Genomic DNA, 133232 nt, shown 5'->3' with positions numbered 1-133232 from the left:
AAGTTTAAAAGTTCTGCGTATCCCTCCTCGCAGGCTTGCAGATGGAACTCCGGGGGCGTTAGTCTGTCCTGCTCGGATTGCTTCGCCTCGAGCTAGGCTGTCTGCCCTTTCGTTTCCCTCTACCCCCGCGTGGCCTGGGATCCAAATCAGATTGTGTCTGGGTTTGTTTAACTCGGTAGGGGCTACCCCGCTGAGTATCCTGAGGGTCGTTTTGCTAATTCTGCCCTTCGTGTAGTTTTTGCACGTTTCTTTAAAATCTGTTAGAATATTTAGGGGGCGGCCGGTCCTATAGCCTTCTGCTGCCGCCAGCGCGACGGCAATTTCCTCGGCCTCCGCTGCGCCAGCGACTTTCGCCGTGGCGCTCGTCACTAGGTGTCCTTCGTTGTCTACTACCACCATTGCGGCTGCATGTTCTGCTCCGCATGGATAGACGGCAGCGTCGGTGTAGACAGTGTTGTCTTTTGGGGCTAGCGTTCGTTCGACGTATTCTGCCCTAGCCTTGCGTCGGTTTGCGTGGAGATTAGGGTTCTTGTTCTTTGGCATAGGCCCTATGTTAAAGGATTTTCTGAGGTGGTCCGGAACCTCCGCGTATCTATCGACTAGTCCGCGCGTGTCCCGACCCAGCCTTTTCAGGAGCGCCCGTCCTGCGGGGGTGCCTCCGAGTCTGATGGTCTGTGCACCCAGCAGCGCTTCCGCGAGTTCGCTGAAGGTGTTGCTGACGCCCAACTCCAGGAGTTTCTCGTTGGACGTGTTTGTGGGTAGTTGGAGGGCTGTCTTGTAAGCCTTTCTGAGGATGGTGTCGGGAAAAACTTTTTCAACTTCGAATCCAAATTTCTTTGAAATAAATGCATCTATCGCTCCCAGATAAACGGCAACAAAGCCATGAAATTCCGATCAGATTTTGCAAACAAAAACAATTGATAGATTTCTCTTCACTGTCCCTTTAAGCACCAGGCCAGCGGGAAAGCCTGTACGCATTGTATCACCGGTGTGTACCCTGTTCCACGGGGCACCCAACGTCGCCCGTCTTTAACGTGCACTGACATCGCACAGCACACAGGCGCCTTGCGAAACGCTAAGGCACCCGTTTGCTGTGCGATGTCAGGGCATATTAAAGACCCCCAGGTGGTCACAATTATTCCGGAGCCCTCCACTACAGCACATCTTTCTTCCTTTCTTCTTTCACACCCTTCTTTATCCCTTCCCTTACGGCGGGGTTCAGGTGTCTGCCTATATGTGAGACAGATACTGCGCCATTTCCTTTCTCCAAAAACCAATTTTCAATTTTTTTCCACCCGCCGCGGTGGCTCAGTGGTTAGGGCGCTCGACTACTGAGCCGGAGTTCCCGGGTTCGAACCCGACCGCGGCGGCTGCGTTTTTATGGAGGAAAAACGGTGAGGCGGCCGTGTGCTGTGCGATGTGAGTGCACGTTAAAGATCCCCAGGTGGTCGAAATTATTCCGGAGCACTCCACTGCGGCACCTCTCTCTACATTTCTTCTTTCACTCCCTTCTTTATACCTTCCCTTACAGCGCGGTTCAGGTGACCAACGAGACAGATACTGCGCCATTTCCTTTCCCCAAAAACCAATTATTATTATTATGCTGTAGTAATCCGTGGCTGATCTCAATTACGACGTAGGAATGGGAGGCTGTAAGCTCTCCTTTCAATGTTGGCTCCTTTCCGATAAAGGTCAATTATATGCAAATATTAATTTGAAGATAAAAGAAGCTTGTGAGATACAGAGACATTCCTCGCAACTTACGCTCAAGCATTTACGAAGTAGATCAAAAAGTGCTGCATTTCTTTAGAATACTAGTGCACTTTAGAGCGTTCTGTGCAGTAAAGAGAACCGCATAGTCGCCAGGAATGTGTCTCCATTGCGCGGTCGAAGCGTTGCAACGCATGTGCGCCAATTTTGTATAGAAACATTGGTGGCGAGGCTGCACAAAAATTGTCTACTGTTTAAATACCGCTCAACTTGTTTCGAAATCGACTCACGTGACCCACGGCTTGCTTGCTGCGAGCGAGAGATGGCGCTGGCGAGCGTCGCAGCTTCCCTATCGCGGCTTCGGCGGCGGCGATGCGCCGGTTCGTGGGTGCGCGGGCGCAAAAAAAAAAAAAAGAAGCCCCCCCCCCCCCCTTTTTTTTTCTTCTTCTTTTCTCCGTCGGGAGATGCACGCGTCTTGCCCGCTGCCAAGGAACAGAGAGCGGATGACGGTTTTATTTTATTTGGCAATATACGAGGCGTTCAAGGTAAACGAGTCTCCGGCGAGTTTTGTGTTTGCACTGGGCGCAGGATATACGATAAACGAATTAACATACGATAAACGAAGTTAACATTTAAGAAGCTAGCTAGTCAGTATAAACTAGTTAATCGACTGTGCAGTGCGAAAAAGAAAGTTAGGCATGGTATAATCATGGTTATACCAAAGGTCGAGCGAAAGCATTTTGGCAATGGCCCGGACCCGATTTCGAGGTCGTCATCGTGTCGGCCACGCTCTCTTATGGTTGCACGCTCAATAAGGTTGGACACTTAGTTATGGTTGGTCCAAATCAACCGAGGTCAAATTTCGGGGCTGGCCCGGGTCACATTTAGAGACTACCATCGTATCGTGCACATTGAAATTAGCCTGAAAATAGATTTTGGTCCAAATCAATGAAGGTCAAATTTCGGGGGTGGGATAGGCAACATTTCGGAAACGACCCGGGTCTAATTTGGAGACACCATCTCTTAGGCCATAGTAAAAATATGCTTGTCATCTGACTTAACGCTGTTGCTTTGACAGCAGAAAGTTGGGATAGTTGGTTCATGTTCATACTGAAGTGATAATAATAATAATAATAATAATAATAATAATAATAATAATAATAATAATAATAATAATAATAATAATTGGTTTTTTGGGGAAAGAAAATGGCGCAGTATTTGTCTCATATATCTTTGGACACCTGAACCGCGCCGTAAGGGAAGGGATAAAGGAGGGAGTGAAAGGAGAAAGGAAGAGAGAGGTGCCGTAGTGGAGGGCTCCGGAATAATTTCGACCACCTGGGGATCTTTAACGTGCACTGACATCGCACAGCACACGGGCGCCTTAGCGTTTTTCCTCCATAAAAACGCAGCCGCCGCGGTCGGGTTCGAACCCGGGAACTCCGGATCAGTAGTCGAGCGCCCTAACCACTGAGCCACCGCGGCGGGTACTGAAGAAGTGGGCGCGGAAAAACAAGGACAAGCGAGACAAGCGCTCGTCTTTGTTTGTCTTGCTTGTCCTCGTTTTTCCCGCGCCAACTTCTTCAGTCTGTTGCTATCAGATGAGCCAAGTGCGAAGGTCACTTCAATGTCATATACGCACACCGGACTGAAACTCAAGTTTTGCCTTGAATAGATCCTGCAGAGTAGGCCACACGACCCTCAGCAGTACTGAACCCATTTTACGCGCCTAGGACACTCCTTAATAATAATAATAATAATAATAATAATAATAATAATAATAATAATAATAATAATAATTTGGTTTTGGGGGAAAGGAAATGGCGCTGTATCTGTCTCATATATCGTTGGACACGCGACGTTGGACACCGCGCCATAAGGGAAGGGATAAAGGAGCGAGTGAAAGAAGAAAGGAAGAAAGAGGTGCCGTAGTGGAGGGCTCCGGAATAATTTCGACCACATGGGATATTTAACGTAAATACACAACTGTAAAATACAAGCATTTGCAACAGACATGGTTGTACACAGATTCATATCAGAATAAAGTGCATTAAAACAGACAGTAATGTCAGCAAAACGATCCGGTAATGTATGTTACTAGTATGACGGATTTATCTCTTTCAGACACTCATTGAGTTCTGCTATCGAGAAAAATCTGAAAATTTGCATGTGTATTAGCCGATACAGGTATGATATTCTCCAATCTGTTTTGCTAGCCTAATTCTCGAAAGTTGGTATAAAGACCAATCTAGCAAGCCCCGGAAAACCATTCCTGTACTGACAACAGAGTTCATTACCCCCTACATATTTTCGATTTCGTTCATATTGGCCAGAATAATGTGACTGCAGTTCGCGCAGCGCTTTAATAGTAGCTTGCTATATTCGTATAAATATGTTTTGGTGCTGTACGCGTGGTGTTTCGCTGTAAAAACTGTGGAGTTAAGCAAATTTATTCAACTAACTTCAAACTTTTTCCACCGCTTGCGAGATCGCATTGTTTTTTCTGCGATAATAGCCAACCCAAGCAACGCAAGCACACGACAGACGACTTTCACCGCACCTTCGGAATCTCCTTCAGACCCCGCCGCTGCCGCTGTTATTTTTTTTTCCGCGCGGGAGAAAAAAAAAAGGCACTGGCGTAGAGTCACTTGGGAGAAGCGAGCGCCCGCCACAACCCACCTTTTTTTCATTTTCCTGTGCTGCCACCTCGCGTACAACGCTGGTAGCTCACTGGTAGGGTACTGCCACGGTGTAAGAATATATTCTTACACCGTGGGTACTGCGCGCCCAACCCGGCCGGACTGAGTGCCGCTGCGGAGCACGTTTTGTTGGGATCTGTCAACGATGGCGTGTCCTGGGCAGCACCTGGTACCTGGAGGATTTCTAGAGTTGACTGATGGTTTGGTGCGAAGTCCGAGGCAGGCTGTAGTGCCCACCGAAGAGCAAATTCTTCAGTATCTCCGATCACCCGGCATGCGATGCGAACACCAGCTAGCAAGGGCCGCCGCTTCAGAGATGAAGGCTACATTCGGAACATAATGTTCAATGAAATATCCCCGATCAGTGAGGTTGGCATTTTCCGCTGTATATGCTTGCCATGCATAAAGGTGGATACTACATCGTGCACGCCGTAGTACAGAAAACGACTGGGGACAACAGTTTTCACAAGCAATCGTTGTGCTCAAGCGCTGCAGAATAGCTACACGAGCTATAAAAGCACAAGCGTACTCGCAACAAAACAGCTCTGCTAGCATTTCACTGTATTTTCCCACAACACACCGCTGCATAGGTTAAACAAGCATGCGCGTCCATAAAGACGAGCGCGAGAGGCGCACATTAATTCATTCCGGCGATACCACGCAGAGCTCTTCATCGTGGATATGATTCAAACACACGCATAACGCACCTTCTTCTTCTTCTGCCTCTTAATACATGGCACATACCCACACGGCGGGATTGGCCATGGTGTAGCGGCATTAACAAGGGAAATTCCATAGGAGATTATGACAAAATTTTAGCACCATGCGTGAATGCTCTCGTAGCTTCTTTTTCGCTGCCCGATCCATCGCGCGTTGAAAGCGGCTCACAGCACTTGCCCATTTGGCCTTCTTGCTTGAGAAAGCAAAAAGCGCCGGAACGAAGTCTGGGTGCCGCGGTGACATTCGAGGCCTTCCTGCCCATGAATAAAACACTTCGTGATAGACTGCACACGCATTTAAACACAGTACCTCGTCCGTAGCTGTCACAAAGTGATTCCCGCAGAGTCTTGACGTGCTTCACGGTGACCAAGGGCGGCACGATCGTCGAGCCGGCGAACTGCTTTTATCCACGCTTCGCGTCGAAGGCTGTCCCGGGAAGCGCTCGGAAAGCGAAAAAATCCGAGTTTACTTCCCTTTACATATTGGGCATTGCTGCCGTATGCAACACATTTCGTAGGTATCGCCAAATGCGTCGCGCTGAACGCCCGACGGCTGCAGCAACGCACCCCGCGTAGGAAGCCGGTTTGTTTACACTTCCACGACCGGTCTCGAGTAGAGCGAGCGACCCTTCCAATATGTTTCGCGACACCGCGAAATATAATGGTCAACCGTTCCCTTGCATCCCATTCCTTTCCGCGTGGCAAATCTGTACCTGCGGCCCATTCCAGCCATTTTCGTTCCCGTGGAGGAATGTATGAGGATCTTTTCAAAAACACTTGATTTCCCACGCCGCTAAGAGCATTCTGTTCCGTCTGGACCTCCGAGCAGAACGGATGTCCCCAGCTTCTCCTCCCGCGATGTGTTCGCGCCTCTTGACGACACCGTCACGCCCCAGCCCTTGCCGCGCCCGCCACACCCTCCTACCCGCCCTTTGGTCGAGCTCGAGGAGCCCTGCGCGCGCTCAGCGCCGTCCGGCGCCCTTCCGCCCCTACTATAGGCTTCCCCAGCTTCCCCAGGCCTACTCCAAGAAGTAGGCCTTTCTGCCTGCTGCGCCAGCTGCCTGGTGCCCCTGCTGTCCAAACAGCCCCCTGCGCGGCGTTGGAACCGGCGGTACACAGCGTTCCCCGCCACGCTGCTATCCCGTAGCAGTCTACAGCGGTTCCCACCTGCCGCCGCGTGGTTCAGCCAACGTGGTGCCCTCTGCTGACAGCCTCGGCTGCCCTGCAGTCCTCGCTGAGCCTCTGGCAAGCCCTGCGGCTGGTTGGAGGCCGTGCTGCTTGCATCCAGCAAGGCCCCGACGCCCGCGCGGCCGTTCATCTACCCTACCTTGGTGCCTATGCTGCTGCTGTGACGGGCCTGCCGCCTCCGACTTCGGAGGACCAGCTGCCGCCACGCCCCTGGATTACAAGCAGTGCAGTGACGATGGTGACAATTCCCTCCCCCATCCCCTTCCGCCTCCCCTGGTCCCCAAGAGTGATGCCCAAAGGGCCAACATACGTCGGTACCAGTATCCCCCTCCCCAGAATACCTCATAGCATTAACCTACCTACCTACCTATTCAGGGCCGTGATGTGAAGAAGTCAGCGCGTAAACTAGATGAGGGACAGAAGAGAAGACACGTACGTAAGGCATTCACCAGCGCTGACTCCTTCACACAACGCAGCACCAACTTGCCCGCCAGCATGGTCTCCTGAACTTCATTTATAGTCGCCACGTGCGTCCAATGTGGTCATGCAGACTCATGGACACGTCATTGAGAAGACAAATTCGTTTTTGAGACTTTTAGACACCATACGAAACATTGTCAAGGCAAAGTTATAAGTCGGGTATAACTCAAGAAAGCTACGGCGAATGCCTCTTGTTACGCTCGACGCCTATGGCATCGGTGCCATCACCGCCTCGTCCGCCATGTCGCACTGCCGCCGCGCCACCTATAGGAGCTGAAATGACCGAATACACAAAGGTTCGCGGCCGACCTTGGCGGAGACGGCAACGGGGCCGGCGGAGTTTATGACAGCAGCGACAGCAAGACGAACACTTCCAAGAATTGGAGAATGCGCAGATGAGGGCCAGCGGTGTGATGGTGTCACCTGACTGGCTAGGGTGCGCGTCCGATGTTAATTTGCGGCCATCGGAGAAGGAACGTTGGCGGAAGGCGGGTGTCGCCGCACTGGGACTGAACCTCGGAACCTCTTGGTGGGCATCGTGTGTGAAGGGAATTTAACCACGTAGGATGTAAAGATAAGGATCAGAATTTTTGGATTCTGACGACGATGTAAAAACGAACAGGGTAGCCAAATACCGCACCCGTAACCCTAGCCCCTCCCCCACCATTTTTTTTTCTCATTTAAGTCACCAAGAACGACTGAATTTCAACCTGCAATCCGATGATTGTGCGAGCTTGGTCCAAAGGCTGCCGATCTAACGAAATAATTGTTATGAGCAGTGTAGTGCGCTCCCAAGTTTATTCCACAGGAGGTCACAGGTATCGTGTCGTACACTCAACGAAGGCAAAAGCAAGCAGCAGTGCATAAAAGAGCTAGTGCAGCCGGTAAGTTTTGATAGAAAATAAATCTGCTGCGTGAAATTGTCACGGTCTTCCTCATTCTTCGACACAGCACGTCGGTTTTCTTTGCCAGAACAATATGCCGGCGTCCCGCTTCAACGCTGCTCTGGAGGTCATGCATTCTGACGAGGCATGGCAAAAGTGCTAGCTTGTTCCAAGCAAAAAAAAAAAAATAAACATGCTGCTTAAGATAACTCGGAACAATCTTGCTATTGATGCAAAGTGTCATAGGATAAATGCCGAAGGAGCCGCTTACCCCCCTATACTATCTGCTACTGTTTTTACTCCTGCCGCACTCTTTTGCGGGCAATTCTTATAGGTCACGTTTATAAAATGACTCTCATGCATGCCATATCATTGGACACACGTATCTAGATGGATGATATATGGGCTGTATAGTCGCAGAGTGGCATGGGCTATGAGAGGCGTCGTAGTACAGAGGTCTTGATTGGTTTGGGCTACCTAGGGTTCTTCAACGTGAGCTGAAATCGCGCGGTGGACGGGCGAGACGGGAAGACACCGTGCAGCCTTTTAGACGTTGCCCGCGTACGGAATTCGTCGCGGGCGTAAAGCGAAGGTGAAGACCGGCAGCATCCGATATTAAACGACATACATTGACGGCGAGGGGGAGTGAAGCGATGATAAAGCGCAAGTCATATAGAGCGTTTTCAAAAAACTAATAAAAAGAACCAGCATGACAGTGTCACCGATAATACCACCGTAGGCAGGGTGACAGCCAATGAAAACGATATTAGCGGTTAATGCCTGACCGTAAGTAGTGTGAAGCCATACGTGTAAGGATCATTTTCTAAATATGCCCCGCCGAGTGCCCACAGAGGAGCGTGCTGCAATAGTGGTTATGGCCCAGACAATGAGCCAAAGTGAAATTGCAGCAAAAATATGGCAGCCCGTCTCTACTGTCAACCGCATCATTCAGGCATTTATGGGTGAGAGAAGATTGCAGGATGCTCCGCGTGGAGCACCCGAGCGCGCAACAACGCCAGAAAAAGACCTTCTGATCGTTGCAGCTGCAGTGAATGAACCATTTCTCACGGCACGAGAAATCCGCGACGAGCTGGGTTTAGATGTGAGTGAGGAAACTATTCGCAGAAGGCTCCACGATGCTGGGATTCAAAGCCGGGTTGCCGCAAGGAAGCCGCTACTTGACGCGTCGCACCGCCGCCAGCGGCTCGGGTTTGCAGAGGCCCACGAAGACTGGATGCCAGAAGACGGGCTACGTCGTGTTCAGCGATGAGTCGACATTCTGTACACCGTGGGACCAGCGCCAGAGAGTTAAGCGTCCTGAAAACTGCCGGTGTGGCTTTCATGCATTCTTTTATACCCGTTCAGTGCAAAAGGGCGTCGCTTTTGTATTTCCAATTACCAGGAACGGTACACCTGGGACGTGCGGTCGAGCGGCCGCACAGCGGTGAACGTCTGGGAGCCGTGAGCTACCAGGGCTCGCGACCCATTCACAGGATTCATGACAGAATGACGGCAGAGGCAGACGTGGAGATCCTGCAACATGTTTTAATGCTTTATGCTTTGGATGGACCCTTCCCCGAAGGATTCTTCTGGTTCTAGCACGACCGCGCTCCGATACACATGGCTCGAGTGGCGCAAGCTTTCTTGGACAGCCATGTTGTGACGCAGGTTGAGTGGCCAAGCCGCAGCCCGACCTCAGCATCATTGAAAATGTTTGGGGCACGATGAAGGCAAGGCATTATAGACGTCTGGGCTCAAGTTCGTCTACTTCAGACCAATGCCATTCAAGAGGAGTGGCAGCTTCTGCAGGCGGACAGCGAGCTGGTGGTGACGCTTTATGAATCGCTGCCCGAGCGCATGGAGGCCGTGAAGAGTGCACGCGGCGGTAGCACTCGCTTCTAGATTAACTTTCAATAAAGTGCTTATTGCTTTAATTTACTTTTTTCGTGTTTTCTTTGTCCTTAGCTGGCAACAAAACTACTTACCCTTTTTGTTCCCGTGCGAGAAGCCGGACTACTTTCTCTTTGGGTCGGTGCGCGCGTGTGTGAGCGGAAACTGAGCACGTGTTCCATCTTTAAGCGTTGAAGATAAGCGCACAGCTATTAGCAAATCTTTTTACGTTGAGAAACACAACCGTTCAAGTTATTCGAAACAGTATTGCAGCACGCTATAAAGGCCTGTGCAAGCGCCTGGCGACATTCATAGAAAAAGGCTATTTCCTATAAGTAAAAGGTGAATGTGAGTTCAATAGCGTAATAAACGTTTTGTATACCCAAAATGTACCATTTTAATCATTGCCTGGAGTTTCGGCATGTATGGGTTAACTTGGAAGCGCGCCGCACAGCTCATCATTTATTTTATTATATCGGCAACCTGTGGACCAAACTCACATGGCGCGCAAGCAGCGGCAGCTTAGCGTGCAATTTCGGTATCCAGCGATAAGAAAACTGCCACGTGTTTCACGGCGTGCAATGCCGCATCCGCGAGCAAAGCGCTGGAAACGCCCCCGTAACGAGCGCGCGGTCTACATGGCGACCGGGTACAGGCGAAAAAGCAGTCAAAGCGCGCTGCGCAGCAGCTATCGTGAGTCGCTGTAAACATACAGAGAGCATTACCTCGCACCCGATGGCTACCGCTTCGTGGCGCTGACGGCAGTCCAAGCCCCGCTCTCCGTCGTTCGTGTTAAGTCTGTGGGCGCCTGTACTATCATGAGCAATGTAAGCAGGAACACGGGAGCGCAGGGAAGGTGGCCTCAAACCTTCCTTGTGGCGATGCACGGTGGCCGCTTTTCCCAACACTGTGGAAAGGGTTCTATTGCGTTGCCAGCTTCTGAAAAATGGAATAACGCACCTCCCTTTCCATTTTGTATCTGAAAGCGACCGCCACGTATCGCTTGGTATCGCTACAAGTAGGGTTAGAGGCTATCGGGCACGTTCATTTTCATGTCATCCGAGTGTCTATGCTATATGCTTATGAGATTTACTTTAGGTGTATGCGCCGTAGTGTCTAATTTTAGCGTCCGCATAAAATATTAAGACTCTTAACTGTGACGTAGACATTCTAAATCACTGAGGTACATGTAATGGATGTTCGTGGTTGACTATATAGGTCGCTGCCGACAGACCGCAGGGGTGTCCCGTGTCCATGTTGGCGCGTCACGGAGGCCCCAGACACTCGGCCCGAACACTCTTCCCTGAATAGTGCTCCAGTAAGAAACCTTCGCAATGAAATTATTTCATTGCATCGAATTTTCCGGTCTTCGCCACAAGCGACTGGCTATATAGCGAAGAGCAGACGGTTCGTTTGCGGTGCGCTTGCCACCAAAATAAAAAAGATACTAAAAAAACCTTGATTAGTGGCGACAAAAAACTGAGACTTGCAACTCATAAATGGTAAGTTTTTGCGTCAATACGTGCTGTATCACGAAACCGAAACTAAGAGATGTGCATGCCAGCTATTTGAGGTGCGCCGAGCTATAATGCAGCAGCCCACATAGTAAAACCAAAATAAGCCAATTCAAGTACAGCACGCCGTTAAAAAGAATAAGTTTTGAATTGAAAAACGAGCCAAGTACAGAGCTTCAATCTTGTATGGAGCGCGAATATTGCACTGCGGACCGAGTTGGCGTAGAAAGGCATGTTTGCAGGCTACTTGGTGCGATACTATTTGAGTACGCCAGCTTGAACGATGGGACACGGACGTAGAGAGGCAGACAGGACATATCGCTGACCTTGCCTACAAGTGATGTCTGCAGATCGCTGGCAGATAAGCAAAACCGTAGCGAAATCATTCGTAAGCTAGAAAACGAGGGCGGCTTAACATACTCCCTGAATTATTCTCAACAACATCCTCCTGCCAAGGGGTCCCAGATAATTCTGATCTGCACTAGATGCATTGGCATGCCTCTCGAAGCAGCATCCATCCACGGTTTCGGGTGCGAATCCGATGCCATTTACGCGCAATTTTTCGCTCTCAAGTAAGCATGGTTTCGAAGGGCCGGTATTCGCACTCGCATTCACGATAGCCAACGACAAGAGAGCCAAGGCCAATAATAAAACGTTATAACGGTCGATATTAGAGGGCTAGGCGTTTAGTTTCGCGTAGTCGCCGCCGTCTGTGCGCTGGCAACACATCACAGGTGAACAGACAAAAATTGAGGAGCCCTAGTCCAGACGGGAAAGGAAATAAGGGGAGGAGGAGCAGAAGGGGAAGGCCCCGAAGGAGAGGACACGCTGCGGCGCGCGCGGCAACAGCGGTTGGGCACGCAGTAGTGGCGTGGTGGCCGCCGGATTGACGATTAATAAAATGGCTGAGGAAAGGAAAGGCGCGGTAACTGCCTCACTTCTCGGTGGATGCCTCAAACGCGCCGTGAGAGAAGGGGTGAAGGAGGCAGTAATAGAAGAGAAAAAAAGGTGCTGTAGTGGAGGGCTCCGGGGTAATTTCGACCACTATAAGCGCCGACATGCACATCAGTTGCGTTGCGAGGAGGCCACGGCAGCTACCGAGGGAGAACGGCGTGCCTGTAACGCTGCACGTAGTTGCGGCCTAGTGGTATAAGGCCGTGAGATAGAGCAGTCGCCACCTCGCGGCGAACCCTCCATGGTGTGGACGATCACTCAAGTCGCGTACGGCAGACATGCCTCGTGGCTGTTTCGCTGTTTCAGTGCAAAAGATTCTATTTGCATGCCTGTCTGTTATGCTGCAACAGACAATTTTTATATTCAGTACGTAATGCTGAATCATGACATCCTCGGACGGTCTTCGGCACTGCAGGTTATTTGCCGCGCGAAATCTTAATCACAGTGATGAAGGCGTCAAGTTCCGTATGAAACCACAACGAACAGGTCGCTGCCGTCCATACAACTGAATGCAGCCGCCAGCAATTGTACACTGCCGTCAGGAGTTTGAACGAGCCATTTTATGCCCACAAGCTCTCCACACTCTCCGACATCAGATATACCATCGATGCTGATGACATTACCATCTGATCAACTCGATGATCATCGCCATCAGCCTGACTACGCCCACTGAAGGGCAAAAGCCTCTCCCATGTCTCTCCAATTAACCCTGTCCTTTGCCAGCTGCGCCCACCATATGCCCACAAACTTAATTTCATCCGCCTACCTAACTTCCTGCCGCCCCCTGCACCGCTTGCCTTGTCTTGGAATCCCCTCTGTTACCTTTATAATGCCAAGCGGTTATCTTGCCTTTGCATTACATGCCCAGTCCAAGCCCATTTCTTCCTCTTGATTTCGACTAGGATGTCAACACGTTTTTCCGCACCCACTCTGCCCACTTTCGGTCTCTTAACGTTACACCTATCATTTTTCTTTCCATAGCTCGCTGTGTTGTCCTTAACTTGAGCTGAACCCTTTTCGTTAGCCTCCACGTTTCTGCGCCATAGGTGAGTACTGGTAAGATACGCTGTCGTATACTTTTCTCTTGAGGGATATTGGCAAATTGCCAATCATGATCTGAGAGAACCTGCCACATGCACTCCACCCCATTCTTATTCTAGTCATTTCCCTCTCGTGATCTGGATCAGCGGTCACTACCTGCTCTAAGTAGACATAATCCCTTACCACTTCCAGTACCTCGCTATGAATTGCGAACTGCTATTCCCTTGAGCATTAATTTGGTTTTCTGCATCTTAATTTTCATACCCACCGTTATGCTCTGCCTGTCTAACTCGCTGATCATGATTTGCAGTTCATGTCCTGAGTGACTCAGCAAGGCAATGTCATTAGCGAATCGCAGGTTATTTAGGTATTCTCCATTAACTGTTATCCCTAACTGTTCCGAATTCCGGCCTCGGAATACCTCCTGTAAACCCGAGGATCTCTCGCCGCCAAAGAGCAAGCCCACTACAAACCGCCATCACTATGACTGAGCATTTTGTTCAGGCCAGTGGCATGCGTACGATGGGCAAATAAGAAATCATCCGTATTCACGGACCCCGCTATCATTCCCCCGGCGCAATCATGCTCCAAATTCACGACCACCCTGTAGAGGAAAAATCACTCATCCGAGTGCTTGGCCTCTAGGTCCAGCATGATGGCGAGCCCACTGAAAGCATTGCCACTCTAGGCATGTCCGTCCTCAATATTGCCTGCATGGTACGACGTGTCGCTGGTCATCGCAAGGCCATGTGTGAGGACGACACTATCCGCATCGTCACGTCCCTAGCCATGAATCGAATCCAATATGGTCTCCCATACAACAATGTTGATCGTACTGCCAAGAGTATGGTAGATATCCTTATCCGTCTTTCCATGTGTACATCCACCACAAGATTCCTTGCTCTAGGGGTTCACAACACGTTCTCGGAAATTCAGGATGCTGTTCTGAACTCTCAACGGACTAGTTTCCCCACCACCTCGGCAGGTAGGGCCATCCTTTCAAGAATAGGCGACCCACAAGCCACCAAGATCCATCCCTGACCACAATTCTCCCCACCACTATCCACTCCCACCTTCGAAACATTAGAATGTTGCATTTTTGTTCCGCTCAAACATTGTTTAAATGCTCTTAATGTCCTTTTTTCCTAACATTTTTATAATGTTACAAGTAAATGTTCAAGCAATTTTTTCATAACAAATATTAGACATATTTAAACAACACAAATGCGACAATCTCTTAAATTATGAGGCAACCCTGCACGAGCATGCAAGCATGCCAGTGTGACGGTACATACTTTCATCAACGCTTGGCGAGGACCAGCAACGAAGGCAACATTTCACCACACCCGGGTTCGAAGCCGACTGCGGTGGCAGGGGTTCGACGGAGGCGAGATGCAAAAGGCGCCCGTGCGATGTCAGTGCACGTTAAAGATCCCCAGGTGGTCGAAATTATTCCGGAGCACTCCACTACGGCACCTCTTTCACTCTCTCCTTTATCCCTTCCCTTATGGCGCGATTCAGGCGTCCACCGAGATGTGAGAGACAGTTACTGCGTCATCCCACGGCCGGGATCGAACCCGCGGCTTTCGGGACAGCAGCCGAGCGCCATAACCACTCAGCCACCGCGGCGGCTATTCAACAGATGTGGGGGAATGTTAACCACGCCGTTCGAACGCTTCTCTCTTCCTTATTCACCCACGGCTTACGTTCAGTGACCCGGCGGTTGACTATATGTGGGCTTAAAAAGCCAAGCCACAACTCGCCAGCAGTCACACCTGATGAGGAAACCAAGTAGGTTCACAAACGTGTTATCTTAATTTAGTTGGCATTTATTTCTCACCTAAATTTGCCTTCCCAATTAGGTAGATCTCTACTGAATGTTTTCTTTTGAGCCACATTTATGCCTCACTGTTGCAATCGCCTGGAAAAGTGACTACAGTACGAAGCATTTCAAACAATTTTTCAGGTTTAAAGGTGTGAAAAACAAAGAAAAACCGACAAAAGCACATCGCATATAGCGCTGCTGTTTCATGTCTATCTGGCTTGCTTGTCCACCAAAAAGAACATGCTCCCATATCCACTTCAGGAAAATCAATGAACTCCAGTTACCCTCATGGCAACTCCAACGGCCGGTAATGAATGCATCAAAAGACTACACAACTTTCACACACAGTATCAACACCAGGCTTGCCAACATGAAATGAAGTAAGTTTCATATTACCTTGCTCCAAACATGCAAAACCAAAATATTTGCCATTGAAATAATTACACAACATTCAGCAACCTCATGAGATTTACTAGCAACAGTTTAACAAGTGTTTGTGACAGAGTTTTGAATAATCAGTGAAAGCAAATCTTATGCAGCCGCACAAAGAAAAATGTCACATCAGATCTATTACTGCCAACAATTCATATCATGCGTAGGTCGATAGTACATTCAAGATTACAAGTTTTTATGTAAACAAGAACAAGATAGATCAGTGTAACAACCTGTTGCAGAGCTGAAATAACTACAAGGACGAATGTTTGTAGCAGAGCTGACACTTGAACTACTTCACACAAGTTTTCCGCTACTAACAAGGAGGCACAGTGATATATTTCAAAAAAAATGTGACTTCTAGCTATGTCACTACAACAAGCTATTATTAACAGACACCAGAACCACCACAAGCAAACATGCTTCCAACATTTAAAGCTTGCAATTCAAGCTCCCATGCAACAGCTTCCCACTAAAAAAAAGCAAACTGACTTTCCAGTATTCTAGCAACACTGAATCATCAAGTGGTAAACAGCTTGAACTTAATAAAAAAAGACTGATTTCAAAACATATTTTTACAGCCGATACTTTCAAGTGGCTCTGGCTGCCCCAGTGTTGGTATAAGTGAAGAATAACTTTCATGTGCGAACATGCTTGAATTACATGTACACAAGCCTCATGCCTAAGAAGAAAATTGAAGCTAATCTATGCACACCAATACCAGCTTATATGTGCCAGGCTTCTCTACAAGAGCCCAGCAGGAACATCAAGCATGCATGAGACAATTTTACTGAGCAGCAGGCAAAGCTTCTCTACACATATGAACAATTAAAGCATAACTTTTCCTTTTCAAATTTTACCATACATTCATACTCCAGACTTGTAACAAAATATTCATACCATATTAATGAGCAAACCAATATTCCTGCTGGCTCTTACTGTACCCACAGGTATAAGAAAAAAATCAAGATGCATCCACGTAATTGTCACAGCAAGAAATGCAGGTTTTAAGCATCAAATCAAAGCAGATATTTACTCGCTCTGATAAACATTATAAGCACACGTATAAGCGCAGCTTGTTCAAGGTAGCATTGCGTTAAGTCCTCAGTGGAAGCCTTGGCTATCAATTAGGTAAAGCAAAAAGACAAGGTAGTCAGTATAAGCCCTCGCTTGAAGCAGAAAGACAAGCCCCTGGTTTCTGCACCACAAGGGCTAGAAAATTAAAAATCGAATTTATAAAGAGAAAGTAAGCAAAATTTCTGTAGAAGCTCACCACCATCCTCACAGACATTGCAACTAGGAGTACTTAATCATGCGAAGTTTTCTCATACATAAAGAAAAGGAATGGTACTGGTATTTAATAATACACATGCGAGGGCACAGTCACAAACGGTCATTCTCATCAATAACTCACAATGCTTTGGTTTTGACATCACAAGCAAGGAATGTAACTGCACTGAAGCACATACATGCCTTAAGCACAACAATTACTTTAACTAGCTGCAAAAATAATTTCCCAATAAAAATGTGAAAAAAAGGGCAGGAAAAGAACTAACCAATACGCGATGCAGCAAAATTTAGTATAACTTGTGTTCTAATCAAAATCAGACTAAAATATCTAACTGCCACTTGATATTTCATTACTACCATAATTCAATGCTGCAGCAAATGCTACATGGAAGAATCAAAGTACCACAGCCATGACTCAATTAAATATTAAACAACTCTTGCATGTAGATTATGCATTTTGCAGTTCAGTATGTCATACAGTACTTCAATGCAACTCATATACACTTCAGTGAACTTTGCACAAAAGGATATCAAAATTATATTAATATTTTGTCAGATCAGATTGTCCAGGCAGATTGTCTGGACAGAATATGAAGCCCACAGCCAAGGAAAAGTTAGCCTTTTCCCAATCACTCTCTACAACCAAACTGAAGATAAAAACAAAAGCAACTTCCTCGAGACAATTCAAGCCTTATACCTATACAGTATCACAAAATACAATACCAAAAAGATGTAACTTGTAAAAACGGTGTACTTAAAAATATTCAGTCATTCAAAACAACATAAATAATGATTTTCCCTTGCTTCAGTTCAGAAAAATTTCTAAACAGTTTGCAAAAAAATAAAGGCTGAATCGAAAGGAAAATGTACAAATCAACCATGGCAGATCAAATCTGCTGTAGAATCCCCTTATTCATATACATACAAATAAGGTTAAAATAAATCAAGGCAACAATTAAAAGAGGTGCCCCTCCCAGCACATCTGGGGAGTAAAACATTTTAGGAAAAAGTAAATGGTGGCTATGGGAGGAGGTCACAGAACAGGGCACACTGAGCAGTGCCACACAGTGGAGAGGCAGCCAGGAGCTTGTCCACTGCTTGGAATAGGCCTTTGTTTATTTCAATTCAAGTGCTCCTTCCTCTTCAAGCTTGCAGATGAACTTCATCACTCTGTACTGGGAAGCGGTCTGGGGGCAACAGCATTTTATCAGAGACCTTCCTGCCTGCTTGCTTCTCCAATGCCTAGAATATACTAATTTCTCACAGTATTCAATGCATGCTGTCGTAAAAACCAGACACCAGCAGCAAATGGGAAGTGCCTTCCTCAGTCACAAGCTAGCTGTAGCGGAAGGCATTCTTTCCTTGTAGCTTTGCTTCAGCAACTTCAACAATCTCTTACCTCTAGAAAAATTCGCAAGAAATTTGTGCTCATCCCTTTTAAGCACACGCATAGCTGATTTGCACCATCAATAGAAGACAGAGAGACTAAATGCTCATCGAAATTTTCAATCTGGTTAGAATTTATTTACTCCAGATTTAATATACCAGTAATGTGACACCACATAGGTGGTGTCACGAGTCTGAATGACGTGTGAAATTGTGGCGTATCTAGCAAGAACCTGTCAGCCCTAGGACAAATGGGTAGTGCTGTTAAAAATGAGTAATGAATGAATAACCAGCAAAAAAACAGTCAGAAAAAGCAGTACTTGCTAACTTGACCACCAGAAGCCCTTCACCAATGCATGTGATTTAAGACCGCATTAGCATCGCACCAGGACTGCTACAATGTGCCAGAAATGGTCACAGAATTCTGCTCACAAGCCTAATCGGCTACTGCGAGATATTTATAATTTTTTTCAATCATGAACCATATAAAGCACAGATCTACAGAAATAACTATGAAAACAACTGAAAACAAAAGCACTGTTTACTAGGCAAATGGCCAAATTAGTCAATAATCTAAGAGTAAATTGAAATTTAAACTGTAAACCAAAAGGCATAAGAGAAAAGAAGTGGCCTTTAAACTTGTGTTTTTATCCCCAAAGCACTATTATAAAATATTAAGTTCAAAATTCTCACTTTTTCTCCCCAATCTTGGATGAATTCTTTACTAGCAAAGACATGTGATGGTATATAAAAGTGTATATTCGCTAAAGATTTACAAATTAGGATGATGGTGGTTTTATGTAACTACTATCACAACCAACATGATCCGCACAATCTGTTCTATTGGCTGAAGCAGAAAAATGCTCCTTTCCTTTATTGAAAATACAGTTTGCTACATAACAATATCACCATTGTGACAGACCTTGTGAACTTAAACTGAAATGTTGCCATACTGCACTTAAATGCTTAAAAGCAAGAGCCCTTACAGCAGACGCCATTTGGCACATCACTGCTGTCATCAGTTCATCAGTCATGTATGGAAAATGCCATGCACACGGAAGTGCTACCACACATACTTGCAAAATTTAAAAGGCAGACAAAAAAGGGCCAGTCTTTCGACTTGATGTGTTTTATTTACAAAATTTTTACAGCAGAAAGTTTGAAATAATGAAATCTGCCCTCTGCCACAAGATCTAAGCTTTGTTGTTCATTTGGACAGTCACTTTCTTGTATTTCCATGTTTTTACAGTAACCAAATAAACAAGACAGAGGTAAAAATAGAAGATTTCGATTAAAATTAACTTAACCAAAATGTATTAAGCAAAGTAAAACAGCACAAAGCAGCACAACTCTGCTAGGAAGAGTATCTGCATGCAGCACAAACACTATAATAAATAAGGCAAATTGGATGGCAGTTCAGATCATTAAATGCTTGGATAATAACACTGTACTGCAACCACAGGAAGAAATACAGAATGCTACCAAACAGTTCTTTTACACACAAGAACTAAGCCTGCTGCTTTCAGCCACATAATGTTACAAAGTCTAAGATCAAAATCATGCTTCCGTGGATACGATACTTGATGAACACTGGTTTCTGACAGGAGAATTTCAAGATTTACCCATGAAACACCAGACAATACTGGGCACACGAACTGGGCACTCGAAAAGGTGTTTAGGTAGATTAAAGCGACTGACAACTGGCTAAAACATGCTACAAGGTTATGCTGTAAATAAGATGTTGCCATCTATAGAGATATCGGGCACAATGCCACAAATCAGAAGAGGGATTAAATTTTAAATAGGAACATAAAACTGAATAAGCGGCATGATGCTATGAAACTTTGGTACTAACAGCGTATCCAATTAGACTGGTTACACTACTTAGCTGTTATTAAACATACAGCACTTCTGCTTTTAAAAATGTGTTATAATTCGTTAGCATTTCCATTATTTTCATTGGATCGTTTCACATGAAAAAAGTTCATGTAAAAAAGCAGTGCCACTGTCATGTCAAAAAGTGGAATAATGGAACCATAGCTGCTGCCATAGCATGGCAGCAAATGTCAGTGTTTTTGTAAATATGCAAGTGCATAAAAGAGCTCAAGCATGCATACTTTAACATAGAAGTAATGCAAAATTCTAAATCCATGTTTTAAGATAACAATTGCATTAATCAATAACTGCTTTTTTAAAGCTGACACAGCACATATTTTCATCTCACTTTTTCCAGCGTGCTATTATTGCATTCACTTCTTTCCAGTATTGGGATTATAAAAACATGCGATTTCAATGACTCAAAAATGAAAAATTAAATATAACAATTTAAGGTGTAAAAGTTTTACGGAGAACTTTTGAGGCAACTGTTGTGGAGTCAGGCACTTTGGATACTAAATTTTCCATTGTTCCTTAAAATTCAGTAGTTGGTCCCTTCATCAACTGTAGAAAGCTACAGTGACCTTCTCTGGTAATGACTAGTAAATGAAAAGGGAGACAAAGCAAGTAATGCCCTACTGAAGAAAATTTAGGCTTTTTCACAATCAAACAAGCTGACAAACTACTTGTACTACAACCAAAGATACAGCCAAAATGATGACTTACCTGTCGGGCCATGTCAATATAGGCCAGGAGCTTTTTGATTCCTATCCAGATCCTAGTATATGAAAAAAAGAAAAAAGTGGCCTATGTGAACAATCGTGCCATCTAAAAAAGCGGGTTTATGGGGTTTAACGTCCCAAAGCGACTCAAGCTATGAGGGGCACCGTAGTGGAGGAGTCCGGATAATTTCGACAGCCTGGGGTTCTTAAACGTGCATTAACATCATGCAGTACATGGGCATCTAGCAGTCTGCCTCCATCGAAATGAGACTGCCATGGCCAGGATCGAACCCCAGTCTTTTGGGTCAGCAACAGAACGTCATAACCACTGAGCCACTGCGACGGCTCCGCCTAAAAAAGCAAAAAAAAATAACGCTACACTTTTCAAGAATTGGCACTAATAATCTAGTTTTAGGGCTCACAGCTATTCCTTAACAATACTTGTTAAGCATACAAAAGGAACAATACAACAAATAAAATCATTCATACTAGAACATCCTTGTAATGCACAGCATTTTTCAAGGTGGAGGTAAAACTTAATTTAGTGAATTGGAGATCAACTTGCACAAAGTATACTGCTGAGAACTGATTACCGTACAAACTGATGTGTTCATTAATAACAATTGTCCGGACAGGAGAGTGAAAAAATATGTTCAATTGCATGCACCACTGAGTTGCGAAGCCCACATTCAAAGGTGGCAGCTTGTAAGCACTCTACATGGCATGCCTCAACGATTTTGATGCCTGCTATCATCGAGCATTGATATGCAACTGATATTTCTTCTCGATAATGAATTTTATTGGCGTGAGGGCAACTCTGACCAAAGAGCGCCATGTCACAAGGTGTTTTTGGGCAACTCAAGGTGGGGTCAAAGACCCATTTCCCAAACATTTCACCCCAAAGAAGCCCAGCACCTGGCCAGGGTAAAGCTTGTACCCACAGGAATACCGACGGACACCCGGCGACACTGGGGATCGAACCCCGCACTGGGGATTCAAACCCCAATGCAGCACAATTCCACAACTTCCACTATAATAAGATATATTAAGAGCCCATACAAGCTGTTGTGAAGCTAACTTAGTTGGTCACACTGTTATTCTGGGGGGAACTTACAATGCTCAGACCTGCATGTGCCCATTGCACAAATGCGAGACCAATGGTACAATTGAAGCTGCCTGAAAATACTTGCAAATTAGGAGCTACATTAGACAAATTAACCACGAACGACCCTGACAGCGCTTTTGCCATACTTTGAGCCATACCACAGAGTATCAATTTCAGCCTAGAGATAACTACTAATGTGCTGTAAGCATGTCAAGTAGTGCATTCGTCTGCCTACTGTTGGCCACATGTTCAGATGAGTTCCAAGGCACAACCATCAAACATTGTAGGGGAAGGAAGGAGAAGAGAAAAAAAAAACTCACCTGCGGCCTTCCAGATGCCTTGAAATCTGATCCAGCTCAGCCTTGGAGAAGCAGTCAACGTCCTCAAGCACGGCCAGGACATGCTGGGACTGAGACAGGTTAGGCACCCGCAGCACAGCGGTGAAGGAAGAACTCAGGCCCATCTCGTCCAGCACTCCCTTCAGGCTGCTCGTGCACAGCACCAGCAGCTTGCGGCCCTGGAATAGTCCAACACACATGTGCTCTGGATCATAAATAATGTATTGGAACCTCTCAGACAATCTTAGATACTGCACAACAAGGCTCTGCACTTGCTTTTAACTTTGCACTGTAGTTTATTCAGCAGATTTTACTTTTATGATGCCAGCCAGCAGCTGAAGCATCCCAAAGCACACGCGAAAAAATGGAGACCACCACCACATGCCTCACAGGGCATTAGACATGTGATGCATGTATTCTACTATTGTATAATGCTTCTAAAATCACCATGTTCTATTTCTGTTTCGCACCCCAGTTATGTAATCCCCCTCACATAATACTCCAGTCAGACCCCGTGAAGTATTTGAATAACTAAATAAGGAAAACAAAAGCTGCACAGAAATTCGTGGTCAAAAGAATAACGGCCTGAGGGGCGAGTTGGTGCATGATGAAATGAACGGCGGCGCAAACAAGCTTGAGCTGAATGTTTAAATACCGTATTTACTCGAATGTAACGCGACCACGATTGTAACGCGACGGTCGACTTTTTGGGTGTGAAAAGGGGAAAAAAAACTACGATTGTAACGCGAGGGTAGACTTCGGGCGTGCGACAGAAAAACCGAAAGAACCCGAATGTGACGCGAAGAACCGACATCGCACAGTTCTGAGAGTCAAAGACAACTTTATTGAAATACAAGCCAAACAGGCATTCCTATACACCCTCATCCTCATGGCAGTTGTCGCCATCACTGTCATCATCACAGCTTGACTCTTCTTTGTCACTAGCTGCCTCCCACAGCAGGTCGTCCTCGCTTCCGTCTAGAGCATTTGAAATTGAGCATTTCTTAAATGCGCGGTAGCCCAAATCATGAGGCAGCCCGTACCAGGCTGCTGAAACCCAGTGGGCAACGGTAGACGCGCTTGGGAATTTCAGCCTATCTGCAGGTGTTGTTGTTGATCCGCTTTCAATCCACTCCCAGTATAATTGTCGCAAGCGATCCTTGAAGGGCTTGTTCATGCAAACGTCCAGAGGCTGGAGAATGGAGGTCATGCCACCCGGTATAACAACGAGATGCGTTCGGTCACGCTGTAGCTTTTTTTTGATGCCGGGCGTCAGGTGACCTCAGAAAGAGCCCAGAACCGATATTGCTTCCGGATGCAGCAATGCGCCTGGCCTTCAGTCCCACACACTTTGAATCCAATCTATGACAAGATTCGAGTCCATCCAACCTTTTTCGTGACAGCGCACGATAACGTCTTTCGGGAAAGTTTCCTTCCGGATCGTCTTCCGGCGAAAAATGATGAATGGAGGGAGCTTGCGGCCATCAGCCAAACATGCCAGCATAACACTAATCCAATTTTTTCTGTTGCCTGTGCTTCTAAGGCGAACTTCATGCTCACCAGACTTGTGCACTGTTCTGGACATAGGCATGTCCAGATACACGAGGGTTGGTCGGCATTGCCGATATGTCCAAGTTGCATGTTGGTAGAGCGACTAAGATCGATGACGTAGCGCTGGAACTCTTGAAGTTTTGATTCGAAGTCCCCGGGAAGCTTCTGGCAAATAGAAGTCGTGCGTCGAAGGGAGAACCCGGCCCTTCGCATAAACTTCTGCACCCAGCCTCGTGATGCCTTAAACTGGTTTTGGGTCAAACCCGTGTCCCGCGCAAGCTCCTGTGCTTTGCACTGAAGCATTTCAATGTTTACTCCAAGTAGTCGGGAATGTTACTCGCTAATGAACTCTGCAAGGCGACGCTCCAACTCCGGGAAGCGGCCTTTCTTGGGCCCCCGAAAGCCTTTTCGCAGGCTGTTGCAGTTAAACAATTCCTCGCGATGTTTCCTCCATCCCCTGATCGTCGATTCGCTGACGTCCAGAGGTCTTGCAGCCGCTGAATTTCCCACTTTCTCAGCAAGCAGAATAGCGTTGCGCTTGAACCCAGCTCTATACTGAGCGCGTGAGCACGCCATTCCGCTTGAAGACAACTCGACCGTTTGATGGGAATAGGCCTAAGACTCGAAGCACGGAACGCACAACTACACGCACTGGCACCGAACATGAGAAAGAGTGAACAAAGCGCGCTGCTCCATGCCCTGGTGCCTGTTAGTCACGTGGACACGTTTTTGCATAAGTTGCAAGGATTAACAGACAGATGGCGGTGGGATCGCTCGCTCCTTTGCTGGCGTCTTGGCGGCGATTGCAAGCGCTCGGTGCCTCCGAGATGGCTGTTTCATTTTGCGGTCACGGAGGCCACACAACCTCGCTACAGGTTGCGAGCATTCGTCAAGAGGTGGCGCCCTCTCATCGTGCCAGTGACTCTAGCTGGCGTCGACTCATGTTGGCTTGTTCTCACTGGCGTCTTTTTTTTTTGCGTTTGCGATTAGGTTGCCGCTTTGTCCTAGTAGTTGTGACCTGTGGTTCGCGTACTGGTTGACCGGCGAGTTGGAGTGCGTGATTTCGAATGACCAGTACGATCAACGCACATGCTTGACACATGAAATGATTTTAATAGCGTGTGTTTGGTGCTCTTCATAGCGTTTTTAAACCTAGTATTCGATTGTAATGCGGGGGGTGACATTTCCTTTCTAATTTCGTTAAAAAAACTCGCATTACATTCGAGTAAATACGGTATTCCATCTTTCCGCGCAATAAACAGCTGGTAGCGTGCACATGTGGTGTGCTTCTTGTTAGTGTCCTTGTTTACGCCGCCGATCATTTCATCGTGGTCAAAAGTTTTACCACAATGCAATTCGAATTTACAAGAACACTGCCTAAGAGACGTCTCAATAGAAGGTACCATAAAGTTTACGCCATGCTTAAGGCACTTTAAACAGACAGCACAAACAGTAGCAATGGCTGACATCGTACTTAACATGCTCTAAGTAAACAGCACTAACAACCGTAACCAGAGCCAATCTCTGTTGCTAAAAAAGAGTACCTTTGGAGGATCCTTTTGCAGGAGCACTAAGAGAGCTTGTAGCACCAGGTTTGAATACCTTGGTCCAATCGGACCATAGTCTGTAAACACAACGTGAAACACACCACTAAGATTACAAGAGGTTCACTGTTGACTTTGCTAGTACTCTATACGAAGCAAAATTGCATGCACAGTTGTTCTAAGCCACTTTCCAACACAATTTACCAATAACTTACCCAGTAAGCGCTCAATATTGTCAACCAATATGCAGCTCTGTTGGGACTTATAGGCATCATCAAACACCTAGAAAACAAATGTTCACACTGTGTCACTACATGATCTTGCTAACTTTGAAAATGTTCTATTTAATTCCAAATGCAACTTTGTGTTCAACATAGCCTACTGAAAAAAACCACTGCTGGCTGCACTTCAAGCCATTACAGTGAATAGAATTTATTAGTGGAAAGCTTCTAAGGGTGCATAAGAATAACCAAGTCAGTACTATTTCATCTATTCCTCACTGAGATAGTCTCCCTAGGCAAGGCTGAACACAACAACAGGCAACTTTAAGCAAACCTAGCAGCGCAAGCATTCAGGTATTAGCCTACTGGTGTCATCATGAAGAAAGGCCAGTGATCAGTTGAATTTTTGAATCTGACACAGTCAACTTCTATTAATTCAACAATTTTTTTCTTTATTTTTGTGCCATGGCACTCTTTGGCCAAAGCTGCCCTTGCGCCATAAAAATGTATCATCATCATCATCTTTCTTTAATTAGTTTGGTTTATGAGGGTTTAACATCCCAAAGCGACTCAGGCTATGAGGGACGCCGTAGTGAAGGGCTCCGGAAATTTCAACCACCTGGGGTTCTTCGAGCACTGACACAGCACAGTACACGGGCCTCTAAAATTTCGACTCCATTGAAATTCGACCGCCGCAGTTGGGATCGAACCTGTGTCTTTCGGGTCAGTAGCTGAGCGCCATAATCACTGAGCGACCATGGAGGCTTTTTTCTTTAATTAAACACTACAAAAACACTGACCAGCACCCATACTTTTTGCAGAAACTAGTGCTTGTTTATCTTTAACTTAGCATGTCTAATATTGGATCATTCAGACAACAGAGAGAATCACCAAAGTATAACAAGCACAACTGGTCGTACCAAATGTGCTAATGGTAAATTTTATGCCCACGCTATGATGCCTCTGCTGATGGATGTCTATTTATAGGTGCACTCCAAGCATGCTTCCTGCCACTTGCAACCATATACACAAACAAAAAAAAAGGATATACTAGTCAAGGGGGGGAGGCATGGTATGGCATGTGGAGTGCGATATCCCAAAGTTGCATACGGGCTATCGGCGCTGTAAGGGTGCGTGCTGAACTAATTTAGACCACCTGCGGTTCTCTGATGTGCACTGACATGGCAAAGCACAGGAGAATTTTTGCATTTCACCTCCATCGAAATGTGGCTGCCCCAGCCATAATTCTATCCTGTGACCATAATCTCGGCAGCCAAATGCCACAACCACTCAACTGTCACAGCTGTTAGAGTGCGGAAGGACAGGTAGGAATGAGGACGAGCATTTCTGGGGAGGGGAAGGTGGCCCATAACCTTCATCTCACTAAAAACATGCAGCACTGTGCAAGCTGCACCTCAAGACAGCTAATCAGTAGTTGAACACCAAAAACATGCACAAGACTAGTCTGTGAAAGGCACTGCCTCGCCTGTCATACCACAACTGGCCACATTAATGGACTGCGGCCAGTCACAGACCATTATTATACACAAGCAGCTTTGCAACTTCGACACTCAATGTACTGACACAGTCAGATTGCTTAAAAATGGTGCATGGCTTCAGTTGGTCAGCAGCAGCAATAAAGAAGTCCAGTAGCTCCAACTAAACGCAGGCTATGTGAAAGGTGCACTCTGGTTCGCAGGATTGTTTTGGTACCCGAAGGTGCCAACCAGGTTTCACAGGAATATCAGTGCCAAGCAATTCGGTACGTTCTGTAGTGCTTGCTTATGAATATAAGTACTGACCACCACCACAAAATATGTAAATCTACTGCACGTTTTGATTGCATTCGTTTATTGTAACAAATCTGCATGCCCTGATTAGGTAGAACAAACAAAGCCAACTGTAATATAGTTTATGAGACAGCTTATTTTGCAGCTTATACTAAAAGTGGTGGGAGTTAAATGCATTATTTCACTGATATGCAAGATGAATTACCTTTTTAATGAGCTGGCATTTAGCAGTCTCAGTGTAGCCAACCATTGCATCAGGACTGCAAAGCTTTATAAACGGAAACTCTGAACGCAGGGCAATTTTGGCTGCCAGTGCAGTCTTGCCCGAATTCGGGGCCCCTGAAAAAAAATGCGAAGTTAGCATAAAACTGCCAGCAAAGCATGCCGCTTTTTTGTAAATACAGTTAAACCTCGATATAACGAACTTCAATATAACGAAATCCTCAATATAACGAAGTTACAAGGCATATTCAACTTATTCCCCATTGGAAACCATGTATATTTTGCCTCGACATAACGAAGTAATATTGCTGCAATTTCATTACAACGAAGTCGCGTATCCTAAAAAAATTTACCCGGAAGGAAAATGTCGCCGTGACGATGACGGCCGCGGGGAAAGCGGTGCTAGCGTGAGTGACTTGGGTAACCCACGCGGATGGGCCTCATGGGGCGCGTGGAATTCGCTCCCAGCAAGCGGGAGAGAGAGAGAGCAACCCTCTCTCTTCCCCCCATCCGGGCCCGTCTTTATTATTTTTTTTTTTTGCTCGGTCGCCGGCAACAGCGCACTCCCCCCCCCCCCCCCCCCCCCCCCCCCCCACTCCTCCCAGGCTTCTTTGCTGTGCATGCGTCAGCTTACACGCCCGTCTCTCATTGGATCTGCCAACCCATGTGATTGCTTGCGCACTTGCGCGGCCGCCGTCGCCGCCGTACTCCTTTGTCCGCGTTGTCGCGTTGTTCACTCGCTGCTACCACACGTGCTGGATACATCGCAGGCGTTGCGTTGGTTGCCCTCGTGTATGCCCGCGTGCGTCGCCGCCATGAGTGGCAAGCGGAAAGCCCTTTCGCTTGAGCAAAAACAGGCGATTCTGGACGCAGTTTCGAAAGGCGAAAAGAAGAAGGACGTAGCGGCTCGATTCAGCATATCCATGAGTACGCTTTCAACAATTTTGAAAGCCAAGGAGTCTATCCTCAGCTCAGTGAAGTGTGGAACGAGCGCCCAACGTAAGCGATTGAAGCCTGCTACGTATCAAGACGTAGATAAGGCTGTGTTCGCCTGGTTCATGGACGCCAGAGCGCAGAATGTGCCGGTAAGTGGCGCAATTTTGCAGCAAAAAGCAAAGGATTTCGGTTGCCTGCTCGAGAAGGATTCATTCAAGGCAAGCAGTGGTTGGCTCCACCGTTTTAAGGCCCGGTACGGGATCGTCGGACGGCTGCTGTGCGGGGAGTCAACGTCGGCTGACGCGCCTGAAGCCGCTAGTTGGCTGGAGAAGGAAATGCCAGCAATACTGACGCGATACCAGCCATCGGACGTTTACAACGCGGACGAAACTGGATTTTTTTATCAGATGCTACCGAATCGGACGCTAGCACTGAAAGGTGATCGCTGCCATGGTGGCAAACAGAGTAAACTGCGCATAACTGCTCTGCTGTGCGCCAACATGGATGGCAGTGATAAGAGAGTGCCGCTTGTGATTGGCAAGAGCAAGAAGCCGCAGTGCTTCAGAAACGCTCGGAAGCTGGAAGTGGAGTACACTTCTAACACGAAAGCGTGGATGTCCCGCGACATCTTCCGTGACTGGCTCCGGGCGTTCGACAAGGATATGAAGAATGGCGGCCGCAGCGTGTGCCTCTTAGTGGACAATTGTTCCGCCCATCACGTCGACGACTTAGAGCTTACCAATGTCGAGCTACGGTTTTTTCCACCGAACTGCACGTCGCTGCTTCAGCCGCTCGACCAAGGAGTCATCAACAGCGTGAAGTGTGCGTATCGTCGCCGGTTGATCGACAAGCTGCTGCTCAATCTCCGCTTAAAACGCCCCACTAAGGTGGATATTTTTCAAGCCTTAGAGATGTTTTCCGCATCGTGGAAGGCGACATCAAAGGAAATTATCAAGAACTGCTTCCGGAAAACCGGGTTTGAGAACGGCGTGGCAGCAGCAGCGAGTGCCTCCGAAGACAATAACAGCACGGAGGCTAATGAAAGGGCTCCGTTCGATGGCGAGGAAGGCGATCAAGCCGGCCTTGAAGAAGCATGGAGGTGCCTGGAGAGTGACGGGGCCGTGCCTGACGGTGTCGCTCTGGAAGACTTCCTCTACGCAGACTCTTGCGTCGTTGCCACCGAGGAAGTTACCGACGACTCCATCGTGCAGGATGTGCTAGGAAGCATGCAGGAGGACCCAGGCAGCGATATCGATGCTGAAGACGACGAGGCCCCGAGCAGCCGCGAAGTGCTTGACGCAATTGATGTTCTGCGGCGCCACGCGAGTTCGATTGGGCAGCAAGATGCAATGCAATCCTTGTGGGCCTATGAACGCAGTGTGAGGCCATCTCTGATTGCAAAGCAGACGTAAAAGAAAGTCACTGATTACTTTCAGAGAAAATAAAGGATGAGTGCTTACAACTGGCAAGTGATTTGGTAATGTTTCCGCATGCTAGGTACGAAATTTCGATGCAACGAAATTTCATTATAACGAAGTAAAGTGCCGATTTTTACGACTTCGTTATATCGAGGTTTAACTGTAGTGACATTTTATATCGTCCCCTTAAAGTACAAGACCTCCATCAATGCCACTGCAAGTAATCTCACTACTGCACTTTAACATTTTCAACACTTACCAAGAAACAAAATATTCAGACTGCTAGTACTACAACTTCCAGACAATTTTCTGAACATTAAAAAAGTTACCGCTTTAAATAGTGATGGAATGCACCACACATATGCAGCCTCTACAGGGGTGAGAAACACCAGAACCAGGCCCATAAATGAACAAAACCTCGCTCTGCATCTCGGGCACAAGGTAGAACACCTAATTTTGTACTTTGCCTTTTGTGTCACACTCGTGAGCAATTGTTATGACACAGGTGCCAAATAAATGAAAAAACTGACTCTATGACTACAGGCAGACAAGTTTAAAATGAATCTAGACACTATTAAGGCCAGAAAAACTTGGTGCACAGCTAAAAACTATTCCAATGTTTCAAGTGAGTTTTTTTAGCTATTATAATGTATTTTTATATCGCAATGAAAGAAAATCCAAGCAGCTTGTGTCTGAATCGGAACAATATTGTCTAATTACAAGATGCAAGCCGTAAGTGAATACATAAATTTTTAGCACACAACTGACAACATCCTTCAGATAATCATCACATCAGTGCAAAAAAAAAAAAATGCACAAAGAATATTGCACTAGACAAGCAGTACTGTTCCATGTACGTTTGTTATTGTGAAGGGTCAGTGTACGCTCAGGAAGGAGAAAAAGGTACTGGCATAATCTGGTAGGCCTTGCCCTAAGGCTGCAAAAACAAGTGTACAAGTAGCAGTTTTGTTGGAAATTTATATTTTTAATTGGTAGAGAAACAAGGCCAGAAGCAACAGAATAGGCATGCTGTGTTAAAACTGTGTTACCCTGCTGGTAGGCTCGGTATGTCTCTGGGAGTTGCCTAATATGCTACATCCAATAAATATGAACCAGTGCCACACAAAAAATTCACTTTCGTTAAAATAAACATTAGCTGGCTTACTCCTTGCAATAAGCTGTGACAATCTGTACAGCTTACACTGTCTTGTTCATTTCTTAAAATGTTGGGAAAAACAGACCACGTAACCAACACTGCCATTGTACCGATAAACAAAATGTGCGAACAAGACTGGGTCCGAATTACTACTCTTTATTGCTACACACCTGGCTCTAGCATATTGCAACGACTGCCACAAAGTAGCATGCAGTTCTTACCTTCAAGCAGTATTGTGACCAGTCCTCTCGACTCAGGAGAACGGGCCTGCTGAATGAATAAGTCACCGTCTTCCAGTATTGCACTGATCTGGGGTCCCCACGTGGTAACACCTTTAGACACCAACTGCTCAATTTCTTCTGTACTTGTTCCAAATGCCTGAAATGCCATTCAGCAGTTAGGACAATAAGGGAACGATACCTTCCTTTCCCGGGCTCTTACCGGCTTCACATCATTTTCTAATGCATTCATGAAGTCTGCTCGGGTAACAAGCAGCTTCTCGGCAGCTTCTGGGTCGAGTTCCACTTTACTTCCTGCCTGGATGTAAGATAGATGTGGCATCATCAGACCTCTGATTGTTCTTGCACAAGTGTTCAGTTCGTAGAAAAATTATTTTTGTAGCAGGTACGCGAGGCAGAACGAATATAAATCTGCATACTGCCTCACTAATAAACGGTCAGTGATGCATGAAAGCAACACATATAGGTCAGACTGCTGCTCCTGCTATGCAAACAATCATAATCCAGCATTAAAACAAATAAGAAGCAGAAAAGATGCCAGGTCACAAACAGACATTGCCCAACCACACAGGAAACCATGCCAGCCTCACCTTGATAAGGCGGTTCATGGCAGTTGACTGTGCTGCTCGTACCAAGCCTTCGAGCTCAGCTCCTGAGAAGTTCTTTGAGAGGAGGGCCAGCTCAGCCAAGTCCACGTCAGGAGCCATTTTGCGGTGATTGCGCATCTGTGCTGTGTGAATGTTCAGAATTTGGAGGCGACCAGCCTCATCAGGCAGTCCAATCTCCATCTGCACTTCAAGACGGCCCGGTCGGGTGAGTGCTTCATCAATCATGTCTCGTCGGTTGGTCATGCCAATCACCAGTATGTTGTTCAATGATTCCACACCATCAATTTTAGACAGCAACTGGTTTACCACTGTGTCGTGAACACCTGTGTTGCCTGCCTGCATACAGACCATAACATCTATGCAACAAATATTTCTCTACAGGTTCAGATCAATGTCAATCACAATTCAACCAAGCTTACCACAGAGCCTCTCTGCTTGCATATTGCATCGATTTCATCAAATATTATGATGTGCAGGCCACTGTTGATACCCAGCTGCAGAGAAAGAGTGCTGTATAGATGGTGGCATAATGTAGAACAATGAATTTAACAAGGACAATCACAAGATGCACCTTTTTTTCTTCCTCTTCAGCATCCTCAAAGAGGCGGCGAATGTTTGCTTCAGACTCACCAACATATTTGTTCAATATCTGTGGGCCATTCACTATCTTTGGTTCTCGTCCATTCAGCATCTTACCAATCTGACGAGCCATCAAGGTCTTCCCAGTACCAGGTGGCCCATACAGAAGAATGCCACGTACATGCTTCAGATCTGGAAACAAGCACAGGTGACTGAGAACTGTGCTGTGAAATGCAAGAAATGAATTCTGCCTTTAAAGAGCTTGAAATGATGTAGTCAATCAGAAAACTGCAGGATAAAGGAAGCTCACATAATTTCAGAGTGGATCAAAATAAATGCCACTTATTCTGCATCCTCACAAAACCTCTTACACTTGAAAGTCACTTATAAATGTGAATCATCTTCGCAATATCAGTGGTAGGAATGGCCAAGAACAGTTTGGAGCAGGCTTTATGGCAGGCGAAATTCAATTTGGAGCAGCTTGCTCGTGCTCAGTACCAGGAGCTCTATAGTGAGAATACCATGGTTTAAAAAATGACACCGTAATGCACAAAGATTTGAGTGGTGCAGGGTTGTGGGCAGCCATTTTGGCCAGGTCAGTGTATTTTTTTAAATGTGCCCAAATTCATTTACTGTGTAATGAACTAAAACAAGCAAAATTTTGTCGTTAACATTAGTGCAAATTTTTCTGAGCAAAAGTTGCAGAGACTGTTGAGAAATGCCCATTTCTGTTGTTTTCTGTAATATCACTTTAGCACGGTTCCTTTTTAGAACTTAAAAAGAGCCAGCGAGATTTCAGCGAAATTTCCTACATTGCAATGTTAGCACTCCAACATATGCTCCGTTTTAATGAACTCTCCTGAATGAATAAAGAGGCTACCGCTGTCACAGTGCACATTACAGGATGACCGTGGCCACTTTACTTCGCTGAACTTTGAACAAGGCAGCATGAGCACGATCAAGCCATCGCCGTTTCATGGCGTAGTGCAGGTCAGTGGCTAGGCATTGCACAGGTTCATGGAGGCTGTTCATGGAGGAATCGTTTTATCATGCACATGTAGTCTTCATCTCAAGGAGCAGAGCTATCTTCCTCCGCTGATAGGGTCGGCATTGCCATGTGCTTCCCATGTACCTCGCTGCTTCCTCTTCAAGTGTTTGCCATGAAGAGACTTGGTTCAGACTTCCTCGCAGCATAACATAATTAGGGGTAGGACTTTATGGTTTAACCCGAAAAAAAAAAAGATACAATATGTCGAATTCAATTTTCAAAAATCTGTTTAAACTGAAAAACATGAGTATCCTGAGCATGCGAGACATACCTAGCTAGCTGTTGAGTATAGGTTACATTCAGTCAAAGTTGAAAATTAATGGAAGTAGGAAAGCCAGGGGCATGGTGCGACAGTGACACTGTTGTATAGGAATCGCAGCTGTGAAATCTGAGGTATTGCTCCGCTAGCTTACACACCTCTGCAGGCCACGAAGCACCACCTGCTCACTGCTAGCTAAGCACCGTTTGTACACTTTCATCACCAAGTTTAGAACTGTTAGTAGGTTAAGTAGGTTTATCAAATGCATGTAGGACACTGAAAGGAAACTGTGCATGGGTGTCATGAAAGGTGTCATGCTCTTGCATGGCGATGATTGAATGGCAGTTCCATTGCTGCCATCAATACGCAGACCACATGACGCCCCGCCCTCTCAATCAACCCAGCGTGACAACTGAATAATAACATGTCAACTATATTTCCAGAAATAAACTTTCACTTGCCTTTTTATCTGCCGACTACTTCATTTAACCTGCATTACTCTTTTAATGACGACAGCAATTCCTTCCACAAGCACAGCCCCAAGTACTACCATCTGAACATTGATTACTAGTGAATAAACTGTTCATGCTGACAAAACCTCCAGAAAAAAAATTTAAGCGACTTTTGACCACACAGGATTGCTACTATACATCACTGAAAAAACATCAGTAATTCATTTGTTGAAAAAAAAAAACTTACATTCTTAAATAACAACCATAAAAGTCCACCAAATATTCAAAAAATAAAAACCAAAAAGTCCAACCACCTACATATAATTCAAGCTTGTGTGCTGGAAGACGTCCGGCAATGACAAAAGTTTGATATCATGCATGCACAATCTGGTCATCATATGCCCATTCACAGAAAATGCCACCCTATCAATGGAAGTGGCTCTATTTAGTTACAACTCCTATTTATAAGCACCAACTCTCTGCGCTGAAGTTTCGAATTAATGTCTATTTTACAAACTCGAGGCTTGGCTGTTGATGGCGCTGTTAGATAGCGCAAGCGAATAAGGCCTGTGGAATCGAGCTGTGTCAGCTAAACCGTGTCCAATACCTATCTCTCGATCTTACACTGATCTTACTGGATACATGAAGGTGTTGCACAAGAGCCCTATAAATATAGCAGGACCCAAATCTAGCACTATTTCAGCCTTTTAAAAGTAATTTTCTCTTTGCATGTACATTCGCCACAAAACGGGATTGTGCACATTAGGCAGTAGCAGCTGTGCACATTATGCAGTAGCTTTAGCCTCTTCGCACTGGGCATGGTTCTTGGTTGCTGGCAGGGACGTATCCAAGGGGGGGCCCGAGGGGGCCCGGACCTTCCGAAATCGCGCGCACAACCCCCCCCCCCCCCCCCCCCCCCCCCCCCCCCCCCCACATAGCTTTGCCCTATACAACTGCCTCGGGCCGCTCCGGGAAAAAATTTCTAGCAACGTGCCTGGTTGCTGGAATAGTATTTTGGTGCCGTCTTGATGAAATTTCATTAAAAACCACTAATCCGGAGCTGGTGTAACCCTTTAGCCACCAAATTAATTCCCAAAATATGTACCAAAACCACCAATTTGGTTTCGTGAATTTTGCCGAGAACCACTGTTGTCAGGCTTGCATTGCATGAACAACTACTGCTCTCTAGTGATGAAAATTGCAACCGATACAACTGCCGACCACAACCTGCCTTTAGCAATGGGAGCAACACAACATCGAGCCAGACAAGTGTGACTCATCATTGGTAATATACTAATACAATCTCCTATGACGAGTACAGATTGGAGCTGGTGTTTAAAGGGTTAATGCAATGGCACAGGTTGGCGCAAATGGCGTAGCATTCTCACCGCTGCAATTTTAAGAGCGATTGATTTGGTCACTTACTACCATCAGCACTACTTATGGTATCCACATCACTTCAGGGTCGTTTGAACTTACCAAGCTGTTCAATAACTTCAGGCGGAAACACTCTCGATGCAAACGCCCTTCTGAATATAGCGCTGAACTCTTTGTCCAGCCCTCCAATGCCCATCTTATTGAAATCCCAGTCTGGGTTGATGATTGACTGACGAACAATTTTTCTGGCAATGAAAGAAAAGGGGGCGGTAACCAAAATATTAAATTATGACAGAAGAAAACATCTATACACCACAAGTCCAGAAAGCATGCTACAATTAATACAAAGAATGACACAATATTGCATGCAGGCACTTTTACCCTTTAGCGTGACCAGTAAGGCTCAACGTAGAGCCTTCACCCTTTTCAAAAACGACTGCGGCATCTGGCAACAGCAACCCAATGTGTGTCTGAAAAAAAAAATGACACAGCACGATGTATCTCGGCTCAAGTGAAGGCAATGAGGTGCATTAAAATAAGGCACCTGGTTTTGCAAAATGAATACCTTTTGGCATGATCAAAAAGTGGGAAGGCTCAGGGCTGGTACACAAGTGCTCTGCACAACCATGGTAGCTTTATTTACTCCTCATTATCAGTATGATTTAGGCCATGTATGCCCCCTTTGAAACTTCCAAAGGCAAGCCAGATATATAGCAAATCGACTGCAAACTGATTAATCAAAAAACTGTGACAATTTTCACATACCCCAATAAACAAGAACACAAATTTTTCTCTCAATAATCTGTGTCTGCCAGACTAAAATACTGCACATAAAGGCTGAACTAAAGAAAGAAAAAAACTGACAAGGCCCTCTGCACATGATTTAGAAAGGTTGGAAAACCGAATTATCCAGTGGCCAATTTAATTAAATCTAGTATGTAAAAAAAAGAAAACAAGAAAACCTTTCTTCCATAACATTTCAAGAGCATTTTTAACTATTATGTATATTAACAGCAATCTTTAACTTACAGTCTTAGGTTTTGGCTGAGGCTTTGAAGTATCACCCCTCAGGTAATCCAAGCTTGCAACTGCATTGAGAAAACAATGACAGAAAAACTGGCACATGACAAAGACCGCAACAATTCTTCTGGTTAAGTAGAAATGCTAGGCTAGAAAAATTTTATTAGTGGTGCAGTTAAATTAAGAACTCGGCTATTCCTCAACCTGAAAGTAAACCTATACCATGAAATAAAATTTCTTTCACAAACACATCTGTGAAATAAGCTTTAAGCCTGTAACTGACCAGTGTCAAAGCACATTCACAAGTGATGACGTGTAAGTATTCACAAAACACCCCAGATTAAGCACTGCAAATTCACACAGCTTGTGACCTCCGACACATTCAGCACCAGCTCCAATATACAGGCACCAGAGCTGCTAGGTCTACTGATCTAAGACTATACCTGTATGCATCTTTTATGATCTATAGGTTCCCTAATGATGGACATTAAGTGCTGCCTTTTTTTTCTGAAGAGAAAATAACTGGAATCTTTATGCAAAAACATAAAACAACTCTACTACTGCCAAAATTCAAAACATGGCTTCAGAGTAGTTTGTTAAGCTGGCTGGGGATTAATTTTTTTTCTCTTGTGTACTGTATGGCACTTTTTACTTGAAAATGGGGTTTATGCATTTATATGAATAAACCATCAGCATTTATTCATTCATCCACACTGATCCTGTGAGAAAATTCCACCAAAACCTAGACCAAGTTTTGGTCTAGGTTTTCAAGTCAAGTACCATTTTCCTGCTACTTGGCAGGAAGAACGAATGTTGCAGACACTAAGGACTTTTGCTTCTTTGGCCCAAGGGAAAATCAGAAGCATGCATATAAGCACGAAACAAAGAGGATAAAGACTGCCTACTTTCAAGCAATCCATAACAGCACAATTGTGTGGCCATTCTGGACAATCCATCCATCTGTTTCTTGCACCATGGTGAAAAAAAACAATCAAAACAGACAAGACACAAAAAGAAGACGACACCACATTCACTGACCTAAGAGTGTATCAGCATGTGTGGTGTCTCCTTCCTTCTTTTGTCTCTTTTCCATTTTATGCTACCCTTCACATTATGAATTTGATCCAACTAGCCCAAATTTCTATGTTGCAAGTTAGTTTTTTTAACCAACAGCTGCAATGGAAATAAGAGATTCTGACTTTCTACAAATACTCAGCCATAAAAATGACAATTTTCCTGAACAAATAGCAATACTAAAATGAATAGAAGAGTACAGAGTGCTCTGAAGCAATAGAACCATAAAATTAAGAAGTTATTATGCACATTCACCAATAAATGCCTTTAATTTGCAGCAGAACACGCTGGAACTGCCTGAATAAGCCACACATTTTGAAAATAATGTTACTGCAAGATTTCGCATAATTCACCAAGGACGTGCTTGCATAAAGTTAAGCAGGGGCTGTCAATAGGCAGCACCAGCAAATGTTACTGGGAAAATGTTTAGAACTGATGCCTACGAGAGAGACTTCCTGCAAAGCACACGTGAAAGATTGAGGCCCGATTCACGGAAATGCCTCATAAAATTTGGGCCCGGTTTTCAATTTTTCCGCATTACCTGGACCCAAACCTGCAGCTTCAACACTGCCTTGCCTACTGCAACTTGAAGCAACTTTGTAACAAGGGAGTGATTACTCATTGACATCCATCCGAGCCTAGTCATACAGCTACAAAGGAAAGCTATACAGCTTTCTATATAGCTATATTTTTCTGCTGTATAGCTGTTTAGCTATACAGCAGAAAAATTCGTCCTGGTCCGGAGTTCCAATTTGGGACCAGCCCTTCACCGGAGCAGTCACTCTACCAACTGAGCTAACCGGGACGGCAAGCTTATGGTAGGGCGAGAGCGAATTGATCAATTACTCGAAGTGAGAACTGTGTTGGTCAAATGTTTAGGGAAATCACCCACGGTGGAGTAGATTTGTAATAAGGGACTGATTACTTATTGACATCCACCCGAGTGCAGCCGTACGGCTACAAAGAAAAGCTATACAGCTTTCAGCAATTTTGCTGCATCAATATGATGCTTGGCGTTGCTTTTATGAACTATTATTCATTTCTCATGGATATGGCCAACAGACCTCCATGTGTGGCTGCGATGAGACAACAGAGCATGTACAAGATGGACCACGCATAGTGGGAGTACTTGAGCATGTGGTTTTACGGCTCACACAGCACAAGCTACAGGTGTCCCGCAGATAGCATGACCACAGAGTGTGACAGGGCCAGACGCAGTGACAACACAACAGCTGCGTGATATGCCCACGGCTGGCGCTGTGCAATCTGCAGAATCACACTCAGGTGTTCCCGCTAAGTGTGGTCGAGCCTGCACATATTTTGATATTTTGTACACATATGCATGCACATACGCATACACATATACGAATCATTCTTTTGCTTACCTTACCTCCTTTTCGTATTTACACATCACACATTTTGCCAACAGAATGTGCACTTCACATTGCAGTGATCTTCACAGATCTTCACACTGCAGTGGTGTGGCAGGTACTGGTCACTGCAGTGACCAATACCTGCCACAGTAACCAGTTTGCAACGAACTAATATCCTCACTCGTACAGGCCATAACCAAAAATGCTGCCATCTTTTGATGCCTAGATGCCCAGGGAATGTCCCCTTTATATTTTTTTTAATTTTTTAACACACAGAATGTAGCAGAAGAGTCAAGACCACCTTCAGCAATGTCATAATCCCTTTACAGAAGAGTCGGTGATACGAACACAGTAGATATGAATTCGTAAAATTTCCTGACAGAAGGGCACTGTGTACAATGTGCAAAATATGGGGTGTTCAAAACACCCTCCCGCCCCTCTGAGCACGACATGAACACAAGCCACTACCGCAATCATGGGCAGCAATGTCCTTATTTTGCTCATGCCGCAATTGCCAGTCATGCAGTACTCATCACCAGCACAGCACACAATACTCGCTAGAATCATTGAGTGGTGGTACGCGGCCATAAATAAATCCCGTCAACCGCAAAAAGACCTCCAACGATACATTTACTGTGCTTCAGCATAAAGATTTTGATCGTTTCAATGATACGAATTCTGGGTGACACAAATATTTTGTGCGATCTTGTGAGATTCATATCAGCGAGATTCTACAGTACTCAACTCCAGACCCTACATACCTTGTAAGATGACCTCAAACAGTTTCTTCACAAGTTGTTCCTTGCATTATGTGCCTTCTTGTGGCAAAATGACAAGCAATAAGCCTTAAGGGACTCCCAAAAATATTTGTAAACAAAAATGCCAGTGATTCATTTATAGACTCGGCAGTGTGTTGTACCCCACAGCTCGACACACTGATTAATATGGAACATAACCGGCAGTTCAACCAAGATGCCAGCGGTACAACCTTTGTCCAAAATGTATAGCCGAAGGAGTTTGCTTCTGCGTTGTGTAATAGAGAGGTCTAGCACTCCTGGAAACCACAAGTGTCGCAGGGGTGAGAACAAGAGTTCCCCTCATGTTCAACAGATTTTGAATAGCACTGATGCAAAGTGGGCCAGACTGCATGACCCAGAAGCAAATTCGATGGGCTGTATATTTTTAACAAAGGCTATGCATAGTTTTAACCATAAAGAAATTGCAGTGCTCATAAAAACAATTTGGCATTGGAGTTGTCATTAGATGACTCGACGCTCCAAGAATTGCATAATTATTCATTTCTTTAAAATCAGCAGATGTCATGAGAACCCGAGAAATAAGCAAATACATGGGCCTACATAGCTCTGGTACAGCATGTTTCACCACCCTAGCTGTCTACAATAACAGTCTTCACTGCATTAGCAAGACGACATGAACAGAAACCCAGAAACAAGGAAATGAGTGGATGCATCAGAAACTAAGAAATCCCTCCTAGGTTTAGAACTATCAAAGAAGAAGCTTTGGATACGGTATGTACACACGCCTAACAAGTGTTAGTAACATTTAAGTGCCTGGCTTGCACATTGTTAAAAAAAAGGAAAAGTGCATAAGAGCTCAATCTGAAAACAGCCACGGATGATCAACTGAACCAAGACCTCTCGGCACATTAGGCCCAATCACCTAATTTGCCAGTAACACCAGCGATTGTCACAAGACAGTACCACCCATATCTAAGGCCACACCCTGCTACTAATGGATGAGAAGTCTGTACACAAAACTGCCAACTTTTCTTTTGTTGTTTATTATTCATAAGGCACAACACAATAGATTATTTGGCAATGGTGCTATACTTCTCAGGCAATTTTCAATCACCAAAGATTGTTTCAGACATAGGATGCTGTACGTCCTCACAGCAGCCTCAAGAAACACTTCGCATTGTCCGGTTTGAAAGATGTGCAGTTTTCTTTTTTGAATTTCTATCACTACACTATGCTAAAAGGGCATGTGTCATAAAAACGTGTTTAGACATCACCAGGACTTACCTTCCATTTCTTTTACCACAAGCTTCAGAAGCTTCTTGTCAGCAAACTGGTATGCCAGCTGCAAGTAAACAAGGAATGGTTACGACATGCATAATCAGCATACAAGAACTCCCTCTACATAAAAATAAAGGCGAAAACAGCTTTACAAAGCAATTCAAGCAGATGGCAAAACAGTTTGCCCATTAAATTCTGTTCCATTAATTAGCAGCAGGCATACACTTGAAGCTAACACTTCTGTGTTTCCTTGTGGGTGAGCACATTTTAGTCACAAAACAAGGATTACAAGATTAGCTGCTACAAAGATAAGAACTGCAATTAGTGTTATAACTGGAGATTAGTATTCACTTCTATGCGAAATTCACCCATCTATTTTCAATAAAAGCATACCTCCCCACATAATAACCTACTCTACTTTCAGGAGTACACACCTGATAAAGAAGCTTTCTAGTTTTTGCTAAAAGCTAAAATAAGTGATAGAGTGTACAAGTACACAAACACACTTACTATTTGGCCAACTGTAAAAGCCTGCTTTGGAAACTGCTGCACAAAGTCCGTGGACATCTTGTCAGTGTCATATGGTTCCTTTGTAATGCTGTTGGAATTGAAACTTAATAAGAGCCTTTACGATTTCTTTCAGAATTTCCACCAACAGACTCGTGCACATCACATGATGTCTCGATGTCAAACTAATGTGTTAAAGAAAATATTCCAAGGTGGAACACAATTCAGACAAGTAAATAGCTACAGCCGACTCTCAATAATTTGCACTCAAAAGAGAACAAAAAATCGGATGACAATTACGGTTCTCAGTGAAGCAATTTTTGCGAACGGCTACTGCGGTATTGGAAACATAGGCGATTGCAGACGGAACATCCAGTGCCAAATGGAGGCAGATCTGGGTTTAAGATTTGGCAGTACACACAGCAATAAACCACCAAGCTCTTGCAGTACCCTCCTCCTCCACTGCACCATTCTCACCTACTCTCGCCGTGCCCTTCTCCTCCACTTTCCTCCACATGCTCTCGGCAGTGTCGCCGTACTTTCATCCTCCACTCTGCTCCTCATTCTCTCTACCAGTTACGCCGCTGATGCCAACGACGCCGCTCAACCCATGAACAGGCACTTAAGAGCTGAGCTCTAAAATATGTCTAACTTATGCGGATTTCGAATTAAGCAAAGCCTTTTAATGGACATGATGCTGGCAGGATTAAACCTTCAGTTTGAATAAACTGGGGGCTCAAATTCGGTGAGTTTGAAATAATACCGATCTGAAAGCAACCAAAAGAAAGAAAAGCCAACAACAAAAAGAAAGCAGTGCAACAATTAATTTAGCTGCTCTGCTACACTCAAGCGGACGTTAAAGGTATTTGCTACCTTTTTAGTGCTTTGATGAGCAGTGTTGCTCAAAAGCCTCCAGACCAAAGGATCTGCTTTCGAGCCATTTAGCAGGGCATTTAAAACATCACCAAAGCTCAAAGTCTCTGGATGGTGAAGAAAAATCTCCTTAAACTTTAAGCACCTTGGTAGCTTCACAGTGCCAGACTATACCACTCAAAAGCAGATCCTGCCACCCACGGGCTTTTGACCAAACCTGTGCACGGCAGTGTAATCGGAACCTAATATTAACTCCAAGGAATGAATTACGCATCTTCAAATCAATGTAAATTCCTTAGCTGACAGCACAAACTTCAGATTCCTGCAATCAAACCACACATACCGCACATCAACTCTGAACACAATAACCGCGACTAGTTTTTCATCACACATGTCGTTATGTGTATCTGCAATATATGCAAATTCTTGCAAACAGCTTAACTTATGACAGTATGAAACTAGATCATTCAATGCTGAGCTACAATCATGCATAAAGTCATGAGTGCGCACAGAGGCGGGGAAAGAGGGGCGTGCTACCCCCCCCCCCCCCCCCCCCCCCCCCCAACCAGCATGACGGAGGAGGCACAAATTTTGTACCTTATTGCTCCTTGCTACCCAGAAGATTTTGAGAGGCGATACCATGAACGACACCCCCCCCCCCCCCCCCCATGCCCCCTATGGAGAGGCATCTGCACGCCAGTGCATGAACTCGATGCTGAATCATGATCAATCAACTCAGACTACAAAATCCTCAAAGATAAATGAAAATAACCTTTGTCCCTATGTAAAAAAATTACTTTCACGGCTGGATTTTCTTTAGTTTCAAATATTGAAAATTCTTTCTCCTTTGTTGCAAGTAGCTATAGTAACACGTCCCTATAAATGTGGTTATACCAACCCCCCCCCTCGCAACCAAAAATAAACAAAAAAAAAACAAAATGAGCACTAGATATCTCTATTCAGTACTTACTTTTTCTTCTCAAGAAAGTCAGCTTCAAGGGTTATCTTCGCAATGTATTGAGTGTTTGGATCAAACACATATGGCCGCACATCAACCATCTGACTGACTGAAAGCTCTGCCCATTTCCTCTGGAAAAGATAAGCAAAATAACCGCCTGTGTTATACAAATTGCTTGAAACACACGCACCTTAGGCCTTAAAAAAAGGCTATGTCAGATGACGCCATATCAAGTACACAGGAAGATTGAAATGCACACATATGCCATCTATCACCCCCAGCGATAAAAAAACTAGCTTCTAAAAACTTGGACACAATTCATACAACCTGGCCTATATTCGTGACGCACAAAAAAGAAACATCAGGCACGCCACAAGGGTTAATTTACATCTTCTTTTCCATATAAAACGGAGGACGAAACAGTTGTAAGTTTGCGCTTCCATTTTGTTCATCCTGTGTGCTCGTCATGTAGCCCTGAAGCATAATTCAGTATCCGATGAGCTACCACCTAACCAAGACCACACTGCTATCCTTTTCTTGGCCTCTTGATATTACACCTAAGGTTTTTCCTTCCAACACTCAGAATTGTTACCTCCTTCATCAGTGTAACAGTTTGGGTTAAATAGGTTTAGTGCTAGCAAGATAAATAAACTACATACTTTCCTTTTAAAGGATACTGGCAAGCTGCAGTTCCCAGCATGAGAGGACCTGCTGAGTGCACCCCAACCCATTCTTACTCCCGAAGTCCATTTTCATAGTCTGGATTTGGCCCCACTACTTCGGCTTGATCGCGGGTTCTCAAATTGGGTTCTGTGGGAAGCTTGGGTTCCTGGAATTGCTCCTTGGGTTCCCTGTGCACCTAAATTCATGCATGCCGCCACCCCCACCTATGCTTTTACAGATTTTATTTCGGGACTAATAATGCTGCAACTGCTTACAGAAGACTTTCAGTGCAAAGCCAGGCATTATCCATTGAATTTGGGTATTTTTGAAGGACTACGCATCTGCATGCATGTTACACACGAAGAGAAGGTGCCTAAGAAACATGGGATACCGCAACACCTTTTGAAAGCCATTGGAGTTTCTCTAGGCTAAAAAGGTTGAGAACCCACGGCATAAATAGATCCCTCCCCCAACCCCCCTACTTTCAGAACACCGCAATATATCAAATTGTTTCTTCACAAGGCTGCTGAATTTCACTTCACATTTCTTCATACTTGCAAGCCTACCGCTGCACTTTTCCTCTCAACTCCTCAGTCATGCACTATAGTTCATCAACTGAGTAATTTACCCGTACTATGTCATCAGCAAACAGGACGATGCCACGGCATTCCTCACTAGCTCTCATTCCCAATTTTTCCCAATAAAACCGTCTGAATACTTGTAGGCATACAGTGAACAGCAAGAGCAAGATCGTCCCTTCAAGCCTGATGACCCTAGACTATTTTCTCAGTCCTACAATGAGGACTATGGTTGCTATTCACTCTGTTGTGCTTTCTAGCATATTTACGAATGCTTCCTTCACCTCTTGGTTACACAACATCTGTGACTGGTGATGTTCCCACTTAATGCTTTTTGTAAATATGAAGGTTATATACAGGGACTAGCTACATTCTGCACATCTCTGTCTAGCCTGATTGATGACATGAAAAAGTGGTAGGGGTTTAACGTAGTTAAACTGAGTAGACATGCGAAAGCAGGTGTTCCTTCTTCAATTGGAGGGGACACTTAAGCTCCGTCTTAAAGGTATTATGGGACAGCTTTAATGGGTTAATGCCCATAATGCAGAATGGTCATTCTCTACTTAACATTCACAGATAGCGGCGAGTCCTCATACACGACCAGCGCAGTGGCGCAGAGGTCCAGCAATGCGCCACTGCACTGACAGGTGGCTGTTTCTATCACAGACATCGGTAGGGATTGTGCAACCCATTTTACTCACCCCGAGCAACCTCTCGGCCAAGGTAAGTTGTTATGACGCCACAAGGGTACAAACCTAGGTGAAGTGACACCCTCCTCCCCTTGGCTACAGCTTGCGTGACGATCCTCCGAACCTACCCGAACTTCCTCCCATTGGCTGCAGCTTGTGCAATGCTTCTCCGAACTTAACCGAGTAACTCGGATAGACTCGGGTTAGTTCAAAGCACAAGACAAGAAGACAAGATTCTTGCTCAGAGTTGGTACGTCTGGAGTAGTGCTGCACTATTAAGTTCTAGGGTTGAGGGACCTTTCTGGAAATTTTGGGCTGCTTGAAGTATAACAATGCTCTGATTCTATTCGCTATGTGCCTATCAAATACTTAGTCAGCAACAGACATTAAGCTAATCTGTATGCAATACTTTTCATGTCTAGGATATCATCATTTTATGGATTAGTATAATGCTAGCCTTCTCACATGAGTGGTACATCTGACGTCGTAAGGCATTTTGAATACAAGGTTGCAAGCTTTCTGAGCACCATATCTTTGTTGTCCTCCAGCAGATCTATGGTCACCTGATCTCCCTTGCCACTTTCCCTTATGATTTGCAAAGCTTCTCTCAGTTAAAAACAAACTTTGCATTTCTTCTGAACTACTGTTTCAAGAATTAGTCCCCTGGTTGTTAGCTATAGTACACATCAGCACAGAATTCCTCTGCTACTTCAAACAAGCTGATCCAAATTGGTATGACACAGCAATCGGTCTCCCATTACATAAAACTGGCTTCTACCAATGCCTATTTTCCACTTTGCTGATTTAGGCTTCCTCTGTACCTTCAGCATTCCTCGATATTCTCTATATTTTAAATCTGGATGTCAACTGGCTTCCACTTGCTGAATAATTTTGACAGTTCTGCCAGTTCCACCTAACCTTTGGAGTTCGATATCTGCATGCTCTGGCTCTAATTAACAAGATCCTTTATCACCTGGGAGAGCTTGGCAATGTCCTTCATAGCTACCTAACCTCCTGCTTCAGATGAATACTTGGATAAATTTGGTAAGGTTGCCATTCATCACCTAAGCTATGGTTACCTCCCTCAGTTAAAATAAAAGATCGATACACAGCTCCTGTGTATTTCTATTTAATGCCAACTTATGTGCTCCTTTCTAATGACCTTTCCTCTAGCCCTTTTCAATTCTGGGAAAATTTCAGGCCCCACAATCCTGTAGCCATCACAATTAGCCTTGCTTAACCCTGCGCAATACTGGCTTTGGCACATAATATGAAGTCTGTTTCATTGTTGACGTTATTGTTCTAGTATTATCATTTATTAATGATTATGCAGTGAATTCGAAGGTTTAAAATGTTTCTTGTAAGGGGTACCTGATATGATTTGTTGTTACTGCCCTTTGTGCCTTAAAAGGGATAGTCTACTTCTGGAGGAAATATAAAAATGTTGGCACATCCTTGTCGACCTTTCCCTGAGATGATAATAACGAGGGAAGAACTTGTGGTTCTGGCAGGTGTTTATATTTTAAATTGGCAGAGGAAGTCAGGCCAGAGCCAACGACTGCATCAGACTGTGTACAAACTTTGCACATCGCCTGAAGTGGACATACTACACTTTTTCTGAACAGGACTGAGCGTCATAGAGAGGGTTATTTTTGTTGGAAGACACTTCAGGTGGCTCAATTTTGTCCTTTTGTAACTATTCATCATTTCCTGCATGGTTTAACCCAGCTTTTTCATCGCTTCTTAAAATGTTTTGAAAAAGCAGACCGCCACTATGCCAACAGTGACGCTTCCATTGGCGGCACTACTACTAGCAAAAAATGATTGCTGGTATCTGTGATAGATATAATCAGTCTTGTAAAGTTTTTTTAAAACCACCTTAGCATACTGAAGTATAGTTTTAATAAAACTATGCACCTCAGTACCTCAGTTAATATAACATTCATTACTGCCACTGTTCACCGCATCGGCAGTGCAGCAGTCATTGTGTCCGTGATATCAAGGTTTGCAGATGCCGACTACAACGAGAAAGAGATATTCCCAGATCGTAAAATTATGCTTCAAACTGTCCTGCCATGTTTGTCAGCCCCACAGCCAAGTATTCGTTTATTTGAGCAAGGTGCTTTCAATTTCCGCAAAGAAAATATGGTTATGGTCAGTATTAATGCCCATTTCTCAAGTAGCCTTCAAAGCAACTTGACATCAACATTTTAAACGCCTGACTATGAAGCACTATTTCAACGGCCAAAACTCCTATTGACAATTCACATATGCTTTCTATATTAACCATGAAAAAAAATGGAGTGACATTTATTATGACTAAGCATGTTTTTTTCCAGGTTCCATTTTTGGAACACCGGTGTTTCCCATATACAGAATGCTGATGTCGTCTTGAACAACATTTATCACCTGTGCAGTTGGAATATCTTCTTCAATTGCTATCTGATGATAACCTTACAGATGCCTGCAATGTCTTTGAAGATTATGGAGAAAACCATTATGCTTGAATATTGTTTTCTTTCCTTGTGCCAGCTGCATCGCAAACAGTGCTTCAGAAGCCATGATAGGCAGGAAAGCATTCCTTGAGCAATGGCTTTTATAGCATAGCTATGACATGCACATCCCACAACAATCTAAATGTGGCTCCATTCCCTGGTCATGTGACCACCTTCTGCACATGTGTTGCCTTCGTCAACTTCAGGTGGGGTGCGTGCATGGGGGGTTGTGACAACACCCTGCATGCACCTTGCCTCTCATTTGGTGGAATTTGTACAATCATCGGGTGGAAGGCGTGGTTGTGAGACGTCCTAAACACTTTGAAACACCTCTCAGATGCCGCAAGTAGCCGGGCAGTGAGAGCCCAAAGACATGCGGCGCGAGCAACATGTGTAGCATGAGCCTGCGACACTCCACATGACTGTGCTGCCAGAAAACATCTCCCGATCTGTGCCCACCCATTTGATTGAAAAAACAGGACAGTGCCTATGCCAACCAGTGTAATGCAGAAGACTTTAAAAAAGAAGTATCGCCTGGCATCTTATTTTACTATTGCCACACGCCAATGTTACAAAAAAAGGACATTTGCGTAGAACTCACTGCCAGTGAAAGACACACATGCTTTTATATTTTCCTTTCACAAAATCACGAACAATTCGTCATTACTTTCCTTCTGTTTTGTTCATTTTGACATTTTCTCCTGCGAAAGAGCAATACAAGAAATAGGATGTGCCAAGGCTCAAAATATGTTCATTCGCAGTAATAATTCATTCAGTCTTTAAATAAGTAATAATAAATATTTTATCGGCGATGTATTCCACAGTCATTATACAGCATAAGAAAAATTTCAAACATGGGAGTATTTTTAAGTAAAATAAAAAATTGCACTTCATATTTTTCAATTTCTGAACATTGGCAAGTAAAAGGTTAAAAACATGTAGAGAGAGCCAAAATACTGCATTAATGGAGCTAACAGACGTAGCTAAACAAATCCTCACCATAGGTAAACTGAAACCCATGGTGCCTGGCCTGACTTTATCTGAAGTCTTGATAGTGAACACAAACTTGTGGTTTGTTGTTGTGACTTCAACATGTCTGCAAATGAAACAAGAAATGTCCATGTATGGACAGACAACGAAGGTATTAGCCCAATAGTAAAGGCATCTGTAACTTCAAAGAACATGCACATCAGGCACCCTCTTTAGGAACTTTGCACATGAATGATGCAAAGGAATTGTCTGTGGACCTTTGCTTTCAATGCAACTTGGTGCCATAAATGGCTAATGAAAACTTACCGACCTTTATGGCAAAGCATATTGCTGTAACAGACTGAATCAATGTGAGTGACAGTTGATTACTGCAACTATTGCAACACAAATAGCCGTTTACCAACAGCAAGGCCCTTGCAATATGTACAAGCTCTTTTACTGCATGCACACTACTTTTAGCAAGCTGGGTATCACAAGAGGCCTTCGAAAATGCAAACTGTAGTACTATATGCATGAATGGTATGTACAGTCTCTGTTAAAAATTTTTACCGCAAATTTTTGTGTAACTGTAAACAAGTCCATCTGGATTGTTTCACATGTGTGTGCTAACCTTTTGCTTCCATCAAAATCATACACAAATTAGGTGGGCTACAAAGGCATGGAAAGCATGATTGTACAGAAAACTGACAACAGTAAATTTGAAGCAATAAATGTGCAGTGATGTAATATTACCCACACTTTTAACAACATTACTTACACCCAGGTCACTGAGCTGGTAAACACATTATCACAGCATGAGGCAGTAGAATTGGCATGAGCACGTGCATATGCTCTGTGCTCCATCTCACGACTGGTAGACAGCGGGAAGGAAGCTACAAAGGTAATGGCTTCCAGACCTATGTGCTTTGCTTGCAAGTGCCTGAGAACAGCACATTTGTGGAAGCTACTATTACCTCATGTCTGTAGGTTCTACTTTGCTGAAAACAAGTTGTGAGATGAAGTATAAGCATATATTAGTGCAACCATGATGTACTTAGTTGTTTCTAGAGTGCATGATGCCACTGCTGAAGTAAAGTACAAACTCCAAATTTTTTTAACACCATGCAAGAGCTGAGAGGATTAACAGCTGGTGTCGTATGATGGAGCATATACAGCAGCTAAGTGGGCTAGCATACAAGCCAGCAGACACAACAGATAGCAGTGCGACCATTACCTGTTAGGACATTCCACCTGGTATAAAAGTGAAGTCTAGTTGATATATGTGACCTACTGATTTCTTAAACATCTATCTGGTTTGTCTCATACAAGATCTTTTTCAATACAGGCAGCTAATCAGGTTTGGCTAAACCTAACTTCAATTCGCCAGTAACTGCAGGGGTTGCCTTTCTCAGGTTTTCTAAGATTCAATTTCACACTAAAAGCTAGCTAAGCTCTGCTAAGTCTAGCCAGCTCCCTTACATAGCTCCTTTGCAGGACCATGCATAAAATGAACCAGACCTTCTGATGGGAAAAGGACGATTAAGCAGTCAGGCTGTGGAACTCGCCTGACTTCACCACAACATTTCACCATAGGTGGCACCAGGCAGCCAACATTTGCATATCATTATTACAAATTTAGAGGGCCACACAGCAGCCAAGGGCAGCATTTACTGAAGAGAAAAGCCTAGAGCATAATAGTCGCACTGCCATGTGCTTGGTGCACATGCAAATACTACTCCAACCCATTTCACACCACATCATTATAATGCAGAGAACAAATAAATTGACCATTTGCGGAGAAGTTTCTGTGCATGCGTGGTGAAGGCGCAGGCAGCGCCCTCTCTGGGCGGTTTGGTTTTTGGTTGGAAAACGTGAGCCAGCCGTGCATTCCTGCGCTGTAGTGCGACGACTGATGTGAGCTGTAAGTTCCACGGAACTGACATGTAACTGCAACGCGATTTATCTAAGCTAACCACGTGTTTTGCAACAGCGAGACTTGTACGTAACAAAGGCCGCGACACAAGGCGCAAAAGACGAACCCGTTGATGGGGCCAGTAATGCGCACATCCAGCACGTTTCGAAACGGGTGTTGCTGCTTTATTTCGCGCTTACTGCCGAGTACACACTGCTCGGTCGTTCTAGAAGAGTTTTGCCACCGACGCAGGAAAACCGAATGATATATACTAGTATGAACATTCACCATTAATGCTACAATGTGCTTCCTGAACAGCGGGAGCACGGCCGAGCGCAGCCTCGCGTATATCCGCGCATTCTAACGCTCCTGCGGCCCGTTAGCACGCAAAGCAACGCTCTGCCGAATCAGGACGAGCCGGGATTGAGATAGTAGAACGGGTCCTTTAATAATAAGCTAAGTGTGCCCTGAGGCAAAAGATGTTGTGTTAAGTTAGCAGAAACTCTGGCCCTATCAAGGAAGCGCAAACGTAAACGTCTGTGTGCATTAGGAAAGTGCATCCCATTATACTGTCACACTCGCCCGCGCATAGGCGCACATTCACGCACATTTTCACTTGGTCATTCGGCGCTCTGTTGAGGTAGCAGAGTGCAGGTATTGCCACACATGGTCGTTTTTCAGGCTACAACGCGAAAATAATTCGCTACACCCTGTTTCTAAAAACGGAAATGGGATGTTTTCCTCTTCCATCATACCCTTTCGTTAGCTGACACGCGTTTCCAGCCAACAAACAACACTAAAACAACAAAACACAAGCGCACGTGAGCTGCTGAACGCTGCCTTGCACATGCTTGCTCGAGAGCCCCTTTCCAACCAAAGGTATCGGCGGAGCTTCTCTGTTTGCACGACAGGCGGCGCTCGCATTTCCGCAAATGGTCAATTGCTTATGCTTGTATGACATTAAAAATCTGGGCAAAGTGCACAATTAGCAACTATTCCGCAGAAGCAATTTTTAGACTGATATGACCAAGAAATGCATGCAGAAGATACAGGCTCATGCTAAATGATACAAAAATGCATTGATTGCCATATTACCGAACTTTGTCTTCCGAGAAGTCCACTGGGTTTACAGCTGCACAGTTTGACAGTGAAAATTCCTCAGTGGGGCAACGGTCCACCTTCATTTGCTAGAAAAAAAAAAAAGGAAGAAAGGTTATTGTGCAATGATAGCGCTCCTATTAATATAACAACTTCGACTTTTAAGCTTCACAAAAAAAATGCAAATCAAGACCAATTAAGCCTGATAACATGAATGACACTGCTGCCAAAGTGGAGCATTTTTCTTCTGCATTACTGTATGTTGTTACTGTACTTCACTTCCTGTGTGCTTACAAGTTACATGTAATTTAGTGCTTCTGCATAATATAAAAGGTTTATGGGGTTTAACATCCCACAGTGATTCAGGCTGTGAGGGATTCCGTAGTGGAAGGCTCCGGATAATTTCGACCATCTGGGATACTTTAGCGTGCACTGACACGGGCTTATAGCATTTTGCCTCCATTGAAATGAACCGCCATGGCCGAGATGAAACCCGCATCTTCCGGGTAAGCAGTAGAGCACCATAACCATTGCACCACAGCGGTGGTCACAATATAAAAGGCCTACAATGCAAATGATAAAATAATTTTCCTGGAATTCTGCCCACCGTACAGGTGTACACAGAATCAGAAATATAAGTGGCAGATTTTTCACACACAACATAGCTGTCTTATATCTAAAAAATTTTTGTAGCGATAGCTACACTACGCCAGCCACTTCGCGAGGTCAGCGTGGCTGCGAGCTGAGCTGCGGCACCACCGCACCGCCAGCTGCGCACATGCGCGGAGTGACGTCATAGCCCACAGCTGGTGTGTGCGCCGCGCCTCGCCACTGCGCTGATGGCAGAGCAGACACCGCCTGCCTCGTCAGTTGCGCGCATGCACGGAGTGATGTCACAGCACACAGCTGGTGTGCGCGCCGCGCGCCTACATTATGCTAGCATTTTGAGCTTTCAGCGTGGCGGCGCCGTGGCCACCGTGGCAGCTGCCGGCGATGCGGCGCGCCGGCGAAACCGAGTGGGGGTGGAGTGGAGAAGGGGAGAGGGGGTGAGAGAGTGAATCCACGTCCAGGGACGAAGATGAAGAAGGAATGCCCAGCGAAACGCAGCGGCGAAAGACTGACTTTGCAATTCGACTGAACGAGTTCCACTCGGCCAGCTGTAGCTATTGCGTCACTCCAGGTTTAACTGGAGCTGTACCACAGCCATTTTTTTTTATTATCCTCAACACCAACCAAGTCTGCAACGCCAACGTGTTACCTATTTAAAACAGACACACGAGAAATATGATCATAACAATTATGCAGAGCGAGGCACTGTCAACAATTTTTAAGTCGAGTGCACAATAGAAAGGCGTACAGTGGAACAAAGCACTTCATAATTCATTACACAGTTGCTCTGATGATGTCATCTTTGAAGACAATCACCAAATGTCTTGCGCAAAGTTAAAACATCAAAGCTTTGTCTTAGTTTAGCAACAGAAACCAGCATAGCACCTTAGAAAAATGTTAAAAAGACTGCATGGCCATGCACTTTGCTTGAAACACAAGCCTAACCAGCATTATTGATATTAAAAAACTTTCGTACTGCTTCCCTGAACATGTTCAGTACAAATGGTTAATATGACACCTGTGAGAGACAGCAGCACTTGAGCACTGCCAATAAAGGAGAACAGTGAGTAGTTTATGCAACAATAATGTCAAGCTGTGCAGCGAGATTGCCGCCAAATGCCCTGTCCAACAAGCTGCAACTAGCCCTCTTCAAGGAATTGTCATGCTTTTGAGGGAGGAACTGATACATGTGGCTGCTGAGGAAAAGTGTGCTTTGAAGCATTTATTGGCAGTTTTATCAGCTGAAATACGTAGGGGAAAGGCAGCCAGCCATATTTAGTAATGCCATTTTTTTCCCGATTCTCATTCACTACTGACATGAACTGGTACTAAATAGAGTATTTATTCTAATATAAGCCACAAAACTATTTCATTGATTTTGCACGCAAAACTAAGTGTTAGCCAAGAAAGGTTGGCAGTTTTGCTCAAATATGACCACAATTAAAGGAGTAGAGACACCAAACTTTGGTTGTGTTATTTGGAATGATCCAGAAGACATGACAAAACAGGAAACACCATGTTGAATTCGCCTAAGCCCAGTGAATAATTTATAACTGAATTTTTTCGTCTAATGTTTCGTTCATGGTTTCAACAGCCAAATGATCACTATGACGTCACAGACGAGTTGAGGCACCATTGGGGTCATGTGAGGCATAGAAAAATTGCAATGTAATAGCTGTTTTTTTAATCTTTTGTCATCCTGGCTCTTGGTGCAGGCTGGCACAAGAGTTGGAGCGAATTGTACTGCAGTTCCGGTTTACCTGTCACATCTCAACGTTGTGTTAACTTGCCTGTGACATCACAGTCACCGTTTGGCAGTTGAGACTGAAACAATGGAAGAGAAAAAATTGAATTGTAAAATATTTAGCAGACGCAAGCAAATTCCAGATGGTGATTGTGACCATGCCAAAATCTCACACATCACACCGAAGAAAACCGGCCAATAAAAATGTTCCTTGTCAGTAAAATCAATGGATGGAGAGTTCATACAAGTCACCCAAGTGAGAAATCTCCGCAGTTTTAATGCCTTCTCAAGTCTTGATCAGGGCTTCGCGTACTCACTTCTCCGGCACCAAACACTGAACAGACTGAACACTGCCTTAATAATCTTTGAGAGCACTGTTATAACATGCATGCTTAGGGCTCTAACCATCTTGGGGCTCGTGTTCAAGTATGTAGTTGTACTCGCTTTGCTTGAGGTCTGTACAGTGACTGCCTGCAACCTTGATCAAGAAACAAGAGAGATCACCGAAGCTGTAGAGATTATTTGCTCAAATGATTTCATTTCATTTATTTGGGCCCATCTAGCAGCAAATGGAGGGGGGGGGGGGGGGGGGAGGCAATCTGTAGCTTGAGTGGTTAATTCTTGTTTCTTGCATCATTTTCTTCCTCTTTTCTACCAGTGTGCTTTTGTTTCCAGGATACTTGTACATGTGACTGTAGTAGAAGTTAAAGGAGTATAGACACCTAACTTTTGGGTGCATGTTTTCTTCTTTGTAATGATACGTAAGGCAATATTATACATGGATTACCACGTGGTATTCTCCTACAACCGCTAAATATTTTATAATCAAATTTCTTTCTCGTGCTGTTTTGGTTTCAACAACCGAACAATGAATGTGACGTCAAAGTTAATTATACGTCACGTGAGTCCTGAAAAACTTCAATATAATCATTGCTTCTACAATCGTCATTGCAGCTGTTGAGGAACGCTGGCTTCAGCACTGTAGTGAACTAAAACGATGAAGCAGCGATTATATCCCAGTTTTGCCATTCCTCATGTGACATATAACCACACTTCGACGTCACAGCCATTGTTCAACTGTTGAAACCGAAACCAAAACAGCATGATAGAAAAATTCGATTAAAAATTAAAATGTAGCGGTCGTAGGCGAATACCACGTGGTGATTCATGTATAGTAGTATCTTCCGCGTCATTGTAGAGAAGAAAACGCGCCACCAAAATTAGTTGTCTATGCTCTTTTATATCAGCTGGAAGGGGTGCTGTGTCCTGTAGTTCGTGGTCGACTTTTGATGCTTCTCTTTTTGCTCTTCTATCAAATGTTTTCCATGAAACATGGCATAGGATAGGATAGGACACACTTTATTGCTCTAACAAGGTGTTTCGGTCAGACAGAGGTCTTCATCTTCAAGCAGATGTCTCCTTCCGTCTTGCAGAGGTCAGCGCCCCTATTCCAGGGCCCCGCTGAGTTTGGCCGCTCGCTGGGCATGGATGACCAATCCTCTTTGGAGGATTGGGCTGCCGCTGGAGAGCACACTCTCCCACTGCTCCGCACTCGAATTTTCTGAGCCATGGAATGCTTTATTTCTGCCACATTCCCAAGTAACATGGTATAGGGTGGGTGTTGCACCGCACATGGCATACACTGTAAAACTAGTGCACAGTAATACAAGTGAGTGAGTGTAAATCTTCTTTCGACAGTCTTGCCCTATGGAGAGTCAGGAGTCAAGCTTATGGCTAATAAGTGGCACCAAGTAACCAACACACATGCATAACATTTTTAAAAATTAACTTAAAAGCAAAGCCCATATGCATAATCCAGCATTTTATGCATACCTGTGTAAGCATTTTAGTGTTATCTTTTCCTTTCCATGTTACCAGTGCAGTACCGCAGTAGTACATGGCACATACTAACAACTGTATGTCATTTCAAAATGTTTGCCGCATACGATATGAAAAAGCAAGAACCCTAAACCATTATCAAGTGTCAGCAAAGCTAACTCATGTAAAACTTTCATGATGCTGGATAAATTTGATGTAATGTCAGAACTTATAGGCAAATAATATCAATTTCAAGCGGTTGTAATGAGCAACTTTTATGCAAAGCAAGCAAAATCCATACAAAGCATATAGCACAGACTGAACATCTACAGACAAGGCACATCGTGCAATCCTACGAATTTAAAATATTGAAGCCAATACCACAACAATAGTCACGCCATGAAAACAGCCCTCAAAAGGCATCAGTGCTTTCAAAGCAAGGCAACAATGTGGGTGACGCATAGATGGAGACATTTATGCATTACTCTTTGACAGATGTGCAAAGAAATTTAAAATGCAGGTTGCTATGCGCGTCGATACAGCGACCGTAAAAAATTTATGCGCCATGTTGCCTCAATACAGTTCATGCATGAGGGAGCTTTTACAAACAAGCACCCACAGGAAGGAGCATTAGCATGAATAAATGTTCATTACATGACATCTGATGACTGGACCACGGGCGTTCGCAACTTCAGAGACCTGAAGAGCCAGTATTAATATGGTATTTAAGCAAATTATGAAAGTTATCATATAAGACTAATTTCCAGCACTGCAATACTTCAGAACTGAAAAAGTAGATAAAGTCTCCTATTAATATAATTCTGAAGCAACGATGAAAGCGTCAGCAAGATTTTGTTACTGCATGCTGTCAGCAGTTAATTCCGCGGAGCATGATGCAAAAGCGGCCGCGCAAACTTTTTCGTTCTGGCCCTAAAAAACGCGAATGAATTTTTACCGCGCTGGCTTGTTTATTACATCACGTACGACGCGTACAAATTTAAAAAAAAAACTAAGCAAAGGATATCAAAATGAATGTAAACAAGGCCCACTAGAACCGAGTACTGCGTGCCGCTCTCCAAATGGCCAACTGCTGTCGACAGTATCGATCTGCCAGTTTCTACACGCAGCTGAAGACAAGTGCAACTGAAAATTCCTGAAAACTACTGGGAAACAGGCGTAAACTGTGACCTTCAGAATGCACACAATTACGCAGTTACTTTCATTTACACGTGAAGCACGGTCATGCACTGGCTGAAGCAGCGGGTACGTCCCACAACCCCGCCCCGCGCTTCAATCAACCGCTTGAGCATTACGTGCTCAGTCCAGTGCGCAAAGCATAACACATGGAACAGCAGATACTTTCACTGCCGGACGTCGACTACCTCTCGAGCAAATTAAGAGACGGCTATATGTGCGCACAGCGCGCGCACAGTCGGAAACAGGTTTCCGAGAAAGCTGGCAATGCGTGTGTATCAAGTTATCTAGATCACGACGTGAATGTCGCAAGCGCAAGGCAACCTTACTTTCGTTGCTGACATCATTGGAGTGATGTGAAGTGGCGCGGATGCAGCTTCCCACACGAGTTTGGCTGGTTTAGTAGATGTCAGCAGCAACTCCGGTGGCTACGGTGGCCGAGCAGAGCCAGTACAGCACACGCAAAGCGGCCGTGGCTCAGACAGCGCCTAGACGCTTCAAGTTTCCTTCAGGGCTGCCTGTTGAAAATACCGTCGATATAAGCGCAGATATGGTAATTAGCAACGTGCACAAGTAAAATGCAACGTAGACTTCCAACGACACACATCTGCTGAATGCGGTTCATTAGATAGCCACATGCCAACATTGCACCAGGTTTCCACAGCCCCTTGAGCACATCTCATGCATAGCTTGAGGCTATATATTACGCATAATAACTTTAACCAACAATCGAAACCTTATAATAAAGGCGAAAGCCTTACCCGTCCGCCACTTCACTGACTGCACCCGCTACCGCCGCTACTCCCACCACGTTGCGTGAACCGGCCACAGATGGAGCCACCGTAGCGCCGCATTCGCAGTCACCACCAGCAGCACGGTGGCCCCCAGTACTACAGCCGCCTTCATGCCAGTACATATCGCCACATCCTCTCCCTCTCTTTCTTTCCTCTCTCTCATCTTCTTTTTCTTTCTTTCTTTCTTTCTCTCTCTCTCTCGAAATATTGACCATGCCGGCCATGGAGGAAGGAAACAACTCCGGCCGTTCACAAAAGCGCCCCGCTATTCGTGCTCAGTTGTGCACTGCAGTAGCAAGAAGGTAGCTAAAATGCTGTGAAGTCGGTTCGCGCGCTGGAAATAATGTGGGACGTCCGAAATGCTCAAGGCAGAAGCGCAAAACACGCCGCGCACGGCTACTACGCTCAGCCGACGTTCGTGAAGAGTTATTTCTACTTCGGGCGATTTATCTCATCCCATCTCCACAGGACAAGAGAGCGGATGATCGAGTTGATCGAGTGACGGCATGTTCAAAGTCACTGTCTACGCACGCAGGGATGTCGGAGAGTAAATCCGGTTGCCGAACGCACGGCCGGAATGAATGCTCATCTTGCAAAACCTACAAGAAATTCCTGCGCCATATGGTGGCAACCTAGGTCGAGTAGGCGCACGTGTGCGCGCTGTCTGTGCAAACGCCAGACGCGCGCACCACGTGCGCGTTGCCTGCGCTGCACTTCATCCGCTTAATCTCCGTGTCAAAGATGCTGGAAAACAGCTAGCGCTCGCGTTAGTGCACCTAGCTAATTATTATACGATAGCATAAGAAGCCCATTGAGGCGTTTTCCCGCGGCGGTATTATTGTCGCTATCACAGCGATGCGGCGGCTTCTGGGGCAAAGATTTGCCACCGACGCGCACATAGGGTCACGCTAGATTTTCAGGTATACATTAATGAATTTTCAATTTTTTCAGGTGTACCAATAACTTGGAGTTATTGACCAATTCGCTCTCGCCCTACCATAAGCTTGCCGTACCGGTTAGCTCAGTTGGTAGAGCGACTGCTCCAGTGAAGCGGTGGTCCCGGGTTGGAACCCCTGATCAGGACGAATATTTCTTTAACTACGAAGTTTCTGAGAAAGCTGTATAGCTTTCCTTTGTAGCTGTATGGCTAGGCTCGGGTGGATGTCAATGAGTAATTATACTCCCTTATAAGGGCTTTATTACAAATCTACGTACTCCACCTTGGGGGATTCCCCTAAAACGTAGTTGACCAACCTTAATTAATTATTAATTGTTCGCACACACTTACCTGCATATGACATATGATTTGCCATTTTTCAAACTACTCACAGGTGGCTATATATCTGGAACAATTGGAAGTGTTCCTGTATATGCTGCCGTTAATTGAAACATACTCAGTGCATAAGATGAGACGTACGTACGGCTAGAGATGACAAACTGCAGAACTTTTACATTATTTTCCCAATTTTTCTGTGTCTGCTCATATAGACTTACTTTGACAATTTTTTTAACATTTTAGAAGGTATATACGTTATGAAACAAAAGGACATTGTAGGAATATGGGTTATCAAGCAAAAAAATGTTAATGCACGTGCGTATCGCGTGCATATACAGGTATATGCATGGTTCCAGCAGCTGGGTGGTGGTGGTGGTGGTTACAACTTTATTGCCACAAAATGGAAGGGATTAGTTGAGGCTGGGCCGAGTCCAGTATGGCCTCCAGTCGGGGCCGACCTCTTGAGCTCGCATGATGAGGGCCAGCTGCGTTGTTTTTCTTGAACTGGCCAAGAGCTTAATTGTCCCATTCCTCCGCCGAGGGAGCTGGCAAGAGTGTCTGCTGGAGCAGCAGTGTCTGGCAAGTGTGTTTGCTGGAGCAGCAGCTGGGAACGTGCTGATATTATTAAACCATGCAGCACTGCTGGAAACAGTAGATTTCCAGTTAGAAATTATATCCTGGGACATGAAGATGGAGTTTCGTGCCCCAGCTTGATCCTGACGTGAGGGTTTAACACATGTACAGCTACAAAAAACAACAACGTGTAGGTGCACTGAAACCACTGCATTTTAAAGCGAAAGCTTTACTGGCCGCGAACTTGCGATCTCGCCGTGGCGGTGCTCCGAGGAGGCACATTACGTCACAACGAGCGCCTCGCCGCGCCTTTCCTCAAAATCAAACTTTCAATTTTCAGTTTTCTCTTTCTTCTTTCCCTCCCTCCTTTATTCCTTCCTTTACGGCGCGGTTCAGGTGTCCACCGAGATATGTGAGATGGTTACTGTGCCATTTCCTTTCCTCAAAAACCAAACAAAACAAGTGAGCCGACGGCGTTCATAGAGTTCATTGGCGTTGACAACTTTGCAAAGGCCGTTCATTTTCACGAAAGGAAGGGCGCACAAGCGGCTCCGTGGGTCAGTGGAGATCTCGCTTTTATGTACATGGCGTTGGTGTCCAACTGTAAAGCGTGCTTTGATTGCGTTCCGCACACTGGATAGGCAGCGCGCCCTCCCTGCCACCCTGGGAGGTGGCATGCAGTTAATGGTTGATCGCGAGAGATTGGTCACCAAATGAACCCTCTGGCCTAGCTATTGCTGCAGTGCCGCATGTCAGCCACAACGCTGTCTGCGATAATGCATTCAGGCCACATCTCTCTCTCACCACCGCCACATGTATCAAAGCACGAATGAGGCGTCCGCATATCCAGAGAGCCAGTTATGCGCCCTTCCTCTCCTCAAAGCCATCGCCGTCTAGAACATTGTCAACACCAGCGCCAATGAACACAGTGAACGCCGACATCTTTCGCTTTGTATATCCTGGATTAGCTGAGCTAATGCACATTATTTTTTTTTCTATCCAGATCAGAGTGGATTCATGCGCGCGGTGCTAATTGTGTTTGGATTGTTGCTTTTTTTTTGCTTTGCCTTATACTTTAGCGTCCGAGGTAGAGAGAAAGGAATTTTAATGAAAGAAAAGGAGGAGAGATCGGCCGGTGGTAACATGACCCTGGCCTAGCTGCTACTCGACACTAGGGAAATGGGAAGAAAGGGAAAGAGCGAATGAAGGTTGATGATGGCATAATACAATGAGTTTCATGGGGTGATGTCCCCCCACACACACTGGCTGGCACTCGATCGCATCGCGATGATTATACACACGTGAAATTCATGTCTTGAACACACACCGGAACCGCCCTGGTGGCTCAGTGGTTAGGGCGCTCGGCTACTGATCCGGAGTTCCCGGGTTCGAACCCTACCGCGGCGGCTGCGTTTCGATGGAGGCGAAACACTAAGGCGCCCGTGTGCTATAATAATAATAATAATAATAATAATAATAATAATAATAATAATAATAATAATGGTTTTATTTGCGCCTAATGAATACATGGCGCGGGAGAACCGCAGTAAAAGCTGTCACAAGCGACAGCTTGACAAAGCCAGAGGCCCCCCTATACACTTGACAGCATCATAGGCGCAATGAAACGGCATGTCTCATCCAAAAACTAAATAGAACAAAACATGAAAACATCTGCAATTACAATCACTCACAAGAACTACATAAAATTATACAAAAAATGTGGTAGAATGAAGTTAGAAAGCACTTACAAAAGCAATGAAACATTCATGTGCGATGGCAATGAGTTTAGCGAAAGTAACAGATAAATTAAGCACATTTTGCTTCAAATAAAATTCAAAACAAAGTGAATACAGACAAGCGGTACAGTCAGGGTAAACAACAACGTGACAGAGTAAACAGGAATGGCAAGCGAAGTGTCCTAGTACATGTTGAAATACCGGCGGAGTGTTTTGAACGTCACCTTTTCAAGTTGGATATGTTTATGATTTAAATCATTTAGTAACCGGGGTAGTTTATTCTGTATTGTTTGTAGGCCGTATGTTGTGCGAAACGTCCTTACTTTCCAGAGCTCCGTGTGACGTGTCTGGCGTGTAGTAGTGTTTGGTTGTAACCTGGCTAGACGATGTAGAAATGAACTGTTGCTAGCGTTTTCATTCTTAATTGCCTTGCAAAGGATATAATCAAACAGTTTGGTAACAGGAATTATGTTGTATTTGGGAAATAGATGATACGTATGTGAATAAAACGGCAGATTTTCTATTACTCTTACAAACCTTTTCTGCAACTTGTGAAGCTTCTGCAAATTTCCGTAAGTTGTCGTAGACCAAACTAAGTGACAATAATTGAGTCGGGAGGAGAATAAGGTATTATAAAGTAACAGTAAGATTTTTGGTGGTAGTAAATTGCGATTGCGGTATACTAGCCCAATTACTTGTGCTAGCTTAATTAGCATGCTGTCCACGTGGACATCCCATGACATATTCTGCTGAAAGATAACACCTAATGTCTTAATACTGGAAGTTACTTCGAGAGGAGTGGCATTTAAGTAGATAGACTTTTGTATTGTTATGTTTTTGTTTTTACTTCGAAAGAATACGGCTTTTGTTTTGTTTGCATTAATCGTCAGGCTGTTTTTACGTGTCCATTCGTCTAGTTTTATTAATGTTAAATTAGCAGCATCAACAAGGTCGTCGCTAGTTTTACCAGTTAATAATATGCTGGTATCATCCGCGTACATGATAAATTTCACGGTTGCATCAATATTCACAATATCATTCACGTACATATTAAATAAAAAAGGTCCTAATATACTGCCCTGTGGGACCCCTGCTGAAATAGATAATGGGTTAGAACTGTGGTTGTTTATGACGACTATTTGTCTACGAAATTCCAAGTAGGAGCGTATAAGAGATGCGATGTCAGTGCACGTTAAAGATCCCCAGGTGGTCGAAATTATTCCGGAGCCCGCCACTACGGCACCTCTTTCTTCCTTTCTTATTTCACTTCCTCCTTTATCCCTTCCCTTACGGCGCGGTTCAGGTGTCGGCCGATATGTGAGACAGATACTGCGCCACTTCCTTTCCCTAAAAACCAACCAACGCACACCGACGCTAACTGGTGTAGGGGTTCCATGAAAACCCAACTGTGCGCACTCACGCATTATGTCAGATGGAAAAGGCAGAAAGGGGATTGGCTTGGGCCGAATGTGGTGGAGAGGAGGCAGGTGAGGGCTCTGGCCAATTTTCGAATCGACAGGCAGAGACCGTGCATGGTACGTATATGTGGGAGATACCTACAAAGCAATTGATAAATAATAAACGGCGAAACAGTTGTTGGTATTAAAATAATGTTTCATATTAGCTATAGGAGGCAGAAAAGGTATGCCTATACAAATTGAAAATTGTTTTTTTTTAAGAAAGGAAATGGTGCGCAGTATATCTGTCTAGCATCTCGGTGGACACCTGAACCGCGCCGCAAGGAAATTCGGGATAAAGGAGGGAGTGAGAGAAGGAAGGAAGAAAGAGTTCCGTAGTGGAGTGAATTGAATTGGCTGTTTGGGAAAGGAAATGGCGCAGTATCTGTCTCACATCGGCGAACATCTGAACCGTGCCGTAAGGGAAGGGATAAAGGAGGGACTGAGAGAAGAAAGGTAGAGGTGCCGCAGTGGAGGGCTCCGGAATAATTTCGAATCACCTGGGGACCTTTAACGTGCACTGACATCGCACAGCATACGGGCGCCTTTGCATTTCGTCTCCATCGAAACACAGCCGCCGCGGTCGGGTTCGAACCCGGGTACTCCGGCCGGATCAGTAGACGAGCGCCCTAACCACTGAGCCGCCGCGGCGGGTATCCGTAGTGGAGGGCATCGGAATAATTTCGACAACCTGAGGATCTTTAACGTGCACTAGTTGACATATAGCATAGCAGATGGGCACCTTTTGCGTTTCTATCGAAACTACGCGGCTGCCGCTGCCGGGTTCGAAGTGTAGCAGACAAAACGCACCGCAGCAGACGACAACAACGACAACAACAACAACAACAACAACAACAACAACAATAATAACAATAATAATAATAATAATAATAATAATAATAATAATAATAATAATAATAATAATAATAATAATAATAATAATAATAATAATAATAATAATAATAACAGGTTTTGGGGGAAAGGAAATGGCGCAGTATCTGTCTCATATATTATCGTTGGACACCTGAACCGCGCCGTAAGGGAAGGGATAAAGGAGGGAGTGAAGGAAGAAGGAGGTGCCGTAGTGGAGAGCTCCGGAATAATTTCTACCACTTGGGGATCTTTAACGTGCACTGACATCGCACAGCACACGGGCGCCTTAGCGTTTTGCCTCCATAAAAACGCAGCCGCCGCGGTAGGGCGACGACAAATTACCGGTAAAGTCCGCATGCGCATATGGCGCTTGCAGCGCACTCAGCAACAAAAACTAAGCCCACTGCAATATCAAGTTTGTTAGAGTTTCTTTGTTAATTCTGGTTATAATAAAGTATAGCATCACATAGAAAACATGCTATGCGTTGACCTCAAAGAAGTGAACTAAATTTTTTTCTTGTGTTCACTTCAACCTTTTACAATTTCTTTTTCGTGAATATTGGTCTTGATCTAAAAAAATGTGAAATGAGTGACATCAGTTGCAACGCAACGCTATGCAACGCTAGCCACCCTACCACTTCTTTTGACGTCGTATCATAAATCAACAAAGGCGTTTTGAGTGTACTAGTACACTCTAGTATAGACAACGTTTAGGCTAGAAGTGGCTACAAGCGTGTGCCATGCTACAGTGGCTAGAGCCATGCCAATCCACTTGGCGGGTCAGGCAGGTGGTCAGGTGGTTGATTGTAGACGCAGTAACTATTGCTGTTACGAATTAATTGCGCGTGGTAGAGTTGCACTATTATGGTTTACCGTCACAAAAAGTGTTTTAAATTCACAGTGATTTTTGACACAGAGGCAACGCAAACATGACATCAAGTGTTGATTATAGGAACAAAGTTATACTGGCCCCGATGGTTAGAATAGGGACGTTGCCCATGCGACTCCTCGCTTTGCATTACGGAGCCGACCTTGTTTACACAGAGGTACTGCGTTCACCGTGTAGCTGTTCACATGCCCGCGCAGTGGCTTGCCTTATTTGCTCGCACATGACGCTGGTAAAATACCTTGTTTCCAGGCTAATTGACGTGTTTTCTCGTTCAGGAGCTCATCGACTACCGGTTGCTGAAGTGTCAACGCATCGATAATAGTAAGTATGCCTCCACAACTCCGCATTACACTTGCCAGTGCTTTGAGCATTGGAACTCCGCGCTCAATTTTGCACAGCTCGTAGTCTTTGTCAGCTCCAAGTGCACATTAGGTAGCGATCTGCCAGTGAACATGAACTGCACGTTTTGCCAGCGCTTATTCTTCGTTGCACCAGAACATTGTGTCAGTGGTAGTGCTGATTGGGTCCCAATGTAAGACGCATGTGTTTTGTGCGGGTATATCCACGTATGACTATTTACACTTCCGTTTTCTAGAGGTACTGGGTACCATAGACTTTGTCGATGATGATCACCAAATCGTGTTCAGAACATGTGAGAAAGAGAAAGGCCGGAACATCTTGCAGATAGTGAGTATTTGGCGCGCTCGAAATGGCAATACTGTTACGGCTGCAATGTGGTGGAATAGCGAGCACGTTCTAAATCTGAATATTGCTTACTGTCGTCCAGGGAACCTGCAATCCTGAGCGGGCTGTTCAAGTTGCAAAGTTGGTGTAAGTCTAGCACTTTCACTGGACTGGGGGCACCATATGGGAGGTCCTTATTTCTGTTTGTTTAAATAGGAGCAACCAGATTTGTTCATGCATGTCTTGTGATCTGTTGACCATAGTTACAACACAACAGGATACAGCATGAGAGACATAACACAGCACAGCTGTATCCTGTCTATTGCACTGTAACTGTGGTAATCTCAGACCAACTCACCCAAGTAGTTTTTACCTGTTCAATTGTATTGCTGATGCACAACAATCTTTTTCAGTGAGAGAGACGTGGCCGGGATAGATGTGAACATGGGCTGTCCAAAGGAATTTTCCATTAAGGTCCTGTCAGTAGCATGAGAAACTGTTAGGTTGAATGTGGTTGGCAGTTTTAGTGATTTTCCTGATTTTTTGCAGGGTGGAATGGGTGCAGCTCTGCTTACACAAGCTGACAAGGTGAAAGCCATCCTTACAGCCCTTGTTCAAAGCACTGACCTGCCTGTTACATGCAAGATTCGGGTTCTTGATAAGGTACAGTGCCGACATTCAGTGCCTGGAATTTTTTGGATGTCCTTCCTACTATATGCTAGCCCTGTATCACAGATGGAATAAGAGCTTGTAGTTGTACATCTTCCTTTAAAACGCAGAGGAAAGGTGATCTTTCCAGAAGCTAGCAATTTTTATTTTTCACTGTGTATTGTGTAGTTGTTCATCTATATACCTCTTCTACTCACTGATCTCCACTAGGTGGTTGGATGGCCGCATTCCCACTTTCCGAAGGAGGCGCTAGTGAAGCCATCGGAAGTTGGATGGCATGTGCCAAAAGTTCAGTGTCTGCTGTGTATTTAAATGCAAAAAGTTGCGTCTTTTGCCCTTTCGTTCTCAGTTTTTTTGCGTTATTCTCATGTAATGTCTGCTGTTATATCAAAGGAGTAAGCAAGCTGGAAGCGAGAAATGTGAGCATTGTTTGGAGAACCCTGTAATTTCAAAGAAACTGAAGAAAACAGACATAAAAGACCACGTTCTTGTCTGGTTTTTGTCTTCCGAGCGCAAAGGAGCAGTAGTGGAATGACGATTAGGCTAGTTCATCTTAAAACCAAATTTTCTCGTTGCAAAGAAAAGACGAACGATGGTGCAGAAATCCTGACCATCCTGACACTCGAAGAGCCACTCGTTATAGAGCTGTTCAGTTTCAGTATCAAGTTGCAAGTGGCTGATGTCTCGTCTCATCATTGGCGGGTGATGTTTATCACTTTGGGTGTCACTTACCTTCCAGACACGCTTTTAACCTAGCTCCATAGCACAGCCACGTTTCAGCTGCTGTGCAGTGCGAGAGAAATGACTGACGAGAAAGACGAATGCTGCAGCGCGCGTGACAAGTGCTGTTACAAGTCAGCTGCACCAGGCATCACGAATAAAAGCTCATTCAGGCATAATTTGGTGCAGTACGAAACAGTACTTGATACACTCCATCGAAAAAGCAGTGCCATACTTTTGGAGGCGCTAATGTGAACCAGCAGAACACCGTCGGCACCTCACCACATAGTAGCCTCGCCCTCGGTCCATTTCAGTCGAAACATAATTCAGTAAAATGGTCACTGCAAAGTCGGCTTCCTGGTGAAGGTTTCCACCTATTCTTTCTTAAAGCCGCTGCGATGGCTCAATGGTTATGGCGCTCTGCTGCTGTTCCGAAAGACTCGGGTTCAATCCTGGCCGCGGCGGTCGAATTTCAGTGGAGGCGAAATTCTAGAGGCCCGTGTGCTGTGCGATGTCAGTGCATGTTAAAGAACCCCAGGTGGTCGAAATTTCTGGAGCCCTTCACTACAATGTCCCTCATAGCCTGAGTTGCTTTGGAATGTTAAACACCCATAAACCAAACCTATTCTTTCTTAAATTTATCTCCCATTGATGGTGTAACTTGGGGTTAGAGCGTGGGAACGTGCATCACAGTAAAGAACAGAGTTGGTGACACTCGCAACAGGACGACACGGAGCTGAGCAGACAAGGCTTCGTATGTGCTTTGTGTAGCGATGTCCTGTCGTCCGCTCGTGTCGTCTCATTGCATTGCAATGAACCCTTATTTTTTAAACGTCTTTACCGAAGACTTTGCCGGTCTCCTCATGCAGTTGACAGTGCAACAGGTAGGCATTGCCATACAAAAAGAGGAGAACGGTGAAAAGACGAAATGCCAAGTGGAAAAAGAAAACTTAAACTGAAAACCATGCTGAGGTCCGATTTCGTGCACTGCCAAAGGCTGACTTCTGGGTTGAGGCCACTTACTACTTCCGCTGGCTTCACTTTCGGGCACCCAATGCGTCGTCAAGCCTCCTAGTGGAGATCAGTGCTTCTACTAATATGCATGTAGTGTGAGCTGCTCCAGGTGTGTTGAGTTGTGTGGGCATGTTGGGAGACTGGATTTCATTGATACCTGCCTTGTGTGTTCTGTACTGCTTTAGCTTATTTCGGACTTCAGTAAGGCTGGACGGAAATGTAGAATACTGCCAGGTGAACTCTAGTTTCTGTTAGAAAACAATATGATTTGTACTATGGTGGTGTAAATTTGTGCAGTTACTAACGTAAAATAAGATTGGGGATTTTGTCATATATACCCAGATTTTGTCATTGAGTTGAACACAGATTTTCTTTGCTACCACTCTTTCATATATTTGTACAGCTTGAAGAAACACTGGCTTTGGGCAAGTTAATTGAATCTACTGGTGTGAAAGCTATTGCTGTCCATGGACGTACAAAAGAAGAACGACCACAGCATGCTAACAGAAATGCAGTCATTAAGGCCCTGGCTGAGCATGTAGGCATTCCTGTCATCGCCAAGTAAGTTTGGTATAATGCTAAATAATGCTATTTCCAAATAGGCATCGCCTGAATTCTTAATTGCTGTGATGTCACTCCAGGTTTCTGCAATCCATTTGTTCACAGCATCAACATCCACTGCACAGCTCTCACCGCTGACTGCCTTGCTTACAATTTCGAGGCAATTTTTAAAAAGCTGCAGCCAACCAGAGCTACCGCAGATGTCAGGCCTGTTGTAAATATAAAAGCAAAGTTCATTGCATTCTGTTCAGTCATGGGGCCGAACAGGAACGTTCTGTGATCAGACGTCGAGAAACCACTTGTACACAGGCGCCCAAATTTCATACGCAGCTATGCAGACTGGTCTGGTGCCTGTACATCTCATCCACTCCGCTGTCAGCTAAATAGAAAAAAAAAAATCTGAGAAGACACTGTTTGCATAAGAACATGTGCAGCAAACTTCACTATGAGGATGCAGATGCAAGGAGTGAGCAGGCCACCTCTTGGGGTGCCAAGGCATGGCTTTGGAGCACCCTTTCTTCTAGGGTTGTCTCCTGGGATCAAATCCTGGGTTCAGTGGGTACATTTCAATGGAGGAAAAAAGCAAAGTTTGGGATGGCAGTACACCTTAAAGAATCACAGGTGGTCAAAATAAATCTGGAGCCCATGTGCAGCTTCAGGGCGTTTAACCTGGACTGTTCAGCCTCATCATAAACATTCCCAAATCAACATATCTTCCTTGCTCTTGCACTGAAAGCAGTGAACAGGCATCTAAAACTTTTTTTTTCTGAATAAAAGGTAGTGCTCTGATAATGTACAATCAGAGAAAAGAGTGCATGTTTTGGCCATTTGCAGTGGAGGATCTGGAGAAATCACCTGCTATGAAGACATTGATCGTTTTCGCCAGGCCACTGGGGCTTCCTCGGTGATGCTGGCTCGTCAGGCAGAGAACAACTGCTCCATATTCAGGAAAGAAGGCAAGAAACCCATAGACGACGTCATAGAACAGTACCTTGCCTATGTAAGAGTGCTTCTACTGTTATGTCATGTTTCATGATGGTGACACGCAAGATGTGTTACTCGTCCCTACAACTGCATTTCTATTTCTCAACAGGCAATCGAATATGACAACAGGGCAACAAATACCAAGTATTGTGTTCAGCAAATGCTTGGCTCTCTCCAGGAAAGTGACAGAGGCAAAGCACTCTTGGCCAGCCAACAAATGGAGGAGATATGGTATTAGTTTCCTCGGTAAACTGTTGTTGATGCTCTGTGTATGCATTCTTCACAATGCCTATATTGCAGTGTACTTTGGAATATGGAAGACAAGCATGCCTCCAGACAGCTAAAGCTCCAGGCAAGGGCAAAGGCTATGAGGGAACTTAGCAATGGTGACAATTCAGAGCCAGTGCTGAAGAAGTGCAAAGTTGGAGACGAAGAAGTGTGGCAGATGGAAGCAAAGTTTGTCAGGTATGCAGTGTTTGCAGTATTGTAAGTGGAGGTACTTACGTTTGCTTCCTTGTGTGCACCAGAAATATGTTTGGAATGGCAAATCTCCCAAAGACTGTGCTGATCAATTGGACACGGAAGAACAATTATCCGCATCCAGTCTACAAAACAGTAAGTTATTGTAGTAGGATACAAGTCAAGAAGGCAGCGGCGAATACCCTTCAAAGGAGGCCCTATAGCCAATGGTGTTGACTGTCATGGCTTTGTGGTTAATCCCATTTGCCAATCACCTGCGATTTCACGATATACTACTACATACACGGACAACTTTTTGTGGCAATGCAGCAGAGGCTAGGCAAGAAAGAAAAGGAGACTGTCCTTTGTCCCCGTGTTGTGCACCTGTGTAGTGGGCTCGTCAGCACTAGCAACCCTGCACCCTTTCTCCCAACTTCCTTCCGTCATCCTTCCGCACTCCTAGCCAGAACAACAAACAACCCACTCCCCATGGCACGGGGACAAAGGACAGTCTCCTTCCCTTTCCTCCCTAGCCTCTGCTTTATTGCAGCTGTGATGCCATGAGAACCGGTCGACGCCATTGGCTGGAGGGCCTCTTTTGAGGGGCATTCACCTCTGCATTCCCGACTTGTATCCAGCTATAAACCCATTTGAAGTTGGGTGTATGTTAAGTGATCATTTGATTTCAGGAATCAATGGAGAAGAGCTTCCGCTCTGTTGTATTGGTCAATCGGAAAAGATATTCCAGTACATACCTGTGAGTAAGAGAATTGTTTACATTAGGAACAGCAGTCTGTGGCTAATATGTTATATGGGTTCTCATTTTTGTGGAAAAAATTGTGCACCATTTGTTACAAAATTTGGATGAGACTTGTGTCATGGCTTACATATAATTTATAAATTAGGTTGCTGCAAAAAAATACTTGGGGGCTTGGCTATGCAGGGAATAAATTCTGCATCACGTCTTAAACGGCACTGGTGAGCAAACATGCTCAAGTAGGAAAAACTGCGGAGAGGTCTGTTTTTACTAAAATTACAAATATTGTAGCTGAAATGTACCTGTTTTAGTGCATAGCTTTCTAACAGAATAATAACCACCAGTTTTTCAATTAAAGCCCTCACCAGGTGGGAAGGTGATTGGAAGTTGACATTAAAAACAAGCCCAATGAGCTAGTGACACCTTTTTTTTTTTTACACAGTTTACAGCAACATTTCACTTCGCTTAGGGAGCTGCCGCAGTGGCTCAGTGGTTATGGCGCTCGGCTGCTGACCCAAAAGACACAGGTTTGATCTCGGCCGCCGACGGTCGCATTTCTATGGAGACGAAATGCTAATGGCCCATGTACTGTGCAATGTCAGTGCACATTAAAGAACCCCAGGTGGCTGAAATTTCCGGAGCCCTTCACTACGGCATCCCTCATAGCCCGAATCGCTTTGGGACGTTAAACCCCCATAAACAATGAACCAAACTTTCTTCAGGAAACTTTCAGAGTGATGCTCCCCAATATTGTCATTTGATGCTCTACTTGGCTACTTGCTAAACGCTGTCCTGCTTAAGGATGTACAATAAAACCTCAATAATTTTACCTCCGTTTAGTTGTCAATTTGGATAATTCAAACAGCCAGCATGATACCGGCCAACAGCCGTGCAAATCTATGCGTGGGGCGCTCTTTAAACCAGACTGGCTCACGACGTGCAGCCACATCGAGGTGTGACCGGCATGGTGACTGAAAGTTGCCCTCCCCAAGCCTGAATTGTGCAGTCGGAGGGCCCATCCCCGAAAAAAGTGCGGTCACATAGTCTTGGTTTTGCTTTTCTGAGCTCCGCACATAGCCAGTCAGTCGTGCGCTATGCCGCAGTTTCGGACATCAGTTGCTACGTTGCTGGAGAGTTTCCCTCACTTCCGTCCGCATGGTTCGCTCCCCGATCGCAGTTCATGTGATGGAGCCTCCTCAAATGCGACAATGCCATTTGCAAAGAGGCTGCATTGCTGCGTGCATCAGGCCGCGGAGGCCTTCACCATTTGGGAGCAGTTGACGGAACTGTAAAAAATCTTTACAGCTCAGTTTTCAACTTGGAAGCAGACTCCCTAGCCCTGGTCTTCACTACTATGATGCAGATAGTTTTTTTGCTTTTTCTTATGCTTTTTCCGGTCCCTTGAAGTCTGAATTAATGAGCTTTTACTGTACTCGTAGCAGGCCGACATTTGGTAGATGCACTCTGTAGTTATTTCAAATACATGGCACCCCTGGCATGTGGCATGCCAGTTGGCTTTTCATGGCTCACGAACCAAATTGCCTAAAGGAGTTGACAACAGTGGCAGGCTGATGTTTTTTGCACTGATGGAAGTTATTCAACAAAAAGGTGGAAAATACAATCAGTGCTGCACTCAGCCTAGTTTTTAGTTTCATTTCACTCTCCCAGCAGTGTGACTGCAGAAGCATGCAAGTTGGGTAGCCAGTCTTCTGCAAATCATTCCTTGTCTAAAAAGCGTGTCTTCAGTGGAATAAATTACAAACTAGCCAAAACTTGCACATTATGGACAGAAGGATGAATTATTACATGTGTATACCAGGTGTAGCACTGTAGGTTATCAAGCTCATGCCCAAAAAGCATCCTGCAGCACAGTTCCTCTGAATGGCTTTAATAAAACTTTGATGTGTTTTAATGCATACATTTTGCTTTATCTTGAACTTGGTGGCTTCGACTGCTTGATATAACCCTGAGATAAACAAGTGAATATAAGTCATAAAAACGAGGCTATGCTATTGGTTAGTTGTTGCAAGTACAACAGTGTGAACCTTGTTAAAGTTTGTGTGTATGCTCACTGTATGTTACCAAGGCATTTTTGTGTTGGTTCTTAGCAGTGACCTTGTAAGACAAGTCACATGTGTCCATTGGAACAATGGCTACTTAATAAACTTTTGTGAACCGTGCAGCATTTTATTTTAGTTCTGTTTGCTCTCACAGCATGGTAACGACGGTTATTTTAACGAGTTTTATCACAGCATAGCATAACCAAGCATGGGTCTATGCTTGCGTAGATACAAGTTCTGCCTCCACTTTATTGATACCTGTAAAGTGTTGCAAGAATGCTGGGCAAAATTTTTTGTATGGGGAGTTTTGATTGGGGAGATGCTCGTGGGCAACATACTGTACTGAAATTCACATTTTTGCAGAATTGACTCCACCATAATTTCTTGTGCCTTGTTTATCTCATACATTCGAACCAAGTGGTACAGCCATTTCTGTTGAGTTTTTGTGACTGATGCACTCTGTGAATGCCTTGCAGCGAGAAGAACAAGAAGTATGCTGAGCAGGCTACTGCGCTTGTGGCCCTCTATGCCCTTGGGCTGATTGACAGCTCTAAAATCAAGGGAAACACTGCAGGCATGCCAGTTGAATAAATATAGAACCAACGTTTTTCTGCAGAGTATGTATATTCTGTGGAAATAATTTGAAATACACAACAAGCTATTTCGGACAGCTGCCAGTACGGCAGCCACCAAAAAGGAAAATCTAAAACTCCGGTTTGCCACACCTCTGCAACATTCTGAAATTTTAAACGGCAGTGGCAGGGATAAAACAAGGTACTAGAACACTACATTGTGTATACAACAGATCTACAAAAATGAAAGCTCAAAAATGCAAGTTGTCAAGGCCTGACAAAAGCACAAAATCCACTATTCTTTCTTAGAATGAGTGTTCGCATTTGTCAGGGCTTGATCTGCCCCAAAATGGCCAAACATGTTTGACTGGTATAGCAGGTAAATGAACATTGGCTAGCACGGAACAGACTCCTCATGGCAGAATTAATGCCCTCAGTTGCTGCTTGCGAAGATAAACTGATCAAGCTGCAGCATATCAGAAAGTAAAACCAAACTGTTGCAATTGCACTGGTTTTGGCACTGGTGCTTTCTTGGAAGCTAACAACTAATTGCACGTGTTATCCTGCAATTGAAATACGCCGCAGCTGTTGTGAAACGTTAGCACAAATTTCAGCACTACACCATGTGCCTACCATTCCAACATCCAGCAGGTATAACAGCTGTTAACGGTCTGCAAGACTAGCATGTACTTGCCCTTTCATTACAGTATTTCAGAATGCTGCCATGGTTAGTCATACCTTTCAAACAAATGCCCAGTAGTACAGTATACTACACATGCAGTGATGCATTCTATGAGAAAATTAAGTACTACCTGCAGCACATGCAATGACATTTCTGAAAATTCTGCAAATCTGGACAGCTTAGTTTCTAAATAAAAGCCGTTTACATGCAATAGAAACAATCCTGAGCAACAATTTTTAAATTAGCTTTGCTTTCTACTCTGTGTGACATCTTGTATGGAAACGCCACCCTCTGTATGCTACAACATGCTTGCATTTTCAGATCTTAAAACTTTTCCGCACCACGCTTAAATACTGTCTCATGAGAGCAAGGTATATGACCTAGACAGTCCAGTGTACATTACTATTCTGTTTTTCTCATCTTTCATAGCAGACTTCTGGCAGAACTTCATAAATGTAAAGAATTAAGCCAAAAAAAAGTTTGCAGCATTTGTAACAGACAGAAATTTCACAAAGCATACACTGCACATCAGTGACTTGATCCATAAATATTCATGCATACCATTCTTGCAACTGTGTGAATATACAAGCTTCTCCTTCAGCTTTAGTGAGCCTTTGTCTTGTTTCAGAAAATTACTTCACATAAAAAAAGCATGAAAGCAATGCACTTGCCAGCATGGTCAAAATGCATGTACCACACAGACTATCATTACCACCCATTTCTTTCATGAACCCGAGGTGGTGCAGCAGTTCTGTCGGGCATGAAGACAAATTCTATTGAGAAAGCAGTGCTGATAAAAAGTGGACTGAAACAGCAGACAGCACCTAACTGCAGCTGGCCTTGCAACGAAGTATGCATGCATGATTTGTGCATTTGTCGTGTACTACTAGAGTGAGAACTGGCCACACTGCAGAGGTGTTATACACAGTATTTTTTCAATGCATTCGATGGATATGTAGTGGCTTTGTTTTGGGAAAGAGTAGTTTGAAAACTGTGCAAGCTAAGGGCCTGTTTTCATGCAAGGCGGAGTGCCAGTGGCTCATATATATATATACATTGTCTCATTCGTATCCTCTTGTGTACAGGTGCCCACAAAAGTTTTCGGAACGTGGAAATTGTGGAAAAGCTCGACGGTTTGCCCACCTAAGCGTCCCCGCACTTCCCCGGGTGCCCTGCACAGTGCGCCCCTCAAAGATGGGCAACATCTCTTACAAATGAAAAAATTGAGTTTTTGGCGAGACTTTCACGTTTTGAAAACTTCTGTAGGCACCCATACGTAACACTGGAAGGGTACGGCACAGATGCAATGACTTGTGCGCTAGTATTTTAATGTGTAGGTAGCAGATTTTCTTCATTTGCTGTTTCAATTGCAACATGATGCACTTCCTGCTGCTGAACAGTATCACTGTGCCAGAAACATTGATCACATGCTGAATTATGCGTGGTGTTTATGTAGCTGATCTGCCATTTCTTGCGACTTGAAATTTATTCGCTGTTCACAATGAGACATGCCATAGTTCACTGCTGGCTTTAAGTGCCTTGTGCACTGTCGCTAAACTGTCATCTACAAACTCTTTATGGTTTTCATCAAATGAGTGCTGCTACCTATACATTGAATGCATTAAATAATATTGTGCACACCACCTGCTGCACACTAGAGCTAGTTCTAAAGTGGTCACACACATACACGCATGCTCCTTACCCGATTTATAAATGCCACAGGCACAGGGTAGGAACACAAAAATAAAGTTTACGAACACCATCTTGCCCGTTCAAGACAAACTGCCATCAGAAAGCAAAACAGAAGTAATAGCAATGAATGCATCTTTGTTCTGATCACATCAACACCAACCATTTCTTATCCTTGGCTTCAATAAAACCACTGTATAGCTTGCTACGGCGACTCCAGGTATCACTTGTGTTAAAAAAAATCCAATGAATTAACATGAAAAAAATTGGAACAATAGTAAAGACGACGTAAGAATGCTGCATTATGTTGTAGTATATCATTTTGGTTTTACACAATAAGATCACAGTGCGAGATGGCAAGGTGGTGCATGCACAATAAGCTTGCCCTGTGTGCTGCTACCCTGCACATATTACGTCTGCCCTTCATAATCAAGGCCACCTGCAAGTTAGGTTTGCACCTGTTCCTCTTTTCTTAAGCTTGCAAAAATGCTTTACCTTATTGAAATCCCTTCCTTTTTTTGCTGTTCCATTTGTTTTCCGTAACAGCCACCTTCTGGCCATGAAACAAATATCACATTATAAAGTTTTCCCAACTCAATGCTTTTAGGGTCTGCAGCCATAGAAACAAGGTGTCAAGTGAACAATTGCTCATTTTATGCAAGATGCCCTTGCTCTCACAAAGTTTAAAAAAATAAAAGCTTTTCGACACTGCTGCTGCTTTCCTGTACCTTGTTTGTACATGACTGTGTGCCACAGTCATTATTGTAAAAGGAACACCAAAAATGGCAAATGAACAAAGTAAAACTAAACAAGAATCCACCAAGTAGAGGACAACCATTTAGACTTGTAGACTGGCAGTCCGGGAGCTGCTACCAGAAACACCGGTGCTGCAGCACAGTGACGATGAGGATGATCACACTGACTGTAGCCATGAACCCATCATAGCAGTTTTCAAGGGCTTTCTGGGCAATGATTCAAGGCCATTGAGTGTGTTGCTGTTTCCAGGAGCTGGCTCCATGTCTTCAAAAGCCAGGTTAGTCGCCATCAACAACTGCAAGAAAACAGCAAAACAGAAAGGCAAGCTGCAATGATAGCAGATTCCTCACTTGCTGGTGTGATGGAAAAAAATGAATGCTATTTTTATGGAGGTGGCGGGTAGCATTCGATCCTGCAGCAGACTCTGCAGCACAAGTAACATATTATATTTTAATATGTATATATTTAAAGATTGAAACAGTACTCTTATAAACGCTCTCAAATTTTTTTTTTTATGGTCAAACAAAATGAAGCTGGGAGTCCAAGATGACTCTGCAACAGAAACATTTTTTCCCCAGAACAATTCTTTTGATCACTTGATGCACATGAGATTGTTTCCAGGACTGGAATATGTAATGTGCATGCCCTTAAACACGGCATGCAATGCATGCAATACAATTGCATGCCCGTAAAATTAAATTGAGCAAAAATGCAGGTCCAGCTAGAAAAAAATCTTTCACTGAAAAACACAATAGTGACCTTGCCACACCTTTGGGACTGTTGCATCACTTTTCTGCTAATACACGCTTGTTTGCCTTTTCACGCATTCGTGCACAACAGCACCTATGTGCATTGCCATGCTACAAGGTTTACTGCTGTTCTACCATTCCACTCGTTAACGTGAAGACAGCGCTGCTGTTCAACAGAAATTTTCTTCACATCAGAAGACACAATGAAGACAGCATAAGCGCTAATAAGAAACTATGAACGAAAAAATCATTGATGCAGATAACAACCAAGTTATGCACGCAGATGTGTGGTCATGTGGTGGGATGTGCCAACAGTATTTAAGTTTCAGTGCCAAACATCACTTCACCAGTTTTAAGAGATTTTCAGTGCCAAATTAAAGTCGAATTCTTCACTTAACAGGTAATATCGGGCCTGGTTCTCTACATACCTGATCCCATGCTTGACTATCAGTCGAAGGCAATACCTTTTAACCTATAATTCCCTACTAATAACTGTCAACAGACTCCTTAATTTCAAACTTAAAAAAAAAAAATTGGTAAATGAAAAGGCAGTGCTATTTATCAGTTCCTTCAGTTGTACACTTGGCAAGCCTAAGTAAAACCATCTTGTACAAGACAGCAAGTAGATTTGAGAGCAGAGGCGATGAAATTCCCGACAGTACAAACTTGAACAAGCGGCGTAAGGAAAGCCACATGCTGCTGACCAACATTTCTGCAAGATGACTTGCCTATGAATCTACAAATGTGGCAGTTATTGGCAGGGGTTTACAGGCCCTTCCTTCACACCAAGGAAGGATCTATGAGGTGGTGAGGGTGTTGTGTAGGAAAGGTGCAAAGGTGGTGCATTATTGAAACAGCTTTCAGGTAGGTAGGCTGTGACCACTAGTGAGGAAATGGGAAGTGGATTAATGGCCACTTTAATGTGAAAAGTGAGTGAGGCAGGCAGAAAAGCAGCAGTAGAAAGAAACATGAAAAGGTGGCAACAAAATGATCACAGGAATAAAGAAAGGAAAAAGAGCCAAAAGAGAGTTTAATCTGAGAATGCCAAAAGGAAAAAAAAAAAGGTCGCAGAAAAATTAAAACAGCTGGTCGATTAAAATGTTCACAAGCAACTTTTGGGAAGTTCCTTGCTCTGTCAGCATGGCACCAATTAGCGGGGATGTGGCTTCGAAATATCAAAAATTGGCAAAAAAAGTGATATTTCTTAATTTTTTTATCGCTTGTATACCCCATTTTTTTATGCTCTCCTGAAGTTTCATTGCTGAGATTGATCAGGAAATACTCCAAAAAAATTGTTTCGTGAACAGTAGCGGCTGTCGGGGAAGCTTGAACGATGGGAGTTTTTCTCTTAAGGATTTCTACCTAGATACTCGCCTTGCGGAGCAAATTTGTTCACGAATGTTTTATATATTTTTTCTTCTTTTGTTTTGTTGCACTCCTAGGACCATAATGCAGGTCAAACCATTCTTTGTTCTTCAAATTTGTAAATTTGTATGACATTTCCTTCTCACTCTAGGTACGTCAACGGAGAGTGCATTGCAAAAATTCAAAGCCAAAATTTCTGCATTGCGAAAAAAGAATTCTAAGAATGTCTTGATTGGCAGCATACCAGCAGGGATGCAAAGATAGCTGAACCAACCTTCTGCCACATTTTCACAAGATTCTGAGGAAAAATATATACTAGAAAACAATTTCCTGGAAATGTAACAGGGAAACTGTGACAGTAGTCCTAAAGTTATTTCTAATACGCTAAAAAAATTTCATATAAATACTTCGAGTAATAAAAGAATTTTTGCTGAAAGCCATGTCCCCTCTTAAGTCTCGAGTGCGCTAGGACTATCCTGTCTCTCCACTATATTGTTTCATTCAAACAAAAATAGCACACACTACATCGGATGAATGGGAAAGCCCATGAACACAAGACTTAACGGGCACCATGCTGAAGCGGCAAAAAACCTCCCAAAAGCAATGTCAACACTTTAATCAACCTGGTCATAACTTTAATTTTGGCTGTTCATTCTCCAGCCAGGCTTCCAATCTGCTAGAGACAGAAAAGACATATGCATCCGTTATCCACACATTTACAGCATACAGACTACAAGGATTAACATTTCTAAAGGAGGTTTAAGATCTGAGGCATATTCCATCTCGGACGTGATCTGATCAACTCAAAGTCTCGCAACTAGCCAGAGCAGCATTTGATCACAATTATATTTTCTGCTCTACTTTGCACCTCCTGTTATTTTGGCAGTCTTATCCTTCCCCATTTTTTCTTTTCTCATTCTGTCACACACTTTCTGTTCTTTTATCATTTTGGCTCCACCTTTCTGTATATGGTTCTCCAACTGTTTTATCTTTCACATTCTTTTCAGGTGAACAATGCTATTCACTCCGCTTCCCACTTCATATCAGCAGTCACAGCCTCCCCACCCTCCTAGCATAGCACCTTGCCATCATCTCACTACGGTGTCTCCTCCCTAAAGCAAGGGGCCCTCCACCAATGAACATACCTGCCGTACAAAGACAAGACCTTTACTCGAAACATTGGCCAGTGGACTGATGCTTTCCTCCCACAACATGTTCAGGCTTGTGCTACCTCTCCCACACAGCAATGCACCCTCACTCAACTACTTTGCCAGGATAGCGACATAAAAGCACACAACAAAGCCATTATAAAAGCTTGGTTTACTATCACCCTCCTCACCAAAAAGCATAAATAACTAATGGACAATTTGTGGTATGCTCTTTCCCTTTAGTGAAACATGCAAATTGACATTTTTGCAAAGCTCTTGCCTGGACAAGTATAGGTAGTACCGGTATGAAAGGAAACAGCCAGTTCATACGAAAGAGCAAATTTTGTCATTTTTGGACATTGAAAATGCTGCATGGTCATTATTTGTCTGGAAAACTATTAAGAAAAAAAAGGTGAGTGTGCTTGCCACTAACACCTGTGAAGTAATTATTAGTTGAACGCTCATCGCTCGTTCCCTTTCATACTGCCGCTACCTGTACCACCAGTATTCGCATTTGTACAAATGATGAATTTGGGGGTTTACAATACCAGGACAAGGGCGACTAAAAGCCAAAACATGCCAGAACTAAGATGTTATGTATTTACAGCTAGTGAAAGTTAAAAACTATACTGGTAAAGAGTTAGAAAATGATTATCGCAGTCGGGGGATGAGTTCACTGGGTCTTATTGAAAAAAAGAAGAGGAGTCTAGAACCTATAGTGTGTACTTCATGGAAGTGCACAGAGTCCCCCAAGCGGCTAGAAATAAATACTTTACTTTAATCCATTAACACATGATGTACGCAATTGTGCACAAAGCGAAAGCACAGCTTTTTCTGAGGGTGGGCTTCACATAGGAGTGATTTCTTTGCTTCAGGTGAATTTTGCATCCTTATTGTTGCATATAAAGTGGTTTTAGAACGAAGCGTTTAAGTGCCCATTGCTGCATTAATCACCGTTGCCCCTCGGTATAACCGAGTGAACGAGGAGCACAGAGGAGGATGAAGGAGAGCAACACAGGGTGCAGCGAAGGATGAAAGATCGACAGCAAAGACAGCATGAAAAGGAAAGCGGAGGAGAAGGGTGCAGTGGTAGAGTGAAAGCAGGATGCAGCTGTGTATATCTGTCTGTGGTTCTAAATTGAGTGAAACAGCTTGATTTTGCTTGAAAATTTCAATGTTTTAGTGGGGCACAATAGGCTCACAGCCCAGCAAGAGGAACAGCATCCGATGGCTGTGCTATGGCCATGTTGTAAATGCTAGTTTTACAATTTTAAAGCACTGAAATGTAGCCCATGATTCCTTTTCCCTCCAGCTCTGTACACACTAGAATTCAATAAAGAGCAGTCCTCGCCACTCAGCACCACTTCCAGTTAAGGTTCAGCCAATTGACGCCATTTTGCCACCAAGCCAAAGTCGAAAGCTTTCCTATGCTGACCTAGACCGATTTGTCACTAAAATAAATGGCAAATGCTTCTGCACCAGTGAGGAAACGAGGTGGCCTTGAATACAGAAAACAATCACAACAAGCAGACATTGTTGTATGAGGAGTTTAACGCACAGAAGAGACACACGGGCTATGATGGATGTTGTGGTGGAGGGCTGCGGATTAATTTAGACCACCTCAAGTTCTTTAACATCATCATGCAGCGCATGGGCATTTTTACATTTTGCCTCCACTGAAATGCAGCCACTGCGGCTGGGTTCGATACCGTGAGATCAGGAGCCAAACGTCAGAGCCGCTAAGCCACCACGCCAGGTCACAAGCAGTCACTGAAGTGAAGCACAATCAAGACATGAACTAAGATACTACACAGTATGCCAGATGGCATTAGAATGCTGTAGGTTAGTACAGAAGTGGCAAATAAGAACTACAGTAATCCCTCGTTATAACGAATTCGCTTTACTCGAAATATCGTTTTATTCGAAATTTCTTCCGGTCCCGACCCAAACGCATGCATTTTAGGTCGCATTACTCGAAGCACACGGAGAGTTTGGCCCACTTAGAGCGAAGTGGCAAGCGGAGGCATCGCCGCCATGGCGGCGACCCTTTTGTGCATGCAGTGCCAAATTAATACAGCCGACGAATTAGTCTCAGGCAAAATTAGTCTCAGGCAAAATACATTGTATTTTTGACTTCCTCGCCCTTGTGGCGCAATTAAAGCTCGGCTGCTTTAGATTTTCCCGGGTGGCTGTTTATATCAAATTACAGCTTATAACGAATTTTTTCGCCATCCCGCTGACTTCGTTATAACGAGGGATTACTGTAGACAATATAGTTCAATGGTTTACTGAAAACAGATTATTGTTAAATTCCACTTAAACAAATTATTAAAGATGCACTAAAGAGGAATAAGAAATCGTCTTTTTACCGTGGGAACTCAATCTACACTATCCCAGCATCCTTAAAAACTTCTAAACGTTGTCCTGTGTGGCCGATTTTCCTGTTAAATCAAATTAAACGTCCTGGCTCCTGCCTTTTTTTTTAACTCACCTCCAAAAAGAGGAGGAGTCAGCCAATGCGTGGAGTTCCTTTTCAGCCGGTCATGTGGAGCCTTCGCTTCCACTTTTAATTAGTTTTTTAGGTTTTCGTGAATAAATAGTTTCAGTCGCAGACTACACAGCTGCAAATTAGGTCCATGGAAATAAAGATACGCGTGGACACTTTGGTTTTGCTGATCACTGCTTATCACTCCGCCGATGGCAGAGCGGCAAGCCACCAGGCGGCTGGCTGAAAGGCACTCCATGCGTTGGCTGGCTCCTCTTTTCGGAGGAGAGTTAAGAAAAAAAAAAAGCAGGAGCCGGGACGTGTAATTCGATTTAATAGGGAAATTGGCCACACAAGACAATGATTCAAAGTTTCTAACAATACCTGGAGCATTCAGGTCGAGTTACCGCAGTAAAAAAGACAAGTTCAGAATCCTCTTTAGTGCACCTTTAAGGGCATAATTACTGAAATTATGTCTTTGCCTCCTTATGAGATAAAAACAGATGAGCTGTAATTTTTAAAATAGACATTGACGAACTTGTTCAAGCTAAACCATGCTGGTAACTTGGTGTGAAGTTACGCTAGACTCATCCTTATAGTTCAAGAAACACATTACTAATATCTGTTAGAAAATTGGTCACACCTTAGTCCATCCACACTCTCACTCCTCCTCAACATGTTCATAACATCAGGACAGTAAGGCGGCTCCAATTCATACTTTCCTTCACAGATTGCTTTGCCCTCCAACTACTCAGCTCCTGAGGTATTCCTACCTCCTCCCACTCCTGCAGGAATGTCTGCATGGCTGGGCACACTGCCATTTTCAGTAACAAGGATGTTTAAGTGTTGGTATAAAAACTGTTGCCATGTTGGATTGACTGGACCAACAATGCCACTCCGTGTAGCTCTTCACTTAGCTCGGCGTCCACGAGCTGAACGCAACAGCCGATCAACTCGCACACTCCCGGCTGAACGAAGCAGAGGCACAAATAAGCTCTTAAAGTCATTCAAATATGGAATACAGTAGAACCTCGTTGATATGTTCCCGGTTCACACGCTCAAATTTGTGGGCAAAACATTCCCACCTAGTACGATATCCCAGTAAGTATATTCATAATTGTGTCAAATTCTGATCATATTGTGACGAAGAAGACGAAGCTGGCAGTGGCGCAGGACGGAGCAGTCGCTCTAGGCCAGCGGCCATTAAATCATCTCATTGCCATCGTTCATCGCGTCCCATTCTTCGGCTGGCTGCCACATAACATTTGGTGTCAGGTGCTGGGGAACCATCGGCATCCTGGTTCTGGATCTTCGGCGTCCTGCATCAGCCGCGAGTTCTTGGCCTGTGTAGCCCAGCAGTGCCCCAGCCTGTCAGACCCTATCAGACCTGAACAGACCTCGCCGTTGCTCCCCCGCCCCGTCCCCCGACCACCCGACATGACGAGCTAGAACTGACGCCATGGCCGACCCAATTACCGACCTACCGACCAGAGACACCGCTCACAAGTGAATACACTGTCCCCCTGCCCATGCTGTTCGGCGCGTCCAAGGGCTTAGGCCGTCGGCTCCTGGCGACCAGCGGCTCGGAAGCTACATGGAACATGACTCATTTGATCATCTCTTTCATCGTGGCAGCCAGCACTACACCACCTTGCCATCTCTGCTGTAGCGTCATCTGAAGCACATCACCATTTTGCACATCTCTGTCACTGATCGGGAAAATCGGTTGGTGGCCCCGGGTAGTGTGACAAAGAAGACGAAGCTGGCAGTGACATGGGACGGAGCACTCGCGCTAGGCCAGAGGCTATTAAATCATCTCATTGCCATCGTTCATCGCGTCCCATTCTTTGGATGGCCGCCACGTAACAATATGACATATTTAGCGGCCATATGAACGTGCACAAGCACAGCTGAGCCCACTTATAACGAACCTGACGGTCACGTGGATTGCGTTCATTGTATTCGAGGTTAGTAGTAAGTGGACTTTTCATTTTACAGCGAGAAATACAAAGTCTGACGAAACTAGCTTTTGTCTCCTAGGAACGTTCATTATACATGTTGGCTTCTTCGAAGGAGGCCGTATCATGGTGCTTTCTGAGCTCGGCACAGCAGTTATATGTATGTTTCTCGCCAAGGCAAAGCAACAAGCTGCTTTTAGAGCGCGATTTAACTAATCGCAGTCGAAGTGTTCACAGCAACCAATGGCAGGTCGGTTTCCACATCATCAGATTCTTTACATTTGGGGAGTCCTCATACTTCGCATACAAAGGTTCCGTCAGTGTAACACTTTGAAATGCTGGCATCATGAACCACACCACACCAAGCCATCCCAGGCGAAATCATGTCCGGCCATCTGTGCATCAACAGCGCATTGTTACAAATCTACATGTGTCAATCAAGCGGATGTTCAACAGTGTCTTCAGTTGTTTCTTGGCCCATAAACCATGCTTTACGGAAGCAATTTCTGATGCACTCTGCAGTCAGTCCCATCCACACTGCCTTAATCATTTCCACAGCGACGAACAAAGATATCTGAACCAGAGCGCGCAGCCACCTGGTGTATCAATTGCTATCAGCATGCGCTGTATGTAGTGTCAATGCTAGGACAACTTCAGCACATGTATGACGGCCATGTCCAGTGGCTGAATCTTGCAGCTTTCATTCGGTGTCACGTGAGAAGAGCATTGTCACCACAGTCAGCGAAGGCAACATAGGGTGCGTTGCAAAGTTGTCAAGCACGAGCAAGAGCTACTACTCTTTTTTTCCTTGTCATGGTTTAACTCAACATGAAACGACGAAAAAACCATGCATCGCCCTTATGAAACTTGTGCCTGGTCGCATGCTCCCCGAATAACAAAAAGTGGCGCATTATGCAGGTCTTTGTGTGCGGCCAGTAGTGTACAAAAGGGCACCTCCCAAAGCACAGTAGGATCTCGATCATACGAAGCTCTCGGGCACGAAAAATATTCGTATCATCCAAAACAAACAAAAATAGAATGCAGAGTTTATGCAAATCTATTTTTGACTGAACATCCAATTTTCTGCCCATTGTACACAATAGACTCTTGCCAAGGAATTTTGTTAATTTCATATCATCCCAAAATTCGTATAGATCGGGATCATAACATCCAAGATTCTACTGTACCACAGTTTGCTAGACTTGCCGATGACAAAGGGCAGCTGTCGGTCGCAGCCATTCATCCTTGTGCACAGAAGCACGTTACCGTGAAAGTCTGCGGTGCCTTCCACCAGAGCAGGTGTTGCCATTCAAGGCACTGGTTTTTAATGGTACCATTTGGTTAAACTGTGCGTTTTGTAGACAGTGTTTCGCCTTTCCTATGGCATTTTGAGGTCACCAATTTCAGAGATCAGGTATCAGGGGGTTTGAAGGCGCTTTTCAAACTCTGCTTTTACAAAATGTGCGGGTTTTTCGACGGGGGGCCGAATTTATGGCGCCGTTTTGTTTGTCCTAACCGAGTTACACCGCCACAGCTGCTCAGTGTATCTGAGACACAGTCCCATTGCCATAATTCATAGTGTAACAGTAGCGCTGCCGTCGTTAGTAATAAGTAACCGTTCATTATAACTGCGGCCGTTATAAGTAGGCTCAGCTGTATGACAGCAGGCTAGGCCTGGGGGCACACGACATCAGCAAAAGCCCAGTGGCAGTCAGCTGGCCAGGCAGCCTTTCCGTGTGAATGGGTGCTCTGTGAAGAAGCACTCAAAATCAACAATCCGCGAATAAATAAGAACAGGTCGAGCCTGCAGGCTCACGACAAGCACAGCAGCAGTTTGCTGCCAGAGTGGCTTCCAAAAACGTACCAACGAGGTTCTACTGTAATCTCCTTGGAAAAATAAAAGCCTCAAATCTATATTGGTGTAAAATTAAAAAAAGAAAAATATGACTACAAAGATCAATTCAGTTATTTCAAATGGGTTCAATTAACAGAGCCGTCAACTGCAGAGAGCAAAACGTGCACGCTGACATGCCTACAGAGACTGCAGTTTAGCCATAAAATGGATTGTGCTCAACTTACCATTCCAGCTCTGCCAGCGTGCACAGACAAAAACAGAGGCAAAGCTTTATAACACTGCTAGGCTGCATGCATTGTGTCTACATGTGTCCACTCACAACTTACACATAAGTGCAACAATTTAGCAATCTTACAAAACGTTGGGCTTCCTTCTACAAAAATGCGGTTAACCATGTGAACACACAGCACACCATTTAAGAACTTTTCAATGACTGAGCTGTACCAATAATTAAAATCATAGCACACTGAACAAATGTTTTTATCTAATCATGCGTGCTATGCCAGCACCAGGAGGGGGCAGAAATGTCATATGCAATGCTTTGCCTGGTGATATTGTTATTCAAACAAATGTTTATAATTGTGAATGCTCAATTGATTTTGTACTACAGGTGCCTAACTTGATAAAAGAAGTGCCAAAAACACTAATGTTATCTTGTATTCCCTCCCTGTAATTGACCGTCAAGTGAGGGTTAACAGTATCAATAAACAAATACTATTATGTGTGTTTCAGTACAGTCTGTTCCTCAAGCATATTAAGACTAGCATAAACAAAAGCGATTTGAAATCTGAACGGTCTTCAGGTTACTCACCTTGACACTAAAACACAAGGATGGAAACAGGAGAGAACCAACCTGCCCAGTTTCTAAAGGTAACACGAGCTGGTGGCAGCATAAACAATTTACACAATCTTCATTATCACAGAGCACATTATCTTTTCGCTTATTATGAGGACAAACCGACCACCTCACCCTGTCGGCAGAGGCTCTTTTATTTTTATTCTTTTTCATTCCTCACCATAATTTACATATGTTACATGCAATGCTCTGCTGACTAGGCAACCATCGCTTCTCCTCGCAAAGGTGGCATGCTGAAAACAGCCAATGCTCTATAAGTTGATTAGCAGTACCATGCACCTGGCAAGAAAAGGTGATGAACCAGATTTTAACTTTAGCTCTGGAATGGCCTTCTCTGCCAAGAGAAATTTACTGACAGCAAGATTAGCTCAAGAAGCATGCTCTTCCACCCGCCTGTCACCTTCTGCACACATACACGACTACATCAAGTTATTGCATTGATGTCATTTTTGATACCGTGTTTCACTTGCACTGCTCACACTAGGGGCACAAAATTCAGCTGCAAACTCTTCCGATACATCTGAATCTTCAATGCAATCAAGCTCTTGTACAAAATTTTTCTTCCAGCAACAGAAACACCTGATGTTGCTGCTCTATTGCTTTACTGCGTCACTCAGACAAGAAGGCAAAATATGCAAGTGAAAACCAAGTGTGACACAGTACTACTACACTCACAGCTGCTCTGCTCAAAGCATGGTGTTCTAGAGCAGTTTTGTAACAGGGAGCAACAGCACGGACGGCATAGGAAGCATCATTATGACATTACAAACTGTTCATCCCATTTTGCTGAAAACCAAACCATACACTGAAGAAAAAAAAACTTACCACATTATCTGAGAAGGAAGTCTCATACTGGTTATCAATCATACGTGCCGCTAAGGCTGGATTGGCTTCTTCGGAAGAGAGGGAGACTGCAGTGGACTGCCAAGCACGCCTCCTTTTCACCCAAGCAACCACCAGCATCAGCAGGAATGCAGACAGTAGTACAGCCACTGGAATCACTATTATCTTTACATCAGCTGTGAATGAGAAACGAGAGCTTCATCAGCAGATCAGTAGCGAAAAATGACTCCAAAACAATTTCTGGCCTCTATATTTCCACACTGCCACACCTTTTAACATGCCAGACTGCATTTTTCAAACAGAATTTACAAATTTGTGCATTACACAATTCCAAAAATACATACATGCAAGTCCACATGCATTTCCTCTCAAGGCCCAAACTAGGGACAAAAAGTGCAATAAAATTAATTCTTTAAAGAGGTCGTAAGCTAAACTGCCAAGAATATCAATTCTGTAGTGCAATCAGCTGAATGAATAATTTTGCATTTAGTGCTACAGCGGTTGGATTCGTGACATCAAGAGTGGCTTTGTGAATTTGTGCACAATGAATAGGCCAGCCACTAAGGCAGCTGCTCCAAGCCACAAAGTGCCGTATTTTATCATGCTCGGGGTGCCGTTATTTTTCAGACAATTTACAGAGGCACAGCCAATCAACTTGCTCTTCACAAAAACTCAGAATAGGAGGTGCAGAAAAATAAGGCAAGGTAACATGGGTACATGATTATGCATTCTGTCTATTGACAAAGCCTCTTTTGGTATCATATGGATTTTGATATCTGACATGGCAGGATATCAAATAAGAAATCTGCATTCTGAAAACCTTGAACAATAACAATTACTACATACAGATAGATGGCTTATAGTTGGGGCCCTTCACTTTCGGGTAAAACATGATTTTACCCAATTATTGCACTCCGAATGGTATTTTATTTATTTACAGGAAACAGGAGTGGCTTACAGATATATAAAACAACAAAAAAAGCGTGACAAACAACAGTATAAAACACACCAGCACATCTGGTACACCAAAAAGGAAACTTGTCACACCACCTCAGTGATATGAGCATGAAATCAAACTGTCACTCAAGGAACACACACACACACGAAACACACAGGAGACACGAATTTCCACTCTCTCTATGCTTGATTCCAGCATCTCCAAGGATAGAAGAGAATAAGCAGGCAGACTATTCCAATCTGTAACTGGTGTTAGGGAAAAAGTATTTGTACAAGTCAGTCTTTGTAAAGTACAGAGATAAGGAGAGTGCACGGGAGTGGCGAGACTGTCTGGTAGTAAGACAGTGCACGTAAGGGCTAGGATCAAGCGAGAGTTTGTGATTAAATAGGAGAAATAAAAATATTAGCCGCAGGAACTTTCGTCCTGACTGGAGAGCGTAATTACCATTTTCTGTCATTAGTTCGGATACCAAATCGACGCGACTGCACCTGGAATAGATCACTGCCCATCTGAATTTTCTCAAGAGCCTTTATGTTACACATTGTACGGGTGTCCCCCACAATTAAAACATTTTCCAGCTTAGGCCTTATAAGTATTGTACATGCTAGAAGTTTAACAGCTTGCGGAAGGTGCAAGAGGAGATGTTATTAATATTGGTGTTCCAGCTGAGGCGACTATTTAATGTGACTACAAGATATTTGTGTTCTTGAACTTCAGTTAAGCGACAGTCCTGGATAGAGTAAGAATATTGAAATGGATTTTTTTTCCAGGTTATGCGAAGTAAGACAGATTTATCTGTGTTAAGCAGCTTGCCCCACTCCTGGCACAATTCCAGAATATTATTCAGTTCAATATTAAGCATGTGTTGGTCTTCCGATTGTCTAATTTCATTAAAGATTACAATCATCAGCAAAGACAATTTTCTAAAAATTCAGTTAAAAACAATTTCTACCTGGGAATGTGTCTTCTTGACAACACAGGTTTTTTAATGCGAAAGCATTTCTTGCCTCATGGATGGCGTGACCACGAGATGTGTACACAGGATGATAAGAACGATTTTAAGTAACAATAGCCAGATAATTAACAGGTAATGATAAATAAATAAAACAATAGCAGGTAATTAATTAATAAAAATAGTGAGAGAAATCATTGTTATTGAAAGTAATAGTAATAGTGGCATCATCAACCAGTCATGTCATGGAACCCAACTAGTCACGTGATAGGAACATGTCTAAACAAGAAGTGTTGTCGACAAGTTGACGACGCATCACAAAAGACAAAAACACACACAAAAAAACATCTCTAGAAAAGAAGCTGTGTCGCTCTCTGTCAGTTCGTTCTTGGGTGCTGACGTGTGGTACTCTAAATGTTTTCGCATTTCCGCATGCAAGGAGACTTAAGTGTACCCCTTGAATTTTTTTTGCTGCACATAAAGCTGATGACGCAACACAAAAATATGAAGATACCTTGTGCTTATCCCAGCGGGGTGTCTTCAGACAACTAGTGAAATCTAAACCTCTAAACGTTAAACCTCTAAACCTCAATGTTTCTTTGCTGCCACTTAAAATTGCACACACACAAACTACCTAACAAGAAAAACAGCATACGGCATAAGGATAGCCATTAAGGTACGCAATTAATTTACACACGCTCATTCCACTCTACTACGTTTTCATCCATAGCCAACTATTGTATTTCTTCTTTGGGAACCGCCTACACAACACACATATCACCACTACAACACATACTGAATCAAGCCATACGCATTATTGCGCTCAATAACTATTTATGCAGTGTTGCACCCTTACTGCAGGCTCATAACATCCTAGGAGTCTCATTCATGGTTCATTATTCCCTTGGCATTCTCATCATTAAGTTCACGAAAGGGTCACTTCCCATTCCAATAATTAACAGTATCCAGTTCCTTCGACGAAGTTTCACTCACTTCTCATGCCAAAACGATTTCTTACTATCGAAGCCTAGAACTAGGGTAAATTCACAGTAAATTGCTCTGCCCCATTTTTGCGGAATTCACTGCCATTTAGTACAAAGTAATCATCTAACATTCAGGCTTTCAAATGTAGTTTTCGTATTCATACTTTTCTTCAATCACGATAAACAAGTTTTTTCCTTGACACAGCATACGGAGCACACTTGAATTGTTTTCCTTCATTTATGCATTTATATATTATTTACCCAAATTATGTTTCGTATATAATTATGTCATCTTGTATTTTTGCTTGTTTTAAAAATTAGTTCATGTAATCAGTTTCAGTTTTATCTGCTGCTGTTTGTATGTAATCATTTTTTGCACATTTGTAACAGGAGGTCCCCTATGCAGCTGTTGGCTTTGGGACCTCCTGGTGTATTTATCAAGTATGTGTACGCAGTGATTGATCATTTATAATAAACTGAGTCTGATTCTGATAAACGCTTGTTATTCATGATGCACTTTACCTAGGAATAAGGTCAAAAAGTGAGAAGTAAGAGACCAAAACACAGGTACAAACCAGACACCTTACTGCCATCATTATTAAGCACAACCCACACTAGTGACGTTCTACTCTAGAGCTACTGTTAATTCTGCAATAAAACAAAACAAGAACAGAATGCAGCACATCCCATATCTACCTCCACTTTATGGTTTATGGGGGTTTAATGTCCCAAAGCAACTCAGGCTATGAGGGCCACTGTAGTGAAGGGCTCCGGAAATTTCGACCACCTGGGGTTCTTTAACGTGCACTGACATCGCACAGTTGTGAGGTGCACACCAAATCATCGTGGATTTGTGAATGCGGTGCGTCTACAGTGGTGCGTCGGACACAGGAGCGCTGCGCGTGCCAGCCCAGCGCTGCACGTGTGCGCGTGCAAAGGGTGTGTGCGAGGCGACGGTGACAAAGAGCGTGGCGAGCACGAGGAGTGGAGAGCTGACGTGTCAGAAAACCGAGGTGTGAAGGAATACAGTGCAGCGGAGGTCGTGTCATTCAAGCGTGAGGGTGGCAGCCATCGGACGTTGGGTCCATGCTGCCGTGGACCTCCCTTGGATCACCGACGCAAGCCTTCTGCGTTCTTTGAAAGTGTGGAGATGGTAGTAGTGTCTCCCTGTGTTCCTCTCCGCTCCTATTACCACCTGGCTCCCTTCCGCCGCTTCCTTCGACGCATCGCCAGGACCCGCGCTCGCCCTGTCTGCAAGGCATCCCAGCTTCACCTGGGACGCTCAGTACCTGGTGAACTCTTTCCTTTTATTCTGTAGTGTTGTACGCTTGTTGAGTGTGTGTTTTTCTTGTTGGCGTGTGCATTTCTTATTGGCCCCCTTTCCTTTAAATTATAAATACGGCTTCGTTTTATTTTGTTTGATCTCTTTGTTCTCTTGTTCGAACCTGCACGCGATAGCATTCCCCTTCGGAAAGTAGGGGACGCGCTACCAATTCGCTACAACAGTACACGGGCCTCTAGGATTTCGCCTCCATCGAAATTCCACCGCCGCAGCCGGGATCGAACCCGCGTCGTCGTCCACTTCATGGCCTGCACAGCAGTCATATTCCCCAACTTGAAAGGCCATGGAAAGTGCGGTGTATTACGTACGCAGCTGAATATCACATAAGATGATGTGCAATGCTTTGTATATTTAAATTTTTTTGTAATCAACTTCTGACAAAGTGCAGTTGCTTATTTTTGTGTTGCTTGAACTCTTTTTGCATAACCACGAAATTTAACCAATAAATTTTCTAAAAGTTGTGCACACACAACTCTGGAGTTTTTTTAGTTTGGGAGTAGAACCATTTGATGTACTACAATGTGTAGTGCATTTAGCACTTATTGAAAAAAATAATTTATTTTAAAACACTCCAAATCGGTCATTTTTTTTTTTTGCAGTAGCAAAAGAGTGAAAAGGGCCACTGCAATGTTATATGTTTTCGCTATGTAAAAATAAAGGTAGGCAGGTCCTGCACAGATGCGGAAGTGCTGCGTAGGAGATTAGTATTGTACGTAATGAATGTAATAAATGTAATAAGTCAGGAAAAAAATCTCGTTTTGTACACAGTATTTTAGTGCAAATTGTAACTCGCATGACGATTACAAAATGATGAGCAAAAAATATGGCATTTTATGTCAAACAGAAAGATGCGCAGTCATAGTAATTTATATTTTCCGGCAAAAAATGACCTAGAGAAACCCAAATTATGGGGCTCTTTTTTCTGAATAACTCTTCTTGTACCCAAATTTGAGGTAAAAAAATATTGCCCGGTTTTGGCATACCTGGTTCTTCGTCAGAGAACGGCGGATTGTAGATGTATGCTGCATAGAACTGGCACCGTGGACCAGTAAAATTGCTAGTGCACCTGGGAAGAATCCAGAAACAATGAGCATTTGCCTGCCTATGATATCCTGAACTACGAACAGCAAGAACGACTACAGAAGCGACAAGCAAACTTCACAAGTGCCTGTATTACAAACTGACAGTTGCGGCATAAAAAAACCAACTGAATACGCCTCCCCTATAAGTAAAAGCACAATACACTGAATCTGAAACCAAAAATTGGTAACCTGAGATTCGTAAAATGTGCTGCACTTTCTAGAAACCATTCCAATGCCCTGCATCTACACTTGAACTAGATTCACACTAGAACATTCAGGCGTGATACACTTAACATGTCCATTCCATACATCTGTGTAACTAATGCAACTGCTTCAAGTAAAACATTGTGAATTACTGGCAAGTGGGTCCGCCAGGGCTGTCGTCAACGGCTAAACAGGTTCCACCATTGAAGCAGAAACCACGGCACGACATTATTGGGTTGAGGTTGGAGCCATAAGCATTGCTCGATTCATTGAGATCTGGAAAAAAAATGAAAGGAAAACTTTATGAGACTCCTTAAGGCTGGCAGGTAAGGAAAGTGGACAACAGAAAAAGCTAAATAGTAGACGTGTTTTGAATGTCATCATAGGCGCACAAAGATCTCTTGACAAGGGGGGGGGGGGGTCCACGTTCATCGTAGCACCTCTTCAAGTCTTGAGTAGCAGGGAACAACAGGGGACAAAATCTGCGCCCCCTCTCACGCAGACGGAGGAGGCCACTGTCCCCTGAGCATGACTGTGAATGACATACAAAAATACAAATGTATATATATTTATCAGATGCTTACATGACAGCATGTGCCTGTTGTAAAGTTGCAGGTGAGACATGTTTGGACCGAGGTACCGACTCCATGTTGAGATCTGAGGATGCCTGTTCCTTACCAGCATTACTAAAGAACCACCCGAATAGGTGCTGGAATAAAGAAAAAAAAAGACAAAAGAAGTTGCAAGCTCAAACGTAATATGTAAAGATAAAAAGCAATGCATTAACTGTGCACTTGCAAACTAAAATGCAATATTTTATCAATGCTTTTTCCAGAGAGGTTTTCCAGACACGTGAATGCAATAGTGATTTCACCAAAAAGGACAGCACTACTTCCACCAGGCATGCACACAGCAATAGCCTGGATGCAAGTGTTGGTCCAAGGACAAAGCAGCGGTGATTACATCTCAGTTCATTTCATGCTTCACGTGACCCATTATACGGACCTTTGACATTATAGCCATTGCTCTGCTGTTGAAACCAAAACTGAAACAAATGAGAGAAGATTGGTTTGGTTTTACGGGGCTTATGTCCTAATGCAACTCAGCCTATGAGGGATGCCGTAGTAGAGGGCTCTGGATAATTTCGACCACCTGGGGTTCTTTAATGTGCACTGACATCACACAGTACACGAGACTCTAGCATTTCGCCTCCATCGAAATGAGACCGCGTCGGCTGGGACTGAGCCCATGTCTTTCAGGTCCGCAGCCAAGCACCATAACCACTGAGCCACCGCTGTAGCAGGTAAAAGAAGAAACTGGACTATAAAGTACACAGTAGCTGTATGCGAATACCATGTGGTAACCCATGTATACTAATGTCTTAAGCATCACTACAAAGAATAAAACATGCAACCAAAAATTTTGTCTATATACTCCTTTAACTTCCACCAAGCATGCACACGACAATACCTGGATGAAAATTTTGGTGCCTTTGCTTAATTTAAGTGTACAAAAATTGCTACTACTAGTAATTTTTGTACATGCGTACTAATACATGCGTGCTAGTAACAATTGATACTAGCAGGCGTTAAGCGGAGTCTCCCTCCCAATCTCTTCGACAGGGTTCCAACTATCTCAAACTGTCTGCGTGTACCGCTTCGCCAAGGTTGCAGGGAGAGGAGGACCAGAGCCATGAGCTTGGAGAGCTGTCTTTTTCTTTGCTGAGCTCGCCGCAAATGCCCAGTGTTAACCACGGAGGCCTTACAAGTATGTACACTCATGAGAAATACAAGAGGAGAAAAGCTTTTTGCACAAAACTGCAAGTTTTCTGGTTATTTCTCTCCTAATTAAATTTTAAATGACTTTTGGATATTATACTCGAATAGGAAAGCGAGCCAAAGAACAAGAAACTGCTTGTAGCACATAATTATAGAGGGATCAATGAATGCTCGATGTTTTTTCCCTCCCACATTTTGCTCCCTCTCACACACATAGTGTCAAGCTATGTTAAAGGAAAAAAATGCTCACAGGCCACCCAAGCATAATAAGAGAGGAGCATGCATAGAAATGAACTGTCTAAAGAGCCATGCAATAATGAAACCCATGATTGTCCAGTCAATGCAGCAGGTGGTCTGGACAGGTGCAATTGCACATATCACAGCTGTCAGTTCCATACTCTGTCTTGTCTCATTGGAGTAAAGGCTAGGGACATGAGGTAGCAGTTTAGTTTATGGGGGCTTAACGCCCCAAAGTGATTCAGGCTATGAGGGATGCTGTAGTGAAGGGTTTCGGAAATTTCAACCACCTGGAGTTCTTTAATGTGCACTGGCATCACACAGTACACGGGCATCTAGAATGTTACCTCCATTGAAATACAACCACCATGGCCGGGTTCTAACCTGCGTTTTTTGGGTCTGAAGCCGACTGCCACAATCACCGAGCTACCGCGGCGGCTGCCATGAGGCAACAGCTTCCATAAGTAACTCTTCTCGCAAGACAACCACATAGGTCTCACAAAGCCATCGCCTCGCTTTCACACAACTGTAAACAAGCTGCAAGACTGAATACGACCAGTGGGTGCAAAGCAGAATACAGTCAAGCCCATCTGTAATGAATCTGACGGTCACGCAGACTGTATACGCGGTATCCAAAGTTTGTCGTAAGTGGACGTGCCCTATTATAGCCAAAACAGTCAGAAAAAGAGTGGCATTTATCTCCTAAAAAATTCCATCGTGCAGATCTGTTTCTTCAAAGCAGGCCCTATCAAGCCACTTTCTAAGCTATCCAGCGCGGTCATGTACTCCTGGCCGAGACCCTTGTTGTGGACGAGCCGCTTCAGGAACACAATAATGCCGATAGCAACTGAGGCGTTCACGGCAAATGGTAGCAGGTCGGCATGCTTGTCTTCAAACCTCAATAAAGTTGTAAGGATGCAGCAACGAAGTGACCGCAGCTCATATGCACGCAGAACATACAGTATGCACCACCCTTGTGTAAAGCTCTCCAGCAGCACAATGGACTCTAAGCAAAGCTACACCTCACCACAGTTACTAGGTTCTTGACGCAGCCTTTGCACGGAGGTAGAGCTGCATACACCTACAAACCGGACAGGAATTAGTGCTTTACCCGAAAGCCATCGGCTACTGCCCGATTCCAGTTTTCATTGGTTGGTGCACACTGCTCAACTGCTCTAAATAAGGATAATGGAGACTGGCTGCCTTATGTGCGCTGCCTGCACACGGCAGCAGCGCAGAAAGCAGCGATCTGTACAACTTCGTGACCGGATGGGCCAGCAGACATACCTCGTGACAGTTATTCTGATCTCTCATATTACTGCCATTGGTTATCACCAGTAGTGTGCAGTAGTTTCACTTTCAATGCTGCCCCGGCACGCTTTGCCGGCAGTTGACTATAATTTCAATGCTCCCTTTATTGTTTTTTGCAGGCGTACACTGTCTTCAGGGGGAGATCATGGGAACTGGGAACAAACGTCCTTCAGTCCGCGTGCTGGCGGCATGCGCGCGTTTTTCAACTTCGAGGCGAACTTGCTGCACCTCCTCGTTCATACAACTGAGTGGTTCAGCCACTGTTGCTTATTTTAGCTGAGACACAGTGCCACAGCCATAATACATATTTTGATGGTAACACCGCCCTCGTTCATAGTAAGCGAGCGTTCGTTATAGCTGCGACCATTATCAGCAAATACGTAGGTACTGTCAGTGTTGGGACCTTGGTTTCAAGAAGCAAGTTAAAAATAGTAAAGATGTCAATACTGATGTTTGGATAACTGGCGCCAACGTTGCCATATCCCACTCTAGCAACCACAAACCAAATGCATCCGCTCAGTTTCTGCTGCAGGGCTCCTTTGTTAACATCAGAAGATGATGCCAAGACAATGCTTTACACAAGTCAAACAATGACTCACCACATTTGCCTAGTGAGGCCCATATTCCTACAGTCTATTCAGGCATTCACAAACCATGTAATGAGCAATGTTCAGCTCACCTATCAATCCAGAAAAGCACCGACTGGAAGACTGCCACAGAGACAGGGGAATAGTGGCGATTAAGCCCCTTGTTGAGCACAATGCTAGTGCGACGCGTGCCATCCAAGCGTGCTCGCTCAATGCGGGCTGTGCCCAGGTCACACCAGTAGACTAGGTCCCTCTCCAAGTCTAGAGTCAAGTCAGACACTTGAATCAGCTCGTCGTGCACAATGGTCTGCCGCTCCTTTGTCTCCAAATCGAAGCGCTCAATACGTGGCCATTCACCGGCATCACTCCAGAAGAGCAGCCTGCCCAAGGAGACAATAACTATGAATGTAAACCAACAACATCATAATGCGAGAAGTACCAAAACAATTTGCTCATTTTTGTTGATGAACATGTCCTCGTGTACCACTGTTTGATGTGGGCAACAAGCAAAAGCATTTCTATGCATGCACAGGATGAGCGCATACAACTGTAGAAAACTCTACACTGTGGCCTGCCTGTAAAAACTGGTTGATGTCCACATTGACATTGAAGGTCAAAAGGCCCTTCACTTCCATAACACCACTAACTTGAACACAATCACAGGTAGATTAGTTAGATTTTTGATAACAAAAGCACTAACAAAAATAAATTATGAACTTTGGACCTTTTTAACTTTGGTCAAACAGCACTCAATTACCTGGTAAACTGCAATGATGAATTTTTACAATGGCAAGGAAAATGAGCCTGTTAAATGACTGCTGGGCCCCTGATCTCCCCAATGTCAAAACTGAAGCTCGACTAATTTGTCATTGTAAAAGCTTGTCATTGCAGTTGAGCCAGACCCCAAGCGCTAGTGAACAGGAAACTTTGCTCACGCACTCAACATTGTTTTCTTGAAGGGTAGAAAAAAACAAATCAATGCATCAAAACAGGTAATGATTGCTTTACACTTTTTATAGCTTCTTAGTATATTTCAGCATGGTGATTAATATCAGACAGTGCTTGCGTGCCTGATAATTCCATTCACAGCTGTTCCAGGCCCACGTAATAAGTAGATTCTTAAATGAAAGGTATATTAAACCACACGATATCAAAATGCAAAACAGAAATAAGTCTTTAATAAGAGCAGAAAAAGAATTAGGAGTACAATCCTGAGGCAAAAGTTGCAGTTATCTATGCTATATATCTATGCTATATCTATGCTTAGTATCTATTCTATATGTTACGCATAAAAAAAGATTTCTTCTGGAGCAATGGAATGACATTCATCACAACATTTGAGTGAGAGTTTTGATTCCTAGCTCATCTGCAATACTTTCCACAATGAGCAAACTGCCGCAAGCAAGCACATGTTGCCCTTTAATCCCCTAGCAGACTTGGAAGAGCAAGGCTTGCCATAGGCGGACTCATTTCTGACTCGTGACAAGTACAGATTCTTGTGTGTTTTTTAGCACCCTGAGTGTGGCTTAAGGTGAGTAGGGCTCATTCGAACATTTTATTCGTTTGCAAACAGATGGCAAAATGGGTGCAATAACCATTTTTGAAACTTCTTAAAAATGTGTCCGTTAGGGGGTTATTTACTTCCTGTAGTACCACAGTCATGTGCTTCTGTACAGTCCTGTTTCCATTCATGAAAGCACAACCAAACTTCAACTGAGACGTCCTAACAATAGGCAACCTACAGCATCAAATTGAAGTCCTACAAGTTCACACAGCAAAGAGCACTCACCTTCTGAAGGGATGTACTACTAAAGCATTGACCCTGTGAAGGTTAGTGTCCACGAGCACACTAACACCAGATCCATTCAGGTAAAAAGACTCAATACGAGCACCTTGACTGCTATAGACAGCTCTGTACAAAAGACCTGGAAAGAGAAGTTTTGAACTGGATTTATACTTTCTTAGCTGCTGATAAACAGATAGTTTGAAGCTGGTACAGCAGATAGAATGGCACAGCAAACTCTCTTAAAGCGGAACTTGGAGGAATCATGAAAATCATTTTGGTTCGTCTTATCAGTAGAACTGCCAAAAAAAAGTGATTATGCCTTATGACCTTCCAACAAGTAAATACATGCAAAAATTGCATTTTTTCGCCTCTTCACAACCAAAAGCAATGGAGCCACGGCCACGCAGCCACAGCTCACTACTTGCAGTGCACACAGCGCGACTAGCAATCGCGGGCAGTGCTTAATGCTTGAGGGTGCGGTCGCAGCTAATGCTTTCCTATCATCTGTAGTGGTGCGGTAGAGCATTAAGAACATTCGAAATTCTGCATATTGTACACAATGCACACTGACTGGGGAATTTTATGAATTTGTATCATCCGAAATTCGTACAAACCGAGTTTGTATCATAGAGATTCTACTGTATTAGGGCCAAACAGGCAGGCGCATAAACGTGCCACTAAGAAGAGCACAAAAATTCATTAGCTGAAAAACTCATCTAATCTTGCTCTGCCCTGTCGAAAATGCTCAAAATATGAAAAACGCACTTTCTCACTAAATTGCAAAAAGTGCCACGATTGCGTTCAAACACAGCAATCAGACTTTCCAAGAGATTATCGAGGCAAACTTTATCACCAAGTTCCAGGACATGTGCATTACAAAATATTCGCTTCCATTACAGGCAGAAGAGATAGTCTACATGGATAAGTGCTTGACGGTTCATAGTACTCATTGAGATACTGACTGAACTGGTGAAATAATTCGTTTATATCCTTAGCTTCTCCACATCTACCAGTGGGAGCAATGTACTAATGAAAATGCTGATCACATCATTCCTTCTGCATTGCCAATGAAACCACCTGGCATGCCAACAGCTAGTCAAGTTTGGCCACCCATCGGACTACAACAAGCACATCAACCACAAAGCCAATGCAAGAATGAAATTGGAGAATGTCCCAAGTCCCACCTGAAGAGGCATCAGCAGCCAGTGCAGTGACTCTGGTGTTGTTCAAAACAGCCATAGGTGTAACATCATAGCCATCGATGCGGGCCCGATACAATCGCTCTCTGCTTGAAAATATTACAGCCTCTTCAGTGGGAAGGACATGAATTGAATCCAGGGGCATCTCACTGAATTGTGCTTGCAAGAGAAGTGGTGGGACTGTAGGATCGGATCCAACAGGGTAAACTACTGTTCTGTGATTCTGCAGGAACACCAACAGAGTGTCAGAACCACCAAGAGGCAAGCATGTGTGGCTGCCTTCTTGAGGGAGGCATATTCCATTACAGGGCACGGGCAACTGCTGGCAGGGGTGTCTTGAAACTGGAAAGCAATGAACTTTATGTAAGTACTTCCTTTTGTCCAGTGTGCTGTTCTGCACAGAAGCACAGAATGTTCACTGCACAACATACATTGTCAAATGTGCACTTTTTACTGAAAACTGCTACAGCTGCCTGAAATTCCTAAAACTTCCAACTGTAATTTACACCTGTTCATTTATTCAAATCTTGTGCAATAGTTACACTGCTAGCAAACTCATACTAACATGTACCGCATTTACTTGCATAATTTGCGCACCCCCAACTTCTCACCTAAATTTATGAAAAAAAAAAACCTTTATTCTCATATTTTGTACACTGCTGCGCCAGACCACCATGAACGTGGGTGCACGCAAGGCAGGCTTGGGAAGATTGGCGTGGCCACGTTGCCATGTGCGATTGCGAAAGGTGCACCTTTACTCTGCTCACTCATACTGGCCGTCGCTTTCCCGGACGAAAAGCTACGCGCACCTGAATCCAAAACTACCCAACCATTTGCTGCTCGGTTTGCCGCTGCATGCAAAAGTGAAGTTTTTTTGCCTGTTATCTCCTGTGCCTCCCACCGCTGTCTTTGCGATTGTATTGTGCGTTTACTGCTTTGAGCTGCACACGTGCCGTCAGGACATCCTGTGTGGAACTGCACATAGTGGGGCGGGGCTGGAGGGGGCATGCATCTTATATTTGGAGTCAACTATTTTTTTTTTTTTTTGCCCAGCAAGTGGCGGGTTGATGCGTAGGCGGCAATACATGGTATATATAGTACGTGTTACGACATTCGTAGTTTTTTTATTAAGTGTGCAGAAAATTTTCGTGTAATTTGCACACCCCGTTTTTGAAGCCTTAATTTAAACAAAAAAGTGCGCAAATTATGCGAGTAAGTCAGTGTGTAATAGAACAAGCACTATACTCCATGAAAAAGCAACGGCAGACTACCATCATTTGATTTCAGTTAATCATGCAATCATCCCACCAACACTTAACTTCCAGATTTCTTTATCAAACTCAATTTCTCTGTCCTTACTAGAGCCAAGTTATTAGAGGCAAACTGTACTGGTATGCAATCCACATACAGTAAAACCTTGAGAATTTGTTATCAGTTAATTTGAAATTAGATAATTTTCACAATTTCTGCTGTTCCTTAATTTACAATGTAAATTTTACTGGATAATTCGAGCCAGCAGCTTGCCCCAGCTCAGTTAATTCAAAGACCTGGGGTGCTATGCTGAAAAGGCCCAAAATTCACTGCAAAGTCCGCTACATCCAAGTTCAACTTGTAATAGTGTCGTGAAACTTATAATACCCAACTATGCCAGCCTGCATTATGCAGTGCAATGCTTAATCACTTATACTCATCAATTCTTCTTGCACCATCCCTAAGACAGCAGAGGCATTCTGACAGTGCGTCAGAACTTACACCAGCCAGAGACCCCCTACGGTCTACAGGTACTCGACTACCATTTGGCAGCATTGACATGCTCAGGCCACACTGGTGCTGATAAAGTATAGTTTCCATACCGTGCACGCCGCTCAGAAATTGTCAATACAAAATGCACTGGATTGGCCCTAGAGACCGCGCGTGCATTTTTCTCATTGCTCCTCCTCAACCCACAGCTGCCCTTCTGCTCTTACTCCTCCACTACATCACACACCTGAACTTAGCCGTTCTCCTTGCGCGCAAAGAATGTCGGAGTATAAAAATGCTGGCGAACGGCAAAAAGCTTTGCCAGTAACTGAATTGCACAGAATATGTGATCATGTTCTGCAGAAATTGAAACCAGTGTGTCTGAATTTCAGGCAACCAGCAGTCATGAAGTTACCACGAAGTCCAAATGAGCTCCCACTGCAAAGGGAGTTGATGCTAAACGTCGACTGGAGTTGTGCAATACTCAATTTTTGAGCTCACTTGAATACCACATATAATAGCTATTGGGTCATTTCATGCAAAAGGAGATGCACCTATTCACTGACATTTGCCTGAAAAAAATCGCCAGTTAAGACAAGTCCAAATAGAAGTGTAGATGCCTTCTTCTGAAGAGAAATCTTTCTCAAAATTTCATGCTTCAATGTGTAAGAAATTGCCTTAATCTGCTTATTTTTGTAGAAAATTATTGTTCAGGAACCATTCCTTGCCGCAAAAGTTTGTGCATAGACAGGTAATGAAATGCCCTGTCATGCCCTGTCGTGCCCCAAAAGCTGAACCGTGGATGATGCCATTTTGATTCAAAATTGAAGCACTTAACAAGAGACAATTTTCAGGGTTTCTGCATTTTTTGAAGTAAAAAATTTAATGTCTACATTTTGAGACATAACTTTTGCAGTATTCTCTAAAACCTTGTAATAGAATTGTTTGTGTAAAAATTTAAAACCGCCTTTTCGCTGGTCTTCAAATTTAATTGCAAATATCTTGATTTGCACAAAAACGGCCTAGTTGAGGGCCAAAAAACGCCATGTGAGCAAAGGCACATGACGAAACAAAAATGGCCAAATGGTTAAACCATTTAATTTGTTGTTGGTGAGAAATCATTCTTTAAAAAGGAGTCAACAGTGCGGTGACCAGGCACCTACCCTGCTGGCGATGCGTGGCAGCGTCTCCTATGGCTGAGTGAAGATAAATGGAGCGTGTTAGATAAATGCTTACTTATATAACATGTTCCAACTGGCTCTTTAAATCCTGCATAATCACCTTTAGCATCCATTATTGCCCGATTTTCACTTCACTACCTGCCAATATGCAGAGAAACAGTCCGCAGTCTTAAATCACTTCTTCAGAACCTTGTTTTTCTTAGTGGTTTGTTATTATGGAAGAAACGCTTTATGGACACTTTTGCTCGGGAACCAAAGTGTCCATATTAATGAGGCACGACTGTACGTAACTATATCAGTCTTTACTATATCAGTTGTTGGTGATGGCATGGCTTTAAAAAAGCGGTCTGGTAATTAACTGGCTACTTACTGAACACAGTGTTGGTTTAGAAAAGAAACTCACAAATACCTTCCAATCTGCTCTTATTGTTGCTTTGTGTGATAATTATTTTCAGTCATCACATCCCATGTTTTCGATTTTGTGTATGTCTTGTGGAAGTACCACATTTGCACAAATACAGTGTGGCTAAGAATGTAGCGAGAGTTTGATTTCATGTGAAAACCAAAGTTTTGCGTGAGCATGGCATCATTTTCCACAGCCACAGCATCATTTAAGAGGCAATAGTTAAGAAACGTTCATGACACAGTCGAGGCATGGAGGTACCGATCATGCAGTGCCGCTGTTTCCCTGTACTTCGCATTGTTGCGCTGCGAATGTTCGCCCTTTTCTTCCATTCCCTACTCTTCACTGCACTTTTACTGCCTCTCCTTTCTCAGCGAACCGCACTGCCTTCTTTCTGCGTTCATAGCCAGCTTTACTTTTTTTTTTCCATGCAAGCCGTGCACTTTGCCTCACAAGGCCTTGCAGAAGTTGGCTTCTCCTCAAAGCTTCCAAGCTTAATGGTGATGCTATCTCAAAGAGCACCATTTTATCATCTTTGGTATCCGTTTGGCTCTAAATATTGACCTTGCGTGTGCCACGTTGTCATCATTTCGTGGGAAGGAGGTCGCCACAGCTAGACACTCTTTACTACAGCATTTTCTTTGAAAAAAATCTTTACTGCAACTGAATAACAAAAATGTAGAGCCGTCTAAGGAAGGCGAAATGGGACCGTAGTTTCATTTTACTATATCAGAGTTTTAGTGCGCTAGCATATAGTGGGCATTCTCTGCATTTAGCCATTCAGTCTGTTTGTCTGAAGCTGGTTTTGTGGCAGGCTGCTCACCTGCCCACCACCTGGTGGGCATATATATATATATATATAGCAACCTTCCCATCATGTCAGGTGGCAGCTCAACTAATTGTGAGAGGCTGCTCGGGAGGAGCAACCTGGGTCGCAACCCAACTCAAGTAACCCAAGCACCACCGATGCCAGCACCTGTCATAGAAGGGCAGTGGTGCATCGCTTAACCGCTGCGCCAGGAGTGGTATGTGCTCTCCTAGGGATCTGTGAATGTAAAGTAGAGAATGACCAAAATGAACATACTCATTATCGCTGTCCAAACAACTGCCATCCTTGAACACTGGATCTAAACACCGACACCAAAGTGAAAACCGAATCGCTAGAGCATTTGGCCTAACAACGTAAATCAACCGTCATTTTTGTTTACTATAGCAGGATTCTTCTGTATAGTGAATAACATGGCATGTCCTGTATACCTTAGGAACTCCATCCAAACATTCTTTAAGTATAATTGAAATGGTGAAATCGCTCCACTGGGCTGTCTTATCATAAGATGTTCGATGCTGATGGCAGCTACTAATGCCATGAGTGAACCTGGAAGTAAAAGCTGTGGTTTACCTGGCTGTAGCAGGTGCTGGTTCCACATCGATGAGACTTTTTTTTTAATGATTTTTCGCCAAAAACAATAAGTACTCCTCCAATTTTTTGACATGAGAAACTAATTGAATGGCTTTACTATTTGGCTATTTTTGTTTTGCATGTGCCGTTGCCCACATGGCACCGAATGTGGCCGCTTGTACAGAAATAGAGATATCTGCAATTAAATTAAAGAAAAACGAAAGGGAAGTTTTCAACTTTAACGCAGACCATGCTTTTACAAGGTTTCCGAAAACATTGAAAAAAAAATTCTGTCCCAAAATTTAGACTCCAAATTTACTTTTAAAACTGCGGAAACCTTGTAATTTTTCTACTAAGTGCTTAAATTTTTAATCAAATTTGCACCATCCACGATTTAGATTTAGGGGCATGACAAGGCATCTCAATACTCGTCTATGTACAGAGGAACTTTAAGGCAAAGAACGGCTCCTGAACAACAATTTTCTGAAAATGCCCTGATCAAGGCAATTTCTTACATTTTGGAGCATGATAGTTGGAGAAAAAGACTCCTTCAAAAGAAGGCTCCAATTTTTTCAGCCAAATCTAAAATGTCAAGAAATTAGTGAGCCTCCTTTCACGTAGAACGACCCCATCACATTACACTAACAATACTTGCCAAGATGCTCAGGAAAGTCATCAGCACTGGCGAGCTTCATATAGCTCAGTGGCTGGGTGCTATTCCAAACAAGGTGCGGTATATCCCGAGAGCTGTGGGTCATGGAGTATATGCTGCCATTTCCAAGGCTGTACAACAGCTTCTTCCCACTTGCCGCAAACACCACATGGCCTTGGCTGCCACCGCCAGAAAGGAGAACTTCGGAAAAGTTTCCTGTAGTTTGATAGCTTGCACACATTAAAGCACCCTTGTTAGCATCACTCCAGCATACTTCTTCTTGCAAAGGGTTCACATCAAGGCCTGCACGGAGAGAAAAAAAACAACCTGTGACCCCTTGTGCAATTGCCTGACACCGGTCTAGAACAAGTCATACTTACAAGCTGCAAGCCACCTGTGAAAATATAAGTAGATCATCATGAAACTGTCTACTAGGTAGCATAATGCCATGGCAAACATACGCAATGTCATGGTAAATGTGCGTGCAGGTGTGGCCAAAGTATTACAGAGTATACATCAGAAACTGAAATTTTCTCCCGCATTCTGTCCAGAAAATATCATTTTTTGGGGCCATACACAAGCGCAGCAGTGGCATGTGCTAACATTTGTATGAAGTACAGCAGAATCTCGGTGATACGGATCTCAAGGGGAGGTGAAAATATTCGTATCACCTGAAATTTCGTATCACCAAAAATGAGCGAAATCAGTCCCGAAACCATGAGACATGCACAAAAAAAAAAAAAACATCTATTTACGAGGAAAGAAACAACGTATGTCATTCTGAGTCTCCTTCTCTGCGAGGTCGGCCAGCAGAGAATTTTCGAAGCTGAAGAAGTTGGCTGTAGTGTTCTCACGCACAGTCTCGGATGTCACAGCACGCCGCAGAATATCGAGAGCGTGCATAGTGTCGGCTGCCGACGATGGTTGGTCATCACCATTTTGGCACTCGTCTTCTTCACTTCTTTCGTCACTGGTCGAAATTCCAGGCTGCGACGATACATCCTCCACGATTGCTTCCACTGTGCGCAAACCACAGGTGACGAAATCGTCGGCACTGCAGTCAACGCCAAGCTGGTTCCAGACATCAACCGGAATTGAATGTGCCACTTGCGAGGTGGTGGCCACTGTGGATTTAAAAATCCCACACTTTGCGAAATAATTCGCGATGGTTGCAGGAGACGCGCTCCCAGGCCTCGGTGCACTGGGAGTGTGTGCAAGCACCGGGCGGGAGGGAGAGGTGCCTCGGTGCACTGGGAGTGTGTGCAAGTAGCGGAAAGGCTGGCGGAACGGGCGCGCAGGGTCGCGAGAAATGTGGAGAGGAAAAATCGCGCCCGACCGGTTGGGTTGGGTTGGCTGGTTCGCGGGGCGAATGGATCAATAAGCAGTGGCGCTAGCCTCGGGCAACAACAAAGCAAAAGGAAAAGGCGAAGAGGCCGCCCCTAAAAACTAGAGAGAGAGAAAGCTTCACTTGCCTCATCAGCCTCCCTGCTGCCGCGGAATCCCAAACCGGCACTGGCACACGATGTGCCGGTGGCGGCTCGACGGTCGCGGTACCGAAGTTCGTATCACCCGGCGCGACGCGGAAAAGTGTTCGGAGCATCCGAATTTTGGCCCATTGTACACAATGCATTTCGGCGGGGGAATTTTACGAATTCGTATCCCCCCGAAATTCGTATCAGCCAGGTTCGTATCACCGAGATTCTACTGTACTTCCTAAGTTTTGCTAGGCGAAGCGCGAGAAGAATGATTACCAAAGCGTCCATAATATTATGACCGGCACTGAACAAGTACTGTGCCTACAGACAGCTGTTTAGTTCTGTAAACCATAAGCAAGGCCAAAAGAACCTGCTACCTACAAATTCCCCATCTTCACATTTTTGCTGCAGGTGAGCGTAGTGTCTACAGACATGAAGTCTCAAATCAAATGAGCAAGGTTGAAGCTCCAATGCCACAGCACAGCTGTAACACATTATATATGAACTAGCAAGGCAGGTGGCAGACAAAATGCAATTTAAACAGATATGTATGAGGCAGGGAACGCATCAGTGATATAAGTCAATGCTATAAAGCCTTTTCCCAGTAGAACAAAAATTTAATTACTGCTACAAGAGTAGGTCATCTTTTATCAAACTTTAATTTAATTGTTGTTCTCCACTTGAAATCCTCCTCTGTGCATTCCTCGAACAGACGGGCTTGGCGTCCCGTCTGTTCTCCGCCAGGTAGTTATGTGCAGTGACCGAACTCTCCGCGAGTGCTACCTTGGACGATTAACAGCTGGATGCCCCACTCCAGCTGTAGTGTACACAGTGTTGTGCGCGTGTTTTTATCCCTTTTTCATGAACATATCATGCCTGTATATATTTATTATTGTGTAAATAGTCTTCGTGTACATCACCTCTCCCCCTATTCTTTCTTCCTGTCCCCTCACCTCTTTCATTTCATTTCTCCATTCTGCCAGCTATCCTTTATTTCTGCTGCCCCAGCTCAGGTGCTTCAGTATCGATAGCGGATGCCGGGGCTAGCAAAAATCTTTTCCTTCCTTGTTTATCATTAGTTTTAATAAAACCACTTCCTACTACTACTACTACTTGAAATCCTGAACAGGGTTTATTACGTGCAAAATTTCCACAAAACATGGGCGCCTATTTAAAAAGGTGTACATGAGAAATGTCCACTTATATTTAGATGCATGCACCACGCCCAACACAAGTATCTGCATTTTATGCAGACACTAAGTGGGCACTAAACGATAACACTATGTCCTGCTGGACAGAAATTAGTGCCTCAAGATTGCGCTGTTACAAAGAGCAGTGTTTGGATTAACCAGGAAATTATGTAAAAGCAAAAGCTGTAGTAGCATCCCTTGAGAATTGCCATAACTGCACCAAGCCAAGTAAATCCTTCTCCAGCCAGGACTGATTCATCACTTTCACATAAAAAAAACTGTTTCAAGGGACAAGTACCTTCAAAATAGGAGAAAACAGCACGGCAAGTGCTGCCAAAACATGGGGATGCAAACTGTTACCCATTTTGCAATGGCATTCTGTCAGCCTGCTTGAAGCTGTTGTGTTCAACAACGTCAGTCTAGTGTAGCTTCTTGTTTCCATTAATGTTTCCTTTTAGTGTCACCTTAATTGGACACTAAAACAATATGTTAACGCTGCATTGGGAGAGTACCCTTCACAAGTTTGGCCAGAATTTTTAATGCAGAAAGAGAAGCCTCCGTAGTAAAGATTACAAATGAAGCTCTTAATTTCATTTTCCTGTTTGAATCCCCATAAGGAATGTGGTAGTAACTGTTATTTCAGCAATGGATAATTCTCCACTGCTCTTGGTGAATAATGAGGCGCCACACGCGAAGAGAGTGAAGGCATCTGAAAACTGAACCAGCAGGGTAGCAAAAACAAACAAAAGCAAAAAAACTACAAAAAGCATTCTTGCAAATAGACTCCTCCTACTATCACTGGCAAAACTACCCACAGACATTGACATTAGATCATACATAGTTCAGCACCTTGAGCCCAACACAGGATGCTGCTGAGAGCCCATACCTGGAAGGCTGAAGCATACACTGGCGTACCTCAGGGTGAGTCAGCAAAATGCATATCCAGTGAAGTTTTGCATTCTCATACTTTTGTATGGCTTTCAATCAACCTGCTGGGTCACCAATTTCAATAAAGTATGACCCAACAACACTAGCCTTGAAATCAGCAGATTGCCAGCCAAATGTGACACTCAGAATCCAGTTATACTTTTGTCTTGACAGGTGAAGGCAAATGGAATTTAGCCAAATTTAAGCTTCTTTGTTGCAAAAAAATTATGTGAGCTATATTACAAGGGCTTACCCTGTGCATCTACGTACTGAAAGCAGCAATCACTGCGCTGCCTTTCATTCCTTTCAACAACATTTGCTCTTCATGTGACAGAGCAGTGACTGAACAATACTTCAAGAAAGTGATTAGGCAGCCTTGGCCAATTATGACCAGCTGCACATTTACATCATGAGGAGCTGGCACTGCATTTTACTTTGCAATTTCCTGGTTTCCCAAAGCTATGTTCGAGATGAATGTGGTTCCCCATAAAATTATCTATCAGTCTAGACAAACAGTTTTCCTTTAGAGCCCTTTCAAAGGTGTTGCAACCTCGCACCTCAAAAACAAGGCAAAATTGTGGTGCATACTCAATTAGCACTAACATGCAAAGCAGCTGCCACAGTCAATAGGAACTGGTTCAAGCAGCCATACATGAGTACAGCTATATTAGAAGAACTGAATAAAAGGGATGTTCCAGCCCTGAGAATTACCTTTCACTGGAACATTCTTGGGGCTATTCCACGTATGCAGTGTCCACGAAACAGAGCCGTTAAGGTGTGCTGCTTTCACTGTCATCAAGTCCTGGTCAGCAGCAGCCCGCTCCCGTTCCATCCAGAAGATGAGCCTAAAGGTATGCATATTCATATTTTATTCCCATGCATATTGTATTGCAAAGATATACCCCATGCACATACCATATAAACACCTATAAGGGCCGCACCTGTGTATGGGCAGCACCCTGTTTTCACCAAGGAAATATTTAAAAAAATAATATCCCTGTAAGAGCCGCACCCAAACTTTCCACAACACACGTGCCATGGCCTCTGTGATCAGCTCCGGCTGCGAGCAACTGTGCACTTGATCGCGGAGGCGGCGCATGCACACAAGAGCTTCCAGGTGCCACCTGCAGATGGCACCCGAGGCCACAGCTCATCATCATCGTCAACTTTTTCCTCCGCTATCCATATCTGCATCAGTATCACCAGCTCCAGCCTTTTGTGGCTGTCAAAGGAACGGGAGCAGTGGTAGCATGTCAGTTCACCGTAGTTGTGACTTTAGCTGTTTTTGAGATAAGCCTCCGGGAGGAGAATGACTTTGGAGCTGAAGGCAAAGGCCTCTGCAGGTTTCATAGCAAGACTTCAGCCATGAACTTATGCTTCACACTCACCACACCCAACACCCACAGTCTCGTACCTATCTATGCTGTCCAACCCCACATCCATGGCAGTCGCATTAGAAAGGTAAGTATGCAAGGTTTAAGATCCTGAAGCTGCACATTGACTGAGAGAGGCGCTTTAGTGGATTGCTCCAGGTCAATCATTACCACATGGGGTTCTTTAGCATACATTGATATTGCACAGTACAAGGGTGTTTTTGTAGTTCACCTCCATCAAAATGTGACCACCATAGCTGGAATTCAATCTCATGATCTTGAGCTGGCCACTAAAACGCTGAGACACTAAGCCACTGTGGTGGGTTGGTGGGTACATTAAAAATGTGTGTTAGAAAGGCATTACAGTGACTGACTCCTGAAATAGAGCCGAGGATTAGGCTTTGTCAGCAGTGCATCAGCAGATGCACACACTCCTGAATGATCATTCTTTAGCAGTGGTATACCTAGTTGTTTGAATGCAATGACTGCTGCGGCTGGGATCGAACCTGCGTCTTTCAGGTCAGCAGTCGAGAACCTTAACCACCGAGCCACCGCGACGGCTAACTCTGCGCTGAAGATTTGAATTAAGGGGGGATGAGGGTCGTAAAAACTTGGTTTTTTTTTTGTCAACATAAACTTGGCACACATATGTGTCATAGAATGCTGATTTCAAATACGCATTTAGATTTCAAATATCTCACCTGGAAAGAAATTTATAGCAAAATAACATTCCAATTAGGTAATTTCTTATGGGCCTTTATGATAATTTCTCAGTTAAAAAGCTTTTTTAAGAATATGTAAACATTTCCAAAGGTTCACCGCACATCCTAAAGCTTTCCTTTTTCTTTTAAAGATCATAGATCAGCAATTAGGCCAAGTGTGGGATAATAACTGCCACATTGCTTTTTCTTTCCAACCTTGTTATTCATTTATGATCAACAAGACAAATTTATAGCCATTTTATTAGCTTTAGGATGTGCTATGGGCCTTTGCAAATGTCTGCTTATTCTTAAAAAAGCTTTCTTTTACTGATAAATTACTATAAAGGGCCGTAAGAAATGCCCTAATTAGGATATATTAATATGCCATATATTTTCTTCCAGGTGAGATATTTGAAATCTTAATACATATTCAAAATCAGTATGCTACGGTATACCTGCATGCCAAGTTTAAGCAAGATACGTTAACAAATAAGAAAAAATTTGAGACCCTCATACCCCCTTAATGTGGTCTACTGTAGAAACAAATTGGAAGCTCAAATGCCGACGGCGCTGTTACAGGTAGCGAAAGTGAATGAGATCCGTGGAATCGAGCTACAGTTAAACCTGGAGATAAAGAAACCAAGAGGGGTCCTTAATTTTTCGTAACATGGCAGGTTTTCGTGTGAAAACTCGAAAGGGCTGTGCAGAGTGGAAGGCAAACCGAAAAATAAATGCAGATAAAGTGGCCTAACAAACATTCACTGTAGGCACAAGAAAAGCACGACGGAAGCACCTGGCTAGCAAGACCTAGAAGTAGACTGGAAACAAGCTTTCTGTAACTACGAAAGTCTGGTACATTTTATACAGCTTGCTTCCAGGCTGGTTTCAGAGCTGCAGTATGATAGTTATGAACAGTTAATGCACCACAAGGAGCTCATAGATACAGTTGAACCTCGCTACAATGAAACTGACGGGGTGCGCGAAAAATTTCGTTGAGGCGAAAACAGCCCAAAAACACTGTCAGGTTGGACAACATAGTCTCAAAACATCACTTATTTCCAAAGAAGTCTGTCATCTTCTTCTGCTTCCTTTTTTTTTTGCCACAAGTGCCGTGGCGTGACATTCGCACTCGGTGAGCAGTTGCATCGCGATGTCATCGTGAGCACCAATAAATCTGCGGAGCACGTCAAATGTTTCCGTCACTTTTGGTGCACATGATGGTGCTAAATCCTCTGCGTCGCTGTCATCATCCAATGATGCGGTACTGTGGCGAACGCTCTCAATTATGGCTTCATCACTCAGCTCTTTGGAAGAAAGGAAACTCCGCTTCCTAGACAAAGTCGCCATGCTCGTGTCGATTGCAGCGCAAAAGCACGAGTGAAAAAAACTAGGGCAAACGCGCTGCTGCTGTTGCCAGGCTACTGCGTCCTTTGACGATGGAGTGGTTGTGGCTATGGCTTGGAAGAAAATGGGAGCTTGCATCTGCGCCTTGTCGCAAGGCAGCCAGCCCGACTGTCATCACCACAAAGCAATGGCGGTCTTCATGTGTGTTTGAATGAGTGGCTCAATTGGTTTCAGCGAAAGTTTAGTGAAACAACGCAGCATGGACCTACGGAAGTACATAGATGGACAGCGATATGCTTCTTATTGTAAGATAGATTTTTAAACCCAGCTTTGCATAGCAAAAGTTTTTTTGAAGCAGAAAAGCGCCCCAAAAGCGGTTCGTTGCGATGAGAAATTTGTTCCATTACTTTCTATGGTAAGCTGACGGGGAATTGGAAATATTTAGTTGAAGCGAAAATTTCGTTGAAGCGACGTTAGTTGTAGCGGGGTTCGACTGTAGTCATATTTTTGACAAAATTCCACTGCAAGCCTTAAGTACAACCATGTCCTGCCTAAGATGTAAAAACACTATCAGCTTCAAACCAGCCATGCCTAACAAGAAAATGAATTTTCAACAAGTACGAAATGCACATCATTACAGAAACCTCACCAATGAGGTAGAATAAATGTTATTGGGAGAAAGCTCATAGAGGAGGACATGGCTTCTTGCAGCAGAAGTCAGAACCTTAACAAAGTCTTAGGGAAACAAGAATCGGTAGCACCATGGAAGTGCAATTTTTTTAATCTACAGAAGCTGCAAACCTGTTAATAGCATCCACGGCAAGTCCGCTGACATGTCGCACAGAATCCCAGATGAGGTTGCTGCAGTACCGGCCGCCTGTTGCGCACACCGAGATCTGGCTGCGAATTTCGCTGTTCAGCTGCACAGAGTTTCCCACGTACAGGTTGCCAGATAAGCAGTCGAACGACAGTGCAGTCAACTTCACCAGGGATCCTGTCCAGAACAAAAAAAAAAGCATATATACTGAAAAGACAGTTTGACGTTGTATTGTCCTTAATTTAATGCCATATAGATGTTTTTATTGAAACGTTTTCAACTTCACCACAGAAATAACAAAATACATAATTTTGCGCAAAGTGAGTGTTCCATTTTGTTTTGCAGCTACCTGTACAGCCTTCGTTAAGAAGTACAGAGCCCAAGGGGTTTGCATCCAAGTCATACTGCGCGGCTCATTATGCAGTGCCAGAGTTCGAAATCTCTGAATGCTGAAAAGAAACTTTCCCTCACCTCTCCAAAGGATATGACCTCCATGTATGTTACAAGAGCCCCACTAGCACACGTTAGAATCAAACCCCCTTGGACAAAACTTTTGATTGTACCTTTCATACACAGCTAACACCATTCAATCCAGTTTAAGGAGGGACAAAATTATTCGGAAAAATTTGTTTATAGCTTAATGCATTTACATGAGATTTTTGAGCATACGATCAGAAATAATTTCACGACTACTATCATCACAAAATCTCCCTGTTGTATTGCCAGAAAATGGTTTTCTATTATTTTCCCTATGAAACTTACGAAAAGGCTGCAGAGTTAGGAAAATGTGGTACAAGGCTGGTTCAACATTCACTGCATTCCTACTGGAATTCTACAGGTCAAAACATTTTACTTTTTTTTTTTTGCAAAGACTAAATTCTGGTTTTGAATTTTTGCATTGCAGTGTCTAGAGTCGGAAGAAAACTTCGTAGAAGAAACTTTAAATGAATAAATTTCTAAAACAAATGATGTCCTGACCTGCGAGGAGTGCAACAAAACAAGTGAGGTAAAAATAGATGAAACTGTCGGGAAGAAATCTGCCCCATAATGCGAGTATCCAGGCAGAAAACATAACTGAGAAAAATGCTAGGCATGTGCAAATAGTTTTTGGTCCAAAGTGAATTTGAAGCGAATAGCAATTTTCTTCTAATAATTTCAAAGCGAACATTTTAAATACTTCTGGCCATGTCACACTGACTGAAGATGTGTTGACGTTTTGCAAAAACGGCCATCCGAAATTGGGGGAGTTGACCTACATGCGGAGCCAACATGTTTGTGGGGTGTGAGACCTATCTTTAAGACCCTCGACTACTGGTCTTAATTGCGATTTCGTTGTTGCGCAGCTATTGCTTTTAAGCGACAACCCCTTGAACACCCACTAGGGATATGTACCATGCGCCCACAGTGCAGTGCCGCCTCGCGTCAGGCGTCGGAAAGGGGTACCCATCCCCATGCGCCCCGCCCTGTCGTGCACGTGCCATCGTGCTTGATTTGTGAACTTCACGCGCTTCACAGCAGGTGTAGCGCCTGCAGTAAGCTCAGACTCGTTTCACGAAAGCCAAGAAAGCCACGCATCCTCCTATTTGAGAAAATTAGCACAGCACGATCCATGGCCGCTACTACGGACAGCTTCCACGGGGAGCCACTGCGCATGCGCAGATCGCCCTGCAGACGCCACAAGGCGACAGGCGCCGGCCAGCTGTTTGCACACCTGCCCCGTCGGGACCAATCAGCGAGTGCACACTGGCAGCACGTGGAAGCGGACCGCGCTAAGCTAAATGTCTACTGATGCACGCCGCCGTGCCGATTAGGGAGTGCGCACCGCAGAAACCTTGCAGGTAGACCTGGGTGCCACGCTTCTGCCTCTTCCACGTCTGTTGGCGCGAGCATGCGCAGACAGATACGTGGCACGGAGTCGGGGCTTTGGTTGCACGTGCGCCGCGGTGCCATCCCTGAGAAGATACGCTGGACCGAAACCACACAAACCACGAGCTCCAGAAACTTATTTGCTTCAGACGAATGCTTTAAGATATCGAATACCAAACATTAGGATTGAATCGAATACTTTACTATTCGACCGAAAATTCGAAATTATCGAATATTCGCACAGGCCTAAAAAACCGCCCATTGTTGGAGCATTTCCCCACAATGCACAGCCGCCGCTGTTGATGAAACAATTTTTTTTTAGAGTACTTCCCGAGGATTTCAACATTGAAACTGCAAAGCAGCATAAAAATTAAGGCATACAAGCGGACAATTCTAAAAATAATAAATTTTTCTACCATTTTTTTGGATTTCAAAACCGCGACCCCACTTAAATAGAGAAGATAGTTACAATCGTAGTGTGAATGATAACTTTCAGTAACTATCAACCAACATTTAATCTGCGCTAATATGAATAGTCCACTCCAAGTTTAAATGCCATGTGAAATTATGAAAAAACTTAGTTATGAAAAATGGCTCACCGAATTCTGCAAATATCTCTGTAGTGTAGGTCTTGAGCACATGCTTTTTTATTGCTCTTCCTTCAATCCAATACAAAACTTCATTTCTGCTGTCATAGGTTAAGGCAAATGCAGCTGCCTGCAATGGTAATTAAAGCTTGTCAAGTAACTGTTGAATACTGTTCAATACATTTGAGATCTTGATATTAAGGAGATCACTTCAGGAACCATAAGTCACAGACATGCTCACAAAAAGGGGACAGCTTTTCTGAAACACGGTGCACCAGTAACAGCATGCAATTAAACTAGTTAAATATAATTCTCCATTATCCCAGTAAGGTCCATATTTTCATATTATGCTGATGATCAATTTTTATGGTGCCAGAGCAGCTTTGGCCAAAGAGTGCCATGGCACAAGGTATATTTCGACATCACAAGGTGGGGTCTCAAAAACTCATTTCCCAAGCGTTTCACCCCCGATAAGCCAAGCACCAGGCCAGGGGAAAGCTTGTAACCATTGTATCAGTGGCAGGTGCCCAGCAACATTGGGGATCAAACCCCACACCACCTGCATGCAAGGTGGATGCTCAAACCACTAGGGCACTGCTGCGGTTTCATAAGCTACAGTATAACTTAATAGCACAGCTATACTTACATGCAGCTTCATAGGAGGGTAAATCCACTGAGAGGGATCACTTGCAAGAGCGAAATAAACAACGTTTGCGTCCTTTGTGGCATAAATAATCAAAGGTCCATGAGCTGGTACAAAAAAATGAAATAGGAAAAAAAAAAGAGAAAAGAACTGTTAATGCCAACACTGTCAAATCGCCGCTACTGAAGTTTCTGCCCATGGGGGCTCAGTGGCTATGGGGCTATCCTGCCGAGCATAAGTTTATGGATTCTATTCCCGGTTGCAGCAGTTATGTTAAGATGAAAAGTAAAAAACGACGTATACCAAGGTATCACCATGTGTTAAAAGAACCCGAGGTAATTCAATTTAATCCTGAGCCCTCCACTACAGCATGCCTCATACCCGATGCATAGCTATGGTATGCGCAAATGCATTGCCTTAAATCTGCCCAAGTTTTTCTGCTTGAACTATTCTAGTCCAGCACAACTGTGGTATACCAGCAATGGTGTCACAAGAGCACACAACTTTACCTTCACAAGTTCTCTTGTCAAGCCCAAGTTGCAGACCATATGGACACATACACAGAGGCTGCCCATTTCCCAGCACACAGAGGTGACTGCAGAAGCCATTCTTGTAGGCACAGTAGTTTGTTGCATTGTCTACAACAAATAATTAGTTTCTGCTCATAAAAAGTTCAACTATGCAAATTACACCATTTCATCTCACAGATAAAAACAGGAACCGTTAAATACACAAAAGCTGGAGGCTTCATTTCACTGGGTGATTAGAAAGCTCAGCTATGGCTGTAATACAAACTTACACGTTGGATGTCTAGACGGATGAACTATAGCAGCCTGATAGAGACTGTTATTAGAACGGAGTACCACTTCCTGAGATGCATTAAGTGAAAAGCGATGGGCCTGAAAATAGAGAAGAAATCAGCAATGCATTCAACCCATCACCTGTGCTGTGTACAGCAGAACTTGATATAAAAAAATTACCTTAAATATACTTGAGAAGGTGATGTCTGTCCAATAAAAATAGTCACCAAACACATCCATAGAGAAAGGCTTTGCAAATTTTGACAAATGGAGGATGCTTTGATGACCAGATCCATCATACTTTACAGTGTGAATTGAGCCAGACCTGAAATAAATTTGACTTCATTAGATAACTTTTCAAAGAGACCCTATTCTGAGTAAGGTATCACATAGCAAATTCCAAAACTGAGCTAAATGGGCTGAAAAATTGTTGCTATCAAACTCATGGTTGTGTAGTAGACAAATGAATGTGTGCCAGCGCAATCATTAGAGGTTAGAGGCTGGTACAAGCATTGCCGATTCAAATGTTAACTCGTGAAGTACTATGGTCACTAACAGATTTTTGGGAACCATCTGAAAAATGGTGAAAATAATCAGACAATTCAAAATACCTGTGAACTTCAAATATCCCTTCACAGGGACAATAGCCTTGAGAAAAAGAAACACAAATTCAGCCCTTAGCCACGTTCCGTTTGCAAACAATTTTATTAGCATGTATATGAGCCAGACTTACACTTTCATCGTGCCCAAAGTGCACATGTCTGCACCACACTGCATGTCACTGATACTGAAAAGCATGACTTTAGCTACGCATAATACGGTAAACTCTTGCTAACTCAATCTTGCATGTTAAAAAATTGGTCAATTCAAATACTGTCTGTTTCAGAGTGAGCTTTTATGGGTACCGTGTCTTTGTAACCAGTTTACCTGAAGGTTTTTCAGGACAAAACTTGCACATCCAGAAATAAGGCTTATGAAAACCCAAAGTAAAGGCCTCCACCTAATACTAGTCTGCACACTATGCCATGAACAGATTCTAAGGTGTGTGCCAGAACGCATGCCCCTCATCACCATACTAGGTGTAACCTTGGCTGGCACGCACCACGTGTGGCTAAGACGTAGTCTGCTTCCCAGGGCAATGGTGGCAACTTTGCATACATAATCTCAACATTGTATACAACTAATGGCACATGAATGAAGAACACCAACGGCACACACTTGTTATGGCCTGCAAACCTCTACCCAGTGTTTTATCAAAAAGCACTGTTATGTTAAAACTTACCCAGCATCAATCCAATATACTCTATGAACAGCATAATCCAGGGTGATTCCATTGGGTAAAGATTTTGGCAGGTTGCTGTACTCTTCCACTTTAACAATGACCTTTCTGGAGCTCCCATCTAGATAGCTTCGCTCAATTCGTGGGTTTTTATCATCCCAGTCAGTCCAGAAGAGGAAGCTGCACACAAAAGGAATTACTCGCACTGATTAGTTTCCTAATCTTAAGGCGGCAACAACACTTCTGCTTAAAAAATTTACAAAGTCAAGCCCAACACATGGGAAAAAAAGGTCAACAAATGACAGAAAATGAAATAAATATGCACACAAGAAAATTTTAGATTAGAATAAAAATGCACTACCAAGTGTAGAAAAACATGAAGCTGCTGGATAGGTGGCATGCACTTTGCAAGATTAGCAACTGATGCAATAAAAGTGGTAAGTGAAAAGTGACCAAGACAGATTCGCAGCTGGGCTTTGCGATCACCTGCAACAACACAAAGCATACTGGCAGTTTTAAACTTTCAGGAAACATCAGAGAAAAGCAAGAACTGAGAGATCAGCAAAAATGGGCACTAATGCACTTAGCGAACTTAGCTTAGACGGGGACCACGTCTGGTTGCAGCTTATACCGTATGAGGAAGGCAGTATCCACACATTTCTTAGGCCATTATACTCTAATACAAGCTCTCAATAAGAAGTTTCATTCAGCTCCAACTATGCCATGAAAAGCATCTACTTCCATGTTCCTTAACCCTGTAATGCCAAGTGTTGAAAATTCGTGACATACCAAACGTATGCTGCATATTCATGAAGCCTAGCCCCCAGTTTTCCCTGCAAGTAGCACTTTTTAATAAGAATGGTAGGCACTTTCTTATATTTTGAGAAAAACAGCGCTCGCAGACAATGGACGAGAACAAGAAAGACACAGAACTGCGCTGACTAACAAGTTTATTTCGGAAAAGTAGCCGATCCGCACCTTTTATACAGAAAGAAGCCGGAGGGAGTTTTACGCATGCGCAAAAATCAGTAAAATGCTAACACTGAAAGAACCCATCACATATGTCACCTATTCATATCGTCAACCACAGCCAAAAAGGCAGCCCAAACAAGTAAAAAAAGCGGGGAAATGCAAAAGCATTTCCAGCGAAGTTCTGTGTCCTTGTTCTTGTCCATTGTCTGCTAGCGCTGTTTTTCTTAGAATGTACCTCAACCAACTCGCCCAGCAACAAACCTTGCTCACTTTCTTATAGCTTTTACAAAAGCTTTTGATAAAATTAACCACCCCCTTCTTTTTTATAAGCTAGAATCTCTAGGAATCTGTCGCCCTACTTTAGCCCTTATACGCAGTTACCTTAGTGACTGAATTCAAATAGTTAAGTTTGCCTACATTTTTTTTCTCAGCCAGTGGTGATCAACCAAGGTGTACCACAGGGTTCTATCGTAAATCCACTACTTTTACATTAATGATCTGCCTCGTTATTGTACCAAATCTAACTGCATTTTATACACTGATGAGACAGTGTTCCAGTAAACACTTTAAAAAATTTTCAAAAATAGGCTTTTTGGAGTAAAAATATGGCTTTTACGGCAACTACGGTGTACGGAAAACTGGTAAATCGTCTTAAGTAACTTAGTAAGCTGATTACTAATTTTTAAATTAACTATTTAACTAGTAGAGTTAGGTGCCTAGTTGCAATTAGAGATTTGTAGCCGTTCGTTAGTAATAGCCATATCAGTGTTTACAATTTCGAAAACGCAATTACCCTTGCCATTGTGGCTTGACAAAATTTGGCTTTTCCGAATAGTTACATGAACTAGAGGGGTTGCCTTGCCTGCATGCTTTCGAAAGTACATGTATTTTAGCACGAAGCAACCAAATTTTGTTGAGCCACAGCTGCGAGGGTAATCGCGTTATCGAAATTCTAAAAACTGAAATGGCTATTACTAATTTAGTTAAAATTATTATTATTATTATTATTATTATTAGTTAAAAAGTTAGTTATCAGAAATTAGTCAATGAACCAGCTTATTACTTAAGATAATTCACCGGCTTTCCCGTGTCCACCAACACTGGTAATACTATGCTGCAAAAGCCATATTTTCACGCCAAAAAGCCTATCTTTGAGAATTTCGAAAGTGTTTGCTGAAACACCTGGTATGTTACATAAGCAGTGAAGGAAAATCAACCTGGAAAATGCCAACAAATAAAACAATTTCCATAATATGGTACCCTTAAGTACATGCATTAGCGGCACACACTTCCATAAGTTTAGGCAAACTGCATATTTTTTTGTGCATAAGTCACCATGCTTTTTTTTATCGAACTATTTCTATAACACGGGACATCAAAGGGATCAACACATTGTAATGCTCCCATTGGTGAAAATGAAGTGCTGATTTTCTTGTAGCTTGATAGGCTCTAGTTTTAGTGTGGCACGTCAGGCTTTCATTATGTTGCATTTCACATGCACTGCCTAAATTTCGTGATAAAACAGAATTGTTTTAAACTGGACTCCAATTTATAGCAATACAGACACTAATTAGACTGATTACTGAAAAATGTTTTCATTCTAAATAAAGCTTTATAAGTATCTTTAAAAAAATAGGTCATTATGTAAAGTGGCCATGGAATGCAATGTCAGAAGAAGCAGAAAAAAATTCATGGTGGGGAGGAGAAAAGCTCAATGAGTTCACTGAACAAACGAGGTCAGAGCAACCAAAAATCTTAAGGCCTTGCAAAGAAAACCCAAGTGTGTAATGCAATTTTCTTCATGTTGAATGAAGGCTGTCGTGCAAGAAAGTCGTCCAATAAAATAGCATATCGTATATAGATGACCACTCATCTTCAGTGCAAAGTGAAGAAAGGTGCACATGGTAACAAAGGAATTCAGAGGAAGCGTTTGTTTGGATTCCTTTTGCTGCAACGTGCCACACAGCAAGCTGAAGGAGACAGAGCCACTAGTAATAAGTGGTCACAACACTGGGTGTTCACAGAGTGTTGCGACTACACGAGGCTGCACACCCTCCATGCACCTACACAGCCAGACTTATCGGTCAGCTCACAGAAGGCATAACATCGGGCGTTCAAAATTGGAACGAAAACTTGATGCACATCATCACCTGACTTCTTTCACATCTTTTCTCACTTTGCTACTGTCACGACAAGTAGAGAGCAACTGAATTGACGAGCATTTTTACTACAACACCACTGTGAATTCACTCTTCATCAGAAAACTTGAAACTTGTTAAATTTGTCTTAGTGCACAAACACGGTATACTTTTAAAGACACTTATAGTGGAACAAATGTTACACTGATTTCCAGGACCATATTCCTCTCAAACAGACCTTTTTATCGGAAATAATAGGTTATCACTGTGCTCTAAAACAGTGGTAATTACCTAACATAGCTGGTCAGCACAAGGGTGCAATGAAAGCATACTCGTACATCAGCTTCATTAGTAGAGACCTCTATTTGAACATCATCCAAGGAACATCACTTTGAAAGTGTATGAGTCTGGTTGTGAATACAAGAAATAACATGACGAAGGATGTGGATCCACAATATACGATTTGCAGCAAAATCTATTTAAATGTGCCCTCTTCTTATGTATATTTCCACAGTGCTGTACTTGGTGCCCTATTATACTCAGTTTCATACATAGCAGGCAACGCTGTGATGGCTGCGGAAGTAGTGCGCCCGCAAAATAATACTACTCCGCCAAGTATCATTTGTACCTCTTGAAGCCTCGGTGAGTGTTTCAGCAAAAATAAAGAGCAGTATAAAATGAAGAGCTAGCACTGGGAATCACGATCGAAGCTGTGAGGCGCTTAGTGATGATGCTATAGTGATGATAGTGAATTCTTATGGCGCAAAGGGCATCTGCGGCTAAAGAGTGCCATAGCACAAGGTATTTTTGTTTGCTTAAGGTGGAGTCAAAGACCCATTTCCCAAGCATTTCACCCTGTTTCCAGCCAAGCACCAGGCCAGGGGAAGCTTGTATCTACTGTATCCCCGGTGGGTACTCAGCGGCACTGGGGATCGAACCCCACACCTCCCGCATGCGAGGCGGATGCTCAACCACTAGGCCGCCGCTACGGTCTGAGGCGCTCAGTGTTTGGGCCCTCTGACAATAGCTTTCATGAAGTGTGCACTAATTTTTAGGCGTGAATGGAGTCGGAGTGATTCACCCTGCGAGCCACGTATCATACCACCACATGTCAACTTGCTTCTCGAAGTCTCGATGAGTCGCAAGACAAAAATGTTGCAAGTGAAACAAAATGCAGGAGGTTGCCTGTCACAATACTTCATATATGTCAAAACGAAATGTGCCTGTGTTCACTTTGGTTGTATGGCAAAGTACTTTTCGGGGGGCAGACCTAGCTTGCATCAACAGGTGCACTAGCTTTGGCAATGTTGACTGCTATGTATGAAATGGGGTATAGGTTTCATATAACAAGAAGTCAGAATTCATATTTCGAAAAACTCATCACAAAAGCACTACGGTGCAGAGAAAATCGGTTTTGGTTTATGGGGTTTAACATAACAAAGCAACTACGGCTAGAGGGACGCCATAGTGAAGGGCTCCGATTAATTTTTACCACCTGTGGTTTTCTTACATGCACTGACATCGCACAGTACACGAGCCTCTACCATTTCACCTCCATAGAAATGTGACCGCCGTGGCTGGGATCGAACTCGGCACCTTTCGGGTCAGCAGCCGAATACCGTAACCACAAAGCCACTGGGGCAGTTGATGCGGAGGAAATGAAGCACAGTGAGAGCCCAACTACCACTCTTTGTAAGTATGACATTAAACGAGCAAATGAAGGCGAATTCATTGTGAAGTAGGCAGCTCTTGGTCCAACATTTGCAGGAGATGGATAGGGACAAAACTGACTTTTTTTCATTTTACTTGCTGAGTAAATGCATTCTGCTAGAAAAAATTGTTCCCAGAAACTAGGAGGCAGCCAAATCAACTAAATGAGCAGCTGAAGATTGGGTTTCAAAAACACTGTCTGAAAATGCAACATTTTACTCCTTGTTTGCCATTTAAGTTTTCAATATTTTGCAAATAAGAGAAAAACCCACAAATTCAAGCTTGACTTCTCAGGTCAGGCCTGTGTGCTGCCTACTCTACTAACACACCTAGAGTATTATATTAATGGGGCTTAAAGAAAAGAAAGAGGGGGGAGTCTGCATCTGCATCATTAAAGCACCACAACTGCTAAGAACTGAAATAACCATTAAATGAAAACACGTACTGTGCACGCTTTCAGTTATTAAATTAAGTGCATACCACTCACCCAACTCGCGGATCCAGCGCTAAGCCTCTAGGGTGGCGGACATCCCCTACAACTGATGCCCGCATGGAACCATCACACCTTGAAACTTCTATTTCTTGGTGCCTGCTCTCCACCCAGTAGAGATTGCACGTGACCCAGTCCACGGCCAGGCCTTCCACCGACTCCAGACCACCCATCACGACGGAGCGCACATTTTCCAGCCCTGTACCATGATACACAGTTCCCCACCTATGTAGCCCACTGGTCAAGAGTAAACAAGTGACATAAAACATGTGCTGATCTGAAATGACCTCTACAAAAAAATACAAAAAGCATTAAGAAATTTTCAAAACTCTATCAGAAAAAAAAGAAAAGGGAGGGGGCCGGAGAGTTTAAAACATAAGCAGTTAGCACTAGCAATTGATACTGATTATTTCTGCAGTCTGTTAATGCAGCAGATTCTTCTAGTTGCCCTTCGTTGCAGTGAAGAAAAAAAAAGGACAAATAAATGCTTTTCTTGACTTTTGTTTGTGCTGTAGTAAAATTTGGCATGCATGCAATATTCATATTAGTCACTATCAGCACAAAATTTCAGTTGACAGCACTACTACAGGCTCGATGGTCGAGAAATGCAATGGAAAGAAATGAAAATCAAAGAACCAATGCCAATGAACAAATGAGAGTGCACAAGGACACTACTTCCAACTAAAGATGTATTTAGACACATACAGTAAAATCTTGTTACTTCGAGCCCCGTTAATATGCAAATCCGGATAATTCGGACTGCCGGTATGGTCCCTGCCAACGCCCATGCAAGTCTATGGCGTTGGACGCTCATAAATTCGTACACAGCTGGGCTCGAAGTGTTTAATTCAAACGGGCTGCCGACAGGGATCACTGTCGAGGTGTGACCGGCATAACAAGCAATCCTCCAAACTGTCCTTCTCAAGCCCGGATTGTGTAGTCTTGCCCACACACCTCTCATGTGCGCACAACAGGCACGGTGATGTCAGGGCTTACGTTAGGGTGCATTAAGGAGGCACAGCCCACCCCCTTTCAGAAAAGCAGACCTGCTGCATAGTTTCACTTTTCTAGGCTTCGCACCAGCCAACGGCAAAGATGGTTATTGGCCATGCATCGGCCAGCCAGCCGAGGGCAGCTGCACACCCTTTCGAACACTAATTTTAAACCGTCGCTGGCCTTTTGTTGTGGTGCATCGCCGCTTGCGATGACGCATTTCTCTCTGCTCTATCCACGTGGTTCCTCCACTGTGCTGAAACAACGCACTGCGCGCTCATCACGTGCTCTTGCACAGTTTGTGGGGTGGAGCCTCATCACATGTAACGATGCCGCATGTGCATCACACCTTGAACGAGGCCGGGAAGGCCTTTAACATTTTTTAAGCAGTTTTGCTTCGAACGCAGAAGAAACAGAATAGTGAAAAATTGTCGTTTCCTCGCGGTTTGCAGCTTGACAGCAGAAGAGTTTATTGCCCAGGTTTTTACAAGCAAAGCTTACTGTGATGTGGACCGTTTTTTTTTTTTAGGTGAAATTCGATAATTTGACCTTCAGATAATTCGAATGTTTAGTCTTTGAAACCCAAATTAATGAGGTTTTGCTATAGCACGACACCTCGGAGACTTCACCTAGCTCTGTGGTCAGGCCCTTTTTTTTCTTTCTTTTAAACTGCTACAAATGTATTAAATGCAACATGAAATGAAGGTGTTGCATGAGGCACTGTGAAAAAGATATGGGCTATGACTGAGGCAGAACATGGTAGTTTCTGGATCAATTCATCCACCTGTGGTTCTTTTAGCAGAGACTGGAATAGCAGTTACCCTATTTTTGCACTTTGTACGGCCTGCCATAACAAACCCATGGCCTCAGTGCTCTGTAACCAAATACCACAGCCACTATGCACAGGGTTGAGTCAGAATGGGAGGGAGAACTGCAGTAGACATAACACTGAAGAATCAGGTGGCTAGCAGCAGTCTACCAAAGCAGAATACAATTACAGCATTCAGCTGGAAATGTTAACCCCCAGAAGAACAGCATATCAAGAAATAAAAAAAAATCAGGGCTGTTGAGTTCTGTTTTACTCATTACACTTGTCACAGCAAATGCATAAAAAAATATTCATGAAGGCCATGCACAGAAATAGAACATATTTTTAAAGAAATTGTAGAACTAAAAATTACTATCACAAATTGTAAAGAAAAGGCAAACATACTCACTTCCTGCTACAACTTCTCCAGCGTTGATTTGATCTGTGTTTATGTCGCTCCAAAATACAATTGTCTTTGAGCCATTGAAAAGAAAGTCCACAGCAACCGCAAGGGTGTTGCTATTGTATAAAAATTGACTCTTGCCTTTCGATTCCACAAATGACTGCTGAATGCCAGCATTAGTAGTTATCAAGAGGTACGATGCTAATGGATCTGAAAAATGGGAGTAAATGGTTTCTTTACACACAGTAAAATGCATGCATGCACACGATGCCCTGTCCATTTCAATCTGTGGATTGATAGGATCTGTGCACAATTTGTGTGCAGGCTTTGCGGCAGGCAAAGCTGTGTTTATGACCACGTTTATGACCAGACAGGGAACTCTGACTAGATGTAGGACGTCACGTGAGGCCTAATCAGCAGTGCGGTGTCCACAGGCAAAAACATTTGTAATTCATTGTTTGGAAAAGTGCACAAAAGCAAGGCAGGATTGAATCTGACCTTTCACTCCCATTACAAAGCAAATAACATAAGAGCCTTGCCCTTTGTATCAGGTACTACCTAATATGACCTGGTATTAACTATGGCTCCTGCTTGTTCTTGGAATATTAGTTACATCTGTGCCACAATTTCATCATAAAGCTCCCATCAGTTGCAATATGTAGCAGATGTGTTTGATGCAACGGCACAGCTGGGTGCAATTGGCACAGCAGCTCCATCACAGAAATACATGAAAGAAGGCACATATGTCCACCACCAAATAATTTGTTATTAGCTAAACAATGCGTATAATTGAAAACCTGCAGCATGTATGCAGTAATATACATGGTTTATGGCTTCCTGTACCTTCCTCTCAATCATGTCATCACACAAGCTTGAGGCAAGGCTCCACCTGCATGCACTACAAACGTGCCCACAGTGTCATCGTGTCCTCGCATCTTATTCTTGTACCCAAAGGCAATGAATACAAGGCAGTGGCCGCTGTTCCCCCCTTGTGATGTTCTCAAGCATGCCACTCCAAACACATATCACCTGTGATGTTTACCTGAATGAATGTTCAGGCTGGGTAATTTTCTTTTTATTTCTTTTTCTCGCTCATTCTACTCTCTGTAACCTTGAAAGCATGCTAATGAATCTTACTTCATTGTCAACACTCAGGAAGTTCATAATAAACTTCCAGAGTTCCTTGTTCCTTAAACCAATTTGACCAGTTAGGATTACAAGGCAATTACAAATACTGGTTGCATTAGATTAGTGGCAACAACAAACCCAATTTTCACACCTGATAGGCCGGTGCAAAGAATGGGCCATGCTTGCCCTTACTTTTAAGGGGGGCACAACATTGGTTAACCCTTTGTAGGACAGCGGGAAACGTGTTGTCCCACTTGCTTCAAGTGCTGGCAAACTGACAACAGTGCACCTACATACCACATTTTTGCACGCTGAATACTACCGAACTATCAAACAAACCAATAAACGTGTTTTTATCTTTCGCTAGCAGGTCTCTTTGGCATTGTTTTTACAAGGGTGGTTGCACAGTTCGATGAGGGCCATTACGGAGGGGGAAAAAAAATGTTTCAATTTCTGAGCATCTAAGCCCTTTCCGTCAGTCAACTGCCTCATAATACTTCTTGAAGCAATTTTCAGTTCTAATGCAAGTTTTTTCATACGTCGATAAAGACTAAGGTACAAATACGTACCACATAGAGGTCTTTTTACGGGATCACTGGTACAAATGTGTACCCCTTTTTCTACAAAACCAGTGGTCGAAATGGCTTGAAAGTGATGCCATTCAATTTCTAGTCATTCTGAGTGCAATTTTACCATTTGTATGCATGCAAGACATGCATACAGCTTGCGTTTTATAAACAGTTAACAGGGGTGAAAAACAAACAGAAGAGAATGAGCACTGTCAACATCCTTCTCATGAGCCTCCACTCCGGATGCCTATGCCAAAGGTTACTGCCGCCAATACATGGACATCTGAAAGCTGTCAAAAACAGGCAGATCTTTTTTTTTTTTCGAGGCCTCGATCAGGAGAGAAGATTTAATTTAGTAGTGTTGCACCTGGATACTGATGTTAAGAGTGGCTTACCTAGCGGAAGACAAGAAACTCTGTTGGAGTCTAGGCGAAAGCCTTCAACACACCCACATACAATTAGAGATCTATTTCTCCAGTCTTGAACACATGTCTGGGCACAGCGGCCCCACTCATTGCACAGAGATTCACCTAGAAGCAAGTGACAAAAGAAAGCTTAAATGTCGAATTATGGCTGTAAACATTCACCATCCTCAGACAGACAGTAAACAGTGGCTAAAATCTAAATTCGCGCACGTAACTACATAAAACCAGCCACCTATAAGAAAGCGTCGCTGGCTTGTTAAGATGCAAAGTAGTGCAGTAAGTCAGACACTCGAAAACAATGCGACGCTCGTGCGCTGCAACAAAAGGTCGCAGTTTTTTGATGACCAGGCGAAGCATTTTATTCAATTTGTTTACGCAATAAAATATCACTTGAGCAGTGGACTGCATCATAAAGCAAACGAGCAAAGGTTCCGTGCCACATTTATAGCAAAGGTTCCGTGCCACATTTATAGTGTAGGCTTCTGTTTCAAACCACCTGGGATTCTGAAATGCGTCGCGACCTAAAAATACAGGTGTTTTGTACGTACTTGGCCAGCATTTAAACCGGCCGCCGCCGTAGCACGTGAGCAGCATGCATCCTGACGCAAGCAGCAATACGCTAATAATGCTTTACCGCGGAGGGCAAGCAAAAAAAAAAAAGCTTTCCTCATTACCATGACAATAACTACGCCTTCAGTCAAGTGACCTTAATGGCCACCGAACCTCGATTTTTTTTTTTCCAGTTTGGAAACTACACTGCTACGCTCATTAAGATAACAGCGACTTTCCTCTAAGGTATTTTTATCCGAACAGCGACCGCGTGTACAGCACGAAAAAGAAAAGCGGGAGAACGTAAACTAAAAAAAAAAAGTAAGTTTACACTTTGTCAAAGACATAAGGAACAAAGTTCGCGTCGCGCACGACGGTCACGTTCGCAACCTTCCGCAACACTGCTCTACGCTTGTCGCTCTTTTACCAGAAACTAAACGCGAACCACGTTCGCAGTAGACAACGTTTTCATGACTACAAACTAAATGTTGCTGAAAAATTTTCCAAAAACTAGTCTACAGGGGCGCAATTCCGTGCAACGGAAATACGTGACCCTTCGTCGTCCTTCTCGCAGGCTACGACGAACTTTGCACACAAGCGCACGACTGCAACGCATTCACACTGCGCTAGTGCGTTGAACTAACCCGCAGACTCTACAGTGAGGACGTGAGGCAGACTTACCGTTACCGGCCTGAAGAGATTCCGCAATGCTAAAGGCAAAAGCAAACAGAGACGGGAGTAGGTGAACGAAGAGGCATGCAGAAAGCATGTCAGAGGTTAGGAAATTAATGAACAGAAAGCGGGTAGGTCAACTTTAAACGGCCCAGGAAAGCGATGCGATGCACCAATCGTCATAGTATTGCTATTAAAGTAACGTGCCGCATTACAAGGCGGTAAAATCGTAAATAAGCGCTGCGGGGACGAGGCGAATAGACAGACGAAGTCGTGCACCGGCAAGGGCCCCTCTCCCACGAGGAACATCACGCAGTAAACACAGCAAACTTGTGATGGCGCTAGCTACATATATAAAATATGAAATAATAAGACTTATTTTTAACAAAATTCACAAGTAAAATAACTTTTTAGTAGAAATCCCTGAATCAAAAGCAGCGATGGAGAAGCATATCTAAATATTTTGAGATTGCAAACTGTCGCAGCGTGTGCACCTTGCGTCCGTCTCGTAGGAAACCAGATTTTAGTTGTTTTTTTTCTCTTTTTAGAACAATGAAGAGCACATTTGAAAGCATAAACAACGACGTGGCCTGCGCCAACAAGCGGTATATAATTTATAATTGAATTTTTGTCTCTCATGCTGTTATGGTTTCAGCGCCAAACGACGGCCGTGACATAAAAAGACGCGTTCAAGTCACGTGAGGCATACAAAAACGGCATTCTTTAATTCACATCAGCTCTTATACAAGCCTGCCCAAGAGTTGGAATTCCAAAAAACTAACAAGCATCGATTATATCGCAGTTTTTACATGTCTCGCGAAGCCTCATACCGTCTATGACGTCACTGCAATCGTTTCGCTTTTATACCGAAACTTAAACAAGAAAAATTTAATTATAAATTATTCAGTAGGCGTAGGTGAATTCAACACCGTGACTCATGTACATCATTGTTACCATCGTCCAGCGCACCACTCAAAAGAGTATTTCGTATTTCGTGTTCTGTTTACGGTTATTTGCAGCTGAACGTGTTCTTTACTGAAAAATTATGACCGACAGTGCGAAATTTGAGTCGCGGAACTTGCGAACTAGCTGATAATCCGCGCTTGCTATAGTCGAATACAACTCAAGAACGAAGCGGCAGATGCCCCTCAAAGGAGGCCCCCCAGCCAATAGTGTCGACCGATTTTAGCGCGTCTTTACTATCCTGTCTTTCTATCCCATCTTTCAACTCTCCTACTATCTGCAAGTGGTAGCGATTGTGGCTGGTCTTGAGCCAGTGAGCAGGCTTGTGCACTTGCCTTTTCTTTCTTCCTGGCAACAATCTATCTATCTATCATGACTCTGTTGTAACCTGCGATTTCACGCTAGCATGTCCAAAGGGATATGGTCAAAGAGGAGAGGTGGATAATCGGTGAAGGGGGAATCGGTCGACCTCATTGGCTAGAGGGGCTCCTTTGAGGGGTATATGCCGCTTCGTTCTTCAGTTGTAGACGCTCGCAAACCAACATTATAGTGAAGCGCCCACATTCAGCACCGCCGCACAGAATTATTCCAGGCCAAAAAAAGTAGTCCATTAAAACTTTTCTAAATCTCATTCTAGAGAAAATAACAGCGCTAACACATGCATGCAACCACAGAATGAGAGACGAAACACTATAGACACAAGCACTAACTGTCAATTGGATTTTATTGATGGAAGGGGAACACCTTATATAGGCACGAAACAGATGGGAAAAGGATGGGAGCGACACAGTCGAGGATGACAACAATGGCATCGAAGAATGCACACGTGAGCAAGCAACACACGAAAATCAAAACATACAAAAAAAAAACAGAAATCAACTAAATTGTTGGCCATCTCTATAAAAAGTCGATCTCTGCGGAAAAGAGCGATAATGACGAGGTGCTCGCACCTACTAGCATATTTCTTTATATGGTACGCTCCAAACTGACACGCACAGTCTTGTCGGCACTCTTGCAGAGAATCTGGTTTCTCCAAACCAAGCCACGCATCCACTGCACTTAATAACGTGCGCAAATAAATGTGTGTACTTGTCCTTTAAAGAACATTAATTTCGGGGCATGTTCCCCCAAACGTTCATTGATGCAACGGTCAGTTTGCACGACTTCATGTAGGCCAAACTGGCCGTTTACATTAGTTTACTTCGAAAAATTTGGATACATCGTGCCAAAATTCATGCACTTTTGAAAAGCATGCAGGCAAAGCAACCTTTCCAATGCAAGTAATTAGTCAAAAAAGACAAATGTTGTTGAGCCAGAGCACCAAAGGTAATCGCGTTTTCTTAATTCTAAAAACTGATATATGGCTATTACTAATGACCGGATACAAATCTCTAACTGCAACTAGGTGCCTAATTCTAATAGTTAAAGTTTACTTAAAATTAGTTACCAGCTTACCACTTAAAATGATTCACTGGTTTTCTGGCGTCCACCAACACTTGTAATACTATGTTGAAAAAGTCATATTTACACCTTAAAAAAACCTACTTAGTCTTTCCTGAAACACCTGGTATATTAGTGTCTGAATGTGCAGTACGTGTTTCTTGTGTGTGATGGATACGCGTCTGTCAGCCTTGATTTCCATAAAAACATGTGATTTTTAATTCCCTTGTAAAATTATTTATTGACACCAGGCAGAGTATCGCCCTGTAGTGCTCACAAATCAGTTTTCCTTTTGCATATTAATAATGTGTTATGTTGCAGAAATATTTCTTACATTGTGTATTTTGCTCACATTAATTGTTGGGTACATTTTGTGAATATTTTCTGTGGATTTTCTGGCCTAGGGCCCAACAGGTCCAATTGGTTGGCCCTTGGTCCAGTTTGGTCCAATTGGTCAGGTGGCTAAAAAACGCAACTGGAACCATTGGAAAATTCAATTGAAATTTCAAATGTTTACTATTTGACTGGGCAACTTCAGGGCTAGTTTTCTCAACAGCATTTTTGACCAGACTTCTCTGCTTGCAGAAAGAGTATAGCATTACAATGGCTTCACATATTTTCATGTGGTTTGTTGCACTGTGTTCCTTGAAAAATTCTTTATGCAGTGGCATTCATACTTTCTTAATTACTTTATTTTTACTCTGCAACTACTCTGACATCACAATAATGAGTGCATAATGTAAGCATGGATATAATGTTCCGTGTAGAAAAAATCAGGCTGATAAAAATATTTGGAGAATGTCACTGCATGAACCATTCCTTTGGCTAGAATGTTTTGTTGTCACGTCAGACTTTATGCAAGTTTGGTATAGCAATAATGCTCATAAAAATTTATGTAACAACTACGAAAGATATATGTTGCAAGCTTTGTAGTTAATCGCTTAGTGAATCTCTCAAAAACGCTGCCAGATTTCATCACTTTATGTTAAAAAATAAAAGGTTCACCTCCGAACCTCGCATCCTCCCTTAAGAGGGCACATAGCAGTTACTAAAAATATTTGTTATCACTGCAATGCAACCAGATTTAATCTAGCTGTTATAGTTACTGAATAATATTGTCATTCCCGGGTTATTAAGTAGAACATGTTCAAGTTTTAATGTTAGTGTGTTCACAATGCCCCGTTCTGTGCAATATAGAGAAATTAGTGAGCTTTAGCCCAGTCAAACAGTATTTATGCTAACTATGACTGCATGACAAGTGGCGACCTGGAAAGCATGGCTGTGGTAAAACTATCTTTATTATTAAAAAAAAAACAGCAGTTGGTGACAATGGGCCATGACCCGCACCATCCTGTATTACTAAGCCGAGCAATAACAACACGAACAATGGTCAGCTAGACACTGCCTTTATTGACTATGCGAAAGAATTTGACACAGTGTGCCATAAAAAGCTCCCCCTTAAACTTTGCGCAGTCATTAGGAACCCAAAACTTCTCAGGTGGTTAACGGACTACTTAAATTTGAGATCCCAATTCATAACATTAAGCAATGTTCACTCATCTTCAGCTGAAGATTTATCAGCTGTGCGCCAAGGCTCTCTGTTGGGTCCGCTTCTTTTTATTATCTACATTAATGACATAACCAGTGTTA

General features: G+C 43.8%; 3 protein-coding genes across 5 annotated transcripts; 1 reads left to right on the top strand and 2 right to left on the bottom strand.

Annotated features, from left to right (window-relative positions):
* Positions 1 to 15354: 15354 nt before the first annotated feature.
* Positions 15355 to 57948, bottom strand: LOC144113591 (vesicle-fusing ATPase 2-like). Its single transcript, XM_077646757.1, has 21 exons — positions 57824 to 57948; positions 57392 to 57580; positions 51695 to 51786; positions 48718 to 48814; positions 43306 to 43424; positions 41466 to 41553; positions 40962 to 41019; positions 36482 to 36540; positions 35834 to 35922; positions 35555 to 35697; positions 32309 to 32508; positions 32157 to 32231; positions 31720 to 32073; positions 31332 to 31427; positions 31112 to 31268; positions 27364 to 27497; positions 25363 to 25429; positions 25148 to 25227; positions 22035 to 22231; positions 20614 to 20665; positions 15355 to 17813 (listed from the first exon to the last, which is right to left on the bottom strand). The coding sequence occupies exons 2-21, from the start codon at positions 57407 to 57409 to the stop codon at positions 17742 to 17744; spliced, it is 2247 nt and encodes a 748-aa protein (XP_077502883.1). The 5' UTR covers positions 57410 to 57580; positions 57824 to 57948; the 3' UTR covers positions 15355 to 17741.
* A 6577-nt stretch (positions 57949 to 64525) lies between these two features.
* Positions 64526 to 75717, top strand: Dus2 (Dihydrouridine synthase 2). Of its 3 annotated transcripts, none has more exons than XM_077646754.1 (13): positions 64526 to 64817; positions 64936 to 64981; positions 65256 to 65347; positions 65448 to 65491; positions 65758 to 65818; positions 65894 to 66007; positions 68151 to 68308; positions 69143 to 69308; positions 69402 to 69523; positions 69593 to 69757; positions 69820 to 69907; positions 70441 to 70508; positions 74908 to 75717. In XM_077646754.1, the coding sequence occupies exons 1-13, from the start codon at positions 64701 to 64703 to the stop codon at positions 75038 to 75040; spliced, it is 1374 nt and encodes a 457-aa protein (XP_077502880.1). In that variant the 5' UTR covers positions 64526 to 64700; the 3' UTR covers positions 75041 to 75717. The 3 variants fall into 3 exon arrangements, with proteins under 3 accessions (XP_077502880.1, XP_077502881.1, XP_077502882.1); XM_077646755.1 differs by lacking the exon at positions 74908 to 75717 and adding an exon at positions 73045 to 73175; XM_077646756.1 differs by lacking the exon at positions 74908 to 75717 and adding an exon at positions 70951 to 71146.
* Positions 75718 to 75869: 152 nt separating this feature from the next.
* On the bottom strand, positions 75870 to 129511 carry LOC144113588 (low-density lipoprotein receptor-related protein 2-like). Its single transcript, XM_077646753.1, has 21 exons — positions 129189 to 129511; positions 127929 to 128063; positions 125843 to 126046; positions 123630 to 123831; positions 118326 to 118502; positions 117224 to 117368; positions 117043 to 117142; positions 116753 to 116881; positions 116247 to 116350; positions 115613 to 115730; positions 113132 to 113324; positions 109624 to 109757; positions 105324 to 105623; positions 99931 to 100287; positions 98750 to 98885; positions 97053 to 97340; positions 93632 to 93756; positions 93200 to 93323; positions 92745 to 92827; positions 87509 to 87702; positions 75870 to 76562 (listed from the first exon to the last, which is right to left on the bottom strand). The coding sequence occupies exons 1-21, from the start codon at positions 129274 to 129276 to the stop codon at positions 76425 to 76427; spliced, it is 3474 nt and encodes a 1157-aa protein (XP_077502879.1). The 5' UTR covers positions 129277 to 129511; the 3' UTR covers positions 75870 to 76424.
* Positions 129512 to 133232: the final 3721 nt, after the last annotated feature.

Source organism: Amblyomma americanum, chromosome 1 (genome assembly GCF_052857255.1).
Source record: "Amblyomma americanum isolate KBUSLIRL-KWMA chromosome 1, ASM5285725v1, whole genome shotgun sequence".
NCBI classification, from domain to species: Eukaryota; Metazoa; Arthropoda; class Arachnida; order Ixodida; family Ixodidae; genus Amblyomma; species Amblyomma americanum.
The sequence above is the reverse complement of the archived record's forward strand: the minus strand, read 5'-3'. Positions and strand labels throughout refer to the sequence as shown.

What these genes read in the sequence shown, in the direction of transcription:
- LOC144113591 (XM_077646757.1), bottom strand. An exon ending in TGGGTTTCAGTTTACCTATG is followed by an intron (nt 43,425 to 48,717) that starts GTGAGGATTTGT and finishes TATCTTTTCCAG; the next exon opens with AGGAAATGGGCAGAGCTTTC. An exon ending in CAATATTGAGCGCTTACTGG is followed by an intron (nt 25,228 to 25,362) that starts GTAAGTTATTGG and finishes TTGTGTTTACAG; the next exon opens with ACTATGGTCCGATTGGACCA.
- Dus2 (XM_077646754.1), top strand. Translation starts at nt 64,701, where the DNA reads ATGACATCAAGTGTTGATTATAGGAACAAAGTTATACTGGCCCCGATG. An exon ending in CAACAAATGGAGGAGATATG is followed by an intron (nt 69,524 to 69,592) that starts GTATTAGTTTCC and finishes CCTATATTGCAG; the next exon opens with TGTACTTTGGAATATGGAAG. An exon ending in CGCATCCAGTCTACAAAACA is followed by an intron (nt 69,908 to 70,440) that starts GTAAGTTATTGT and finishes ATTTGATTTCAG; the next exon opens with GAATCAATGGAGAAGAGCTT.
- LOC144113588 (XM_077646753.1), bottom strand. Translation starts at nt 129,276, where the DNA reads ATGCTTTCTGCATGCCTCTTCGTTCACCTACTCCCGTCTCTGTTTGCT. An exon ending in CCTTCTCAAGTATATTTAAG is followed by an intron (nt 117,143 to 117,223) that starts GTAATTTTTTTA and finishes CTCTATTTTCAG; the next exon opens with GCCCATCGCTTTTCACTTAA. An exon ending in CCTGGCGGACCCACTTGCCA is followed by an intron (nt 92,828 to 93,199) that starts GTAATTCACAAT and finishes GATTCTTCCCAG; the next exon opens with GTGCACTAGCAATTTTACTG.